This window comes from Ceratotherium simum, chromosome 3 (genome assembly GCF_057802395.1).
Source record: "Ceratotherium simum simum isolate JZ-2026a chromosome 3, ASM5780239v1, whole genome shotgun sequence".
Taxonomy (NCBI): Eukaryota; Metazoa; Chordata; class Mammalia; order Perissodactyla; family Rhinocerotidae; genus Ceratotherium; species Ceratotherium simum.
Genome location: NC_141902.1, coordinates 50768250 through 50890145, shown reverse-complemented (window position 1 = coordinate 50890145; position 121896 = coordinate 50768250). Strand labels below are relative to the sequence as shown.

The 121896-nt window shown below is 37.8% G+C and overlaps 1 protein-coding gene across 4 annotated transcripts; it reads left to right on the top strand.

Moving 5' to 3' along the window:
- The first annotated feature begins 298 nt into the window (after positions 1-298).
- Positions 299-115729, top strand: NEDD4 (NEDD4 E3 ubiquitin protein ligase). 4 transcript variants are annotated; one of them, XM_004421609.3, is made up of 29 exons: positions 299-917; positions 15658-15731; positions 24304-24382; positions 24485-24523; positions 40698-40751; positions 76306-76356; positions 77800-77861; positions 80547-80649; positions 85665-85831; positions 87989-88106; positions 88198-88365; positions 91768-91833; positions 94582-94701; positions 96274-96477; positions 97523-97603; positions 98102-98156; positions 98252-98310; positions 99331-99396; positions 103126-103355; positions 104101-104222; positions 104314-104384; positions 105539-105634; positions 105960-106033; positions 106318-106378; positions 108633-108692; positions 108778-108885; positions 109546-109642; positions 112158-112230; positions 112770-115729. In XM_004421609.3, exons 1-29 carry the CDS (start codon positions 873-875, stop codon positions 112870-112872), a joined length of 2706 nt encoding a protein of 901 aa, XP_004421666.1. In that variant the 5' UTR covers positions 299-872; the 3' UTR covers positions 112873-115729. The 4 variants fall into 4 exon arrangements, with proteins under 4 accessions (XP_004421666.1, XP_087283687.1, XP_087283690.1 ...); XM_087427561.1 differs by lacking the exon at positions 299-917 and adding an exon at positions 1249-1505; XM_087427564.1 differs by lacking the exon at positions 299-917 and adding an exon at positions 12872-12942.
- The last annotated feature ends 6167 nt before the right edge of the window (positions 115730-121896 follow it).

Here is a 121896-nt window from a genome sequence, read left to right as displayed (position 1 = left end):
CTGACTCTTGATCAGTGATGCTTTTAGCGAGAGATCCTGACCAAAAGTGGAAAATTTGGAAATATAAACCTCATTAACTTGGAGCCAGGAGGCCAAGGGGGCGCTCTCACGCCCTTACTGTGACAGCAGAGCCCAACGGAGAGAAGAAAGACTTCCTCTTCTTGACCCGGCAAGAAGCTCAGCCAATGAGAGACTGTCACAACTCAGCCAATGAACGGCCGCTACACCTGAGCTCTTTGTTTACAAGAGCCCTCCCAACGTTCTCCTCTCTGGCTGCCAGGGACTTGAAAAAGGCTCACCGTGGTTGCAGACTCTGAATTGCAATTCTTTGCTGATCGCGAATAAGCCCATTTTTGCTAGAGAAATAATTGGCTATCTATTTGTTTAAGGTCAACAGACAGATCTCAGTGCGACTTGTTGCTGAGGAAAACCACAGCTTTGTTTCCCAGGGGAAGTGCTGACGTTCTCCAGGCCTCCACCGCCCGCTCAGCGCAGTGCCGGAGGCTGCGCAACTCCGGAGGCGGGCTTCTCAGCCGCCAACCTCAGGCGCTAGCCCGGCGGAGGGCGCGCCCCCGCCACGCTCGCCCCTCCTGCCTGACCCCCCCATGCACGCTCTCCCCGCCGGGGGCGCGCGCGCGCTCCCCACTCCCTGAGCCCCACAACGCGCGCCGCCTGCCGAGGTGCAGCCCGCCCTTTCCCGCCGCGCTTCCTCGTGCCGCTAGTGCCCGCTGGCCGGGGGAGGCGCTGCTGCCGCCGGGGGAGCGCCGCCTCCTAGTCCTCCACCTCCTCCCGCCTCATCCCACTTCTCCTCACTACAGTTCCCACTCCCTGGGCGGGGGAGAGCGCGTCCGGTTTGCTGGAACCGTGCGGAAATGGCAACTTGCGCGGTGGAGGTGTTCGGGCTCCCGGAGGACGAGGTGCGGGGGCAGCGGGGCTGCGGGGCGGGCTTCCCATCGAACTGCCCATCAGGCGGACCGGAGGAGGCGGCAGCGGCCAGGGGGTCTGCTGTCAGCCCCCTCCTCCCTCTGCGCGAGCCCCGGGGGCCCGCAAGGCGCCGTGCGGACCGTGGGGGCGGCCCGGCGCGCGCGTGGTGGGGGTGGAGAGCTTGCTTTTAGGGAGCCGCATTTTTGTCGCAAGTCTAGACTCCACACCCCACTCCTCCCTGGAGCCGCCGCCTTCCTTGTCAGTTTCCGTCAGGAAGCATTGAGGAGGGGGGCTAGGCTGCGAGCGGATTGAGTGCGCGGGGGTGGGGAGGCGCACACCCCGCCAGCCCCTTCCTGCCACCCCCGCCAAGTGTGCGTGAGCTCCCGGGGGGTGGGGCGAGTTTCCCGGGAGCTTAGCATCCCGGCTGTTGATTAGCCTGCTCTCGCGGAGGCCCACCGGACTTAACTTTATGTACTTGGACCTGAAGACTTCCAGTGAATTGTCATTAGCGGTTTTGGTTTTTTCCTTCTTTATCTGAAATCGTTTTTAACCGCTAACTGGAGACGGGGATGGGAAAGCAGGTAGGTCAATTTTCCTTAGCAACAAGTGTCGAATGTGGAAAGTTCACGATATGTTTCACTGGTCTTCATTGATATTAAAAAAATAAAAGCCGAAAAAGTATAAATAGTTTAAAGAACTTCCCACAGCTGTTCACTTTGAAAATTCGGTTCTGTGATTTGAGAAGGCAAAGCTAACTCTTCTCAGCTAAATAGCTTATGCTGGTTATGCCTGACAGTTATTCAAAATAAGGCTATTTGGAAAGAATTCTGTTTTAAATGAGATGTGGCTTCCCTGTGTTCTTGGTGATTGTCTCAAAGATGGGAGTGGGTGGGAGATGAAAAGGCTGTGTAGTCTAATAGTGACTAGTTCAGTTTGGGGGAAAAAATCAAATGTAAGCATTCTTGTTGATTGACTAAGCTGTTACATGTACCTGTTATCAAGATTGGACCCAATTAACCGTAAAATCCTTCAGCCTACTTTAGATTGATTGCCTAGGTATCTTCTAAGTGTTGTAATAGTGCCTTCTCTTAGTAACTTGGTATCTTCAACATCTTTTACAAAACGTCTCTTACATTTCTCTTGAAAGTTCTTTGTTTATAAACAGGCAATTTCTTGATGCAAACAAGTTATCAGAGTATTTTGAGAATGATTTATGTGATGCAATTAGAATTTAATTTCTTAGTTGTTGTTACCGGAAGAGAAGCAAAGTGGTGGCAGACAAATGGTGGCAGCTTGGTGATCCTTCAGAAACAACAGTCAGTATGCTATGGCTACAGATAATATCTCAGCTAATGTGCCATTACTGTTCTGTAGAAGAGATGAGAGGGAAATAAAGCAGTGTTGAACCTATGATAGCTTTCTTCTTATCAGTCAGATCTCCCTACTTGCTGCAATAAGCTGTCCAATGCAGATAACCTCAGGCTGGCATCCAGTCCAGTCAGGCTGGCCTTGGACTTGCTTTCCTTGTTGTCGTGGTGGTGGTTGCTACTCAGAGGTAGGTACTGCTGTTCCAGATTGCTCATTTCACTCCCTTCCAGCAGAGCCAATTGATCATAGAGTATTGCCAAGTTATTCACTGTCTGTTCTCTCCCTCTTGGTACAGGATCTGTGTTTTCAGTGATCTGCTTCTCACATCATCCCTCTGCCCAGCTGAAATAGAACGAATTGTGGCAGTTAGTGGCTGGTCAGTAAGCCACTGGGGCTAAAGGCCAGAAACTCCAGCGTTTCCAAGGAGGTTTTCCTGAACTTGCTGTAGGTTTTGTACCTCTGGGAAGTTTCATGGTGCGGGGCCCACTCTGGTATTCGCACGATGGAGGTCTGGTTGTCAGACCCGTGACTCAAATGCCGTCCAGCTCCCTCGCTCAACATTGAGGAAGAGAGGGAGATAGGAAGATAAGAGTCGTGATGATGAAGTGCTGTCTTCCACTGTAATTTGGGTTATTCATTCAACAGACATTTATTAACTGTCTGTTCTGTATCATGCAGTGTGCTAGGCACCAGGGATACAGAGAGAAAAAATAGTCTCCGCCTGTTTTGTCAGGAGCTCACAGTCTGGTGGGAGAGACGAAAATCGCTTGTTTTCTGGTGCAGGTTGCCATCTCAACACTGTCATTTGCCATTTATTTTCTGGTCCATCACAAAAGTGAAAAAAGGCTTAGAAAAGCCTTCCCCCACTTTTTTTAGAAGAAAAACATTGCAGCTATGTCATTTTCTAAAACTCACAGACTAGTCAGGGAGTAGGCAGCCCTCTGCTGTTGATTAAAAGTAAGGTAGCTTTTCTATTACAGCAAAAAGAGATGATTCTTATTCTAAATTTGAAACTGAAACATGGAGAAAAATGAATAGACATGGGAGAGAAGACAGTGAGGGATTATAATTTAACAAGTATGTATTGACTAGCCGCTGAGTCACACTGCATGAGCGTATTAGTTTCGAAGTATGCTGGAGTTTCGATCATAATACCTCCCTCTACTTTTCAGTGAGTTTAGCTTCAGTAAGAGGTGGTCCTCGCTCCACGTGCAGAATTTTCCACTAAAGCATATCAAACTAAAGAAGTAGTGTAATATAATTTATACCAAGTTTGCTCTGTCTCTTGGGATTAACAGTAGAGGGTGACTCCCACTAATCCTTGGTGAGAAGCAGTGGAGTAGACATGGGGACTAGAATTCAGCATTCCTTCCACCCTCATTTCAGTAGACTTCCCTGTTGTGGAAAGCTAAACACTGTCTTTCCCAGATCTGCTTGCACTTAGCATTCTGGAAATAGGTTGTGAAGTAGGTTTCTCAATTAGGTGTAGTTGAGATTTGGCAGGTGGAAATGAAGTGGAGCATAACTTCTTGTTTCTTTGACTTTTTCTGACAAGCATAGTCATGTAGATGTTGAGTTTTTCTGCACAAAGTGTTCCAGTATCTGGTAACTTGTTTTGTGGGTACTGACAGGAAGTTGCAGAAGTAGTGGTGGTGGCAGCTTCCACTACTAGAATGGGTATGTTCAGATCTGGTGGTGGCTCCTGATCACCTACCTTTCTGACAGGGGTGGAGGTAGCTTCCTGAGTGGGCCAGTGCTGAGGTGTTTTTGGGTCCTCGGGAGGCCCAGCCTACAGCCTGCCCCTCCAGCTCTTCCAGCGATTTTGGAAGCACCTAATTCCCTGTATTAATTTTTTTCTTCTTAAAACATCTAGAGTGATTTGCATTTCCTACACCTGAAACACTGAAAAGAAGGAAGGAAATAAAGAGGAAAGAGTTGAGAGTCTCCACTGGCAGTTTGGGAGTTTGCACGTAGAGAAGAATGGATGCCTCTGATGATGAGAGCCACACCAATGCATAAGCGACAGGGTAACTGAGAAGTGCATATTCTGACACTTCTAGACCCACTACTGCCGAGCGGAAGCAGACCCTGCCTGCCTTGGCATCCTACTGAGCCTGGGAGCAAAGTTCCCAAACCTTTGTTCGCTGCGCACAGAGAGGGAGAAGCACAGTTTAAGCAGCAGCTGCGTTAGTGTCTCCCAGTCTTGCATGTATTGTTTTTGCCATTACTGCTTTTTTTGCAACTCTTTTATTCCAGCATCATTTTAAAGTATTTTTCCTGGATTTTCATGGGACCAAGGAAGTGGCTAAATATAGTTTATTTTTTAATAACTTGCTTTTAATTAATTTAAACCAACAGAAAAGTTGGAAGTATGGTATGGAGAACTCCAAATCCTCCTCAAGCAGATTCTCCACCTGTCGACATTTCACCACAGTTGCTCCATAACCCTTTTTTGCCAATTTCATCAGTGTTTTTCTGAACCCTTTGAAAGCGAGCTGCAGACATAATGCCCCATCGCCTCCAAATACTCTAGTGTATTCTTTCCTAAAACAAGAACACTTTCCTACATAAGAGCCAACCAGCCTTCAAGCCAGGAACTTAACATTTATACAACACTACCATGCAATCCACAGATCCCATTCAGTCTTTGAAAAATGTTCTAATAATTTGTCTTTTTCCTTTCTGGTCCAAGAGCCCATCTGAGAGCATATGTTGCATGTAGTGGTCATGTCTTTGCAGTCTCTTCTAATCTGTAATAGGTCCTCAGTCTTTCTTGTGCTTGACTGTTTTAAGGAGTTACAGGCTGTACTACCTGCAGGATGTTCCTCAACCTGGATCTGTTTACTGTTTCCTCATGACCATGTCAAGGTCATTACCTGTTTATAAACAAAGAACTTTCAAGAGATTATGCCAGTATCCTATCCCTCATTCCTCAGATCTCCATCCGCTAGTTTTAGCATCCGTTGATAACTTCCACCTGAATCAAACACCACTATTTTTTATTTCCATCTTTTTTAGTTGGCATTCTATGTAAGAAGAGCTTTCCCTTTCTCTTCCATTTGTTTATTATCAGCATGGGCTTGTAGAATCCCACTTTATTCAACGGGTAGTAGTTAATTTGTTAGTACAACCCAGTCGATTCTGACTCCTAACGACCCTGTGTACAGCAGAACGGAACCCTGCCTGGTCTTTTTTGTAATACTCCACTGTTCTTCATAGGGTTTTCATGGCCAATTTTTTTGAAAGTGAGTGGCCAGGTCCTTTTCCCTAGTCTGTCTAGTCTGGAAGCTCTGCTGAATCCTGTCCACATGGATGACCAGCATGGATGACCCTGCTGGTATTTGAAATACTGGTGGCATAGCTTTCAGCATCACAGCAACATGCAGCCGCCACAGTATGACAACTGACAGACACTGATGTGGTTCCCTGATGGTAAAGGAACCCGAGTTGTAGTGGTGAGAGCACCGAATCTTAACTACTAGACCACCAGGAATGGCTTGTAATGAATTACTATCATTAAATATTTTGTTGCTCAAATTATCTCAGGTTGGCCCATGGAAGGCCTTTCAAGGAGGTTCCTAGGTCCTTTTGACAAGTCCTCATCATTCTTTGAACACTTCATTACTTTCTGGCTGACGATGTTCTAGTCTTCTCTTGTATTTTTCCTGGCCTAACGCTGTCTGGAGTCAGCCATTTCTCCTAGGAACACTGGTTTCATTTAGTAGAAAATGGTTTTTAGAAACCAAAATCTGGGTGCTCAGTGAGCTCGTTGCTGCTGGATGTCATTGCTCTTCAGCCATCTCAGCAAACAGTTAAGAAATGTGTGTGTGTGTGTACTGCACAAATATACATATGTAAGTACACATAAATCTGTAGCCATTTCTATACCAATCTGTATACATATATTTAAAAATCATTAATTCATACCAATTTCTCCAATTCAAATATAATACCTCAGGGTTATTTCTACCTGTAAGTACCTTCTCTAACAGGGAAAATTCTGATTTTCATTACCCTCATTATATTTACTTATTTGCTCAATCCATTTACTTATGTTTTTGGTGTAACTAATTTCCCAACCTTGCAGGTATCTCCTCTGCCTGCGTCTTCTACACCCCACTTTCAGCCCCCTGCATCCTTGGGTGCCAATGAGAGTACTGCTATTGCATCTCTGTGCAACACTCTCCTCTCCTCTGTGTCCCATGCCAGTGGGCACACTACTGAAGCATCTCTGTATGGCACCTCGCTCTTCCTCTCATTGCCCCATGCTGGTGAACATGCTGACCATGCACCTCCATGAAACCCCCTTCCCCCCAAACTCTGCCTAAGGTAGGCCTGCCATTAACTCTTCTGCACCAAGAAGAGAAGAGAAGGGACTGTAATTTTTTTGTTTTATGGTTAACTATTAGCAATTGATATATTTATGTAGGAAAAGAATCTTAGAGGCACCTCATAAATAAACCATTTAAGCTGAGCAGGGATATAGAAAATGGAATTTGACTAGGTTGGAATTCTGAACCTGTCACTTACTGGGTCATCTGGCATAGGTATTTGACATCTCTCAGAGCAGGATATTTAAATCAGCTGATTCTCCCATCCCCTAGCTATATCTGGTGTTACGAATATTCTGCAGCACCTGGAGACATGTAAGATTGCTGATTTGAATTGCTAAACCCACTATTCTACTGAATTCTGTGGCAATTGATGTTTCTGACCTCTCCCTTCTTGAAGCTTTTATTTAGTCTGGCTCCCTTGCTGGTCCTATCAGTTTTAAGAGGATAAATGAATGGAGAGGGTAGGAGAAGTCTGGAGATAAATGCAGAAAGACACATCACAAACAAATGAAAAAAGGTTTTGATAAGACTTTTCTGAAAGTCTTTAGGAATAACTATGTCTGTAGCCCAACATTATAACCTCATGGCCTGACCCAAATGTCTGGCTTCCACCAATGTGAGACATGTTGGGGCAATGAAGAGAGAAGTGTGAACATTCATGTCAGTGCATAAAGATGCTTACATGAAAACATTCTCCCTCAGGGTAAAAGAGTCAATCTAAATATAATCATAGCTGCTTTTAATTGAACACCTGCTGTATAGCAGGCATGAGGCTGTGTGTTCTCATACTTTAGCCGTAACCATCACAATGGTCTTGCAAAAGTAGATAGTGTTATCCCATATCCTTTCAGGTAGGGAATCTGAGATGGTGATTTGCTCAAGGACTCACTCCTAGTAGGCAGTGGATCTGGGACTGAAACCTAGAACTCTTACATACCAAAGACTTGGTCTTCCCACTGTCCTACTGCAGTTAACTGCCCAAATAAAAGAATTTAACAGAAGAGATTCTTTCTCAGAAAGATGATGAATGTGCAAAATTAACTTAAAACTGTTCTTATGTTCTTACTTCCGTATCTTGTCTTTTTTTGTTATAGCTTTTAGATACACCTCTGAAGTAATTGAATTCTGTATTTGCTTAACAGATATTTGTTGCACATTTACTGTGTGTAAGGCATTTGGGTCAGGCCATGAGATTATAATGATGGATGACAGACTTTACTGAATTTATAGTCTAGAGGGAGAGAGGGATGTTAAATATATAATCACACATCAATGTTTTATAAATGTTATTAAGGAAAAGGAGTATAAGGTGAAAGTATATAACAGAAAAAATAGTTAATCTTGTATGGTATGGAGGAGGGGAGAGAGTATGAGGAAATGCTGAGGAGGTTACCTTTGAACTGAAACTGAGGGTGAATAGGAGTTAGCCAGGTGAAGAGGGGGTCAGAAAGCCTTCCAGGTAAATAAAACTGTGTGTGCAAAAGATGAGATGGAGAGAAACGTAAAGAAGGCTAGAGTGGTGGAGCCAGAGGAACGATGTCAGGAGACGAGTCTGGAGAGGAGAGCAGAGCCTGGTCTGGCAGGGCCTGAAGGCCATTCATTAAGAATTTTGAATTGGATCCCAAGCAGAATGGAATCTTACAAAACATGTGTGCAGGCATATTCACACACACACACCCCACCATCATCATTAACATTGTTTTTTTAATAATGTTTGTTCTTCATGTATTTAACATTTTCTTTGCTTATTATTTCTTCATTTCTTCTCACGTCTCTGGCTTACCATCTGAGATCACTTTTTTCTGCCTGAAGTATATCCTCTAGAATTTCTTTTGGTGAATGTTTGCTGGTAATGAACTTTCTCAGTTCTTGTTTTTGTCTGAAAATGTCTTTATTTTGCTTTCTTTCTTTCTTCAGGGGGAGGGGAAAGGAGTAAAATTTACAAATAGTGAAATGCACAGCTCTTAAATGTACCATTTGATGTACAGTGATTTTCAACAACATGTATGAAACAACCTAGTTCAACAACCAACAACCCAATTAAGATATAGAATATTCCATCACTCCGGAATGTGCCCTTGGGCCCTCTTCCAGTCAGCTCCCCCCCTTCACTCTCCATAGGCAACCTTTTATCACCATGAATTAGTTTTGCCTGTCCTATAACTTCATATAAATGGAATCATGCAGTATGTACTCTTTTGTATCTGGCTTCTTTTGTTCAATGCAATGTTTTTGAAAGTCACTCGTGGTGGTTTGTGTAAGCGGCTCATTCTTTTTATTGCTGAGTACTATTCCATTGTATCAATATGCCAGATGTTTATCCATTCTCCTTTTGATGGATGCTTTGTTTCCAGCTTTTGGCTATTATGAATAAACCTACTGTGAACGTTCATCTACAAATCTTGTGCAAATATATTTTCCACAAATATAGGTTACCAGCTGATGTGTATCCTTCCAGAGCTATTTTATGTATAAATAAGTAGATATGGTGCTATCACATTTGAAAGTGGTGTTAAAGATATAAAGTAATGATGAGCTGTTCTTTTTTGGAAATTACATAGTACTGATTGAATGAATAAGGTTATAGTTTCCTAAATGAGGAATACTCCTGCAACTGCATTAATGACAGCACTTCCCTTTCTTACCCTCATGCTCTTTACCTGTGGTTCTCAACTTTAGTGTCCATCAGAATCACCTGGAGAGTTTGTTAAAACACAGGCTACTGGCCCCACAACAGAGAGATTCAGTAGGTGTGGGGCCTGAAAATTTGTGTTTCTAATAAAGTCCCATGTCATGCTCATACTACTGGTCCGGGGAATACACTTTGAGAACCACTGCTGTCTCCTAAACCTAAGGATTCTGAGTATTTTAGTTTATTGTGATTATTACTGCCAAAAAACTCTGAAGAGTTTTGACCGTTCATGGCAAATATATAGCTATCATATACTCCACCTTTACCAGGACAGTCCTGACTTCATGTGTTTTCCAGTAAGGGTGATCTAGCATTTATATTTTTATAAAATGTTTCAAGTAAATTTACACACCAGAGGAAGAAAACTGCTGTCAACCCATAGGTTCCAATTTTTAGTTTGGAAAATATGGTCGCCATAAATTATATAGAATCTTGCCAAAAAAAAAAAAGTTAAAAAATATACATCTGTCCCTCCCCCTTAGCAATTTTTTTGTTAAATAAATATTCAGTGTTTATGTTATTGCACTATGTAAATATAGTATATTCACATCTGAACCATTGTACCATGTTTATTGTTATTTATTGCATATTTTTTGTTTTCTTTAGTTTTTTATACACCTATCAAAAATTAAATTGCAGACTACCTGAGAGAGCTTTGACAGAGCTTTAAAACCACTCAATGTAGTAAAAAACAAATATATGTATATATATCTGGATATAATGAATGCTGTCCATTCCCTTTTCTTCATCCTTGTTGGGGACAGCCTCTTGCTATGTTGCCTTCCATCTGAACTGCTTGCACTTTACACCTGTTATATAGCCATCATCTGCAGGCTTCCATTTGCCATCATTGTGAGAATTCTCTTAATCTCTTTCTGTATTGGATCCCCTGTTTCCTTGATCTCTCTTGCCTTACTCTGTTTTTTTTTTTTTTGTTTTTTTTTGTTTTTTTTTTTTGTGAGGAGGACTAGCCCTGAGCTAACATCCGATGCTAATCCTCCCCTTTTTTCTTGAGGAAGATTGGCCCTGGGCTAACATCCGTGCCCATCTTCCTCTACTCTGTATGGGACGCCACTACAGCATGGCTTGACAAGCGGTGCGTCAGTGCACGCCCGGGATCCGAACCTGCGAACCCCGGGCCGCCGTAGCGGAGCGCACACTTAACCGCTGCGCCACTGGGCCGGCCCCTCTCTTGTCTTACTCTTTCCTAATTCATTCCCTCATTTGCTGACGTACATCCTCTGTATGAGCGGGCAGGTAGTGTTAACTGGAGTATTTTGCAAAAGGGTTATCTGAACCTACCATTTCTTTGTGGGACTCTCACATATCACCACCCCTTCCTCCCACCCGCCGCTTGGGTCACTCAGTTTCCTCAGAGAGAAATCTTCCAATCTTCTTGTTGGTGTGTGTGGGTCTGGCAGCCAGCGTTCTTGGCTCACTGTTTGTGCAAACTTTTCCTTGCTTTTGTAAGGTGCCTTATTCCTACTTTCAGCTACGTCAGAAAGCTTCGTGGTTAATCAAGAATTTGTCAGTCCCTGCTATGTGCCAAGTATTCTGCTGGGTTGTATAGAGAATACAGAGATAACGAAAAGATAAGTTTCTTGGACTTCAAAATGTCACAATTTAATAGTGGAGAAAGACAGAGTTTATTGCCTCAGATACAGGTCCGTATATGATAGGTGCTATGTAAATGAGCCTCTTAACAGTGAGAAGGGAAGATTCGACTATGAAGGCTTTTAGAAAGATGGCATTTGGACCTTGAAGAAAGGACAGAACTTTTTATTTTTAAGAAAAAATATAATTTAAAATTTATAAAAATTTTAAGATGAAAAACAAAAACCATCATCTCATTATTTTAATAGCTATTCTCATTGTTACATATTTCCTTCTAATCTTTATCCATCTGCAAACATGTTTTTACAGAGTTATCATAGAATAGATATCATTCTGCATCCTGATTTTTCCAGTTAACCTTCTAATTATTTTCTGATAATAAATAATATTAATAATTACATTTTAAATGGCTTCAAAGGAATCTGCTCAGATGATATAGGACTTGAACAATGAAGGGGTAGGGGAGGGGGAAGAATATCCCAGGTAGAGGGAACCCGGCCTGTATAGAAACTCAGAGATAAGTAAACCCGGGGTGTATCTTTTAAAAAGTAGACTGATGTGTGAGGGGGGCAAGAGAGGGGTTGGAGAAGGATGAAGAAAGTAACAAAAATTCTCCCAAAACCTGTGAGAGATGGAAAGACCTAAAGCTCTGCGTTTCCGATTCCTGGTTTTTAGGGGGTTGACAGAAGATTAAGGAGCAGTTAGTAGCTATTTTCATGAATTGTGGAGAAAATCTCAGCCCTGGAAAGCTGCTTTTAGTTACTGAAGCTGCCTGCATAGATAACACATTACCATATTTTTGCTCCCTGTCTTTGAGAAAAGCCACCTGTTTGCCTACAACTTGCAGCTTTTCCGTTTCGCTTTCAAAAATCAATAAAGCTCTCTTCTGAGCGGAAGGAAAAATTGAAGCTTTAGTGAAGAGCTGTGATCTGTTTGAGGATAACGTCCCCGTTTTGATTAAGGAAGAGATGTTTAATTTTTGTTTCTTTTTTACTCGTTTGTGCACTATCCAGATTTCTGTTAATACTAATTTTAGTATCATGATTCTGAAATTATTGAAGAGTTTGGTCTCTAGTTGCAGCATGTATGCTCTTCTCCTTCATTTTCAAAGATGGTGTGAGATATTATGATCTCTGCTTATGGATGTGATGGAAAAAAGACCAGTTTTGACAATTTCCTAGCATAAATTTATAAAATGAAGTTACATGGGGCCGGCCCCCTGGCGTAGCGGTTAAGTGCGTGGGCTCCGCTGCTGGTGGCCCAGGTTCAGATCCCGGGCGCGCACCGATGCACCACTTGTCAGGCCATGCTGTGGCGGCGTCCCGTATAAAGTGGAGGAAGATGTGCACAGATGTTAGCCCAGGGCCAGTCTTCCTCGCCAAAAAGGAGGAAGATTGGCATGGATGGTAGCTCAGGACTGATCTTCCTCACACACACACAAAAAAAGTTACATAAATGCAAATATGAAAATAAATGTCATTTCTTATTTAATTTTATGAAAGAATCTTAAATCAATAAAGCTTCACATCAATTTTTTTTATTATTTATTTATTTTTTTGGTGAGGAAGATGAGCTCTGAGCTAACATCCATTGCCAATCCTCCTCTTTTTGCTGAGGAAGATTGGCCCTGGGCTAACATCTGTGCCCATCTTCCTCTACTTTATATTTGGGATGCCTGCCACAGCATGGCTTGATAAGTGGAGTACAGGTCCATGCCCAGGATCCGAACCTGCAGTGAATCCTGGGCTGCCGAAGTGGAGCGCTCGAACCCAACCACTGTGCGCCCGCCCCAAGCTTCACATCAATTAACCACAGCATCTGAAATAACTAGTTCTGATTTTTCTGGTGGGAAATGCAAGGAGAAAGTTTAAAAGTTAAATGTATCTGTGACTGTAATTTATCATTCCCTGGAATTGTTTTTAATTAATTCTTGTTACATTTTCTCCAGGAGACTTCTGGGGAATAGTTTCAGTAGAGGTTCCACAACTATGGATTAACTTTTTTAGAGGGGTATGATAATCTCTTTCCTTGATTAAGTTTATATATAAATTATAAACACTTGTCTGTGCTTAGAAAAGATAAGATTATCAAATAACATTATTTGCTGATGGCACTTTTGATTATACTTTACCATTTCAAAAAGTTTGTATTTATTAATTCAGTTACCACAGGAAAGATTTCTAATTTTCAGAATTCAGTCTTGGAGATTAGTACCTATCTAATAAAGTATAGCCATTTCCTAGTCAACTGGTATAGTGAGAATTTGGCTGTTAGGGCCAATGAAATTAACCTGTTTATTCAGTGACTTTCCAGGAGAAAAGGGTAATCTGTACGTCTCTTCAGATTTTTGGGAATCCATCTCCACAGAAAATTGAAATTTCAGTTTACATGTTTTCCTCTCTGGTTTTCAGTTCTATCTTTATTTCTCATACCTGAGGATTTCTCCTCTTTCTTGCAAGACCAGGTACGTATTTAGTTTTATTTGGGGGTGTAGGAAAGTTATATTTTAGCTAGCATCTCTAGTCAAGGATTTCTGTGTTATCCGAGTTCATCATCTGAGTTGTGGAGCTAATAGAATATTTCAGTTATTATATTTATTCAGTGAAACTTCCAGAAATGAGGATGGTCGTAAGTATTTAGAAATGGAAGAAGGTTGAAATAAATACTCTATCATATGTATATTTTCTCCCACCCAGACCTCTCCTCAGAAGGGAATATGACCTACTACTTGCAGATGGAATAATTTTAGAATGGAATCAGTTAGGTTGCTATCTGTTGGGCAGCATTTATTTTATATTTGTTGATCTTGTAAATGCTTCTGTGAATACTGAATGCTGTGAATTCTTGTGTACTTGTGTACACGAGTTGAGAGTTTATCTAGGTGATATATCTCAAATTGGAACTCCTGGGTTATTGATTTAGAATTTTAGTAGATATGGCCAAATATCTTCAGAAAGATTCTTCAGTTTACACTCCCACCAACAGTGTATTCGAGTTCTCTGTGATTGCTGGCAAGATTGAGGATCTTTTCATGTGTTTATTGGCCATTCTCTGTGATTTCTCTATGTATTAGGTTATTTATATTTCACTTATTGGTTTTTAAGAGTTCTTAATATATTCTGGATAATCATAATTTTTCTGTGGTACATACTTTAGATAGTTCCTGCCTGTCTGTCCCCTTCTCTTTTCATTTTGCTCATGGCATCTTTTCTCATATGAAAGATATATAATTTTAATGTCAAATCTAACAACTTTTCCCATCAGGGTTTGTATTTTTTTTTAATCCTTTTCTACCCCAATGTCATAGAAATATTCTAAAATATGTTATAAAATTTTTAAAGTTTTCTTTTTCACTTTTAGACCTTAGTGTATCTGGAATTTGTTTTTTTTGTGTGTGTGTGTGTGTGTGTGTGAGGAGACCAGCCCTGTGCTAACATCTGCCGGTCCTCCTCTTTTTCTGCTGAGGAAGACTGGCCCTGGGCTAACATCTGTGCCCATCTTCCTCCACTTTATATGGGACACTGCCACAGCATGGCTTGCCAAGCAGTGCGTTGGTGCGCGCCCGGGATCCGAACCAGCGAACCCCAGGCCGCTGCAGCAGAGCTCGCGCACTTAACTGCTTGCACCACCGGGCTGGCCCCTGGAATTTGTTTTTATATATAGTATAAGATAGTGATCAATGTTATTGTTTACTTCTTTACTCATTTTTACTCTTCCCTATGAATTTTAGAATCGTTCGTTAGGCTCTATGAAAAATTTAGAGGAGAGGAGTTGGAATTATATTAAATTTATAGGTTACTTTGGAGAATCAGACAATAATATTAAATATTTCCATCCATGAACACAGTGAATTTCTTCAGGTGTTCCTTGTTTTCTTCAATAACTTTTAAATTTTATCCATAAAGATTTTTGACATTTGTTATAAATTTTGTTTCTCTAACAGTTTTGCTTACTTGTGAATTTTTTAAAAATGCATTCTGTTTTATAATATTTTCTTACCCCCCTTTTTATTTTGAACACTTTCAAATCTACAGGACAGTAAGAAGAGTAGTATAAAAAACACATAGTTACTCATCAGCTAGATCCACAGATTGGTAACATTTTGCTTATTCCCTTTATTTCCATACACACACACAGACACTCACGTTTAACTTTTTATTTGCTGAGCCCTTTAAGAGTAAGTTGCAGACTTTGTCATACTTTATTCCTAAATACTTAGATTTGTATCTCTTAAAACTAAGATGTTCTTAGATAAAACCTCGTAATACTATTATGATACCCAAGAAATTTATATTTTATGTATTACAGTGTCAATACATTATACTTTTATTTAATATATAGTCTATTGAATGGAATTTTTAAAATAATTACCTTTCTGAATAGTTATTACAAATGATTATGAACTCTTGATTTTGTGTTATGTACATAGCAACAATGATAAATTTATATTAGTTCCAATAATTTGGCTTTAGATTTTCTTGGAAGTAATGATAAATTCCTACTCAGTGTAATAATTTGACTCTAGTTTTTTTGGCTTTTCTTTATAGATAATCAAGTTACTATAAATAACAATATAGTTTTCATTTTCCTTTATATAGTTTTTAATCAGATTATTTTCTGAAAAAGATTCTTCCAATTTTAATATCCTGATTATTTGATGTATACATATAAAGATACATAAGTTATAAAATACATGAAAGTAAAATATAAATTTTTGTGTTTTAGGAAAATTCCCGAATTGTGAGAGTGAAAGTTATAGCTGGAATAGGCCTTGCCAAGAAAGATATCTTGGGATCTAGGTAAGTATATCAAGTTGGGTTGTAATTTTAAAACTTTGCACTTGGTAATTAATTTTTTCTAAACTTTGGTTAGATGAAAAATTGAATAATATTATTAGTAAACTGTTGTGTGAGGTGAAATAATATTTCCAATTGGTGGTTTACTAAGTTCTTTGATATCTGAATTACTCAATATGTGAAATTCAGCAAAGGTACAACTCAGAGTGGCAGTTATAAGATACATTATTGAGTTCTGCTTCTGGGAGTTGGTAAAATTCTAACAGACTAATCCTTGAGCAGATAACAACCATAAACTCTGAACGTAATACAACAAACAGCAACTTGAAGGAAGCAGAGAGTGAACAGAGCAGGCAGAGTCTACTGGGGAGTCCATATTTGGAGGTGGGGAGTTGCACTGAGTGAGTTTCCTATTTTATGAATTAGTCTGAAGCCATGTGGAGTCAGAACATGGAGAAATTCTAGTATTCATGGCTTGGGAATCCATGAAGAAGATTTCTTAATCTGAAGAAAACATGGCGATGGAGGGGACTCTGGAAGGGAGAGAACTGGATAGAAGATTCCCAAACTACGTCTGCTGACATCTCTTGCTGACCCTGACTCACACATATGATAGCAGAGTCAGAGCAACTCAGCTAAAGCCAAAAGAGCTGAACAGAGATCGAAGTTGCTGCCCAAGAAGTAGGGTTTGTGATTCTTGTCCTAATAAGATAGTCAATTGCATGATAAAATAAAACAAACACTCATCAGAGAAAAATTGCAGAATCCAGAGTTTCCACAACTTAACGTTTATAATTTCCAGGATATAACCTAAAATTATATGATCTATAAAGAATGAGGAAAATGGAACACATTCTCAGTAGAGAAAAGAAAATATGTTCCTAGTAAATCAAAAGATTGGAAATCTCAGGAATGAAATAGAAACCATAAAAAATGAAAATTCTAGAACTGAAAAATACAATATTTGAAATTAAAATTCTTGGATAGAATTAACAGTAGAATGAAAATGAAGAGGAAAAATTAATTGAACTTAAAGATAGAGCGATAGAAATTGTTTTCCAATTGGAAGAGGAGAGAGACAAAGATTGAAAAATTTTGAAAAGGAACAGGGCCTTCAGGGACTTGTTCGATAATATCAGTCTAACATACATGTAATTGGAGTCCTAATAATAGAGGAGAGAGAAAGAATGAGGCAAAACATTTTTTGAAGAAATAATAGCCAGATTTTTTCCAAATTTGGTGAAAGACACAAATTTATAGTATCAAAATACACCAAGCAGGATAAAAACTAAGAACATACTAAGGCACATAGTAGTCAGACTGTTGAAAGCCAAGTAGAAAGAAAAATCCTGACAGAAGAAAGAGAAGAAAATGACATATTACATACAAGGGAACGACAGTTAAGGACTGGCTTCTCACCAGAAACTATGGAGGCCAGAAGAAAATGGAACAATAGAATAAATAACTGTCAACCCAGAATTCTATATTCAGTGAAAAAAATCCTTTGAGATCCTGATAAAATAACGACATTTTCAGATAAAAGAAAACTATGAGACTTTGTCATTGGCCGACCTGCACTGTAGGAAAAGCTAAAGGAAGTTCTTCTAGCTAAAGAGAATAGATACCACGTGGAAAGTCAGGTCCTCAGAAAGGAATAAAGAGCATCAGAAATGGTAAATATCTGGGAACATACAAAAGACTGCTGTTTTCATCATAACTTTTTAAATATATGCCTGTTTAAATCACAACTTATAACATTGTCTTGTAGGATTTATATTATATGCAGATGGAACACGTATCACAACTATAGCATAAAGGACTGGGATGGGTGTGGGTTACTCTATTTAATAGAGTGGAACATATTAAATGTAAGTGGAATAAAAAATTAAAGGTCTAATACTTAGATACACCACTAAAAAATAATGTAAAGAATTATTTAAAAAAATAGAAATTTTAAAATTCTTGAAAAAATAAAATAATTAAACAAAAGGCCAGGAAAGGAAGAACAAGTGATCAAAAAAAGAAAGGGGAGAGGGAAGAATAGAAAACAATTAATAAATTGGTAGGCCTAAATCCAATCATATCAATAATTAGATTAAACATTAATGGACTAATGTGAATATGAGGCAGAGGTTATTAGAATGGACTGAAAAACAAGATCCAACTACATGCTGTTGTAAGAGATGCACTTAAAGTATAGAGACACAGCTAAGTTGAAAGAAAATGGACGCAAAGAAATATGGTATGCAAAGCATAAGCATAAAAAGACTGAAGTGGTTATATTAATATCTGATAAAATAGATTTCAACACAAGAAGTATTTCCAGATATTTCATAACAATAAAAGAATAAATTCATTAGCAAGATAATAACAATCATGAATTTATATGTGCCTGCTAATAGAACTTGAAAATATATGAAGCAAAACTTGACAGAATTAAAGAGAGAAATTAAAAAATTCCACAGTCATAGTTGGAGTTGTTAACACTTCTCTCTCAACAATTGAGAAAACAGCTAGGTAAAAAAATCAACAAAAACATAAAGCTGAACAATATTATGAACTTGGACGTAAAGAACACTATTCCTAACAACTGCCAAATGTGCACTTATTTTCAAGTGCACATGGTACATTCATCAGTGTAGCCCATACATGTATTATTTATCTGTTGCAGCACAACTATAATTACCACAAACTTAACAGCTTAAAGGAACACACTTTTATTATCTCATGGTTTCTGTGGGTCAGAAGTCCCTGCATGGTTTAATGGGGCCCTCTGCTTCAGGTCTTGAAAAGCTGCAGTCAGGTATTGGCCAGGGCTGTGGTCTCATCTGAGGCTCATTTGGGGAAGGATCCGCTTCCAAGCTTATGTCCTTGTTGGCAGCATTCAGTTCCTTGCAGGCTGCCGGACTGAGTGCTTCAGTTTCTTGCTGACTGTCAGCCAGAGACCACCCCAAGCTTCTTGCCACTTGGCCTTCTTCATGTGGCAGCTCACACGCTAGCAGCTTGCTTCTTCAAAGCTAGCAAAGGAGGGAGAGTCTCCTGGCAAGATGAGTTATAATCTTTTGTAGTGTAACAACATATATTTTGTCACTTTTGCCATAATATATTTGTTGGAACACATAGTCCTTTCCACATTTAAGAGGAGGGGAACACAAAGGGCATGAACATTAGGAGCTTGGGATAAGAGGAGCTATCTTTTGGTCTGTCTACCATAATATACTGGGCCATAAAACAGTAAATCAAACAACTGCCAAATATGTGTTCTTTTCAAGTGCACGTGGTATATTCACCAACATAGACCATGTGCAGGGCCACAGGACCAGTCTCAAGTATTGTGAAAAGATTGAAATTATGTAGAGGATGTTCTCTAATTACAGTGGAATTAAGTTAGAAACCAGTAACATTAAGATATGTAGAAAAACCTCAAATATTTGGAAATAAAACAATACAGTTCTAAATAATCTATAGGTCAAAAAAGAAATCACAAGAGAAATTAGAAAACATTTTGAACTGAATGAAAATTAAAATACAGCAATATCAAAATTTGTGAGATGCATCTAAAGTAATATTTAGAGGAAAATTTATAGTTTTAAAATACTTAACTAGAAAAGGAGCAAGATCTAAATGAATGATTTGGGTTTTAATCTTAAGAAATTAGAAAGAGAGGGCTGGCTTGGTGGCATATTGGTTAGGTTCGTGTGCTCAGCTTCAGTGGCCCAGAGTTCACGGGTTCGGATCCCGGGCACTGACCTACACACTGCTCATCAAGCCATGCTGTGGCAACATCCCACATACAAAATAGAGGAAGATTGGCACAGGTGTTAGCTCAGTGACAATATTCCTCACCAAAAAAAAAAAAAAAAGGAAGGGAATTAGAAGAGCACATTAATTCTAAAGAAGGAAAAGGAAGAAAATAATAAAGGGCAGAAATTAATGAAATAGAAAATGAACAATGATAGAAAAAATCACTGAAATCAAAAGCTTGTTCCTTGAAAGTATCAATAAAATTTTTAAACTTCAGCTAGACTGATCAAGAGCAAAAGAGCAAAGGCACCAATTACCATAATGGGAATAAAAACGGGCATTGCTATAGAGTGTATGGGAATGAAAAAGACAAAAAGGGAACATTGTGCACAACTTCATGCCAGTAAAGAATTGTGCACAACTTAGATGAAGTAGGCAAAATCTGTGAAAGACAGAAATTACCAAAATTAATCACAGAAGAAAGAGAAAACTTGAATGGCCCTATATTGAACAATATATAGCAATATATGACCAGGTGAGATTTTTCCTGTGAATGCAAGGTTTGTTCAACATTTAAAAATAAAATCAATTGGGGCTGCCTGGATAGTAGTTCGCTGGTAGTGGTTGAGTTTGCACACTCTGCTTCAGCAGCCCAGCGTTCGCAGGTTCGGATTCCAGGCACAGACCTATGCACTGCTCATCAAGCCATGCTGTGGCGGCATCCCATAAACAAAATAGAGGAGGATGGGAACAGATATTAGCCAGGGCTAATCTTGCTCAGCAAAAAGAGGAAGATTGGCAATGGATGTTAGCTCGAGCTGATCTTCCTCACCAAAAAAAAAAAAAAAAAAAAAATCAATCACTGTAATTCATCATGTTAATATAGTACAGAAGGAAAAAATGCACGATCATTTCAATAGGTATAGAAAGTGCATTTGACAAAATCCAACACACATTTATGATAAAAACTCTCGGCACACTAAGAATAAAATGCAAGATTGGTTTAACGTCTGAAAATTAATCAATATAATTCACCATATTAATAGAATAAAAGAAAAAGACATGATCATTTCAGTAGAAGCAGAAAAAGCATCTGACAAAATTCAACACCCATTCATGATAAAAGCTCTTAGCAAACTAGGGACAGATGGGAGTGTTCTAAACCTAAAGTCATCTGTGAAAAAACCAATAGCTAACATACTCAGTGGTGACAGTCTGAATGCTTTCTGCTTAAACTCAGGAACAATACAAGGTTATCTGCTCTAACATTCAATTCAACACTGTACTGAATGTCCTTGCCATGTAATATGGCAAGGAAAAGAAATAAAAGTAATACAGACTGAAAAGGAAGAAAACTGTCTATCTGCAGACAGTATGGTCATGTACATAGAAAACCCTAACGAATCTACAAAAATGCTGCTAGAACTAAGATACAAGGCCAACAGATACAAAGTCAGTGTACTAAAATCAGTTATTTTTTTACATCTCATCAATGAGCAATTGGAAAATAAATTTTAAAAATCTTCGTTCACAATAGCATAAAAGTAAAAACTTAGAAATAAATTTAACAAAAGATTTGCAAGAACTGCACACTGAAAACTGCAAAACTGCTGAGGGAAATTGAAGATCTAAATCAATGGATAAATATACCATGTTCATGGATTAGAAGATTCAGTATTGTTAGAGTGGTATTTCTCTCTAACTTGATTCTGTTTGGCACAGTCCTTATCAAAATCCCAGCATGCTTTTTTGGAGAAATTGATAAGCTGAGTCCAACATTTTTATGAAAAATCAAAGGATTTAGAATAGCCAAAACAATTTAGAAAAAGAACAAAATTGGAGAACTTATGCTACCTAATTTCAAGACTTACTACATAGCTACAGTAATCCAGACAGAGTTGCATTGGCATAAGGATAGATACATTGTTCAATGAAATAGAATAAAGAGTGTAGAAATACACACACACACATATACATATACACATATATGTGGTCAGTTGCTTTTTGACAAAAAGTGTTAAGGTAATGTAACAAGCAAGGGCTCGTTCTGCTTGCTGCAACCTGATGCCAAGCAATTGCAAGACGAGTTGGTGGTTGAGAAAGGGTTTTATTCAGATAGCTAGCAAAACCAGAACATGGTGGACTCATGTCCCAAAGACCAAACACAAAATCTTGAGGCAGTTATATGAGGAGGAGGGAAGAATAGGGAGGGGGTCAGGCTATTTCTGGCATTCATTCTCCAGACTTCTCGTCTGCTGTTGTGCCCACAGGGTCTGACGTTATTTCCTTCCTTAACAATGGGTTTCAGTCTTGGGTGACCTCCTCATCCTTTTTTGTTCCTGAAAAATAACTCATTCCAACATCAGTAAAGTTTCAGGTCAGATTTGAGAACCTGCTCAAACCTGTTAAAACATGTCCCTGTGGCCTTTGTACAAATAGCCTGGTTATGTTATAGGTTAAGGGTCAACAATATGTGATTAGCTGCTACAGTAATTCAAGAGAAAGGATGGTCTTTTCAGTACATTTGTAGAGAACAAAATGAATCTCATTCCTTATCACACATCATATAGAAAATTAATAAGAGCTAAAATTATAAAAATTTCTAGAAGAACACATAGGAGAAAGTCCTTGCTCTACTAGGTTACACAAAGATTTCTTGACTGAGACTCAAAAGTAGAACCATGAAAGAAAGAAAAATGTTGAAGTGAACATCAGAATTAAAAACATTTGTTGTTTGAAAAACACAGTTAAGAAAAGGAAAAGGCAAATCATGGATTGGGAGAAAATATTTTCAAAACATATCTGACCAAGGCCTTTAATCCACAATATATAAAGACCTCTTACAACTCAATAATAATATAATAAAAAGACCAATTAAAAATGGACAAAACTCTTGAACAGATGTTGTCTGTGGACTATCTAGGTGGAAATGTCTGGCTGGGTGGTGAGACCAGGGATATATATTTACATTTACATTTACATTTTATATTTCTATTCTAGAGTATATAGTTGTTGATAAGCCGTAGATGAGATTGTGAAAGGAAAAGGTAGAGAGAACAAAAGACCAGGGGCAATATTTTAGGAAATATCAGTATTTAACTGGCAGATAGAAGAAGAGGAGCCTAAGAGAGAGACTGAGAGGGAACAGTTAGAATAGTATGAGGAGAACCAAAAGGGAGTTGTGTCATAAAAGCTAAATGAGATGTGTTTCAAAGAGAAAATGGTCAGTAGTATCAAATATAGAGAGAACCAAAAAAATAAGTGCCTGGAAAGTGTTGAGCCTGGTGACTTTTCGAGAGCATTTTCAGAAGAACAGGTCTGAAGGGAGGAGGTGGAAACCAGATGTAAGGTTTTGAAGAGCAGTGGGAGTTGAGGAAATGAAGCAGGAGGTGGTGTGCTGTAGTGGTGAAGAGCATGGCCTCTGGAGCCAGGTGCTAGAGTTTCAGTCCTGGCTATCCCACTTACTAGCTGTGTGAGTTGACATCTCGCTGTACAAAATAGAGATAATAGTACCTACTTTTTTATACCTCGGGATTCAGAGAGTTAATGTATGTAAACTGCTTAGAACAGTGCCTGGCACAGAATCATTGGTATATGAGTATTAATCGTTATTGTTGTTGTTATCATTGTCATTATGGATTATTCTCTTGAAAACTTTGAGACAGGAAGAAAAAGTCTAGTTTGCTTTGATGGAGGCAGGAGGGAGAATCAAGGAGGGATTATGACTAGAAAAACCTAGGTCAAAAGAGAAGCTGAAGGTATAAAAGAGAGAAGTGAAAACAGATGATTGTAAGGTTCCAGAGGAGATACGAGGAAACTGGGGAGGAGCATTGGCCTCAAACAAGGGGTGCAACACCTGACTCACTGAGGTTAGGGGGAAGAATGGGTTCTGATAAATACCAGTATGTTGGGAATGGTCTGATGGCTTTGATTTTTGTCACAGTAAGAAGTAAGGTTTTATGAGGAAATGGGAGGGAGGGAGTTGGTGGTGGAGAATGGTGAGAACTTGGGATACCCACGGGAAATGGGAGAAATGTGACCATGGACTAGGAAATTGTCGGAAGTCTTTTGCTTTGCAAACCTAAATATCACCAGATTTTCCTTCTCCATGTCTCTTTGTAGAAGAGGTTACATGATACATAATAATTTTGAACTGGAAGCACTTTGCCTTTATTTTGTAAAAAGAGTTTACACCCATGAGATAGCTTGGAACAACCTGAGGTCTTGCGAAGCTAGTGTGGAGAGTCATTGAATTAACCATCTTAACTCAGAAAAAGAAAGAATGTAATGAAAATCAAACAAAATTTCAAAAATCTAAAAAGATTGGAAATCATTAAATTGTGAAAAAAGGTTTTTTTCCTAATTCTTTGTCTATTTCACTAACATGGTACTTTAGCTTTTTAACAAAATGCAAAAATTACTATAATTAGTTTCCCTACCTAAGGAACCCTTACTTTTCTTCTATTTTTTTGTGAGGAAGATCGGCCCTGAGCTAATATCCATGTTAATCCTCCTCTTTTTGCTGAGGAAGACTGGCTCTGGGCTGACATCTGTGCCTATCTTCCTCCACTTTATATGGCACGCCAACACAGCATGGCCTGACAAGCGGTGCCCGGGTGCACGCCCGAGATCTGAACCCAGGCTGCCAACAGTGGAGCACGCGCACTTAACCGCAACGGCCTTGGGCCGGCCCCAAGGAACCCTTACTTTTAAGTGTAGGAAATAATTGTAGAAATTGTTAACAAGGAAAATTCTGTGATTTTTATAGTTTGAGTAAGCAAAGTTTGGTTTTAATAAGCAACAATTAAAAATTTTTTTTTAATTTTAACAGTGATCCTTATGTGAGAGTGACGTTATATGACCCAATGAATGGAATTTTTACAAGTGTGCAGACGAAAACCATGAAAAAGGTTAGACTTAGCATTATTAAAAAATTTTTTAAATACACTTTGTTTTATTTTTATATGACAAAATGTTACAAAATTAGTTATACTATGTTTATTGTCTTCTAGAGTTTGAATCCAAAATGGAATGAAGAAATATTATTCAGAGTAAGTATGCATTTTGTTTCATTAAACAGCAAAAATAAATTTTTTCTCAATAGGTTAGAATTAAAAGTTCTCACTTATAATATTCTAAAATGTATCTTATAAGAATTTGCCTAGATTTTTAAAACTTTCAAAAGAGTTAAGTCTAGGTATCCAATGGTGACGTGGTCCTGGGACCATTTATCTTGTTATGAAAAACATAAATGTAGAGTAATGAAGAGGTAAAAGATGATTGTAAACCTGGAATTATCCTATTCTAATAAGCAAAACTGGTTTAGAGACTATATGATAGTCTTATTCTAATTTATCAGATTTTGGTGTTTTCCCTGAAAGATAATGCAATATTTGTGTCTCCCCAATCATTTATTAAATAGACGGATCCAGGCAAGAGATGATGAGGTCCTATGATAAGTGGATATATTTCTTCTCGTACACCCTTCATTCACATTCCTGCCTTTCCCCTCAGCCCACCTCACTCTGCCATAAGAGCACTCCAATCAGCAGTTATTTCAGGCTTCTCGGGAGGGCCATCAGACTGACAACATCTCGTTGTACCTGTCTGTCAGAGTCCTAACTGATGTCAGAATCAACACCTTACCAACAGTGGTAGAGATACATATCAATAATCTCCCCTTCTCTGCTGGATTGTTCCCATTTGTACGTTCCGTCTTGAAAACATTCTTCCTTGACATCATATTCCACTTTAGCTGTTGACTCATTTCTCTGTTTACCTGAATAACCAGCATCATGCCCCTGTCATTTCTCCTCCTCTAATACCTTCCTTAACCCACTCTAATCAAAGTCACAATAGCATCACTCAAATGAAACTGCTCTTATTAAGGTCGCCAGTGACCTGCATGTTGCTACGTTCATCTAATCTCATCTTATTCTTGCTCTTAGCAGCATTTCACGTAGCTGACCATTCCTGAAACACCAGCCTCTCTGGAGGCTTCTGTGGTGCCACACTTGATTTCAGTCAGGAAAACAGAAGCCACTCCTCTGTATTTCACATTTGAAGGTTTTTTGTTTGTTTTGTTTTGTTTTGATAAAGTAAATTGGAAGGAAAGAAATTGTTGAAGCAAATGTCTAAGAATCTATTACTGAAGATCCAGCCCACAGCCCAACTAGAGTGCTTCTGGTTTTTCTTGTTTAGAGAAGGATCTCCACCACTGTATTTAATATGGCATAGAAACAGCATTTTAAATCAGTTTGGAAATTTTGGATTCTTGAGGAAATGGTATTGAGTCGACTGGCTAGTCATATGGAGAAAAGTGAAGCTAAATTTCTGGTTTAATTTCTCTAGAATAAATTCCAGATTTGGTAACCTCTGGTTTTGATTGCTTCTTTGGCACAAGTATTGCTTAGAGTTTTAAAATTCCCAAGTGGTTGATTTTTTTATTTATTTATACTTTTATTATTATTTTACTAATTTTATTGCATTTTTCTTAGAAATATGTGTCCAATATATTGAAGTTTTCTTTGTACCTCTTTTTTCTCTTCTCTAATATCATTGGCTTGCACATGTCAAATAACATTTAGTCATAAGAAGGATGAATGTTTATTTGTCTTGTTCCCAATTTTAATGTGAATGCATCTAGTCTTTCTCCATTAAACGTAACTTTTTATTATTTATTATATTAAAGAGGTATTTAGCTGTTTATATTATTGTTATTTTTTTCAAGAGTTAAGAAAAAAAATCAACACTTCTAACTTTAGACACGATGCAGTAATATGGCATTGAAGTTAACCTGATGCTATAAACAACTATAAAGCTGAAACAAATATATTCAGGATTTTAGCAGGACCCAGACCCAGATCCAGATTTTGGCAGACCACCACATAATATTCAAAATGTATGCAAAATTATTTTACATACAACAAACCAGGAAAAGATGACCAATCCTCAGAAGAAAAGACAGTCAACAGATGCCAATCCCAGGATGATCGAGACATTGAAATTATTACTAAAACCCTTTAAAGCAGCTATTATAACCATGCTGTATGACATAAAGGTAAACACTCTTGAAACAAATGGGAAGGTAAACATTCTCAGCAGAGAAACAGAAGATATAAAAAGGAATGAAATAGAAATAGAACTTAAGAATACAATATCTGAAATTTTAAAAATCACTGGATGAGCTCAATAACAGGATAGAGATAATAGTGAAAAGAATCAGTGAACTTAAAGATAAGTCAGTAGAAACTGTCTAATCTGAAGAACAGAAAATAAAGATTGAAAAATAATTAGTAGAGCCTGAGGGACCTGGACAATGTTAAAAGAGTCTAATATTTGGGTCATTGAAGTCTCAGAGAGGAAAAAGACATTAGTGGAGAAAAATATTTGAAGAAATAATGGCCAAAAATTTCGCAAATCTTGTGAAAAATATTTTTTTACAGATTAAAGAAATTCAGTGAAACCCAAACAGAGTGCATGCAAAGAAATTTGTTTACAGATTAAAGAAATTCAGTGAAAGCCAAACAGAGTGCATGCCAAGAAAACCATGCCCAGACACATCATAATCAAATCGCTGAAACCAAAGATAAAAAAGAAACCTTCAAAGCAGCCAGGGAAAACGACACATTATGTATAGGGGAACATTGTTTCAAATAACTATGGATTTCTCTTCAGAAACTCTAATGAAACAGCATAATTAAGGTACCAAAAAGAAAGAACTTTCCACTTAGAATTCTATATCTAACAAAAATATCTTTCAGGAATGACAGTGTGATAAAGGTGTTCTAAGCTGAGAAAAAATAAGAAAATTTTTTGCATGCCAACCTGTATGGGGACCCACTTCACAGAGAAGGAGGTGCAGGAATGAGCCCATGACTATGGGATCCATTGGTCACATCACCTGCCACACCTTCCCGAAGGAGGCAACTTCATAGAAGACTGGGATGGCCTACTGAAGGCACGACTGAAGCACCAATATGGAGGCAATACTCTGCAAAGATGGGGTGCCAGTTTATTCATTAAGTCAGAGACCTCAGTTATGAGGCTGTGTTTGCAACAGAAAGTATATACAGGTCCAAGAACAAAGGAGTAGATGTAGGAGTGGCCCCACTTCCCATCATTGTCAAAGACCCACTGGAGGACTGTGTGCTGCCCATTCCAGCACCTCTGGGCTCTGCTGAGTTAGAGGTCCAAGTCCCCAAAGGGAGCACACTCTTTCCAGGGGACATAGCAAGGGTCCTATCGAACCACAGTCTACTGAGAGAGCCAGGGCACTCTGGACTCCTTGTATCCAGGAGCCAACAGGCGACTGTGGCTATTACTTGGGCGAGCTTGCATGTATAGTTGTTCTCCGGGGTCTGTCTGGTTTCTGCAGGGACAGACTGGAGAATTAAATGAACATATTATAGGAACCACCCTTGTATCCTTTAGGTCTTTAGTGGTGGTACTAATCTCAGACATTCCTATGGGTTGCAATATTTTTGTTTGTTTTTTAAACAGCTTTATTGGGATAATTCACATAACATAGAATTCGCCCACTCAAAGTGTACAATTCAGTGGTTTTTAGTATGTTTACAGAGTTGTGCAACCATCACCAAAATCAATTTTAGAACATTTTCATCACTCCAAAAAGAAACATTATACCCACTAGCTGTCACTCCCCATTTTCCCCCACAACACCTGCCCCCCTCCCCAGGCAACCACCAATCTACTTTCTGTCTCTTAGATTTGCCTGTTTTAGACATTTTGTATAAATGGTATCATACAATATGTGGTCCTTTGTGTCTGGCTTCTTTCACTTAGGATAATGTTTCCAAAGTTCAATCGTGTTGTAGTAGGTATCAGTACTTCGTTTCTTTTTATTGCCAAATAATATTCCATTGTATGGATGACCACATTTTATTTATCCATGCATCAGTTGATGGACATCTGGGTTGTTTCCACTTTTTAACTATTATGAATAATTGTGCTATGAACATTTGTGTACAAGTTTTTGTGTGAACATATATTTTCATTTTTCTTGGTTATATGCCTAGGAGTGGAATTGCTGGATCATATGAAGAACTGCCAAACTGTTTTCCAAAGTGGCTGTACCGTTTTACATTCCCTCCAACAGTGTATGAGGGTCCTGATTTCTCCACATCCTCGCCAATGCTAGTTATTTTCTGTCTTTTTTATTATAGCCCTACTAGTGGATGTGAAGTGGTATCTCATTGCGGTTTTTATTTGCATTTCCCTGATGGCTAACAATGTTGAGCATCTTTTCATGTGCTCATTGGCCCGTTGTATATTTTTTTTGGAGAATGTCTATTCAGATCCTTTGCCCATTTTATAACTGTCTTTTTATTATTGAGGTGTCATAGTTCTTTATATTTGTAGATACAAGTCCCTTGTCAGATATGTCATTTGCAAAATTTTTCTTCCATTCTGTGGGTTAACTTTTGGCTTTATTGATGGTGTCCTTTGAAGCACAAAAATTTTTAATTTGGATGGTATTCAGTTTATTTTTTCTTTTGTTCCTTGCGCTTTTGTTGTCATATCTAATCAATATTGTTTTTGATGTACTATCTTGACCAGAGGGAGGATAGTGTCAGAAGCTTCCACTTGGCTTTCTCACTGTGATAGCTCTTGTCCCGAAGGTCATGGATTCAGTGTGGTGGGGGGAGACTCAACTTCTGGTATGTCAATCCCAATTTTACCCTTGAGAACCAGGGAAATGACTACTGGGTGGATCTGCAGAACCAGTGGACTCAGTATAAGCTGAACTTCAGCCAGGACGTCTTGTATTATCTGGTCTGTGTAAGTCCTTGCCCTAATAGGGAAGCTCGATGATGCTTTGGGTTTCTGGGGACCAACACAGATCCTGTTTCCAACAGTCCTCAATATGTCTGAGTATTCATTTTCTCTAATATACAGTCACCCAAATAATTGGCCATAGTCCCTTTGGAGGATGAAGGGGAGGATTCATTACGATATATACTTCCTGCAGTGATGCAGAGTCCTTCCTCCTGGGGCCTAAGTCACTTCTTTAGTCAGTGGGCTTTGGATCCAAAAATTGGTACATGTTGGGGAACTGGACAAGGGATTGTGATTTTTTTTTAATTGTGGCAACTGTCCTTAGTCTCCTGCTTCTCCATTCTTGCCTTCTTATGATTGTAGATGTTAAGCAGCACCTTCATTGGCCATCTACCTGTTTTTCCCTAGGGACGGCATGCTCTGTTCCCTGCAGGTAAAGTCTGGTTCATGGCCCCTCCAACCTGGCCAGTCATTACAATAATTGTAGGCCCCTTTATTCTGGCAATTAAATACTACCAGCTGGCCTCTATTACTGGAGAAGGAAAGGATCATCCCCTTGCATGGCTATTAAGGAGCCCAGCTCTGTGACCACTTCTCCTGCCATCAGTTCTGCCATGCAGAAGAGAGCCACCACTGCACTTCTTGGTGATGCTTCTGCCCCTCTCACCAACACACACCTGATGACTGTGGTTAATGATGGGTCCTCTAGGCCCTCCCATGGAACATTAGCATCTGGTAGGTCTTTGGGCTTAATATAATATATACACACTAGGACATTTCCCCAGACACCACTGGAGAAATCTTTAGGAATTGGGCCACCACCTTGTGCCAGGAACTATATGTGCCCCACATCTGCTCAGGAAGGGCAGCTCCTTGCCAGCCAGATGAGTGTGGGCTGGTCCCCAAACCCCACTACCCCACTATTCAGGCCATCTAAGAAACAGACACCAAGGTGGGATTAGATATGCAAGAGGTTTATTGGGGAGCACCTGTGAAGGTCAAATGGGGAGGGTGCACAGATGGGGAGAACCTCCTCATCATGATGCATGCCTAACTCCTGTGCAAGGATTGGGGAGAAAGGTTTGGGTAGGAAGAGCCTCACACTGCAGCACAGTTCCAAAAAAGTCCCATCCAGGCTGATGGGGAGTCTCCCGGCAAAGGTCGTCTGGGAGGTTGTTAGGAAAGTCCAGTGTTGAGCTTCCAGGTTGGTGAATGCATCCACTTGCCACTTCCATGGGGACAGAAGCTCCTGCACTCAGGACCCTTCTGGGCTCTGCCCTATATAACTCTCCATCTGGCTCTTCATTTGTATCCTTTATAATATTCTTATTAATAAATTGGTAAGCATAAAGAAAAGAAGGAAAGTCCAGTGTTGGACAAGAGTGGCCGAGCTCTGGAATCCTTGTTGTGCCCAGTCTTTTACTGGGAGCAAGCAAGGAGAACACAATGGGTAGGTTCATAGGTGCGTGGTCAGCTGGGGGCTATCAGTCAGCTATGCTCCTACAGCAGGTTCTCTTGAAAGAGATCCGAGTACCTCATGTTGTAATCCTTGAAGCAGTCACTAAGAATTAAAACAGAAAATTACAGGTAAACATCCAATAAAGGAAATAAAATAGAATACCAAGAAATTAATAACTTCTGGAAGACAAAAGGGAAGAAAAGAGGAATAAAAACAAATCAAAAAGAAATAGAAAGATGTTAAGTTATAAAGCCAACCATCTCGATAATTACCAAGAAAAAAGCAAGATTCAACTACTATGTGCTATTTACAAGAGACACTCTTTGAGTATAATGACATAGACAGGTTAGAAGTAAAAGTGCAGAAAAAGATATACCATGAAAGCAACGAACTAAGCCAAGCCACACAAAACAAAACCCAGACAGGCTGTATTAACATTAGGTGAAGTAGACTTCAGGACGAAGAGTATTGCTAGAAATAAGGAGGGACATTTCCTGATCATAGAAGGGCTTATTCTTCAAGAAGACATACAATCCTGAATGTGTATACACTTAATAATGGAGCTTCAAAATTACAAAGCAAAAATTGACAGAACTAAATAGAGAAATAAATAAATCCAGAATAGTTGAAGATTTTATCACTACTCTCTCAAAATTGATAAAACAACTAGATGAAAAAAGTCAGTTAAGTACGTAAAAGATTTAAACAACACTCTTGATCAACTTAACCTATTTGGCATGTGTAGAACACTATGTCTAATACCTGAAGAATATACATCCTTTTTATATGCCCATGGAACATTCACCAAGGTAGACCATATATTGGGCCATAAAACAAGTCTGAATACGTTTAAAAGGCTTGAGATTCAACAGAATATGTTCTCTGACTACAACAAACTTAAAAGAGAATTCAGTAATACAAATACATTTGGAAAAATCCACAAATATTTGGAAATTAAGCAGCATACTTGAAAATAAGCCATGGATCAAAAAAGAAATGAGGAAAATTAGAAGACATTTTAACTGATCATAACATATTAAAATATAGGGTGAGCTAATTCAGTGCTTAGAAATTTACACCTTTAAATTCTTGTATATAAAAGAAAAAAGATTTAAAAATCAGTGATCTAAGTTTCTAAAGCAAAAAAAAAAAAAAGTAGAGGGAAGGAAGTAAGAGTAGAAATCAATGAAATAGAATATAGATAAAAAGTAGAGAAATAAATGAAACCAAAGATGGTTCTTTGAAAAGATTAATAAAATTGATATACCATAGCTAGCCCAAATAAGAGAGAGAGGAAGATAACTCAAATGCCCAATATCAGGAATGAAAGGAACATCATACAGACATTAAAAAATAATAAGATATTATTATGGACAAATCCCTTAAAAGCCTAAAATATATCAAAAGCAGTCTGAGTAGGAATAGAAAATGTGGACATCTGTTAGAGGAATTAAAATTGTAATTAAAATTTAAAATTGTAATTAAAAATCTTCCCATTATTTTTTATAATCTTGATTTCCTATTAGAAAGTATGCTTGAAATTTGGGACTAATTTTGGATTAAAGATGTTACCACAAAAATAAGAAAGACAGCCATTTGTAAATGATAAACCAGGTTCAGGACTTTACTGCCTTTCCCTCATTATCTCTTTTACCATAATTTCACGATTACCAAATATTCTAGCCAGCATTACTTTATTCTGGGATCATAGGCTACACATTTATTTCAGTCAGAAATTTTGCAAATATATTGCAAGGATAACTAGATAAATTTGTGTGGATCAATGCTAATTCATCACAGCTAGAAAAAGAATGGGAAACGTGATTTAGTACTTTCTGTACAAAGGACATGATTATGTGTGGTCCCGTTTTCCTCTTTGTCATTTGTGTTATTAAACATAGCATAAAATGTTTTCAACTGAGTATATTCACATAAAAATGTCTATTGAACAATATACTACAGTAAAAATGGGGTTATTGGGCATACAGTCAAATGGAAATTGTGGTCAGAAGTTGAAGGGAGCCTTTATATCTTTGAGAAAACATGAAGTTCAAAGAAAGTTTTTGCGGAGAACTGTTATTGGTAGATTAACAAACAGAGGAAACTCCAAATTGAAGTTAGGGCTCAATAGCAAATTATAGTAAAATCTACACTTATAGTTGCTCAGATGAGACCAAGGAAGGCAAGTTACAGGAGGGAAGAAAGTCTGACACATTAGGTGCAATGTACACATTATGTACTCTGTACATAAGCATAGTGCATGAGCATCTGAAGAAAACAGCCCCCTCTCTATATTCCTATCATGCTCAGTTTGTATCTTTAATATTCATATTCATCATATTATATTTACATAGCATGTATATGTTCATGTATATATTGTATTATGTTACAGAAGTAATGTAACTTGTACGTGATATATTTATAAAGAGAAATAATCAGCCATAATTTAATTTCCATAAAACTGTTACTGATTGCATGATCTTCTAGTATTTTTTCCTATGTATTTTTATCCATATGTTTATGCTTCTCCACCTCCACATGCACACAAAAGATTGTTGTGGTATTTTTCTATACTTGTTTCCCAGACACTTTGCTAATGCTTGTTAATGAGATGGCCACAGTCCCTACCCTCATCGAAGCTTATGACTACTGTGGACCCCTCTGAACAAATTTCTCAAAATAATTACCGCTCTGCTGAGCGTTATGAAAGGGAAAACACCGGGTGCTAGGGAGTGAATATCAGGGGGGTATTAGGGAATTTAGGGGATTCCCTGAATCTGGGGGATTTAGGGAAGGCCCCTCCTAGGAAGTGTATCATTTAGGATGCTTTCAGCTTCAAGTAACAGACTTGAAGTAACAACTAATCTTGGCTTAAACAGTGAGCACACTTGTTCTCTCTAACCACAAGCAGCATACGTAGAGGAAGGGTGGCGACTGCAGCAGCTGAACAGGGTCATGTCTGACCCAGCCTCTCTGGGATTCTCTTGGCTTTCTGTCCATGGTCACAAGATGCTTGCAGCAGTTCCAAACATCACAGCCTCACAGGGTGATGTCCAGAGCGGAAAAGGGAGAGTGTTGCCCCACCTGTCTCTTTTAAAAAGTGAAGAACTCTTTTTCCAAAATTTCCCCCGGGAGACTTTGATTCATATCTCTTGGGCCAGAATTGTGTCGTGTGCATATTTATCATCTAGTCATTGGTAAAGCAAATGGAATTACCGTGAGGCTTAGAGGAATCAGGTTGCAGCCCCTGGGGATGCGGAGTGGCCATCTATCCCTGACACACATTGTCGTCCAATATTTGAATAGATCCGGATTTCTGTTAGCTAGGAAGAAAGGGGGGCACCCCGTTAATAAAGCACTAAGTGAATTATGTACATCCATACGATGAAATCCTCATCAGCTGTTTAGAAAGAGACAGATGTGTATGTATTGATAGAGCACTAGCTTCAAAATATATTAAATGAAGGAACAAAGGTGCAGAACACTGTGTATATGATGCACCTATTTGAGTAAAAACAGAAACAAAAATATGCTCTCTCATATGCTGATAGTTGCAGAAAATACTTCTGGAAGGACTTAAGAAACTGTTTACAGTACTTTCTCGGAGGGTGGGATAAAGATGAGAGAGATTTATAGTTCACTATATATCTTTTTTACTGTTTGGGGTTTTCCCCCATGGCAGTGTATCTGTAATTTATTTTTATATTTGTTGATTAGAAATTACTAACTGTATAGAGAAACAAAGTAGAAAGACATAAAACATGTAAATAAAAATGCCAAGGTACTTTATATAATGCTTAATGCTTGTAAAAATACTTATCTAATTCATTTAACTTTTTATAGTTTTCATTTTAAAATGTACTTACAACATATGTCCACACAAAAACTTGCACATGAATGTTCACGGCATCATTATTCATTATAGTCAGAAAGTAGAAACAACCTAAATGTCCATCCATCAACAGAAGAATGGATAAACAAAATTAGGTATATACATACAATGGGATATTATTGATCTATAAAAGAAATGAAGTACTAGTACACACTACGACATGGGTGAACCTCAAAAACATTATGCTAAGTTAAAGAAGCCAATTACAAAAGACCCACATATTGCGTGATTCCACTTACATTAAATGTGTAGAATAGGCAAAATGTATAGAGACAGAAAGTATAGTAGAGGTTGCCTGAGACTGGGAAAGTTGAGGGGAAATTAGGAGTGACTGCTAAAGGCCGTGGGGTTTCTTTTTGAGGTGATGAAAATGTTCTAAAATTGTGATGGTGGTTGCAGCCTCTATGAATATACTAAAAACCATCGAATTGTACACTTTCAGTGAGTCTATTGTATGGTATGTATTATATCTCAATAAAGCTATTTTTTTTTAATGTGCCTACATTCTTTTTTCCTGCATCCACCAGCAAAATTTTCGGGAACGTTACTTCAGGTTCTTTATGAACGCTGTAGAATAAATTGACACTTATCAATACCTTTGTTCTTCTTTGAAAATTTGGTTACTCCTCTGGCAAGTTTTTTTTCCTCTACTCTTTTACGCATTTATAAACTTACATACTTATCCTTTTTTCGAAAAACCTGTCACCAGTATTTTTATTTTTGTTTCTTCTGCTTTCACCTTTCCTATAAATATGACCCTGTAAGCTTTATTTTTTTGTGACCATAGCTTTACCCCTATTTTTAATAAATTAAAAAAAAATCATCTCATCAAAGTATTCACACATAGCTTAAAAATGAGATAGTATATGGGGCCGGCCTGGTGGCATAGTGGTTAAGTTTGCGTGCTCCGCTTCAGCGGCCCTGGGTTCGCAGGTTCGGATCCCGGTGTGGACCGCTCATCAAGCCATGCTGTGGGGGCATCCCACATACAAAATAGAGGAAGATGGGCACAGACGTTAGCTCATGGACGGTCTTCCTCAAGCGAAAAGAGGAAGATTGACAAGAGATGTTAGCTCAGGGCCAATCTTCCTCACCAAAAATTAAAAAGATAAAACAATAAATGAGAGAGTGTAAAGGGGCTTATAATGAAAAGCAACAGACGCTGGTGCTGCACCCTCTCTCCTATTCCTGCTTCTCAGAAGGAACCACTTTTTAACTTTTTCTCTTTGTTGTTCTGGTCATTATTCCCATATTGCTGAATAGCTCATATATCTATGTCCCCAACTGACTTCCAGCTATGATAGATCAGTAAATAGCCAACTTATGTTTGGCCTCTCATAATTCTAGGTTGAAGATAATTTTTCCTCAGAAGCTTAAAGGCATTGCTTTATCATTGTTGAGCATTGCATTGCTGTTGAAAAGTCTGAGTCTTGTTTCTTTAGGGATAATCTTTCTCTCTGTGTCTGAAAAATTTGATAATTATCTTTATTCCAGTGTTTTAAAACTTCACAGTGATATGCTTTGTGTGTACAGTTTTAAAAATTCATTGTATTGGGCCTTTGGTAAGCATTTCAATTTAAAGACTACTGTTTCCCTTCAGCTCTGAAAATTTTTGTGTGAATAATTTCTCTAATAAGTTTCTTCCCTCGGTTTGTGTTATCATTTGGGATTCCAACTAGTTGGATGTAGGGTCGCCTAGACAGATTCTTCTCAACCGAATTCCTCATGTGAACCACAGAACACAGAAAATGGTTTGAGTGACTGTTTTCTCACATCTTCCAAGGATGGTCTTAGCCAGTACCATTCTAGATACATAGGAGATAGATTAATAGATATCATACAGTGAATGTCTCAGGATGGAGGTCAGCAAATTTTTTCTTAAAGGGCCAGATAGAAAATATTTTAGGTGGCACAGGCCAGGAGGCAAAAAATCGAAGCTATTATGTAGGTACTTATATATCCATTTAAAAATGTAACCATTTAAAAATCTAAAAATATTTTTATCTCATGGACTATTACAAAAAAAAAAAAAAAGGAGTGGCTGGCTGGATTTGGCCCACGAGCCATAGTTTGCTTAACTTCTGTTTTAGGGCATTAGGGCTTAATACTTTCACTAAATCTATTCAGAAAATCATCTCTTTTTATAGCTTTTTGTTCAGACATTTTGGGAGATTTCTGCCAATTTACTTTAAATTGTTTATATTTGAATTCAACAGTCATTTTTAGTTCCAACATTTCTCTTTTGTTCTCCAATTGTTCCCTTTTTATAGTATCCTATTTTTGCTTTATGGATGCAAGACTTTCCCACATATTTCCAAGGATACTACTTACAGTTTTTTAAAGTATTTTCTTTTGTTTCCTAAATTGTTTCTTTTTCCTTTGGGGACAGTTTTTCTGTTTATACGTCTGTGATCTCTGGTAATCTAGCCATACTTAACAGTAGTACAATACAAAAATCGTCTGTTGCTTCTATACATAAAAAGGCATAAACATTCAACAATTACATGTTTATATTTTATATGTTAAAACTGGTAGTTGCAGGCCAGCCCGGTGGCGTAGCGGTTAAGTGCTTGTGCTCCGCCTCTGCGGCCCGGGGTTCCCAGGTTCGGATCCCAGGTGTGCACCGATGCACCGCTTGTAGAGCCATGCTGTGGCCGCGTCCCATATAAAATAGAGGAAGATGGGCACGGATGTTAGCCCAGGGCCAATCTTCCTCAGCAAAAAGAGGAAGATTGGCATCGGATGTTAGCTCAGGGCTGATCTTCCTCACACACACACACACAAAACACAAAACTGGTAGTTGCATTTTTGTTAAATCTCTACCTGAACTCAAATGCAAAGAGAAACTCTCTAATAATGTGTATGTGTCTGTGTGTGTGTGTGTACCATCCAGAGGTTTGGGTGCTATATGAACATTCTCTCATTGAGGACAGTTGCCCCCTTTGCTTTGCACTCTATGTTTTTTTAGTAGTTTTCAGCGTCCTCTGCCCTGCTAAATTGCTTTCTTCCTTACTTTAGCTATCTACTAGAGAGTTGTTGAAATTGCTCACCTGCTGGTGGCCCTCACATATGGTCTTTGCTGGGATGGTTTTATACCTTTTACAAACTCCTTTACTATTACTTAAATAAGATCTCAGGAGGGAGAGAGTAAATGTTTGTGTTCAGGCTGCCCTTTTGAATAGCATTCTTATCACACAATTTTATTGTATTTTTGCATTTATCGTGTGCCGCTGATATAAAAAAACAAAAAGTAAACAAATCTTTTATGGTGTTTATAATTGAGTAGGGAGATATCACATAGACAATTAAGTTTAATAAAAGGAACAATGTAGTCAGTGTTGTAATAAACTGAAAACAGAGGAGGAGGAGTGACTGGGGAGATAAGGCTTTAGGGAGGAGTTGACATTTGAGCTGAGGCTTGAAGAGTGGGTGGTTTTTAGAAACGTAAAGAGGAGAAGGTATTTCAAGTGGAGAGACCTTAGCATGTACAGAAGTCAGGTCAGAAAGCGCAGTAAGCAATGTGTGGTCTGTTTCTAGTATGATTGGAGTATAGGGGATATGTGTATTTGGGTGGGCAGGGGGACAACTGTAGAAGACAAGGCTGGAAAGGCAAACTGGACTCAGATCGTGAAGTGTCATTCCATGCTCAGGCATTTGAATTCTATTCTTTAGGTCATTGGGAACAACTTTTGAGTGGGACCATAAAGATGGCCTAAACTGTCTTTAGGAGAAGTCACTCCAGTTATGGTAAGAAAGATAGATTAAAAAGATAAGATAGCTGAGGTAGAGACTCTTGTTAGGAAGCTATTAATAGTAGCCTGAAACAGGACAGCAGAGGCCTGATTAGATCAGATATCTTATACCTATTTTCTTTGCAGTATTCATTGAATGTCTACAGTGTCTGCCAGGTACTTTGATAGACTCTGAGACTTTTGATTTTTTCTCTCAAATATTTTTCATGGCCTTGTCTGCCTCCCTATTCTCCCAGGCAGAGCTCTCAGCACTTCATGCCTGAGTTACTAGGGCCATAGTCCCTATGGACTCCAGGGTCTCTCTCTAGTCCAATCCATTCCAATTGATGAAAGCTTCATTTTCTTCCCTACCAATCAAGTCTTAATTCCTTTTCTGGATTTCCATGCCCTCCACCTGGCTCTACCCTAACTAACCAGATTTTTCTTGCCACTTTCCAATGCAAAAATGTTCTTATCAGCTTGATCTCCATAGAGCATGTTCATTCTGCCCCATTCCTCATGTGGTCTCCTTGCTGTAGATGTTCTCTATACTTTCTTATTCAAATCTTCCCATCTTTTGAGTCTCAGCTCAACTTTATCTCCTCCCCAAAACTTCCTCTACATCTTAGAAAAGACTATTGTCTTGCACTATTTTTCTATCCCCATGGTGTCTATTCCTTGGCTGGGGCTGCCATTCTCCTAGTTGCTCCATGGCTACAATATGACTGTAGGAGTGCCAGCTGTCCTAACCAAGTTTCAGGCAGGAAAGAGAAATGCAAAGGGCAAAAAGGACATCTCTCCCAGCTGAGTCAGCCCCATCTAAAGAGCTCTCCCAGAAGTCCCACCCAATGACTGCAGCTAGGTTGGCCTCATTGGTCACCTCTAGTTGCAAGGGAACCATTTTGAGATAGATATATTCAGTCTCAAAGTCCAGGGGGCACTATTCACACAGGAAACAATATATAAAAGAGAATGGAGTGTTTGGTATTTTGATTTGGATAATGATGACACAGTGTACATATATAAGAAAGTCATCAAGCTGTATATTTAAGATTAGTAAAATTTGTACTTTACTGAATGTATGTTATACTTCAATTTAAAAAAATTAATGCCCCCTCCCCCAGAATTATGCAGTATGGTGACCCTGGACACATTGCTGGAGGTAAAATTAGGATTATGTTCTCAGAAGGACATAAAGGAGAGTGAACATTGGGTTAAGTATCTAAATATCTTTGTCCCACTCATAGGACTTTTTTCTGAAGGCTCTCAATATTTTTAACATATACACCAATGTTTTAAAATATCACTGTTTAATGTAATATATTTATCATAGGGGAAAAATCAATCTAAATGTGAGAATGTTTTATACATCATCTTCTTTTTTATTTTATTTATTTATTTATTTATTTTTTTGTGAGGAAGATCAGCCCTGAGCTAACATCCATGCCAATCCTCCTCTTTTTGCTGAGGAAGACTGGCTCTGAGCTAACATCTATTGCCAATCCTCCTCCTTTTTTTCCCCAAAGCCCCAGTAGATAGTTGTGTGTCATAGCTGCACATCCTTCTAGTTGCTGTATGTGGGACGCGGCCTCAGCATGGCCGGAGAAGCAGTGAGTCAGTGCGCGCCCAGGATCCGAACCCGGGCCGCCAGTAGCGGAGCACGCACACTTAACTGCTAAGCCACGGGGCCGGCCCCCATCTTAACTTCTGATATAAAAAATTATTAAAGATTTTCTGTGGTATTTAGTAGATATTAACTTGATGTTGAAACATTAAAGCAAAAATAAGAGCATCAGCTTGAAAAATAAAATACTGCATATTAGTTTTGACTCATGCTGTAAAATATAAACAGTAAGTGAAAACTTAGTGTGTACTTTTTGACTGCTTGTGTACTTTATGGAGTAGAAGCAGCGAATGGTTTCATCAAGTCAGTATCAAAAGGATTCAGAACACTGGTTTCCATAAAATCAACTTTTACTTTGGGTAGTTCTAACCAGATAAATAAAAACTAAGTAAATAAAATTGATAATAAGCTGAAATCTAGTCTATATTTTTAAGTGCTTGCAAACGTTTACATAATTTTTTGAAATTTTATTTTACTTCCTTTCATTTGATTTTACAAAAATTGGAAAAATAAGCAACCAAATCCATTTTGTTGTTATGATAAAACTCTTAGAAAGTGGATGACATGTGACTGATGTGCTTTTGTATCATCTCATGTAATTTAAAATATATTGTAAACAACAAGAATTAGGAAATGGCAACATTTTCAAGCATTTATTTCTCAGTATCTGTGGGTTGATGTACAGTTGTTTTTAAAGAAATGTTGTGTTTTTCTCACTTAGGTCCATCCTCAGCAGCACAGGCTTCTTTTTGAAGTATTTGATGAAAATCGATTGGTAAGTTGTATTGTACCAGTGTGAAATATGAAGCAAGGGTGTATTTCAGTACAGCAGCAAGGAAAAGTGGGTTGGGAATCTGTGATGTAAGAGATGATCTGGGGTGGTTATGGAGACTCTAGGCAAAATGGTGAGGAAGATGAGATTTTTTTTTCTCCTTCCTAGTGCTGCTCTCTACCCTTCCACTCTCCTCCCGCACACCTCTCCTGGTTGTCAGTTCTCAACAGATTCTGAGGTCTTACTCAAGCTGGTTGTGACAGGAGATGGCAGGAAAGCCAGCCTCTTGGTCTTGCCTCACCTCACACTCTCCAGGTGCTCTGGTCAGTGTCCCAGGCTCAGGGAGCCTTCTCCATGGTGTCTTCAGTTGTGCCTCCTCACTCCAGTGGATTTCTTGGGGTTACCTGTATCCACTTACGACATCCCATCCCCTCTTGTCCTTACTCTTCTATCAAGGAAAACTGTCCTCCTTACACCAATAAAATCAAGTCCTCTAAAGGATTGCCAGCTCTTACAGACGCAAAAAGCAAAGTTAAACCTGATTTTATTTTTATAAAATGATAGTTCTAATTCCTGGTTTTCTAAAGACTATCTTGAAGTCCTGTCTTTTTCCTAATTTTGTCTCCTTGCAATCCTATTTCAAACCTTATTTTTAGCATCTTATATTTATATTTTAAACCTGTAAGATTTGAACATGAAGCTATAAGGACAGTGTGATGTATTCAGAGCTTATGGGTGATTAAACAGAAGCACCAAAAAAGAAATTAAACAGTCTTATTCATTTTTTAGCTAACAAATTGGATTTTTTTAAGAATCTCTTTTTAGTGTGGGACTACATTAACATGTTTTTTTCTCTCAAGAAATGATAACTGTGGGGCCGGCCCTGTGGCATGGCGGTTAGGTGCTCACACTCTGCTGCTGGCGGCCTGGGTTCAGATCCCGGACGTGCACCGACACACCGCTTGTCAGGCCATGCTGTGGCGGCATCCCGTATAAAGAGGAGGAAGTTGGGCACAGATGTTAGCTCAGGGCCGGTCTTCCTCAGCAAAAAGAAGAGGATTGGCATGGTTGTTAGCTCAGGGCTGTCCTTCCTCAGACACACACAAACACAATCAATCAATCAATCAATCAATCAATCAATCAATAAATTTTTCAAAAAAAAAAAAGAAATGATAACTGTACTAGTAACTGAAGATAATGCAAATGAAGTCTATTAATTAGCATCATAATAAGCAAAGGTGCTTTCTTGCTGCCAAAGGAGACTTCATTGCTACCTGGCAATCTGATTTTTTAAGGCTGAGTAGCAGGTGTTGCTGATTTGGTTATCAGATATGGTCATTTGCAGAGCTTTTTGTTTTCAGTTTGTATGTTTGCTTTTTATATAAAATAGGGAATATTTTCTTTTTTTTCCCCTCTGTCTCTACAGATCTGTTTTCCTTCTAGATGGGAGCAGATGAAATTTAGTTTTTTAATATCATGAAATATACATACAAAAAAAGGTGTATATAATGTAAATCTTTATTTTAAATAATAAGACAAATATCTGTACACTTATTACTCAACTGCAGAACATTACTAGAATCTTCAAAACCTCCCGTACCCCTCCTCAATAGCATCTCCCTTCCTTCCCCCACAAGTAGTAGCCACTGTCTTGAATATTGTGTTGATCATTTCTTTGCTTTTTAAAATATTTTTATCATGTGTATATGTATCTCTAAAAAAACATAGTTTCCTTTTGCATGTTTTTGAATTTATTAAAATAGTATCACCCTGAATACATTCTTCTGTGACATGCTTTTCACTGTTATATTTGTGAGATTGATCCATGATAACACATTTTCACTGATGCACAATTTTCCTTCATGTTCAAATGCCATAATATTATAATTTATGTATTTATCATCCTTATAGATAATAGTGTTGTTTCCCATTTTTTGCTATTACCAGTTGATAAACATTCTTGCTGTGTTTCCTGACGTACGTGTTATGAGTGTATCTCTAAGATTCACATTTTGAGGTTGAATTGCTGGGTCATGATATTACCAGTATTACTGGCATTACATAGTATTTTTCCTATTGTTACTGACACTGATGTGAATTTCTCCCTGATTCTTGGGTGCATCGTTGGTAAACTATTTTATTTGAGTTATTTGCATGCTGTTCAAAAAGAAAGATAGCTCTTGTTTGTGCTTTCTACCCTGCTTAGTTGTCTAGTCTTTTTTGCCAGTAACTTTAGTATGGTGTGACTATTTCTTCATTGCCAAAAGTGATATTTGTCGTACACTGATTGGTCCGTTAACACTCCTTGAGGATTTACTATGTATAGCATACCAAACAGGGTGTCATATGTCAAAAGAAAAAAGCATTGCCTGTGATATTGACAATGGGCTATTTCTAGAGTTATAACCGTGGTATAGAAAAATTTTTTAAACTTTTAAAGCTAAAAGCAAAAAGAAAATAATGCGTTGATCAGGATATTATAGATCCCTACCCCAAGGAGTCAGAAGTCTTATTGTAGTCCTGCCTATGATTTGATACATTGGCTTATAACCCTGGACAAATTATTCAATCCTTCTGAAAATATTTTCTTATGTTTAAAAAATAGGGGGCCCAGCCCAGTGGCATAGTGGTTAAGTTTGCATGCTCTGCTTCAGCAGCCTAGGGTTCACAGGTTCGGATCCCAGGCACGGACCTATGCACTGCTCGCCAAGCCATGCTGTGGCAGGCGTCCCACCTGTAAAATAGAGGAAGATGGGCACAGATGTTAGCTCAGGGCCAATCTTCCTCAGCAAAAAGAGGAGGATTGGCAACAGATGTTAGCTCTGGGTTAATCTTCCTCACCAAAAAAAAAAAGGGATAATAATATTTGCTGATAAATGTATGGTGAGGATATAGCGAGATAACGGCTATCAAAGCACTCCAAAAATATTTCATTGTGATACAAATATAAAGCATTATTTAACATTCATGGACTCATGCGTTTATGGCTTTCTGATACTGTATTTTTTGTGTTAACTGAGGTATGCTATTTAGGGTATCTACTATGTTAGATACTTTCCTGTGCATTAGCACTATAGCTTTTCTCAAGAAGCTCACTTTACTAGCAAAAGGGAGCAAGAAATGATTAGAACAGGGCAGTGTGTGTCACTCTAATCCTCTGATTTGTTGCTAGTTCTAGCAGGTGATTGAAGTGTACAGCTCACCTGAGATGTGATAGAAACTATAGCCATTGGTGGAGTAACAGGCTTGATTGTATAGCAATAAATGGCCTATGCCACTGTAAATGTCATTTTATCTTTATTCTCCTGTAGCATTCACAACTGAATTAAGAACGTCTCCTTTTCCTAGAAAATTCTCTTTGGAAATGTACAGTGAAGAGCACAGATATAATTTTAAGCAGAAGCAATTTCTAGTCATCTGGAAAACATTTGCAATGTAAGTGGTATTTGTTTCGAGAAAGAGTAGGCTTAAATTCCTTTTTTTCAGCCAATTTTAAGAACCTGAGAGTTAGAAACTATAGTAGTTTGGTTATGGTGATAGTGGTGGTAGTGGTGTTGATAGTGATGCTGTGCCTTTAAATGAGTTCTACTCATTAATGCAAAAGTTAGTGCTTCTGTGTCACTACCTAAGAGCTGCACCTGCACACATCTAGCCTCTGAAGTTTGGGAGATGCCTGTATTCTTTATCCCGAGTGGAGATGCTATGCTTCTCAGGTTTAGTGGTTGTATTTGGGTTCTGGAGAGAAACAGAACCAATGGGATATACATATACACACAGAGAGAGAGAGAGAGAGAGATTTATTTTAAGGCATTGGTTCACATGATTCTGGAAGCTAGTGAGTCTGAAATCTGTGAGGCAGAGCTGGCAGGTTGAAGATTCAGGTAAGAGTTGATGTTACAGTCTTGCATCTGAAATCTGCAGGGCAGGCCAGCAAGCTGGAGACTCAGGCAGGGTTTCATTATTGTACTCTTGAGGCAGAATTGCTTCTTTGGAAAACCTGTCTTTGCTCTTAAGGCCTTTATGTGAGTGGATGAGGCCTACCACATTATGGAGAGCAGTCTGCTTTACTCATAATTTACTGAATTAAGTGTTAATCACATCTAAAAAATAGCTTCATAGCAACATTTAGACTGGTGTTTGACCAAATAACTGGCAAAATAGCCTAGGCAAGTTGACACATAGAATTAATCATCACTGTGGACTTTGGCCTTCAAAGATCTAGTCAATGATTAGGGTTATCCAGAGCCTATCCATAGCATGTAGATAATCACATTATTTTCTGTGTAGATAGTCAGTAACCAAACGTCTCAGAATGTGGGGTCCTGAGCTTCAATCTAATCCTAAGACATTATGCATTCATTCCTCCCACATAAGGGCTGCCAGCAGTCTCCAGCTCTTCTCCTCTTGAAGTTAGGGTTGATGCTCCTCTTTTGGCATCTTTTTGGCCAAGGGGCTACATTTTACCCCAGGTTCTACACATAACTGCTGTAATGGTGGTACAGATCCTGTGCAATCCCAGACCAGAGCCAGCAAAGCAAACTGCTCAGCCTCTAGAATTTAAACTCAGCCTGGAGTGCTAGGAAGTGCATATGATTCTTACCTCACTTTTCCTTGGCTGAAGCCCTCTTTGCAAATTTTTCAAGCATCATTCCTTCTGGTCCAGCTGCAATGTTTTTTGATTTTTCTTTAGAAGTGGTAGCTGGATCAACTTTAAAAAAATTCTGAAAGAAAGCATTAGGAGGTCAGAGTAACTGCAGTGACCATCCATCCGTTTATCCACCTTCTGCTCTGCTGTTACCTAGTGCTCACTGTGTTCCCAGCATGAGCTCAGCAGGATCAGAAGAAATGTTTAGTTATGGTCCTCCTACTCTGGAAGCTTAAAATCTAGTTAGGGGACATGAAACTGACGCTTATAGAGGAGCTTCCCAAAGAGAAAACTTTTATCTGGCCAAATACCTGGGGTTCATTATTTTATGTTAACAACCTGAGGAGCTTTGCTTATTAACTGAAAGTTTTAGGCCACAGGCGTGAGCAGTTAGACTAGCTCATTGATTAGCCTCTTAGAAGTGATCCATTCTTTGAGTTATCAGACCCCTAACTTAATTCAAGAAGGAAAGTTGAAGTCATTTGAAGGCAAAATGAAAAGATTAGGACTCTTCCTTCTATAAGGAAAAAGGATGATAAGGGAATATTTACCGAAGTGTGTAAAATCATAAGAGAGATAGATTATACAAAACCAAAAATAACTAATAATTTTATTACTAAGTTTACAATTATTATACATTCAAAAACATACTATCATTCTAGTCGGAAATATAATTTAATAAATCCCATGTTTCTATTTGGTCATGTCTTAATTGATTAAAAATACTGTTTAGAAAATTGTGATTAAAAACAGATTTATCTTAAGAAGTTTTTTTTTTTTTTAAACAAAGTGCAAGTATATGTTTTACATATTTGCTTTTACTTAGGAAAAAAAAACTTACCTAGAAAAATACAACTTGGGTGTAGTACCATGTGGTGTAAACAACTGAACTATTTTACTTTTTACTTTCCTATGAATGAGCCAGTATATATTTATTACTGGAGTTCCAGCTATAAAATTCAGGTAAGGGGTTTAAATATACCCTAGAGTATTATTTAAAAATAAATTTGTTTCTTTCAAATAGAATGCCAACCTTGGTCCATGACATGTGGGGGAGAAATTAAAATATTAAACTTTTATTACCTAGTAAACTGAAAATAAAGTAAAGGTTAAATAAATACAAAGCAGAAAAAATATATATACAAAATCACAACCTCTAAAAAGACAAACAGTCTACTGTTCTCTGCTGTGGGAGCTTTATCAACAGTAGTAGTAAGGAATTCCACCTCTAGGGCAGCGCTAGTACTCAAAAATGTAAACAAGTGTGTACTTTGTTTATATAAAGAAATACGCAGCATGGTTTTTATTTCTTTATAGATATCAAACAGCTAAATGGATTGTTTCAAAGCACCAGTAGGGGCCAGCAAAGAGCTCCTAGAGTTTTTCAGAACAGAATTGGCATTGAGATATGTTTATTTGATGTGTTAAATCCTTTTTAGACTTCTTTACTTACCACAACACTCTTAAGTGAATGAATTGCAGAGACAGTGGAATAAAATATCTTGTGTGCTCAAACTACATTGGGGTATAGTTTTTCTGTCTAATCTGCATATATTTTTAATGGAATGTTTGCTTAGGCTATTTTTTGGCAGAGTTGTGATAGTCAAAATATAAATGGCATCATTTAAAGACTGTACTACTTGGCTGGAAAAGGCCTTAAAATTACAGGAGAAAATGCCTGGTGACAGCTTCTCTTTAACTTTTTTTCCTCAGACGTGTGCTCGATTTTTGCAATTGTATTACTAGGCTAATTTTGTATTTCTATCCTTAAGCTTTCACTTTTTATAAGTAGTGTTTTGGAAGCTAAAATATTTATCTTTATCTATTTGATTTAATGCTAAAGTTTTAATTCACTCCAAAGTTTTGGTATTTCCAAATTTATACAACTATTTGAACTTACTCATTTAAAAAAAATTTAAGTCTATATTCCTTTCTACATTAACTAACTTGACTAGATTCCTAGTGTGGCTACTATTTGGAAATTCAATCCTTTATTTGATACTCAATTACATGGGGTTTCGTTCCTACCAACTTCCTGTAATTCTATCCCTATGGGTAAAAATATTAGTGGTCAAACTCAGCTGGAGAAAGTATAGGCACCGTGATTCACATGGTTAAATGTTCATTTAGTAGAGCTGGAGTGAAAAAATACTGTTTCAACTTGAAATGCTAGAAGATTGTTGTTCTTGTGTTACTCATTCATGCAAATTGGAGAAGGTATAATTGAAACAAGGTTGGCAGTGTTTGAGGCAGTGTGCTGCAGCTGAGCTCAGCTTAAAGGTCGCTGGAAATCAAGTGCTTTGTAAGTGAAGGCATTTTGACTACAAGCGATTCAAGACATTTTGGAAACGTCAGTCTCAGGAATGGGTCGTCTTTTTCTTTCTGTGATATCTGGTATCTAATGTTTTACTTAGGATAAAGACTACTACTTAAGAGCTCTTTTAGGCACCACAAATGATTTTTTCTTTCAGTGCAGTGCAGCTGCTTCTAGCCTGTCTACCGACAGAGATCTTTGTTATGACTTTTAGCCCTTAACATGTTTGGAAATGAGAACAAATGGCACAAAGCTTACGATTGCACTTTGCAGCCAGAAAAAGCAATACTTATCCTTTGTCAGAAACCTCCGGAGATGATTTGGATAGCAGTGTTCACATGTGCTTCAAAAGACCAACACGGATTTCAACGTCTAACGTTGTTCAAATGAAGCTGACTCCCAGACAGACTGCGCTAGCTCCGTTCTTAAAGGAGAACGTTAAGTCTCGGGAAAGATCATCTGTTCCTTCACCTGAAAATGTTAATAAAAAGAGCAGCTGTCTACAGATTTCACTACAGCCAACAAGGTACAGTGGATGTCTTCAGTCTAGCAATGTCTTAGCTGATGGCGATGATGCTTCATTTGCTTGTGTCTTGAAGGAAGGCATTTACAGCAATGCTGAGGTTGATAATGAACTGAATGCTGTGAACGATGGTAACCTTTTAGGCAGTTCTGCCATTTGCAGTGGTAGCCTTAGTAACTTTTCAGCCAGTGAGAATGGGTCTTACAGCAGCAACGGTAGTGATTATGGATCATGCACGAGTATCACAAGTGGAGGTTCATACACCAACAGTATCCTCAGTGACAGCAGTGGTTATACTTTTACACCAACTGATGATACTTTTTTTGGTGGAAATTTATCTGCGGACAGCACCTCCAATAGAAGTGTGCCAAACAGGAATATTACTCCATGTGAAATTTTTTCAAGAAGTACAAGTACAGTTCCGTTTGTCCAAGATGACTTGGAGCATGGACTAGAGATTATGAAATTGCCAGTGAGCAGGAACTCGAAAATTCCACTAAAACGTTGTTCATCCTTAGTCATTTTTCCTAGGAATCCTTCAAATACTCCACCAACTTCTCCAACAAATACAGGTACTCTTCCAAGCAAAGGATCCTATCAAACCTCACACCAGTTTATTATTTCTCCTAGTGAAGTTGCCCACAATGAAGATGGTACTAGTGCAAAGGGATTTCTTTCAACAGCTGTCAACGGACTTCGGTTATCTAAAACAATCTGTACTCCTGGAGAAGGAAGAGACATACGACCACTTCACGGGAAGGGCTCATTACAAAAGAAAATGGTTGTTGCAAATAATAGTCCAAATCAGACTGTCTGTGAAAAGTCATCTGAAGGATATTCTTGTGTTTCAGTGCATTTCACCCAACAAAAAGAAACTACATTAGATTGTGAAACAGCAAATGGTGATTATAAACCAGAGATGTCAGAAATTAAGCTTAATTCTGGTTCAGAGTATATTAAGCTTTTGCATAGAACATCTGCATGCTTACCATCCTCCCAAAATGTAGATTATCAAATAAATATCAATGGACAGTTGGAAAGACCAAATTCACAGATAAACAAAAACCATGCTATCTTACAAAGAAGTATTTCATTGGGAGGAACTTATCCAAATGTTTCCTGTTTATCCAGCCTTAAGCACAATTGTTGTAAGGGGGGACCATCTCAATTACTTATAAAGTTTGCATCTGGAAGTGAAGGTAAAGTTAATAATTTATCGAGAGACAGCAACAGAGATTTCGCAAATGAACTGTCTAATTCTTTGAAGCATTCTTGTGAGGTAAGTTTCCTCTGGTCTCAGTAAATATTAATTTATACTAGAATAGCTTTATGAAATATTTGTTTAAAATTTATTATAACTTAGTAGTTTTATATACTTTTCTGGTCCTTAGCTAGCAAATATTCTGTAGTCATGAATTTTATATTTGTAAATCTGAAGAATCCCCAATAGTTTTTCACTCTGTTATTTTACCAATATAGAAAATATGCATTAAAAAAAATAACTTTCCAAAGTGATTTAAGCCATAAAACATTTCTGTAGCATAAAAATAAGCTTTAAATAATAATTTATTTTGTAACATTTTACCTTGGTATATTTTTTAAGTGGCATAGTATTTTAATGTCTAACTCCATATTTATTCCTACTTTCAAAAATGCTCATTTGGTGTTCTCCCCTCCTTAATCATTGTGAAATAAAGTGAAATATAGAATGCTAATTTAAAATATTAAACAATAAAAAGCCCATATAAAAATGGGAAAAACTTGTTATAAATGAACATAGAGAAAGTGTTTCTCTAAAATACACGTATTTATTAGATTATTGATAAAAGCTATTATGCTGTATGTTTAAAGCAGAGGAAAAATAAATGGTATTTGCATTTGTATATACCTTAACCACAGGAATTTTGTTTCCACCCTATTTTTCTTTAGCTACCCGTTAAGACTGCTATCTAAAATGTAACTCACTCTTTGAAGGACATTGAATTCTAAATTTTATATTTTTCAATTTGGTTTCAATTGCTACGCATTTCCCCTAATTTTCTAGCTACCTTATAAATTTATTTTGATAATTTTGCTTTATTATATTAGTAACTTGACTCTAATGACTCTTAACTAGAACAGCTCTTTATGTAATTTGGCCTTTCCAGAGTATTTTAAGTGTTTTGAATTTAAATAGATTTTTTAAAATTTCTGTATTTGGAAAGTCTTGCCAGATTCCAGGAAATTAAGAAATTTTTCTGACTAAACCAATACTAAATGACAGTACCTAATAGTTTGGGGGAAAAAAACTTATCTATCTGTGTTTATATAACACTTAATATCTATATTAAAGATTTTTTTAAAACTTCTGGACAAGTAGCTTTAAGTAAATAAAATATTAAGTAATTGCCAGTTTGTTTTCTCTCTTTTGAAATCTGATAAATATAATCATTGTTACCCAAGGCCCAGATGTTCATATAAACAGTTACTTTACTGAGGATGAACAAAGATCAGATTTCAAATTCTGATCTATGTTTTGGAATTATTAATTTCCATTTACAAAACTTTTTAAAAAGCAGCTTTTAAGAGATTATAATCCCTTCGGATGTTTTGCCCCCCAAAAGAAAGCAAGGTGATGCTATGAAGAAATGTATTAATAGTTTGCTAGATGAATTACATTTACCTTGTAAATTTATTTTACATTTAGTGAGATAATCAATCTGAAAGGAATACTTAACCTAGAAATTTTTATATAAATATCCTTAAAATAGTTGATTTTGTTGTAATGTTATAGTTTCTTGTTGGTGCTTTTGAAAAATGGTATTTTTAATGGTTTTTAATAAAGTGTGACTAAATGCCTTTTGCATGGCTAAAAATACACACTTTTGTTGATTTTATTGAAACTTAGGTAAGCTAACTTAAATATTTTTCTGTGGCAGCCAAATGCCTAGCTTTGTGCAGATTCTATTTTTTTGATAGATTATTGAATTATGAAATAGTTCAGAAGTGTGTAGTTTGCTGAAGAACTTTAAATTGTTTCTCCTTTTAATGTTTATTAAACAACTCTTTATTAAAATATTGTAAACAATATACTGACCATTAAATTCAACATATACTAGATCTAAATTGATCTAATTGATTAGTTGTAAATCAAGGGCTTGTTCTAAAAGGAAAATACTAATGTTGTTTTTTCTAAACATAGCAGTGGCAACAATAATGGGGTTTTAGAAATAATCCTGTGTTTATCAATAATTATATATTAATCTAATTATAGTGGTATATTGTAACTCATTTATAAATAAACAGCTCCCAAAATATTTCCCATGACTCCAGTTAGTCTGGGGTAGTATTCTGATATGCTGAGTCTGGATTCACATTTAACAAGTTGATATGAGAGTAGCATTTAGTAATGTCAGCTATCTGTACCGAGCAGCCGTGAAATGAAATCACTGCCTTGGTCAGGGACCCTGGTTCCTAAAGCACGCAGAGGCCTACAGATTCTTTTCTTATGGGTTTAGCTACAAGTCTCCAGCAGCATAGTATCCAGTTTCTAGCTCTCTGTAATCAACAGCTCATTAATGGCTAATTTTTTAAATCTAGTGAGAACTTTTACCTGTATCTGCAACAGGCCTCTGTCCTGTGTTTACAACTTAGAATGAAGATGGGACTTTGTAGTCTGCATGATAGTGTTTATTTTATTTGCTATCAAAGAACATAATAATAACTGGCATGTGTTTTTTATATATACTTTTTGAAATACAATATTACTTTTGTAAAGGCTGTATAAAGTCTTTTTATCAGAAAGTAAATATTTGATGTTTTAACATTGTGTGTACTATTTTATCAGCTCGAGCAAGAAATAGGTTTAGGGAAATAAGGTAGTTTTTATCCAGTTACAAAAATTACTATTTAGATTTCTAAAATCTGTATAATAGTTAGTTTTTTCTATTATTTTCCCTTATCTGTTGTCTTCTAAACCTCCTATCTTATGTTGTTAGGATGCTCAGAGATTTCATTACCCTGTTATTTAAAATACCTTAGTATTTTGCCCAAGCATGTACATGTCTTCCATTCTTTACATATATGCATGTTTTTATCAGAAAGTTTGGCTTTACATTTTTTCTTTTTATTATAAAAGTTTTTGTTTATTTCCTGTTACCTAATGCTGGGTAGGTAAATTACTTAAGCTTAGTATAGTAGAACTTGAGAAAACTGTGTCTCAATTATTTCAAAAGCCTTTAACACTAATCTGAAGATTATGCATTTCAATAATTTTGTTATTTAGTTGTTCTAAAATAAATGTTTTAAATATATACTTATTTTAGTGTTCCGTTATTTTCTCAGTCCTTATTTCATTAACTTTAGCAGCATATTTAGAGACATTTGGTTAAATTTATTTTGAACAACACTTAATATTTCCTATAAAAACCAATATAGTGAGGCTGGCCCAGTGGAGTAGTGGTTAAGTTCACGCACTCTGCTTTGGCAGCCCAGGATTGGCAGGTTCGGATCCTGGCCACGGACCTACGCACTGCTTATCAAGCCATGCTGTGGCAGGCATCCCACATATAAATTAGAGGAAGATGGGCATGGATATTAGCCCAGGGCCAATCTTCCTCAGCAAAAAGATGAGGATTGGCAACAGATGTTAGCTTAGGGCTAATCTTCCTTACACACACACGAAAAACCAATATAGTTTATAAATATTGACTCTCAAACTGTGATATAACAATGTTAATGACCAGTTTTACAAATTTAGTGTGACATGTATGTTTGTATATATATATTTCTTAGACCTAAGGAACTATAATGTTAATTTGAGAGTGGTTTGGGGAGCTGAATTGTTTGCTTCAGAAATACTTAGTATTTCTCTGTAGGTGTGTCTTCTTTAATTCATTCATCTAGCTCACATTTGAGTGCCTGCTATTTGCCAGCAGGCACTGACCCAAACACTGGAAACAAAAGATAATAAAGTACAGTCTCTAGTTGGGGGAGATCCCATTCTAGTAATAGAGACACACTGGTAAGCAAAAATCATTTCAGTCTAATACGTGATGTGCTAAAATAGAAGTGTGTATAAAAAATGGAAAAAGATGCAATAATTGTCTGAAGGAGAGGACCTTGTCAGTAGAGGAGGGCTTCACAGAGGAGGTGACATTTGAGCTAAGTCTTGGTAGGTGAGTTGGAGTTCACCTGGCAGATAAATCAAGGAGGATATTCTAGGGTGGTGATTCTCAGTCTCGGCACTATTGACGTCTTGGGCTGGATACTTTTTGTTATGTGGGGCTGTCCTCTGCCTTGTAGGATGTTTAGCAGCATCTCTGGCCTCTACCCACTGGACACTAGTAGCACTCTTCTCCCCCAGTTGTGACAATCAAAAACTGTCTCTAGACATTACCAAATGTCCCCTAGGGGCAAAATTGACCCCTGTTGAGAATCATTTCTCTAGGCAGAAGCACATGCAAGGCTAGAGGTGTGAAAGAATCACACTGTAAATAGTTCAGAGTGACTGGAGGAGATGAGGCACTAGAAGTGGGTTGGAGTCCCTTTAGGTGTGGTACCTCATGCTGAAGAGAAAGCATTGTGTCTCTTGCTAACAGACGATAATTAGGCAATGGAAGTCTTTAATTTGCAAGTGTAATGTGCTCATTTTTATGTTTTTAGATGATAAATTTTTATGACACCATCGATTATAAATGAATCAAAGTTTTCTTGACTTGAATGACTGGGTGAAAGACGATGTCATGAACTAAGATAGGGAATTCAGGAGAAGGGCCAGATTGGAGGGTGAAGAAGAAATCATGAGTTATTAAGTTTATGTACTGAGAAGCTGCCCTGGTAGTACTGCTGTCAAGTAGGGCAGTTGGAGATACAGGACCAGGGCTCAGGAGAGAAGTGAGAGCTGGAAACAGAGCTTGGGAGTTATGAGTGTAGTCATAGGCTTATGTAAGGGTGAACTGAAATGCATGGAAGTGAGATGAGAGGTGAGGATAAATCAGAATTCTGGGACCGCCAGCTTTGGGGAGACGATGGAAGAAGAGATAAAGAAGAGAGCCACTGGGGAGGCCAGGAAAGCATGGAGGCACAGAAGTCAGGGGAAGGGAGAATTCAGGGGGGCAGCAAATAATGCCACAGAGTGTATGTATCCATTGAACATGGCAGTTAGGAGGTCCTTGGTGACTTTAGCAAGAGAAGTTTCAGGAGAGTAGTGTAAAAGTCTGGTTGAATTAAAAATGAAGCAGGTAAGGAAGCAGAAACAGCAAGCAAAGGTTGCTTGCTAAATGTTATAAAATAGGCATGAGATAGTGTAAGCAAGGTCTGTATTTAATGGTTGCTATGTAGATGACAGTATTAGGGGGATATAAGATGCATAAGAAAAATTCTGTATGTACAAGAATATTGCAGTCTATTTTCTAGGGGAAATAAAAACGCTGTACCTCTCTCTGTTCTTTCACCTTAGAACTATAGAATAAGTGAGTATAGGCAGTGAAAACTGAAATGGAGATTCACCAGTATGAAATGAAGGAAACAGAAAATTACAAGTGAAAACTTGATATTGCCTATGAATAGTCACAACTCATTTTGAACAGCATTACTCTAACTTTCTCAGCCCCCTCCCTACCACCAAAAATAAGACAAAACAAAAGCAGAGCTTCCATGTAGAAAACAAGTCAGGGTTTAAGGCCTATTCCTAGAAACCACTAGGAGAACAGGCACCTCTCTCTTTCTGTCACTAGCTTCTTCCAGGATATGGAGCCCACCATGTGCTAGCTGTTGTGAGGCCTCACCCTTCTAAATCCACTCTCCCTATACATTAGGGGTGAAAGTAGAACAAGATAGACCAGGAGAAGCCAGGACTAGGAGCCTATTTAGGCAGAAGAGGCTTGGCAGAGTCCCTGGGTGTGGCCAGCCAATGTGTTGAGGTCAGGCGGGTGGCTAGCAGAAGGGGCAAATGAGTATTAAGAAAGGGAACCAATGATGTTGTGTCAGCATATCCAGGAAATACCTGAAGTATTGCTCAAGTGTGTGGCTCAGTATTCTTTGTTTGCCCATGTGTGAGATTGGAAGACTATTATGGTCAGGTGAAGACAGACACTTAGAGATATAAGAAAGCATTTCAAAACAAGAAGTGAACAGATCTGTCCCAATTCAATGAGATATTTTGGGGGGAGCTCTTAACATAGGATAATTGTTGAAAAGCAATTTTACCTTTGCTGAGATTTAACTAAACTGCTTAGATATAACTAGAGCAGATCTGACAACTTGGAAGGGCAAGCAGCTAACGTGACTAGGTACCTTGTAGCTCAATTCGTGGGCTAGTCACAACAAAGAACACCTTGACCAAGCAAATCCATGACGTTTCTCTTTAGGCTCTAGGATATCTGGGGGGGGAGAAAAAGATCAGGTCTTCTCTTGATTTAGATGTATTATAAAGCCATAACATATGAAACATTTTGTGATTTACCTTAATAGAAAAAAATACCAAGTAAAAAGAAATTTACATCAAGGATATTGGTAGTACAATGGACAATGTCTTTAAATTCAGTTTTTCAATAAGTATAAGAAACATTCTTAACAGAATTTTTGTCTTTTGTGTCCCTTACAAAAGCTGAGAGCATAACATTTTATGATAGCTAAAATAGTGTTATCTAGGACTACTTCCATTTTTATTTTTGCTTTTCTCTGAAATTTTTGTTGGTAGGTAGTGCCTTCTCATGCTTTAAGGATTACAATTGGAGAACAATTTAAGTTGTCAGTTGGGCCAGTGATTTGCAAATTTTCATGTGCATGTACATCACCTGGAGATCTTGTTAAAGGCAGAATCTGATTCAGTAGGTCTGGGGTGGCGCCCGAGAGTTCTGTATTTCTAGCAAGCTCCCGGGTCACACCAATGCTGTTAATTCCCCAAACACACTTTGAGAAGCAAGGCTGAAGACCATTCTTTTATGAGAATGGTAATACAGTTCATAGTTGAAGTATCCAATGAATCCATCTCCCTCTTTTACATAAGAAAGAGCATGGGTATACTGTGGCCAGAGCCAACCTAATTTGCTAAGAGTTTTAAATCCACTTAGGCATTTAGACTAGTTATTGATTGAGACCATGTAATTCATTGTCTGGACCAATTGTTTGGACCAAGAAACACTCAGCAGCAAGGTTGCCTATGTGCCTCAAAAAAGAACTTTAGTATGACTCTTGCAGAATTCTGACTGATATTAAATTTTCTAGGATTACATTTTAGTTTCATTTAAGAACTTAAAAATATTGGTCTATAAGGCATGTAGTTCTACTTAAAGAAATCTCTTGAATTCATTATGGCTGTAATTCTGATTTAGAGGGTGAGATTTGAAAACTACACAATTGAAATGTTATGTTTTTCGTAATTATTTTGGCTTATTCTGGCTTATTCTTCCTCTTTGTGAACAATTTTCAGTCTTTTCCATATACTTTCCAGAAGCAGTGCCAATTAGGGTACTACTAAGAATGTGTAAATCTTTCATTGGCTCATGTAATGAATTGAAATACCATATGTAATCAATGCTTAGTTATGAGCTGGCCTTTTGATGGCCCTACAAGGAGAAAGTTTAAAAATCCTTTATATATAACTTTGTAAGGCTACTTAAAATTTTATATTACTTCTAAAGTATAAATCAGTATTTGAAAATCTTAGCAACTATTCTTCCATTGGACCGGTTTAAGAAATCGTATTGGTGCCTTGGTTTTTTTAGCCTTTGTGGCTGCTCATGGCTTAGCCTAATTTCCTGGAACCTCATAAGATACTAAACATTTCAGGTAAGAAATGAGAAAAAGGAAGGATAGCAAGAAAAACAGTTCAGGATGGGGAGACAGAAATAGATGGGCAGGTAAGCAGGTAGGCAAATGTAAATCTTCTAGAATTTATCAAAGAAGAATTCTAGAGAAAGGATTAAGGAAATGGATAATCTTTTCTGGGTTCTAATTTACTAGAATGTAATTCCCTACATTCAGGAACTTTGGGGACTTTTTGACTTATTCACTGCTGTATCCCCAGTACCTAGAACAGTGCCTAGCTCAAAACAGACACTCAATAAATATTTATTAAATTAATGAATGAAGCCAAGGGAACTTTTGGAATGGGGTAGAGATGACTGTAGCATCCTGAGAGATGAGGGTGACCAGACTGCCTTGCACAAACAGATAACCAAACTAGGATATTTAACTGATGACTGTAATGATGAGAGGGAGCTACTTGATGCTTCATCCTTTGCATGAAAGAGTGGCACTCTTAAATGAATACCTTGTCCCTGGGGTGGATGCCAATGGAATATTGTGATCGTGACTCAAGGGTTAGTTTCCACAGTGGAGTCTGATTCATAGCCTACATATTCCACTAACTGGTACCGTAGAATGATGTGTCTGGATAGAGGCTCAGATCAAATTTTCTAAAAAGAAGATTGAATGGGCAAAAGCTTTTAAGGGTCTTTAAACAAAGGCCATTTGATTAGCTTTAAATTTATCATTGTTTAGTAAAATGCCTTCACTCCAGCTTTATGTAAGAACTGCATTCTCAGAGTTGTTCCTGGAGTTGCAAGTAACTGTTTTAGCTAAGAATGACCTTTTGTACCCGAGGCTGAAAGGCTGAACCCTCTTAAAGAGTCGCCGAGCTTAATGGAAACTCAAGTCATCTTCAAAGCAAATGAGTTGAACAAGTATTTATCAGAAATAGAATATGTGCCTGCTGTAAGTGGCAAACATTATTCCTGGCATTGAAGAATTTATAATTTAGATGCGAAAGCAGCATAATCCATTAAAACAATTAACTAGAGTACAATACAGTATAATACATAATAATATCCATATACCTACTTCAGGTAGGTAAACACCTAAACTCTGAGAAATCGAATTGCCTATATAATTTTTAACTAATCTTAATTTTTATCAAGATAACACATGTGCCTGTTTTAAAAGTCAGATGTTATTTCTTTGGAGATTTCCTTTTTGCCTTTTTCTCAGAGTTCTCTCTTCCTCGAATTCCTGTTAGCCAAAGTTTGCACCTTTTGGATTGATCTCATAATTTGCTTTTCTCTCGTCTTTTCTGTTTCTCTGCCTCCTTTTTCTACTTTCTGGAAGATCTCCTCCAAGTTTCCCCTTCTCTTTAACTTTAAAATTTTGGTTATTTTAATTTCTAAAGTTCCGTCTTGTTTTCTGATGATTCCTTACTTTTATTCTTGTTTTATCAATACAGTCTCTTATCTCAGAATATTTTACGTCAGATTTTCTTTTTTTTTAAGTTGTGTTGTGTGTCCTACATTGGCTCTGGTTCCTGTGGGTCACATTGTTGTTATTGTTGTTTGTTTCTCTTTGTTATTGGACATTTTCCTCCAGATGTCTGGTGAACCTTGGCTGTCTGTTCATATTTGAGGGTGAGTCACCGTGAAGTTATCTGGAGGCTCTGAAATTGTGTGGGGCTTTTCATCTGGGCAGCTTCATTGTTGGGAGACCTTTAACTGTCAGTATCTGGAGGTCTTTTCTCAGAGGTCGGTTTGTTTCTCCAGAGAAGAAACTTCCAATGATTGCCGTTATGTTTTATAGCGTGGTTAGCGATAAACTAGGAATGAAGGTGATTTCTTTTTATAGGTTCTGAAACTGAGTTAATTCAGGGTAAACCACACCTTAAAAGTGATACTTACTTACAAATTCTTAAGGTGCTGATGATAATTTAATTAATTTACAGTAAGTGAAGTGCCCGATTTTCATACCTGTTGTCTAAAATACATTGTGTACATTCTAGAAGTGACGATACTCCTACAAAGACTAAATTAGCATTCTTTATAATAGAATATGGTTTCCTTAACATATTTCCCAACTTTTTACATTCTTGGCAATACATTTTAATGTAAATGTGCATGCCTGTCTCTCTGAGAAAGAGAATAGGCCTATTAAAAATGTGTTTGGGTATAGGACAAGAAGGAAGAGGAGACCATAGTGGCCTCCTAATGGAGTGTAAGGTTGGATGCTCCCTGTCACTAGATCTTGAAACCTCAACTGTGATTTTTTTAACTTGGGGAAAATCCTGGTAAATTCTTTTTTGAACTCTTAACCCTATATCTGTAAAAGTTAGAATCAGTTAACATATCGTATTAGATACTACATTTTAGAAAACTCGCTGTGGTAGTGATTATCTCCATATTAGAAATAAGGGAACAAGCTTAGAAAAGTTAAAATGACTTACTCAAGATCATAAACCTAGTAAATGTCAGATTTGGAACAGAACTCAGCTCTATTATGTATTCTAAGCACTTTTCTTCTGTATCAGTAGGTGAGAGGACTTTCATCCTACCCTGCAGTAGGAGGAATCCAAAGGATAAAGCTGCTTGGGGAAAGTTATTCTAGTAAAAATAGCATCCAAAAGAAAAAAAAAAGAATTGTCCAAAGGAAAATTTCCGCTTGGGCTGACTACAATCTGATGAATAACTTTTACACTCTGAAGAACACATAGACCAGATAAGTCCTTTCTTATTGCCATTCTTGAGTGAAAGCTGAGTTCAGGGATTATTATTTAAACACAGTAGTAGAGAACCAGTTTATCTTTCAGATATTTTTTTTCCTATTCCTCTGACTTGTGACCTGACATTTATAATTACTTTGTTCTAATTTATTTTATTGATCAAATAACACAAACTATGTGTTTCTACCTCTTATAACACTATGAATTTGATTCTTACGTTCTTTTTCTTCAAGCACTATGATAACAAAAGTAGAAAGAATAATATAATAAGCCCCCATGTGTGCCTGCAGTGAACCCTCAGTTTCAACAATTATCAACATTTTGTCAATCAGGTCATCCATCTCCTCCTCTCCTTTTTGTTCTGGAATTTTTTTTTTTTAAGTAAATCCCATACATCATATAATTTTACCCGTAAATACTTCAGAGTACATCTGTAATGGATAAGGACTTTTTAAATATATAAAACTACCATGCAGTTAACACACTTAACAAAATTAACAATAGTTCTAAGTGGTTTTAACTGGATCTCTGTCGAAGTCATCTAGGTCGTTTTAGCGTTGACAAAGCTCAGGATGGATACCTCTCCTTTGACTTGTGTCTGTCTAATTCTGCCTCTATTTTATAATGTTCATCTTACTTTGGGGCTGAGCATGTTAATTTTTACCATAGGATTTTCTGTTTCTTTAATCAGATAATTTTTGGTAGTATATTTGTTACCAATTAATTGAGGTTTTCCTTTTGAACCTAAAACTAAGAGATTAGAAGTAGGACTTGGAATTTATCACCTAACTACACCTTACCTAAGCCTTAATCACCACAAATCTGCATTTAGGGTTCAAACATCTGGGATACCTACCTTCCTCATTTCGGGGTAGAGTGAAAATGTACTCTGTAGTGAATTAACTATATTAATTCCTCTTATAGCTTCTCTGAATCTTAATTTCATGTTTATGAAATATGACATTTGTGAAACTTGGCAGAGTTGTTTTGAGGATTTGAAATTTTTTATCTGTTTGGCAGGTAGTTGGTGCTCAATAAAAGGTAGCTATTATTATCTTCCTTATAATATTGTGTGAGAGTATATGAAAGCACATTGTAGACTGTAAAGTGCCATAATATGTAAAATAAGGATAATAATAATAACAGTTACTGTTTTATATGTGTACAAACTGAATCATATATAACTTTAAGAATCCACATTAATAGTTAAGTATTAGGAAATACATAAAAAGAACACATTATTAAAAAGTAGTAAAAAAAATATACAGACTAGAAATCTGGGGAAGCACTTCTTCATAAGACTCTAAATCAAAGATCAAGATATATTTTCAGGGGAGGACAGTTTTCCCAAAGCCCTATTAAAAATTAAAGCACAGTTATTTTTATTTATGCTCAATTTTTATTATGTATATTCTTGGGGACAAAATTATGTCAAGATTATTATGTCCTACAAAAGAAGGACAAAAATAAATAAGAATTATACGTCAAATTAACAGGAGGAGGAGAAAATTAGCAGCTAGAAAGTCCTGTATGCAGGCCACAAGCCATTCCTTATGCAATAATTGGTAGTCCTAAAGAAGGTGACCCTATCATTTTTTTTTTTTTAATCCCTCATTGAAAATATTGACTCATAGAGACACGGTATCTTATTGATCTTATGCCATTGATAGAGTCAGCTTCTAGAGATGGTAGGTTCTTTCTCTTCAGTTTGTAAACTAAAGAATTCCAGATCTCTCAATTGATGTGTTTTTTTTTTTTAATATACTATTTTTTAGAGCAGTTGTAGGTCCCCAGCAGTATTGAGCAGAAGGCAGAGATTTCCTTCGTACTTCCTACCCTAACACGTGCAGCCTTCTCCATTATCAACATCCCCCACCAGAGTGGTACATTTGTTACAATTAATGAACTTACATTGATATATCATTATTACCCAGAGTCCAAATAGGGTTCACTCTTGGTGGTGTATATTCTGTGGGTTTGGACAAATTTATAATGACATATCTACCACTACACTACCATGCAGAGTAGTTTCACTGCCCTAAACATCCTTTGTGCTCCACCTATTCATCCTTCCCCTCCACTTACTCCTGGCAACTACCGATTTTTCTACTGTCTCCATAGTTTTGCATTGTCCAGAATGTCATATAATTGAAATCATATAGTATGTGGCCTTTTCAGATTGGCTTCTTTCACGTAGTACTATGCAGTTAAATTTCCTCCATATCTTTTCATGGCTTGATAACTCTTTTTTTTAAAGTGCTGAATAATATTCCATTGTCTGGATGTACTACAGTTTATTTATCCATTCACCCTCTGAAGGACATCTTGGTTGCTTCCAAGTTTTGACAGTTGTGACTAGAGCTGCCATAAATGTATGTTTGCCAGGTTTTGTGCAGACAGAAGTTTTCAACTCCTTTGCATAGATACCAAGGAATGCATTGCTGGATCATATGGTAAAAGTAAGTTTAGTTTTGTAAGAAACCACCCAACTGTCTTCCAAAGCAGCTATACTATTTTGCAATTCCACGAGCAATGAAGGAGAGTTCCTGTTGCTCCACATCCTTACCAGCATTTGGTGTTGTCAGTGTTCTGGATTTTGGTCATTCAAATGTGTGTAGTGGTATCTCATTTTAATTTGCATTTCTCTGATGACGTAAGATGTGGAACATCTTTTCATATGCTTATATGTCATCTGTATATCTTCTTAGGTTAAGTGTCCGAGGTCTTTGGCCCATTTTTTAGTTGGGTTATTTGTTTTCTTACTGTTGAGTTTAAAGAGTTCTTTGTATATTTTGGATAACTGTTCTTTCTCAGATATATCTTTTGTAAATATTTTCTCCCAATCTGTGGCCTGTGTTTGCATTCTCTTGACAGTGTCTTTTGCATTTATATTCATTACAAAATGATCACCACAATAAGTCTAGTTACTAGCTGTTAGGAATTTTTTTAATCTTCTAAATTAAATTTTGATATTACCCTTGAGTATCATTTGTAAATTTTATCAGACAGGTGCTAAAACTGCTGAAATATATTATACTGATAGAAGCCAGTCAAATCTGTTTATTTAATACATGTAACCTAAGTTTTCCCAAGCATCACCAGACTGCAGGTACCACTGGAGACAAAATAACAATTATAACCCATGTTTCACTGACAGCTCTTCTCTTCTGCTCACAAAAGATCCCAGGCAGCTATAAAGTGCTCTTCTGTATTTCTGGGGTTCCCAAGAGATGGCTCCCATGCACTCTGAAACAAATCTAGTCCTGTTGAGCATTGCTACTGTATTTCCAGGCATTGTCACTTTTGGGTACTGCTGCATCCCACTGGACTGCAGTTCTTCCTTCTTTCCTTTGGATGACTTCTTTCCGAGGAGCATCCTTAAAAAGCTTAACTCAACCTTTCCTTAGGTATGATGAGCCAACCTAGTTGAAACAGACAAAAACAGGAGTCATGGAGCCAGCCCTGATGGCCTACTCGTTCAAGTTCGGTGCTTTCACCACTTCAGCATCTCGGGTTCGTTTCCCAGTCACGGAACCCCACCACCCATCTGTCAGTTGCCATGCTGTGGCAGCAGCTCACATAGAACATCTAGAAGGACTTAAACTAGGATGTACAGCCATGCACTGGGGCTTTGGAGAGGGAGAAAAGAAAAAAGAGGAAGGTTGGCAACAGATGTCAGCTCAGGGCGAATCTTTCCCTGCAAAAAAAAAGAAAAGAAACAACAGAGTCATGATTCTGAATACAGTATGGTGGGGGAAGCAGTCAGCTCTGGGGACATGTCTGAATCCCAGGGCAAGAACTAAAAATAAAATCCTAAAACCAAAAAGTACTGTTTTACTAAAAAATTTTCTAGAACTCCACTAGTACAGTGGCCGGTAACCACATGTGGTTATTGAGATTTAAATTAATTTAAATTAAACCGCATTTAAAATTCTGAACCTCACTTGCAGTAGACGCATTTCAAATGCTCAATAGCCACATGTGATTAGTAGCTATTGCATTGGACAGCACAGATATAGAACATTTCCATTGTTGCAGAAGGTTCTATTGGACAGGGTTCCTCCAGAACATTACATTTGGAGCTACAAAGCGTTGATACTCGTGTAACTTGGACAATGCTCCAGTGTATTGAAGAAGGTACCTAAAACTACAGTGCTTAGTAGTAGCTGTGGTGGCTGACGGAGAGGAGCCACATCCCGATGGCCTTATTTTTCTCCACTGCTACCTGCCTTGCTGTTTAAGCAAGAAAAATTGGTTTTAAAGGAATCCATTGAGTTCTTATTTTCTTAAACAACAGTAACTCAAATCCTTTTTTTCCCCCCTCTTTTCATTGATACATTATATTATTCAATAAAAATTATAAGTTTTCAACTCTGGGAGAAACTTTAAAAACTGTTCGTAGGGGGCCGGCTCTGTGGCTTAGCGGTTAAGCGTGCATGCTCCGCTACTGGCCGCCCAGGTTCAGATCCCGGGCACGCACTGATGCACTGCTTCTCCGGCTGTGCTGAGGTGGTGTCCCACATACAGCAAGTAGAAGGATGTGCAGCTATGACATACAACTATCTACTGGGGCTTTGGGGAAAAAAAGGAGGAGGATTGGCAATAGATGTTAGTTCAGAGCCAGTCTTCCTCAGCAAAAAGAGGAGGATTGGCATGGATGTTAGCTCAGGGCTGATCTTCCTCACAAAAAAAAAAAAAAAACTGTTTCTAGATCAGCTAAACTTACATTTGATCAGATAACCAGGTAATCAAATTATAAGAATCTCAGTTTCTACTTCTGAAATATTTTTTTAAAAACTGAGAAAAGATTATTCATTTTAAGAAGTAAAAATTGTTAGAGAAAACATTTCATTCTACCACTACATAAGTAGTCTTGTACCAAAGTTTACCAAAAAAAAAGAAAGAAAAAAAGAAGAAGAAAAACCACTTTGGGAATCTTTTGGTAGTTAATTATTTTCTTTGTTGTTTAGAGGTATTCTTTGGCTGGTCCCTTCAGGTCTTCTCCCAGTGTGTTCGTTGTACTGACAATAAATCTTTGAATGTCTTCGTGAGTCGCTGTGCTCCACTTGTGCTTAATACTGTTTGTTGATGATTAGGGAAAATAGTACCAAAACTCCAACAGGCAGATTTTGCTTTTTAAATGTCATTTGTTGTGAAATACAAAAGAGTGGAAGACATCATCCCAACTTTTGATGGGGCAGACTAAGCAAGGAAGACAACGAACATATATAAAATGGTTTGAAATTAGTTAAAGAAGGATCAGCGAGTTGAAATGATTGTAGCTTCAAGGCTGCTTGCCCATGAATGAAGGGAGTCTGCAGGAGGAACACCTCGTTAAAGTAGTCTGCAGACTGAAAACTGAAAACTCCTGAATTCTCAACAGCGTTCTCCTGACCCACTAATGCTAACTGCTATTTCATACTCTGAAGAAACATATTCAGTTTGAAGTCCAGTGGTTTATAAATTTCAGATTCAGTTACCTTTAAAGATGGTTAAACTGGAATCTGGAGCCATTAATCCACCAATTAACCTAAGAATGAGCTAAATAATGACTTCCTACTACGTGCAAGGCATTGCTAGGCCCTGCACAATGTGGTAAAACTTAGGAATTATTTTTAACCTTACCTTTAAACGTTGTTTAAACATTCTTAGATTATATTTAAACTAATAAATGGGGTGGTTTTATCTGAATCTAAGTTTACATGAGCTGTGGATTTCACCTCTCACAGATGTATTTTTTTAATTTGGGGGTAGTATCAGTAGCAAATCAGGATTGTAATCTCATGTGATTTGAATAATAGAGATTCATGCAAAATATTCTGTCAGACTTTACCAAGTATGTGCAGATTCCAAGTGGTGGATTCCCTCTGCCAAGGATGGGAGGGTGGTTCGTGGTCACCAGAGGGCAGAAAAGGTCAGGAACAGATGGGGAAGGCTGGGGAGAAGTGTAGGGAAAGTGTTGTGCCCCCTTTTCATAAGGAAGACAACTTCTCACAGCTCAGGAAAATACAGTACAGTGTCTGGAGCAGGAAAGCCAGTAAATGATCTGGGAACATAGCCATAGTCAAAGCAGTGAGAAACATGGGAGGGAATCAATAAACCAGTCAGGAGCCCAAACATTACCAGGTTGTTACACTCGTGGCAGAAAACTCAATTCAAGTCCAGGTTGAAGAAGGCAGTCAGATTGCAGGGAGTCATTTAACCCTTTTGATTATTTAGCCGTTTTGATTATTGCTCCAGCTCTGTTCAACATACTGACCTTCTTGAAATGGGCAAGCAGGACTTGTGTCTCCTGCCTGAATAGGCAAGGGAAGTCTGATACCCTCTTCTTTTGATTTTGTAGCATTTCCTGTCACATTGCTGATTTGGTTTCATAATGCTAGAACTGTTACTATTTTCTTCCTGGTCGATTCTCTCCACATCATAGATTACTTCTTCAGGTCTAAATAGCTAGTTTTTACAAAGGAGGAATTAATTGATAAAAAGATGATATAGTACAATTTTCTAGTGAGTCAGGCCATTTCAGTTTTTTTAATACTACTTAATAAAGTAGAATTTATCTCTAGGTATTAAATACCTAAAAAGGCAAGGTACATTAGAATATAACAAAGAGTAAAAGTTTTCCTTAACCACTATCCTATATACATCCATAGAATTCTGTACTTTACAGTTTTTGCACACGCTTTAATTATATGTGCATGTTTGTCAACTGCGCAAGACTGTATGCTCCATGATATCAGGAACATTCTCCCACACTTAGCACGGAGCTCGGCTATAGAAGCCAATCGCTAACATTTGTTACCCTCATGGAATTTATAGTCTAGTTGGAGTAGAAGACAACTATAATACAGATGTTAAAACAGACACAAGGTGAAGTAGAATTACAGAGGAGGAAATTAGCAATTTAGTCTAATCAAGAAAATTTTCATTAAAATGGCGTTGAGTTGGACCTCGTAAGTAGACAGGCAGAGATGAAAAAGAAGCTTTCTAGGAAGCAGAAGTGAGTTTGAGAGGGCAAAATACAGGATTTGTTCAGTAGAAGCATAGTACTCTATTGGGGAGGCTTATATTAATAGAGAAGGCTGCAAACTAGACTGGAAAAACAAATGTAGAGGGCTTAGAATCCCATGCTAAGGAATGTATAGTTGTTCCTCTGGACCAATATTTTTTTAAATTTGTTCCTCGATAGTCTGTAAGATACATCATATAAAACCCATCCCACTGACAAGTTTGTATAATGCCACATGCTGTATTTTTTGGAATGTCACAATGCACACTAGTAAAGTTAAGTTCCTAAACTTTTCCTACTAGAGATAAACTTTTGAACTTCATTTAACCAAATGTTTCCCAATTATGGTGGCCACCTTTGAACTCTTAGTATCCAGTGGATCTATTATTCCTCAGAACACACTTGGGAAATGATGTTTATGCAATAGCAAGTCTTCAGAGGTTTTGAAAAGAGGATTGCCATAATTAGAAAATGTTTTTATTTTTACAATTTAAGCTAGAAAGAAATGCAAATACATAGATACCTGACTCCTTTTGCATCTTTTAGAGGGATTCTTTGTGGTGTTATGTTTAACTGTCTTAATTTACATTAAAAACTACCAAGTCCATTTGGAAGTAGGATAAAAATAGATAAATATAGATGTTATGCTCATTCATCTTCAGCTGGTTATCAATCATTGTCTACTATTCCTGGTTTTCTCCAAGAATTGAATAGAGATGTGGTTCTCCAGGCGTGACTACTGAATCAGCTGTGTATCAGTTGAGAACTTGTAAGAACTGCAGATTCTCAGGCCCCACCCTAGACCTAACTGAATCAGAAATTCTGGGAGTGGGGCCCAGTGACGTGTCTTAAAGAAGCCCTCGAGGCAATTCTGACGCGCACTGTAGTTTGAAAACCACTTGAATGGACTAATGACGTGAATCTTTCGAAACTCTAGATTAGATCAGGAGCAGAAGCCTATAGACTACTTCCTCAGCTGCCACAGCTTCCGTTTGCCCATTTTAAAGTGATGATTTTAGTTCATCTTCTCACAGTTGTTTTTAAATTAAATATCTGAGATTTTACCCAGTTCTTTGGTTTCTTAGAATTAAGGTCACTATATCTTTCTCAACAGTGGCAGCCATTCCTAAATTAGTTTCTCGTTTAGACTACAGATATAATTCTCCCAGAGAATATTAGCTTCATCTCTTCAAAAGTTTACCTTTTTCTTTCCCTGGTAGCTTGGCAGACATTCTTAGACAAAAAAAGTAGTATCATAATTTAGTGGTGCTCAGAAGAGTGAGTCTCTGTGTCGTTTTATTTTTAATCAAGAATGAATACTTTCTCTCTGAAAGGAAGAGCCTTATATCCCTTTTATCAGTTATCTAGCTGTGGGTATTTCATGGGTAAATTAGAACGTTATACATTTAGTCCTCTTGTTATTTCCCTTTGTTTAGAAATATAAATTTGAAACAGTGGGAAAAATTGATGAGGGTGGAGGAAAGTTGTAATAAATGCAAAACTTTCTTCTCACCTTTTCTAGTGCTCTGGTTTAGGGGCATACAATATAAATGGCTTCTAAAAGTGTATTGGATCTATTAAATTTTAATTTTGGAAACAGTTATAAAATCCTATTCATGTTTGATACAACACAACCTATTCCTATTACGATTCCTGTTATTCCTTGTTTACTTCAGATTCCTTCTCTTCTGTGGCATATTTAAAAATGGTTTATATTTGAAAATCTTCACAGTAAATTATAAAGTAAACTTTAAAGCATAGAAGAACTTGTCAAGGTAAATCTTCAGTTTTCACAAGTCTGTGATGATTATAAAGTGGAGACCTCCAAAGAAACTGAAATTCAGAGGAGGATAACTCAAACTGAAACTGGCTTCAACAGGGATTTTTCCTGACTCCCTCCCCATCCCCGTCTATTAGGTAAAAATCCCTTTAAAAATGTGAGGCTGGCTAAGGGCTGTAGAACACATGTACCCGCATTTTCAAGCAGTACGAAAGAACAAGTACAGTTTGTGTCTCACAGTTAAATCTCCCAGACAGGCTGGCTGGCCGAGCAAGTCACAAGCTCAGGGCGTTGAATGTCTGCTTTAAGAGAGGACATCCAGTTTCCATAGCGCTGTGATTTTACAGCATAGATCAGATTATACTGTTTGTTTAGCTAACACCATTTTCGCCTTTACATAGGAAAAAGATTGAATCAATAAATCTTGAACTTCTAGAAAAATGTTTAAAATCAGCAGGTCATGGTATAAAGTGAGTCAGTATGTAAGTAGGAAGGTAGAAGCTATGCAAATACAATTTTACTTAAGATTTGCATACGTTAGAAAATAGTTAAGCTAAATTTAGAGTAATTTTCATAATCCTTTTTTCTTCTTATAATATCTAGGATGTAATATGGATTTTTGAGAGGAAGATGTTGATTAAAAATAAAAGTTTCTATAAAATTTTGGAAACAGAAAATATATGGTTCCTTAGTTTAAAAAATACTATAAATGGATCCATTCATGTAAGTTCTGCTTATTTTTCTCAGAGATCCACATGTGCTAATATCCTCTGTGTCAAAATATTGACTTTTCATGTGTTCCATTCAAGAAAACATTTAACTTCTTAACGTATAAATAGTAGAATGAGTTTAAATTCTACTTGATACAAACAGGTTTTTAGATAATTTCACTTTTAGTGCTCCAGCTTTGGAGCTTTTAACTCGTTTTTTATGATCTCTGAAATATCTCTTAATCCCTTGACTTCATTTAAATAATACGATTAACAATGCCTTGAACATTTTTTATAGCTATGAATTTATTGTTTCTTTTTTTTACTGCTTGCCTCAATTCATTTTTTCAGAATTAGTGATCTATACAGAAGAATCATGACGTTTGCACGTATGGTGCTGAGTAAGATATTAATTCAGCTGTAGACTTCTTGATCTTGAATTTTCGATCCTGATCTTATCTTTGAAAACTTATTTGTGCTTTTTGGCACTATTTGTGCTTTTTAGGACACTATTTCCTTCTGTAACATTCAATCAGTCATTAAGACCTGTTTCCATTTCAGATTAGTTTAAATTATTTACAGTGGCCTTTATTATTACACAAAATAAAAATTATCTTGGATATATATGCAAAATGATAAATACAAGATTATTTATTGAGGCATTGTTTGTAATGGCAGAAGACTGGGAACAATCTAAATGTCTGTCAATAGGGAACTAGTTGAATAAATTTCGGTATTCCATACACTGGCATACTATTCAGCTGTTAAAGAGGGAAGTCACCTCTTTGTGGACTGATACTAGACAACGTCCCAGAGATATTGTTGAAGGGGAACAAGTGAGATGCATAACAGTATGTCAAAGAAAACTCTGAAGGAATACCCAAACGAAAAAATGACAGCTGTTGCCTCTGGGAAGGACAGATGTGGAGTTACAGAGCTGGAGGCTAGGGACCTTTTTTTCCTTTTAATTTTGTGCCCTATGTATGAGTTACCTTTTTTTAAAATTACTTTAAAAAATCACCTTAATTAGAAAAGTGGTAAATAGCTAAGTCTGAAAACTGAAACTAGACTATAATCAACGTTCATGTATAAAATTCACTTTTACTGATTAAAAAGCTTGATGAAAATTAAAAATTGGATGTTACAGCAGAAAACTTTGCTATGTTGTTTGGCTCTGGTTATGAGGAAGTGATTCTTTCTTTAATAGTTTGCTTTATACGGTAGATTTACCCTGGGAAATTATTTGTAATTCAGATTTAATGGAAAATCTTTTTAAACCCAAGTATTCTTCAAAGCTATGACACTTGAACTTATCTGTTTTTGAAATTCTGATTTTTTGTAACATTGGATTCTCTTAAAGAAGAACATTCAGCCCCTGTTCACCCTAATCAAAGTTACTATTTGTCCTCCTAAACTTAGAGCCATCTATAGTTCTAATTGAAGTATTACAAACACAGCAATTTGGATTTTTCTCTTTTCATATTCTAAAAATTCTTTTAAGAAACTGAAATTCATATCTGTAAAATATTAGAGAAATTATTATTTACTGACTAAACGGTACCTGCTACTGATGATCCTGCTTAAAATCACCTGCTGTTCTAAATTCTTTCTCAGATTTTCAGGCATTCTTAAATTACTTATATTCTACCAAATGCAAATTTGCTCTATGAACTAAGCTGCATGCAGTTCAAATATAGGAAATAACTCTTGCAAAGAAATGCTTGATATTCAGAATTTGGAACAATTGGTTGGCTAGGGAAACATTAATGAACATCACAGACTGACTTGCCTTCATAGGAATGAATTTAGACTATTACTTTTTCTTTGTAAGTGGAAAAAGAACCTCTAATTGTCCTATATTTATAGCAACCATATGTCCCAGACTTTCCAGGGTAGTTCCCAGTTTCATATTCTCCATCTCCTCAGACCATACATATTGATTTTTAGTTTGGAAAATTTGTTCGTTCTTATAATGTTAGAAGTATAGTTCTTTGAGATTGTTTCATTTTAAGTAGAAAATTTCAGATCACTTGTTTTAAAGAAGGAAGATGTAAGGAAGACGTATTACAAGAAAATTTTTAAATGCATTTTCCCTGGAGACAGGAAATTTTTATTATGTAGGATTTTTGCTCTATGCTTTTGTTGACAAATTGCAATCAATGAAGAAGGAATATGGAGCAATATATGAGATGCGATGTTTTCTTTCTGTGCCATAGTGACCAAGCACTGCCTCTGCGGTGGAGACTGAATCCCTAGGGAAGATTTATAAGTTAAGAGGTTTCAAAAAATAAGGAGCACAATCAGCAATTGAAAAGATGTTCAACATCATTGGCCATCAGGGAAAAGCAAACAAAACCACAATGAGATACCACTTCACACCCCCTAAGAGGGCTATATCAAAAAGATAGATAATAATAAGTGTTGGCAAGGATATGGAGAAATTGAAACCCTCATACAGTGCTGGTGGGAATGTAAAATGGTACAGCCACTTTGCAAAGTCTGACAGTTCCTCTGAAGGTTAAACAGAGTTACCATGACCCAGCAATTCTACTCCTAAGTATATACCCTAGAGAAATGAAAACATATGTCAGCAGAAAAACTTGTACTTGAATGCTCATAGCAGCGTTATATATAACAGCCCAAAAATGAAAACAACCCAAATGTCAATCAGCTGATAAATGGACACATAAAATGTGGTATAGCCATACAATGTAATATTCAGTAATAAAAAAGGACTGAAGGGGCCAGCCCTGTGGCATAGTGGTTAAGTTCGGCGTGCTCTGCTTCAGCGGCCCGGGTTCTCGGGTTCAGATCCTGGGCAGGGACCTACACCACTTGTCAGCCATGCTATGGTGGTGACCCACATACAAAATAGAGTAAGACTGGCACAGATGTTAGCTCAGGGCTAATCTTCTTCAAGCAAAAAAAGAGGAAGATTGGCAACAGGTGTTAGCTCAGGGCTAATCTTCCTCAGCAAAAAAAAAAAAAGGACTAAAGTACTGGTATTTACTACAACCTTGAATGAACCTTGAAAACATTATGGTAAGTGAAAGAAGCCAATCATAAAGAACCACATATTATATGATTGCATTTATATGAAATGTCCAGAATAGTTAAATCCATACAAATAGAAAATAGATTAGTGGTTGCCTAGGGCTGAGGAGAGGGGGAAAATGGGAAGTGACTGCTAATGAGTATGGGTTTTCTTTTTGGGGTGATGAAATGTTCTAAAATGGATTGTATACTTTAAGTGGGTGAATTGTATACTTTGTGAATTATATCTCAGTAAAGCTGTTATTTAAAAAAAGAGGAGAGTCTTGCTCACTGTTTGAGACATTCTGTTTTATACCTTCTTTAGCAGTGGTTCTCAGCGAGGGTCAGTTTTGCCACCCAAGAGACATTTGGCAGTGCCAGGAGACATTTTGGGTTGCCACAACTGGAGGAGAAGTGCTACTGGCATCTAGTGGGTAGAGGCCAGGGATGTTGCCAAACATCCTTCAATGCTCTAGACAGCTCCCATAATAACAAAAAATTATCTGGCTCAGATTGTCAGTAGTGCCCAAGTTGAGAAACCCTGTTGTATACCTGTATTACTCTAGAGATAATCGACCACAGCCATGTTTTTGAAGCACTGCAAGGTCATGAATCATCAAACAGATATTCAGTGTATTCAGTTTACTAAGGGCAAGGCTATTCAATAAGACTGAGCCAAAAGAAAATATTTTATTTCTCTATCTGGTTAAGCCCAAACCTAAATTAGATAATCCAGTTAACCAAAATATTTTATTCCTCTGTTGTTCTGGTTGAGATTTTACTATACTTTCTTGTATTTTACTTCCTTATAGCTTCTTAAAGATCATATTTATGGAGTATAAAATATACTTGTGATAAAAACCAGAATAAGGAAACATACCAAAGCACAGGCCTTGAAGGTATAATTAAAAACTAACTTGTCCATTTCAAAAATTATCACCAACTTATGTTCTAGAATAGGACTATGGCCCTAAACTAAGGTGATTTGCTAGGTTTCAGTCTCCAGCCATACTCCCTTTATTGTATGTAACTGTTTGAAATGTCCACAGACTGGTCCAGAGGAAAGGGAGCAAGAGTTCTGTTATAGAATCTGGCATTTCAAATGTAGCAGTAGCTAACGTTTATTGAATGCTCACTGTATGCTGGGTATTACTCAAAGCACTTTATGTATATTATCTCATTTAATTCTCACAAAACCTTGTTATTCTTATTCTTCTGGACATATCCTCTTCTAGCTATCCATCTTCCTGCTCCAGTATGCACTATTTGTTCTGTAGGTCTTATATTACTGTTATTCTGAGTGTTCCCTTCCCCATCATTCTGGGAATCCTCTTGGCTTCTCTCCTGTCTTGAATCCTCTGCATCTTTTCTTACCGTGGTGTTCTCCCTCATTTGGTGAAGTATGTCCTCCATTACCTTCCTAAGAACACCAATGTCTGAAAATGTCTTTATTCTACCTTCATTATTGAAAAAGATAGTTTGGCTGGGTATAGAATTCTATGTAGGAAGTATTTTTTGTCTCATGATTTTGGAGGCCATATTCTCTTGTCTTTCAGTTTTGTGTATGATCTGTTTTGTGTTTCTCACAGCTTTCAGAATTTATCTCTGCTGCTCTGAAATGTCACAGTGATGTACCTTGCTGTGACTCTTTTCTTCATGCCTACTACTCAGTGGGGCCTTTCACTTTCAAAATTCATTTCTTTAAATTCAAGGAAAGTTTCTTAAAATGCTTCTTTGATAATTTCCTTTCTTTTCGTTTTTCTTTCTGGAATGCCTATTATTTAGATGTTGATTTTTAAAATTTATCCTGTAATTTCCTTATTTTGGGAATCCTATAGTCTTTTCTTTTGTCTTTTAGTTCTACTTCCTGAGAAATTTCTTTAACTCTGTCTTCCAACTCTATCTTAAACTTTTTATTTCAGTTATATTTTTAATTTCCAAAAGCTCTTTCTTATTCTCTAATTGCTTCTTTTTTTATAGCCTCCTATTTTGTTTGACAGATGTTTCATCTCTTATCTCTAAGAATATTAATTATAGTTTTTCTGAAATATTTTTTCTGCAGTCTGACTTGATTCTTATTTATCCAACTCCCTTCTTGCTGTTTCTTGGGCTAGGTCTCTGTTTTTCATGTTATAGACTTTCCTCAAATATTTAGTGGTCCTTAACTGTCCATAATGTATAAGATTCTGGTGTTTATTGCCTCCTGATATGATGCACTGAGAAGAGCACCAACATTGCTTCTATAGTATTCTTGCAAAAAAAAGTGCATAACCTAAATTCAACCATGAAGAAACATTAGACAAACTCAAATTGAGGGATATTCCATACCTAGCCAATATTCTTCAAAAATGTCAAGATTATGAAAGACAAAGACTGAGATACTTTCCAGATTAAAAGAAACTAGGGAGACATGACAACTAAATGCAACATGTGATGCTGAATTGGACCCTGAACCAAAATTAGTGGGACAGTTAGCAAAAGTTGAGTAAGGTCTATAGGTTAGTTAATAGTATTCCTGATTTTGATCATTGTGCTGTGTTTATGTAAGACGTTAATGTTTGGGGAAGATGGCTGCTTTTTCTGCAAATGTTTTTCTTCCCTATATTCATTCATTCCCTTTCTCTCTCTCTGTCCCTCCCTTCTCTCTTTCTGGGACTCCAGGTACACATGTATTAGACTGCTTGCTATTTTTCCACAAGTTCTCTTTATTTTTCATATTAGATAAATTCTATTGATATATCTTCAGGTTCACAGAGTATTTCTCCAGTCATCTTCAATCATATGTTAAGCCCCTCCACTGATCTTTAACTCAGATATTATATTTTTCAGTTCTAAAATACACATTTGATTCATTTTCAAAGTTTCCATTTCACTGCTGAGATTTGCCATACATCATTCATTATGACCTTATTTTCCTTTTAAGACCTTAAACATCTTTATAATAGCTGCTTTAATTTCCCTGTTTGCTAATTCCAAGATCTAGCTCATCTTGGGGTCAGTTGCTATTAATTACATATATTTTGATACTGGGTCATATTTCTTCGCATGTTTAATAATTGTTTAGTGTATACTGGACAAATATGTGTTGTACATGATGGAGACAATGAATTTTATCTTTCACTCAAGAATATTGGTTTTTTTTTTTTTGTTTTGGTGAAGGAGATTGGCCCTGAGCTAACATCGTTGCCAGTCCTTCTCTTTTTGTTTGAGGAAGATTGGCCCTGAGCTAACATCTGTGCCAGTCTTCCTCTACTTTGTATGTGGGTCACCATCACAGCATGGCTTGGTGAGTGGTATAGGTCTGTGCCCGGGATCTGAACCCGTGAACCTGGGCCACCGAAGCGGAGTGTGCCAAACTTAACCACTACGCCACTGGGCCAGCCCCTGAAGAGTACTGATTTTTGTTCTAGCAAGTTGTTAATTTAGCTGAACTCCAAATGCTATTTTCCCTTAGGTGGACATCAACTGAAATCTATGCTCAGTCTTTTCAGTCTTCCAACTGTTGCCTTTCACATATGCAGTTCAGGGATAAGCTAGGAATTTGGTTAGAGTTTATTTATAGATTTGGAGGGACTCTTGTGGCTTCTTCCTTTCAGGCATTGTCCCTCTCACTTTCTATTTATGCTGCTAACCTCAGACTAGGTCTTTTGACTCCTCAAATGAGTAAGATTTCAGATTTCTGCTTAAGTTCTATTCCTTCCACCATATAAATTGTGGAGTACTACCAGGTGAGAAGCCATATAAATATGAATCCTACCCAGTACACTTCCTTCTTTCAAGGATTGACTCCCCTCCAGTTTCTGCTTGCTTTTGGTCACTTTATGGTGCTTTCAAATAGTTGTTTTTACATATTTTTCAGAATTTATAATTATTTTCTGCAAAAGAATCAATCTAATATACTCTATTCTGCCATTACTAGAAGTTGTACCATGTTACCTTTTATTTTCCATTGATATCGCATAGGGTTAAACAAAAAAAAAAACTGCATTTTTTGTGAATGATGGCAATAGCTCATCAAAAACTTCTAAAAGGATGGAGCATATTACTAATCTTAATTTTTCTTCTTTCCCTTGTAGACAAGAGATGATTTCCTAGGTCAAGTGGATGTTCCTCTTTATCCGTTACCGGTTGGTATAGATGTTCATGATTTTACTTTTTGTGTTTATTCTTTTTAATTTAATAAATACCTTCAAATACACAGCATAGATAATGTAAATATCTGACTTATAAAATATATTCTGTTGTTATTTCTTGAGCATATTTTTTTCTGACAACGCATCTCAGTTTTCCATTTTAATTTTTTCTTCACAATTCCCTTCACATGAACTCCAGTGAGAAACAGAGCCACTGAAGTTTATTGACATCATGAAAGCATTGTTTGAGGAAAATCAGTTGGGAAATATTCTACTGAATAACTAGAATGGGGAGAGCCTAGGTTTACCAAAGGAAACTAATATAGTTTATAACAATATAGGCATGAAACTGAAGCTGGAACAAGCATATAGCGGTGGAGGAAAACGGGCTCGGGAAGCATTTCATAATACAACAGTATTGGACCACATTTCTGACACGGAGGTTGAAAAAAAAACTAAGCAGAAAGTAAGGATAATACAGGTTGAACTTGGGAGATAAGGGTGGACTCTCAAGTAGAAAAGTTGGAAGGAAAAGCGATTTTGTTTTGAAATATGATAAATTTATTTTTTGCCATGTTGAATTTCAATAGAAAACAGGAAAAATGAAAGCCTCAGGTGGGCAGGTGACAGGGATATGAAAATACATTGTGGAGGAAAAGGGAATGAAAGGACTGAGAGTTATCTCTGTGAGGTAACAGCAGAATCTCTGAGAATGAAGGGCTGTCAAAATAAGGAAGATGAGAGCACTGAAGCCAAACATTGAACTTAGTCAACATGGTCTGTCAGAGGAGAAAGAAGACAAACGAGGAGAGACAGGAAAAGAACCAAGTAAAATAACGTCATGAGAATTTAAGAAATGAGTTTTAAGACTGAATGGATAGTTAATGCAAAATGCAACACAGAGAAGTAAAAGATAATAAAGGTCTGTTGAACTCGATAAGAAAGAGAAGTAATACGTCTTTACTATATCAGTCTTTTAAGATATTTATTGGTTCTCTACAGTCTTTAGAGATCTCAAGCTTTTAATAATTTATTTAATCCAGTCTTACTTTCTAGGCTGTTTACTTGTTTGTTCTCCTAGAATTGTCTCTATGCTCTAACCAAGCCAACTTGCTGACATTGTACGTATTCCGTATACCTTTGGGGTGCCAACATACGACCGCTCTACTGTGTTCCCACTTCCTACCCTCCTTTTGGCTCCATGACGCACCTGCTCAGCTCGTTGTAGACTAAGTTGTGATGCCAGTTGCAATTCTCCTGGTGCAGGAAAGTGAAAGCACTGTCAAGTTACCAATTATAATCGTCTAATAAGCTAAAGCTACTTTTTTCTCACTTCTAACTTTAATTATGCCTTAGGTTGTAGTTCCTGAATATTCTTGAAAAATACATATTTTTGGTGTTACAGATATTTCTTGAAAACCCCCTGTTTTATTCTAGACAGAAAATCCAAGAATGGAGAGACCATATACATTTAAGGATTTTGTTCTTCACCCAAGAAGGTCAGTACATACTAAGTTTTTTTTGTTTCTTCATTATACCTTATAGTAGCCTCTTTGGAAATTCAAGGTTTAAACCTTTGTAAATAAGCTACTTCTAAATATTATTTATATTATTTAGATAATATTATATATAAATATTATATACATATTATTACATTATTTTTTAAAAAGCTTTATTGTTACATCTGATTAAAAAAATAATATATACACAGTACAAAAAATTCTAGAAATACAGAATAGTGATCATACCCTTTTGGGAAAGATTTGTGCCTGTAATATTTATCAGACTAGAAGGCTGAAGTTTGTCATTATTTTATATTTATTTTATATCTTAAAGTATATGTAATATCGTCATACTATGCTTTAAAAAATCATGAACATCAATTCATCTAAAACCAGTAGCCAGCTTGACATGCAGAAAGCCACTTTCAGAAAAACCTAACTACGTTTTGCATACTTTAATTTAAAAAGGTATTTCAGAAAACGCAAATACTTAGAGAAAATAATATGAGCAAAGACTGGAATTTAAACCCAAATAGCATGTTCATAATTCCATTTTCCTAAATTGAATTACTTGATTTTTGTCAAAATTTTTGTTTAAGCTGCAAATAAAGGTCTTTTTGATCTTCTGTACCACATAGTCAAGTAAAATCTAATCAAGACAGTAGATTTACTGTCAAAAAGGTCAGAATTAAGCAGAAGAAGGACATCTGTGAAAACAACAGTGTTTGTCTTGTTTTTAAAACTAGAAAATGTAGGGGCAGTCCCGGTGGTGTAGTGGTTGGGTTCGTGTGCTCCACTTCAGCGGCCCAGGGTTTGCAGGTTCGGATCCCAGGTGCGGACCTACACACTGCTCATCAAGCCATGCTGTGGCAGCATCCCACATACAAAAAATACAGGAAGAAGGGAACAGATGTTAGTTCAGGGCTAATCTTCCTCAGCAAAAAGAGGACGATGGGCAACAGATGTTAGCTCAGGGAGCAATTTCCTCACCAAAAAAAAAAAAAACCCTAGAAAATATATTTGAAAAATATACATGGGAACTTAGTAAAATTTTTCATCAAAAATTTTTTAATTACTCTGTAATATAAATATTAAAGCAAAATAAAAGGAACACTGCTTTCTGATTATGTTAATATTTACTTTCTGTAAGAGAAGTCACATATTTAATTTCGGTAGAAGTCTTGGGATATGAATCTCTTTTCTTCCTTTAGTTTTAGACTGATTGTAACATCTACATACCAAGAATAACTAAATAAATACTTCTTCTCTTATTTGATGCCCTAATAGCCTGCCTTTCAATTTATCAAATGCTTTCTAATATCTTTATCTTTAGGAAATATAACAATTTACATATTCTCTCTGCACTGGATGTTACTACAAGTGCAGAAAGAACTTTATTCAAAGAGAAAATGTACTACATTCCCAGATTTTTTTGAGCCCCTTAAGCCCAAACTCACAGATTTATTATCTAGTTGGAAAGACATAAAACATCTCATTGTAGAGAAACTCTTCTATATTTATCTGAGCAAGTTTTCTGTATCTATCTTTTATAGCAACAAGTCAGAGTGTTCACACCCCCTTAAACATGGAGACACAAGCCACATTAGTGACCTTAGAAATAAGCATCAGGGATTTTATTGACCACTCGGGAAGGGTACACTTTCCAAACCCATGAGCACGGTACAGAGAAGAACAACTAAAAAGATTAAGTGAGGCATGGGTGGGTAGAGTATCTCTTGAAGACAGAATGAAAGGATTAGGACTCTCTTGTCTAGAAAGACAAAGGGTAATTGGTTACATAACTGATATCTATAAAATCCTCAAAAAAATCTGCTAGAAAGCTAGGGCAAGCAAGGATTTCTTAAGTAAATAGGATACTAGAATTGGTGGTGGCAATAGACAGTATTAAGTCTTTAATTAAAAGCTTAAGAAAGACAGGTTTTAAAAACGTTTAAATATTAATACAGTGGGCAGCAACCGTTAGCTTCGATAACTCGTTATTCAAAGAGGTGATACAATATGAAAATAGATTAGGTAAATTAATGTATGACAGATTCAAACAGCTAACAAAGAAAGTAAGTTTCAGACAGTTATCAGGTCTTGCTCCCTTTTCTATTATCCTAGACAACATGGCTAGATTAGAATCCCTAAAGCATGTCTCTGAGGATGCCTTTCCCTATCCCCAAAACTCCCTGGCTTCACAGCATATGCAAAATAAAATCTAAAGTTCTCTTGTTTCACATGGACCCCATCATCTGGACCACCCCACATCCTTGATGTGTCCTGTCAACCAGCCAGACTACTGCCATTTCCTTAACTGCACCCAGGTTTCCCCTCTTTTTCCTTGTTCTTGCTCTTCTGTCCGCTTGTATGCCTTTCCCTCCGCTGCCACAGATCAAAATCCTCTCCGGTCTTCTAGCCCCAACTCAAATGCCAACTTCTCTTTCAAGTTCTCTCCAGTCATTCACTTAAACTTCCTTAGTATCTTATTTATCTCATAACAATTATTAACTGATATATGGTCCTTTTTCTCCACCGTCTATTCCTTTTCCTACATACTTCTACATTGGAACTTATCTTTGAGTCTCCTCTAGTAGCTAGTAGGTGTTCAATAAACTCTTATTAAATGAATGCTTTTCTTCCTAGTGTTAAAGTCGTGAATAATTATTTTCTTTTCTACAGTCACAAATCAAGAGTTAAAGGTTATCTGAGATTAAAAATGACTTATTTACCTAAAACCAATGGGTCAGAAGAAGATACCGCAGAACAGGCTGAGGAATTAGAGGTGAGATTTTATAAATATTTGGTTAAACTAAAAACACAATATCTAATTTCTTATTTTACTATACTCTGAAGAAAAAATAACTTTATTCAATGAAATTACTGTATATAATAAAGATTGTTTACCTGGACATTTGTTTATTTCACCCAAGCATTCATTAACCATTTCTTTCCTCTAAGGATATTTCTTTAGAATGAATGGCCATTATTGATGACTTGCTTAAAGGTTAGGGAATAGTGAATACAACGTTTAGAAATGAAAGCATTTGCTGTGATTAAGTCATTAACTGTTCCTAGTGTTTTAAAGTTTTCTAAAACCATGTCATGTTCCCCTCCATTAAATTTAGTATTTGTAAGCTAAATATGTGGAAATTTGAGGAGACTCTATTAATTAGGAACTCTTTTATGAAATGTAATTCCTGTTACTTTCCCTATCATGGCTGCCGGGACTGCTCATAAGAAAAGAGGGCAATGGGAGAGAGAGAGAGAGAATTCATGTGATCTAATAAAAAGCCACATTTATTCGGAGCCAATAGAATTTAACAATTTTCATGGATGACAGGCTAAGAGGAAGTCCAAGTCAAGTGTCTGGGGAGAGCTACACGCATCTGGGGTGAGTGAAGAAGAGGCAGAGAGGGGCCGGCCCAGTGGTATAGCGGTTAAGGTTGTGCGCTCTGCTTCGGCAGCCCGGGGTTCGCGGGTTCGGATCCCAGGTGTGGACCTACGCACTGCTTATCAAGCCATGCTGTGGCAGGTGTCCCACATATAAAGAAGAGGAAGATGGTCACGGATGTTAGCCCAGGGCCAATCTTCCTCAGCAAAAAGAGGAAGATTGGAAACAGATGTTAACTCAAGGCTAATCTTCCTCACCAAAAAAAAAAAAAAAAAGGAGCATGTATCTGGAGTAGAATTGGATGGCGATTTAGAGACTGGAATCCTAGTTGCAAGCTCTGCTACTAGCTAGCCAAGTGACTCTGACTCTGAACTTCTCTGGACCTCAGGTTTTTCATTTGCAAAGTAACAGGGTTGTACCAGATGGGCTCTAAGATTTTTGCCAGCAGAAAAATTCATGATTTGAAAAGGAGACAAAAACACCTGCTCCTTGAGGTACCCATTGAAGGAACATTATCATCAAAAGATAAAGTCTTGTTCTATAATATTTATTGAGAGCACACAGTGTATTGGCACCAAGGTGCTTTGGAGGGTTTTTGTGTGTATCCCTTCCTCAACAGTCATGCCTCTTTGACTGGTCTGCCTATGTCTCCAGAAGAACTGTAAAGCTGAGGCACCTCCCCAAGGGCTGGGCTCTACCTCACATACCCACATGGCCTTGACAAAGAAAGCTTGAGAACAAGCAGTGCATTTGCAACAAAGCTTGCTGGGAATTTTTTATATGCACTAATGAGATTTTACTTTGTGGGGGAATCTATAACAATAGAAAGAAAGAAGTTTTTTTCTTTAACTCAGAATATAGTTAGCCTGTAGTTTGGCAATCAAAAAACTTGGTATCCTCTCTTAAGTCTGTATTCCCTTATTTGACTACTTTTTTTTCTTTTTAGGTTTTCTCTGATTTATCATAAAATAATCATTTTTTTTTTAATTTTGAATATTTATTGGGTAGAAGTTTCTCTACCTGGCATTTTGGTGCACAGGGTATCCTGCATAATGGAATTCTGTTTGAAATGAAGGATGTCTGCTGTGAAGAAAGAAAATTCTTTATTTAGTAACTTAAAAAAAATTTAACAGCATTTCATTATTTAGTAACCTCCAAGTTTTGCCCACATGCACGTATCACAGGTACCTTATTCACAGTTCAGTTTCTGTGGGTAGAGCTGCTTCGCTTCATTTTGTGGTCTCATGTCTCAGTGTTTGAATTCCCTCAGAATACACCTTATAATTTCAGTAGATGTAAGCATGTAGGAGTTTATTTATGAAAGGCCCTAGGAATTCAAACACACGAATCTGTGCTTATTTATCTTCTGTGTAGCTAATGACCAGAGAAGTCTTGCCTTTGACATCTAGTTTGTGACTGAATACATAAAATTCTGCTATTTAAAGAAAACAATTATAATTTTCAAAGAAGGCTCACTCTCAGGCAGTTTATATTCGTTAGTATGATAAAGTGTGGCTATGCTACATAATTACATAACATTTGATTTTTGTACCCTTTGCAACTTTAGATGTAGTTGTTTGTATTTTACAAGATGAACATATAACATTTGTTGTAGCTCTGAGTGCTTTTTTTCTGACCCACTTTGACTCTGTTAAATTGTGGGCAATTGCGTATTAGCTTTGAGGTTAGTAATTAAGTAATATTCATTGACAGTGAAAAAATTATTTTGTTAAGAATATTAACTGATACTTGTTTAATAGAGCAGCATTCAATGCAAAAAATGAAAACTCATTCTTTCTAAACAATGTTCAAATGTACAAGTATACTTCCTTGAGCTTGAAACAGGTTTGTTTTTAAAGGCCCTTAATTAAATTAGTTTTTTCCCTCCCTTCTCGAATTTACATGAATAACATAAATTCAGTAAGTAGACATTTAAGAGAGAAATCTTTAAGAAGATTTTAAAGAAATATTCTTTTGGTACCATTTTCCTAGCTCCGAATATTTTTGCAATCCTTTACAGCAGTAATGGGGACCCTTTTATTAATAAATTCCATTAATCTGCAGAAAAATAATGACTATATTTTTTAAAAGCTTAATCATTTTTTTTCAAGAGAATGAAATATAAAAATGCAACTCACATGCTTTTGAAATGGAGACCAGAGAAATGAAATCTGATTTAATATATACAAGACTAATTTTTAGGTATGTGATCCTATATTAAAATCATTTAAAGGAATGGAAAAGAGAGAGAAGAAAGGTAAACATAGATGGAGAGAAAAAGTAAGAGGATAGAGGAAAGGAAGAGAATAGAGTTTGGGCAATAAAAAGAAAGAAACAAAATTAAAGAGATGTCCGTTCCCATAGAAGAGGTAAAAAGGAAAAAATAAGAGTAAGAAAGAAAGGGAGTCAGTTTTACTTCCCATCCACATCTCTTTTCTTGCAATAATTCTTTGTCTTCCTCTCTCCCTACGCTTCACCTTCTGTTATGCTTCAGTCCATAACCCTCCCACCAGAGCCAGCCAGAAGAGATCCGCCTGGCTGCAGAAACCCCTATCCTTTTCTCCCTGTTGCCAGAAGACATTCCTTTCCTTCCCAGCGCTTCTCCCTGACCCTTCATTTTCAGATCCAGCCTTCTAACGTAGAAGAATTCCCTTTCATCTTCTAAGCCATCAACTAGCTGGCACACAACAGTCCTTCAGTGCCAGATCCCCAGTGCCCAGAAAAAAAAAGACTGTATATGTTAAAGAAATTATTGTTTGCCCATCATTATAGTACCAAATATGTTTCCCAGTTTGTCATTTGTCATTTGTTTTTTATTTTATTTTTTTTTCACTTTGATTTAGTAGTTTTGGCCATGTACAGATTGGGGGGTTTGTAATCACATTTATCAATCTTCTCTTTTATGCCTTCTGGGTTGGCATCATATTAAACGGCTTCCCAACTCTTAGAATATACTTTTAAAATCTCCCAAGGTTTGTTCTAATACATTTTGGTTTTACTTTTTAACATTTAAATATTCCTCAGTCTTCAACATCCTGGTATAAAGTATGAGGTAGCAATCCAGATTAAATTTTTTCCTTTTTTAAGTAATTTGCCTATTCTCCCAGAAATTTGAAATGTCTTTATCATATACTAAATTCCTGTAAAGGTGAGTCTCTTTCTGGGCTTTCTAATCCATTTTATTGAGCTATCTGTCTATGCATGCACCAGTGCTATACAACTTTAATTATTGTGGTTTATAATATTTTATCTGGTAGATAAATATTAAATATTTATTAATAATAATATTAAATCTTATTCTTGCTTGTTTGTGTTTCTGTTTGAACTTCAGAATTGCCTTGTCTCATTATTTTAAGAAATCCACAATGTAGTTTTATCGGAATCTTGGCAACTTTATAGATTAACTTGGGGAGAACTGACACCTCTGTGAGATGAGTCTTCCCAGCTGAGATCATATTGTGTCTTTCCATTCATTCAGGTCTTTTGTGTCCCTTTGGGAGAATTTTTAAGTTTTCTTCACTAGTTTGTTGATGCCTTTCTAACCATATCAGTATTTGGTAGAACCCTTTACCTATTGCCTTTTCTGTTATGAGGTTTCTTGTATAAAAGCATGTCATTAACTCTTGCTACCCTTTTCAATTAATTCCTTACTCTAACTACCCCAGCTAAGGCTTGATGGATATTTGCCCCTCACTAGTCTCAGAGGAAATTTCCAGTGCCTTCCTGGCATTTAAACAAAACAAAACAAAACTTTCTTTCTTTAGCTGTTTTATGACTTGACCAAAATGCCTTTCCATAATCCAGAGGAGAAAGAGACAAGTCAGACCAGGGGATCATAATGACTTTTCAATCACTAGAGAGTTCACTGTAGCAATTATTTCTAAATCTTTTGCCCTTCCCTATCATGCCTCTACATACTTGACCTTCATCTGATGACTTTTTTTCAGGGCTCAGATATTTATTGATTTCCCCCATAAACAAGGTGCTTTCTCTGTGGGAGAGACAATGCCCAGTAAGACACCATCCCTGCCCTTCTTTCATTTGCTTATAACTTAGAGAGTAGCCTAAGGTTACACTAATTTAAGCTATTTTCAGTTTCTCAGTGCTTTCCATCGTTTGTTTATTTAAAAGTTTTTTCTGTCCTTTTTTCTCTATTAGATATGTTTTAAAACTTGAAAAAATTTTAAAACTGTTTCAAGCAAAACATAAATATCATTTTGCAAAAAAAAGTCTTCATTATCATAAAATATTCATATTATGATCTTAAAAGTTCGTGATGTGCTAATTCTGTCTTTGCTTAATTTCTGGAACTGGATATGCTAAATCTCTTTTTAAATTTTCTCTAGCATAATTTATAAGGTTAAAAACTCAAGCATAAACTTAATTGTTAACGTTCTGTTTTTCAGCCTGGCTGGGTTGTTTTGGACCAACCAGATGCTGCTTGCCATTTGCAGCAGCAACAAGAACCTTCTCCTCTACCTCCAGGATGGGAAGAGAGGCAGGATATTCTTGGAAGGACCTACTATGTAAACCATGAATCTAGAAGAACACAGTGGAAAAGACCAACCCCTCAGTATGTGGTGATGGCTTTCACGTTTGTAATCTGAATGCATTTTGACCACTAATTTTCATTTTGAAGTCATGTCTCAGATGGATTCATAATAATATAGGGATCTATAAACTGTAAGAATACAAGGATTTTTATGGCCCAGGGCTTAAAATGTGCTATCTTCACTGTTTCTTTTTAAAAATGATTTGATAATATTCAAAATTATTTGTTACAAATATCACCCTTCTAGTTGCTTCATTTTAATACATTGTCAATTGTTTATATTTTTAATTATTATGTAGCCACAAAGGGTACATTTTTCTCTTTAGACTGATTTAGAACATCTTGGAGATTTTTTGTAGTTTGTTACTAAAGTATAATAAAATGTTAATTTCTACAGTACACTATTTTTTATTTTATTGTGTGTGTGAGGAAGATTAGCCCTGAGCTAGCATCCATTGCCAGTCCTCCTCTTTTTGCTGAGGAAGACTGGCCCTGGGCTAACATCCATGCCTATCTTCCTCTACTTTATGTGGGACGCTGCCACAGCATGGCTCGATAAACGGTGCATCCGTCTGTGTCCGGGATCTGAACCCGCAAACCCTGGGCCACCGAGGTGGAGCGCACAAACTTAACTGCTGTGCCACTGGCCAGGCCCCACTACAGCACACTATTTTTTAAATATAAATTATGTTTAAATATAAAGGACTCAATAACAAGAGTCTTTTTTTAGACACCCATTTGCCAATCTGGTCAATGTGTACCTAATTTCCAATGTACACAGATCAAGGACAGAATGACCTTCGAGGTATTCTAATTTACGTCTCCTCAGTGACATTTTCCTTTTATTATTGTCTGTATATTTGTGAATATATACATTTACAAATTCTCCCATTATTCATATTTATTTTCAAATATCCTTCCACTTCTCCTTCCTTGTAGCCTCATGAAGTCTTTCTTTAGTCTTCTGCTTTTTGACACAGACTTAAAATTTTTCTTATTTGTCCATTAACCTTTTGATTTTTGGCTTTGGTATTTTGTGTCTGATATAGTTAAGCACTTTCATAGATATTTTCTGTTTTCAAATCCTTCCAAAGCAAATCAGTGATCCAAGTTCTTCATGGCACAGAAGCATTGATCTCTGTAGGATGACATACAGATTGCAAAACTGAAGACACTATAAAATTCTGCAGAATTGTCCTGTTGCATACCTCAGTACTATGGCAAGCCAGACTTGAGCAGAATCATATTTCTTTCACTATCGTTGGTATTGTTTTCAGCTAGCCAAAATCAAGTTTTTAAGGGGAAAAAAAATCTGAAGCATTCCTTTAGGACCATCTGTCAAGATTATGTTTTCTCCAGCAACAGTACAGTAAGAACTGGTCTTCTCACTATCCTGGGCTTATATGGCATTAAATAAATTAACAATAATTTTGTTATTAAATATTTGCGCAAAATTCTTGACCTGATGGTCTGGTTATATTAAATGCAAATAGCTAGAATAATATAACTAATAAATGACTGGGGTAAGGGTGTTCAGTCTGATTTACCATACCTTTCCTAAACTCAGATGTGCCTTTACTATTATCCTTTTTCAGATCAGGCTCATTACTGTATATGATCAAAAACAGACACCATTTAAGTTTTTAATTATAGTGTCCTTACCCTGTTTTTCATTCTGCTCTCTGCATTCATGCATGGAGAACTCTACTCTTGGCTTAAGATCAATTCTGGAAAATGTTACTGTCTGATTCATGAAGATGTATATATAACACTTAAAGCTTCCCTTTTATGAACTTTCTAGAGCTCCTTTAGATTTTGCTCTTGTAATAACGTGGCAAAATAATGATATAACGAAATTATTTATGAAACTCAGATATTCATTCACTCAACAAATATTTTCGAGTGCTCATCCATGTCAGGCCTTTTCCTAGGCCCAGTGATGAACTAAAATATCAGAGTCAGACATGTCACACATTTTCACAAAAACTTTAACTCCATAAGGTACTCTGAAGGTGCCAACATGCCCGACTTACTATATGCATGTCGAACTGGCCTTTGGCCAAAAACAATAAATTCTAATCTATTATGGGTATTTTTTTAATATACAATCACAGAATCCTTGAGTATCATTTTAACTATCTATAGGTGTGGATGATGGCTTTTATGCTTCCAATACAGGGACAACCTAACAGATGCTGAGAACGGTAACATTCAACTGCAAGCACAACGTGCGTTTACCACCAGGCGTCAGATATCTGAGGAAACAGAAAGTGTTGACAACCGCGAGTCTTCCGAGGTAGAAATAATCTTCTAGTTATCATTGATAGGCACATGTTATAGCAAGAGATTAAAGTGTGTGTGGCTGAAGCTTGTTCTGTTCATTTCAGAGCTGGGAAATTATAAGAGAAGAGGAAGCCACCATGTGTAGCAATCAGGCCTTCCCATCACTTCCACCATCAAATAACTTGGATGCTCAGACTCATCTTGCAGAAGATTTGAATGCCAGACTCACTCTTTGTGGAAATTCAGCCACCAGCCAGCCAGTGTCCAGCTCAGTAAGATGCTCTTAGCTTTTGTTGTAGCTTCAGAATTTTATATTATGTATGTTATTCCATTCAATAACTAACTTTTTCATAAAATTTTGTCTTAAATGGCCTGTAATAAGGTGTTAGGGACTTTAGGACTTTACAGCATGTTCAGTTATCAAATATTCCCACTGATAGTATGGAACAGGGTTATGGATAATCCCAATGGTCATTGGAATCTAATGTCCATTCTGTGAATGCTCTCCAGCCAAAGACTGCCAGGAACATACCTGTATTTGAACAAGTTGGGTTTATTATTTGTTTCAGCAAGGGAGAACGCACACCATGAGTGTCTTGGTAAGAGTATGTTAGGAAAGACTTAAAGGATTTGGGCTCATGTTAGATGATTTTGAGGAGAGTTTAAGGAAGCAGCACTTTGCTCTGCATTGGATGCTGTCAGGAAGCAGGAGTAATTCTGTGATTGGGTATCTCAAATCTTATCTGTAGTGAGGCTAAAGCTATAATTAGTAAAAAAGGAGCAGTCACTCACATTTGCCAGGATTGGGAGATATTTGGTATTTTGTGGCTTGGACAATGTTCACATTTTGTCTGTGTTCGGGCATGATTCCAGAGTGGTCTTGATCTGTCTTGATCCCACCTATGGGTGCCAGGCCAGGTCCTGGATGACAGGGGTTGCCTTTCTCCTTCTCAGTTATACCACACGTGTCACCAACACACATGTCTGAAAAAGAGCTGATGTACCTGGACTAAACAAGGAGATAGATGACATTCTCACCCCAGCAGCCACTATAAAATTGCTGTCCATGAGGTCCAGAAGCAAGTATTCCAGCATACACTGCCATAATGAGATCTTTGTGGCTAGCTCTCTAATCTGTATCAAAGGAGATATTTTGATGGAAGGCAAAGATTATTCTCTGAGGTTGCTATGGTCATTTCCAGTTGGAGTTCCCCAGCTTTTCATTTAGTTAGTAAATATTTATTGAGGGCTGACTATAAGCCAGGCACTGTATCCTAGTTAAATATCGCTGGAACACAGCCACACCCATTTGTTGAAGTATTGTCTGTGGCCACTTTCACACGACATTGACAGAGCTGAGTAGTTATAACAGAGGCTGTATAGCCCACAAAAAATATTTACTGTCTAGACTTTAACAGAAAAACTTTGCTGACTTCTGTTCCAGCACCTTCTTCAAGAAGCTTCAATGTAGACAGTTCTATATGAATACCTGTGTGGGTATCCAAGAGCAGATCTGCCTGCCGGCTCCCTTTCCCTCTTTCTTCCATCTGGCTATTCTGTCTTCCATTCATTTCATTTTATTTTTTGGTCGGAGGAGTGGGAAAGGTCAGTCAAAGACTTAAAGGATAAGCTATATTGATTTGCTGGTGATAAATCACATAAGATCCTATTCCTTTTCCTCTTGTTATTTTTTTTTTAATTATAAAAGTAATACCTGACATCCATGCAATAAAATACTGTGCAGCCATTGAAAAGAATGAAGTGGCCTTGAATGTATATGTTGTATGGAACAATCCCTACAAGATATTGGTCAGTGAAAAACACAGTACAGAACAGTGTGTTTGATATGCTACCATTTATGTAAATTATTTAAATGACAGAGAGAATAAATATGTGTATGATATTTTTTGAAGACTAAACAGGAAACTGGTAACATTGCTCAGCTCTGAAGAGAGAAACAGTGAGCATGACATGTGTCTTTTGTACCTTTTGAATTTTATACCATGTGCGTGTGTTACCTATTCAAAAAAATTTATTATTTTTAAAGTATGGTGTGGTCATGGTTAAAAACTGAAACAGTATTGAGGTGTATAAAATGAAAATTAAATCTTCCATCTTACCTCCAATATCTACCTCAAACATATGCTCCCTTAATCACTATTAATGGTTTGGCATATATTGTCCTAAACATTTTCTATATATTCATAAACGTGTATGCACACATATATATTTGTATATAATTTTGTGTGTGTGTGAGGAAGATCAGCCCTGAGCTCACATCCATGCCAATCCTCCTCTTTTTTTTTCCGCTGAGGAAGACTGGCCGTGGGCTAACATCCGTGCCCATCTTCCTCCACTTTATATGGGATGCCGCCACAACATGGCTTGACAAGCAGTGCATTGGTGTGCGCCTGGGATCCGAACCCGGGCCGCCAGCAGCGGAGCGCGCGCACTTAACCGCTGTGCCACAGGGCCGGCCTCCTGTATATAATTTTTTAACCTGAGATTATCTTATACACACTTTTTGGTAACTTAGTTTTTTCACTTGCTATGTCCTAGAAATTGGACCATTTCAGTAAATATAGATGTACTCCTTTTAAAACCAACAAAAAAAATCATCAAACTCTGACATATTCCTTTGTGCAAGTAACCCTTAAGATATTTCAACAGTCTCCTATTGGTGGACTTTAGATCGTTTACAGTTCTTTGTTATTATAACCAATACTACAATGATATTCTGACAATTTATATGTGCATTATAAATTTTGATGTCATTAAATAACAAAACTAAGATATTTCAGATATATGACAACAGCACGTATATAAAAGCACCAAGGAAAGAGAGAATGTGGGATTTCTGGAAAACAAGTAACCTGGAATGTCCGGAGGATGGGTTGTGAGGTGGGAAGTGGCTGGAGCCGTCAGGAAAAGCCAGGTCTTGAAGCTCCCTAAGTGTTGTGTTCTGTACTTTAGATTTTGTCTTAGTGACTGTAAGGAGTCACTGAAGGGCTCTGAGCTCGAGAATAATGTGACTAGATCTGCGCTGTAGAATGCTCTCTCGGCTGCTGCATGTAGTATGAAGAGTGCATTTAAGGAATAAGACTTGAAGCAGGGAAATCTATTAGGATGTTGCTGCAGGAATAATCAAGGTGACAAAAGATGAAAATTTGAAAAAAACAAACTTGAACTACAGTGCAGGGGGAATGTATTTGAGAGCTGGTAAAGAAATAGAATGAATAGGATCTGGTGACTGACCTGGCTGTAAGGGACAGGAGGGGGAGAAGTCGGGTGACTGACTGTTATCTGACTTGGGCAGCTGCTGGACTCAAGTCTTGCCCGCTGAAATGAGGAATACACAAGAAGGAACAGGTTTGAGCGGGTGTGGACAGGGGAAAACCAAATCCCTTTTTGGTCACATTGAAGGGGTATCTGTTAGATGTTCAAGGGAAGGTGTCGCGGACGCAGTCTAGGACTGGGGTAGGGGGAAGTGTGAGCTGGAAGTTGGAAGCACGTGGTGGTGTTGAGAGCAGCTGAGTGCCTTCCCATGCAGAATCTCCACGGTCGCTTCCTAGCGAGTGTTCTCTCTCCTGCTCCGTCATATCCACCCCTACTACGTTATCTCCCTTTCAAAGACCTAAAGTTGTTATTGTTCTTTTTTTTTTTTTTTCCATAAGAGTCATTCCAGCAGAAGAGGCAGCTTACAAGCCTATACTTTTGAGGAACAGCCTACACTTCCTGTGGTGAGTTTTATCCTCTCCCCTCAATCATCAATAAAAATATAAATCTCAGCAATGTTGGGTTTTTTTGGAACACCAGGTATGAACGTTTGCCCAGCAGGGAACTGATCCAGCACAGAATCTAGGCTGGGGGATGAGGTTTGGGGGAGGGGAAATGGGGATGGTAGGCCCTTTAAAGACCAAAATGGGCTGTCCCAGTGGCGTAGTGGTTGAGTTTGTGCGCTCTGCTTCAGCGGCCCAGGGTTCACAGGTTCAGATCCCAGGTGCGGACCTACACACCGCTCATCAAGCCATGCTGTGGTGGCATCCCATATACAAAATAGAGGAAGATTGGCACAGATGTTAGCTCAGGGCCAATCTTCTTCACAAAAAAAAAAAAAAAGGACAAAAAACAGGAGAACTGTCTCTCCCATAGTAAGAAAGCCAAGTCTAGGAGTACTGGTGATCTCCTGGCTTGTCAGTTGATGCACTGTGCTGGCTAGAGATGGTCTGCTGCCGGCAGCATAGAATTCGGGGTTGTGATGTCCAGCTGCCTCTGCCCTGTACGTGGCCCATGGCGTCTAGCAGCCGTTTCTGCCCCGTACATGAAGGGTCACGTCAGGGTTCAGTCACTCAGTCAGGTGTACACTGGTGTTGGCAGGCTCAGTGGCTAAGTCAGAGTTTGTCAGTCCCCTTTCTCTCTTCAGTCTCGCGTCCACCAGTCTGCCGAGGCCTTCTGCTTCCTCCTCAGTAGTGTTCCCAGCCACGGCCTTGACTGGAGCTTAGACCCTAACCACTTCATGCCTGCACTGCTGACTCCTTTTTCGTCTCCCAGCCTCTGTCTTCCCCTTGACTTAACTCTCATTACTCTGAGTTCGTCCCTCCCCCTGTGGCCCCCCCACTTGTTTTGTAACCAAATGAAAACTCCCAGGCTCCCAGCGCCTTTACCCCACCCTCTCCTATCCACCCATAGAAACCTCCTGCTGCCTTCATTCCTGTCTGTGCTCTTTATTCCCAACAGGCTGTTCCCAAGTCCTAATTCTCTCCCTCTTCTGCGTCTGTGCACGTTCCATTTCCCCACTTAGAATGGCCTTCTCACTTTTTTTTCACCAACCATTTGTAATTTGAATGGCAGTCTATATATTAGTTTTGAAAAGTGGGGGTTGTTTTTTCTTTTATGGAAGTTCCAGCATAGGAATGCAAAGGCTCAAAATTCCGTGACCCAAAAGTGGCTCATCCATCTAAAAAGGTGGCCCTGCTCTAAAAGAAGGGCACAGATCCTGTGCAGAGGAAGGAAGGGGCACCCACCTGTGCACTTGGCCCAGCAGTATTGACCATCAACAAGAGGGTAGATGCCACCAAAAGACTGGCCTTACTCTGGCTTATTGTCGTTTGTCTGGCCTCCTCCATTCAAGTGGAGCCTGCTTCTCGTGATCCGTGGTACTTCTCCCACTGCACCTTATCGTGTCCTCCATAGAGTGAAACTTGAATTTCTGATTGACTGACAGGCATTTCTCCAAGAAACAAGCTTAAGTGCACCAGATGAGAAGCAGAATCTAGAGATGATTTATATTTTATGTCCTGGAAAAGCTATCTCCATGTCTTTTCTTCTCAATATATTGATTAGGGTTGGTTTTTTTTTACAGCTTCTTAAGGTATAATTTACATACCATAAAATCCACCATTTTTAAGTGTACATAAAAATGAGTTTTAGTAAATTTATACAGTTATGTAAACTTCCCCACAATCAAGTTTAAGAACCCTTCCATCACCCCAAAAAGTTCTTTCAATCCCAACACCTATTCTCAGCCCCAGGTAACCACTCGCCTGCTTGCTGTTGCTACACTTTTGTCTTTTCTAGAAATTTCATTGTAAGTGGAATCATACAGTCTGTAGTCTTATGAGTCTGACCTCTTTCACTTAATATGGTGTTTTTGAGATTTATCCATGTTGTTGCATGTCTCAGGAGTTCATGATATTCCATTCTGTAGATTAATCTACTACATTTCGTTTATCTACTCACCAGCTCTTGGACATTTGTAAAGCTGAGCAACTTTGAATTCCATTATTTTGTAGACTAAACAGTTCATTATAACTATCGGCAATGAACATCTACCTCCTATGTATCGGGAACTGTGTGTCTAGTAAACAGACTAGTGGTGATAGTGTTTATGTGTAAGGCACGTTAGGGAACCAAACCAAGCCTTGAAGAGTCTAATCTAGTTCAAAAGACAAAAGGAAGGCCAGATCTGGACTATTTTAAGTAAACCTGGAAATAACCAGACCTCTTTGTTTGTTAGTAATAAACTATAATAAACAGCACCTCCCTGGCCCTTACAGAAAGAAGGCAGGGGTAACTTTTGACTCGGTACCTGTGGGTGATGATTTTTGTAGTTAGACTGCCTGGGTTCAAATCTTAGCTCCATACTAGCAATGTATCCGTTAGGAAATTACTTCAATTTTCTAAGCTTCAGTTTCCTCGTAAGTAAAATGGGCCAATAATCACAATGATCTCATTAAGATTTGTATGGGGTTAAATGACATGATCTATGTTAAAGCACTTAGGGTGGGGTTGTTATCACTCTCTTCATTATTGTCTGTTCTACTGGGTTTTTTTTTTAAGTGAAATGCTGTACACTATTTTGTACACTTTAAAATATGATTTAAAATACGGTTCATTTTAAAGACAGCTAGCAGTAAAGAAGGGATGTAGTCCTTTTAAAAGGATTCGTTCTTATTAATATTTAATTCTCCTCTTATTCCTCTCTTTAGCTTTTGCCTACTTCCTCTGGATTACCACCAGGTTGGGAAGAAAAACAGGATGAAAGAGGCAGATCGTATTATGTAGATCACAACTCCAGAACTACAACCTGGACAAAGCCCACTGCACAGGTACCCTGCAGTCTATCCATCAACTTGCTGTCTTACAGAGTTTAAACCATCATATTCCTATGGAAGCTATTACATCACTTTGTAGTATATACTGGATGCTTCTAGCATCCTCTAATTATCTTCTGACATTGGTGCTAAGTGTCTACCATTTCCTGCAGATCTCTAATATGCATGAATTTACCACTTGTTATCGTGTAAAACAAATCCAGTTGGGAATAAGAGGACAAAGTAAATGATCTGATCCATTGGGTAATTTTGTAATTTGAATGGTTAAGATCATTATTTTGGTGCCGGCCCCATCGCTTAGCAGTTAAGTGTGCGCGCTCTGCTACTGGCGGCTCGGGTTCAGATCCCAGGCGTGCACTGAGGCACCGCTTGTCCGGCCATGCTGAGGGGGCGTCCCACATACAGCAACTAGAAGGATGTGCAACTATGACATACAACTATCTACTGGGGCTTTGGGGAGAAAAAGGGAAAAAAAAAAAAGGAAGAGGATTGGCAATAGGTGTTAGCTCAGGGCCAGTCTTCCTCAGCAAAAAAAAAAAAAAGAAGAAGATGTTAGCTCAGGGCTGATCTTCCTCACAAAAAAAAAAAGATCATTATTTTGCTAAAAGATAGTCTTAGTGATTACTATCAGTTAAAGAAATTTGTGACAATGACACTTTATTCTTAACAACAGTGAGTGCCTTTTGTAATATTTCCTTATAAGCGTTTAGGAAAATATTTATTTTATCTTGTCACCATTTCTCTTATTGAAAAAATTTTTAACACTGAAAGTACAGAGAATAATATAGCAAATACCCATTTTCTTAACACCCAGAATTTACTATTAACAAATTACCATATTCATTTCTAGACATTTTATTTTAAAAAAAAATCTTTAGGATAAAACTAAATTCCTTTTAGCCAAGCGCTTGGTCCCACTACCCAGAGGAAACCACCATTTTGAGTTCGTTGGGTATTCTTCCAGCCTATTTTATATATTTACATAGATAGCTAAACAGTGAAAAATATTGTTTATGTCTGTGTGTTTCAAATTTTGCATAGATGTTTTGTTGTATAAGTCTAAATCTTTGCTTGCTCAACATTTTAAAACCCTATCTTTGTTGTTTTATGTATAGATCCACTGTATTTCTTTTAACTACCGTGTAATATTTCAGCATTATAGTGGATATTTGCCATTAATTTTGTCTACCCAGCATCTGAACCCACTTCTACATATGGGGAATTCCCCACTCTATGAGTCTTTTGGACGAGCAAAGACAACATCCTCCAGTAGGCCCTATGGCTTCCCTTGCAGCTAGGGCACAGGGCCACCAATCTAGCTTTTTCAATCATGTGCACCCACAACAACTTTGTTAACCAGCATCTCATCGCTCGAGAATTAGCTGAGAAATTATAAATTGTTGTAAAAACAAAGTTTGACAAAACGCTTTATTAGAAAAATGAGCCTCCGATGTTTAGGCATTTTTATAAGTATGTATTCTGTTTGCAGGTAAAGTTACCTTTTTAACGACAGCTATTTGTGTGTTCTCCATAAAACATTACAGCATGATTTATTTAATGTCCTAGGCCACAGTGGAGACCAGTCAGCTGTCATCAAGCCAGAGCTCCTCTGCAAGCACTCAGCCACAGGTCCCCACAGGTGATTCAGCACAGCAGGCAACCCAGCCATCTGAAATAGAGCAAGGATTCCTTCCTAAAGGCTGGGAAGTCCGGCATGCGCCAAATGGGAGGCCTTTCTTTATTGACCACAACACCAAAACCACCACCTGGGTAACTCTAATACTCTTCAGTTTAAATTTATAGCAGCAACAGTAATAATCTCTTATGTATAGTTCTCTATAATCTTTAAAGTGTGCATTAATATAACATACTTTTCCTAGTTTCATTTAAAGATATATTGAATTCTTAATAGCATTATTTCTATTTAAGATATGTTTGTGCCTATTTTTAATATTTTTGGAGATTGTTGTAGAGATACATTTACTTCCTGTTTAGAGTTTTTAGCTCACTAGCCATAAATGCTTAGGAAGATATTTAGTAATAATCCTTTACTTTTATCTGAGGCTTTATAGTTCTAAAGCACTTTTGAATCCATTTCTCATTTAATACCCAAAAAACCTTGTGAGGCTAGGAGAATAAATATTTTTATTTTAAGATAAGGGTTTAAGTTGTTTAGCAGTTGGTTCCCCACTAATAGAAAAATTACTGCAAATCAGCAGCAGATGAATAGATTTTGATTAATTTATTTAAAAGACCAGTGTACCTAAGTAATACTAAAATAGTTTAATGTTATTTATTAAAATAATATATAAATAATCCAAATAAATTGAATTTTGTTCTCTTCAACAATTTGAATTGACTTTAATAACCTTTTTGAGCTTACCTTCCTATCTTTCAAAAATATTAATAAGTCAACACCTTGACAGATAGGTGGCAAAAAGCATGTTCAGGGGCTCAGATATAACACATGGTCCAGTTTAATGACCCACTCTTCTGCCAGTTTTTATTTAGAGAAGAGTCCTCTATGGTGACACAATCCTTAAAGAGTGGGGCAAAATACTCTGAATGGGTCCTGTGAAAGAGACCATGAGTTCATACTGATCCCACTCTGAGAACTGAATAGTGTAGCCTGAAAATAGGAGATTTTAGATGGGAAAACTATTGTTTCACAGATTAAGCAAATGAAATAAAAGTGTATTTTTTAAAGAGAATATTTTAAATATCCATTGATATTAGAAAACATAGGAACAGATTGACTTTCGTGATTTTAAAATATGTGTGTGTATTGTTTTCTTTATTTTCTCCACCAAAAAAGGAAGATCCAAGACTGAAAATTCCAGCTCATCTGAGAGGAAAGACATCACTTGATTCTTCCAGTGATCTGGGGCCTTTACCTGTAAGATTATAGAATTGCTACCAATCTAACTTGGCTATCTCAAACGTTTTGTATTTTGGAATACAGTAGCTTTTTGTTGTTTTTGTTTTGTTTTTTTTTTTTTTTGGTGAGGAAGATCAGCCCTGAGCTAACATCCATGCCAATCCTCCTCTTTTTGCTGAGGAAGACTGGCCCTGGGCTAACATCCATGACCATCTTCCTCTACTTTATATGGGACGCCGCCACAGCATGGCCTCACAAGCGGTGCGTCAGTGTGTGCCCGGGATCCAAACCCAGGCTGCCAGCAGCAGAGTGTGAGCACTTAACTGCTACACCACGGGGCTGGCCCTGGAATACAGTAGTTTTTTAACAAGTATAGTTAATGTTGTTATTAAAGTGTTGATCCTTCTACAAAGACTGGAATATGCAAATTAAATTAACCACATAACCAATGCCGTTTTTCTACCTGTACATCTAAAACCCTTTCCTAAAATAATTGAAATACATTATTCATTATAGCCAGGATGGGAAGAAAGAACTCACACAGACGGAAGAATCTTCTACATAAATCACAGTATGTACAATGTGATTTTTCATTACTTTATTTTTTATAATATTGAATTTTGTGCATGAGAATACAGAACATCTTTTTTCTCTTTCTCTCTTCAGATATAAAAAGAACACAATGGGAAGATCCTCGGTTGCAGAATGTAGCAATAACTGGACCAGTAAGTCTCTTTGTATTAGTATGCTCTGATAGGAGTGTCCTCTCACCTCTCTCTTCAAGGGTGAAAGGTCAAGGGCATAATCCTACAGGCACTGAGAAGAAAGCACATTTGCAATTCTCTCCTCCCCCACCACCCCAACTCCAGGTCTCAGTTGTTTGCAAGGGGCATATAAGGTCGTTATCCTTTCTGCATACAATAGCCTTGGGAGACTAGAGAGCCAGACAGTCAAAATGCTAAGGCAGTGGACTGCTGTGCTCAGGGTGGTGCTTGCCATTGCCTGAAAAAGAATGTTGGCAATCCTCCCCAGATCAGAGAGGAGCCAAGAGAGTATCAGGTGAGGAAGAGGACAGCACCCTATCAACTCCAGGGGTCGTGTCTTGAACTTTTTGGTAGAAATCATTGTATACATAAAATATGAGATATATGTATATATAGGACATGGTCATATTTAAGTATAAACATGTAATATGTTTATACTACACTTGAGTCAGGTTAATGATAGGAAATAGCTACTTTTTCCATTTTTAGTTTTTCAGATTTTAATTGTTTTATAATCCACAAAAATAATTAAATTGAAGATATAGTTCTTTTAGATTACTCTTTAGTCTCCATGGTTAGTCTTTTAAAATAATGGATAAAAAAGGCAACTCCTCAGAGTTCAAGGAAAAAGTACATTTTTCAAATTGTTCTCTTAATGGAGAAATCACTTTGAAAGTCTCTTTAGAAATGGAAATTTTCATTTCTAATATTTCTCTACTTGGAAGAAATTTCCTGTTTCTGGCATGTTACATTTCAAGAATATTGCATGATGAAAATTACAGCCATAGAAATTGCTGAGTACCATTTTATCTTACACAGAGAAATTAAAATTTTTAAAGTTTTGTATCTGCTTTTCTTTGAATTAAACTTTTCTTTTAACACCTTAAACTTATGTTCATAAAATACCCAGAGGAGAACTTCTGGAATTGTTTTTAAAAACAACCTAAACTTTCTTTATTTTTCTAAAATTTTCCACTAAAGGCAGTGCCCTACTCCAGGGATTACAAAAGAAAGTATGAGTTCTTCCGAAGAAAGTTGAAGAAGCAGGTTAGTGATACTTACAGTGAGTTCTTAGGAATGATTGTTATATAAATTGAAAGTATGGGAAATGCATTTTAAAAAGTAATAGAGAATATATTCTATATTTGTAATTCTACATTTGTAATTTTTAATGGTTTTTTTATGGGAAAAGGATGCTTATTTTTTGAGTACCTGTTATATATCATCAGAGACCACAATTATTTTATGTCTGTCTTTATTTTTGACCATTTTTAATGCCTTTCTATAGTTTGCTCATACTTTCCCGCTTTCCCTGCAGTTTAGGAATACTACCACTAGGTGGCTATATTGGGTTACAGTTCTTTGCCTTTGAAGCCGGAAGCCTGCTTTTCCAAAGATTCAAGATGGTGGGCCTGCTACCACTGATTTTTTTCCATCCAAAATTTAACAAAACTGAAATATAATAGTTTTTTAGCGCAAAAATTTTATGCCTTAATAAAATCCTAAAATATCAGCAACTTTTTAAACTCAAATAATAACTGTGTCAAAATCACTCTGGAAATTTGTTTTCTACTTCTAGGATTTGGGATTTTAAGTCTTCACTGATTTATTTTTCTAATAAATGTTTTCATTCTTAATGAAAATATGCTGGTGGAGTAGAAGCACCAGCTTCTCCAATTGCCACTCTGAACACTTATAAACTTGTTACAATACCCAGTTGTTGATGTCTCCCAGGCAGCAGGAGATATGGAACAAGGCCTTTATAAACAGGTCACAGAACACAAAAACCATAACTAAAGCAGTAATATTTATTGAGCTGTCACTACATACCAGGCATTCTTCTTAGCAAGTTACATGTATTATTTTTTTTTTTTTGACTTTTATTTTTTTTTCCCCCAAAGCCCCAGTAGATAGTTGTATGTCATAGTTGCACATCCTTCTCCTTGCTGTATGTGGGACTCGGCCTCAGCATGGCCGGAGAAGCGGCACGTCGGTGCGCACCCGGGATCCGAACCTGGGCCGCCAGTAGTGGAGCGCGTGCACTTAACCGCTACGCCACAGGGCCGGCCCTACATGTATTATTAATGCAGTCCCTACAACAACTCTATAAGAAAGAGACTGTTATTATTACATTTTACAGGTGAGGAAACTAAGGCACAGAGAGATTAGGCAATGTGATCAGGTTCCATAGTTAGTGGCAAGGCCAGATACAAACCAAATGGTCTAGCTCCAGAGTCCATCCTCTTAACCAACATGACATATCATATTGGTGGTTAAGAGAGGAAATGCCCTAGAATGCAACAAAGGCACGTAAAGAGGTAAAAACACGACAGGAAGATTAATAGACATTGAGTTGTTCCAAAAGGAGACACTCAAGAGCATGGGGAAGAGGCTGAGACCCTGAATTCACAGTTTAACAAAAAGTTCTAAGCAGGATTTAAAAAAATAAAATCTGTATCTGGACATATCACAGTAAAAGAGCAGAATACCAAGATAAAGATAAAAATATTAAAAAACAATGCTACAAAGTCTTGAACTGTCTTTAACCTTTTCTTTTGCCTTATCCTTAACATCTTATTAGTTAAGAATAAGGATGACTAATCATTATTGAGCTCATCCTGTGCCAGATACCATGTAAGCTCATGAAATGCATTATCCCATTAATTCTGAAACAGCTCTATTAGGGTAGATATTATTATTGTCCCTTTTTTATAGATGAAGAAATTAAGCCTTAGAAAAGACATGTAAAGGGGCCAGCCCCATGGCTTAGTGGTTAAGTGCACACGCTCCGCTGCTGGCGGCTGGGGTTCGGATCCCGGGCGCGCACCAACGCACCGCTTCTCCGGCCGTGCTGACGCCACGTCCCACATACAGCAACTGGAAGGATGTGCAACTGTGACATACAACTATCTCCTGGGGCTTTGGGGGGAAAATAAATAAATAAATAAAATTATTTAAAAAAAAAAAAGTGAAGTGAAGCCAGGATTTGAACTCAGGGTCACCTGACACCACTGCTCAGCTCAACCGTGGAAGTTTTTCCTCCATCCCTCTCTTCCTTCCATTGCTGTTGCTCACTCACACGGTCCATTTGTCTTCTCTCACACAGTCTATTTCAGGGTCTCTAACTGACCAGCATGCCTCTTGTGTCTCTTCCTTAAAACCACCCCTTACGCTCTACCCCATCGGCTTCTGAGAACACAGCAGTCTGATCATGCACCCCTGCTCAGCAACTCTCTTCCTGGTCGGCATTCCCCCTTTCCACTGTCTGGCCCCAGACTCCAGACTTCTCCACTTTTTTCTTCCATTGTAATCCGTCCTTTCCCTTCCCCTCCTCCTCTATACCCTCTAAAGTATATTGAGGGTATACTACTACTACCTATGAAGCAGATTAGACCTCTCCTGCGAGCTCTTCTCTTAGCCTGCTGTTCCTCAGTCCCTCTCTCCCTTCCCCTCCTGTCAAGACTTCCTCTTAAAGTCTCCTTTGTTGCCTCACTTGCAATTAATAGCTCAATCTTTTAGGACCCCACAAAACGTTGCGTATATTTCTATAATTAGCAATTTTCCTACTCTGTTAAGTCTCAGAATTAGTAACATTTACATTGTTTCTCACATACACACCAGATCGTAATCTCCGTGAGGAAGTAACCACATCTTATGCCATGTTTTTCTCCTTTTTCCTCCCATCCCCTCCCATCCCTATGGTACCTACCTAGCATGGGGCCTGTCCATGAGCAGGCCTCAGTAAATGCTTGGTGAGTAACCTACCTGCACTGGTTGCCTAGTGTCTAGTCTAAAATTGCTTTTCTCCAATCTTACCATCTTTTTTAAATTGTATATGCAGCAGTGGAAACTGCTTATATTGCTTATATAAATTACTTGTATTGTTGTTTCTATAGGGCTTTCCATTTTTCCTAAATATATTGATAGTAAAAATATTTTTTTTCCTTACAGCTAACCCTCTTTTCTTTTTCGGAAGTGACAGAATGTTGATAGCATGTTTTCTCTTCATGGTTTCCACTTGAACATTGCACATGAAGCACTCAAGAATAAAATATTCAGATATATTTCTTTAAAATTTACAATAAGGTCTGCCTAAAAGCATAGTTATTTACGTTTGTCGCATAAGCAAAGGATGTACCAAAGATTAGTGAGGCCTGTAATTCCTTCATTAAGAGCAAAGACTCAGGAGCTAAGACTTTCTTAACTTCTGTCTTCAGTTTCTTCATTGATAAAATGGAGATAATAATAGTAGCTTCTTCATAATATTATTACAAAGAGTAAATGAAATTACTGGTTAAAATGAAATTAAAATGCTGGGAACAGTGCCTGGCACAGTCTGTAGATGTTAGCGCCTGTTAATGAGGGAAGCAGGGTAGGCTCCGAGGAGGAATGGTGGAGGTGGGGACAAACCCCGGGAGCAACAGGCAGGGAACAAGTAGCAGGCAACAGCTAGACTGTCGGTCACAGAATGGTCCTCATTGGAACTTCTGTGGAAAGGACTGTTCATGACACGCCTTCATGTGAGCATTATTACCACTATCAATAGCTTCTTCTTCAGATATAAAAATCAGAAGTCTGTATTATTATGTGATTAGAGAAAAGGAATTCTTTTATACCATAGAGGAAATATAAGCAATATTCCTAGTCGTGTTTTCCCTGAAAAAGGGTCTTGAGCACAGGGTGGAGTACAGTGAATTTTATAACTTTTATGAGAGACAAATTTGCCATCATGTTGAATTGATTTAAACCATAAGTCTCTCTTCTCCGGGTTTTCAGAATGACATTCCAAACAAATTTGAAATGAAACTTCGCCGTGCCACTGTTCTTGAGGACTCCTACAGGAGGATTATGGGTGTCAAGAGAGCAGACTTCCTCAAGGCTCGACTGTGGATTGAGTTTGATGGTGAAAAGGGATTAGATTATGGAGGAGTCGCCAGAGAATGGTTCTTCCTGATCTCGAAGGAAATGTTTAACCCTTATTATGGGTTGTTTGAATATTCTGCTACGTAAGTAACTTTACAATGGCTGTATACAGGAAAAAAATTGCTGTTCTGAAAGTAACCAAGTTGTGTGATGCAAGGGAAATGTATGTTACAATGTGCCAGAAAAGGGAGACTGTAACTAATGTTGTTTCAGAAATAACTTTTTTTTTAATTGTGGTAAAATATACATAACATGAAATTTACCATTTTAACCATTTTAAATGTATAGTTCTGTGGCAATAAGTACATTCACATTGTTGTGCAATAATCACCACCATCCATCTCCAAGAACTTTTTCATCATCCCAAACTGAAACTCTGTACCCATTAAACACTAAGTCCCCCATTCCCTGGCAACCACCATTCTACTTTCTGTCTCTATGAATTTGACTACTCTAGGTACCTCATATAAGTGGAATCATACAGTATTTGTCCTTTTGTGACTGACATATTACATTAGCATAATGTCTTCAAGGTTCATCCATGTGGTAGCATGTGTCAGAATTTCCTTCCTTTTTAAGACTGAATAATATCCCATTATGTGTATATACCACATTTTGTTTATCCATTCATCTGTTGATGCACATTTAGGTTGTTTCTACCTTTTGGCAGAAATGACTATTTTTAAAACCATTAAATCCAATGGTCTAATGTGGTTCTAATAGAGATAAACAATTCTAAAAAGAAGGAGATGATTTATAATTGTTTGTCATATGAAAATTTTTATATGAAATATAGAGAGGATCATTTAAATGTGGTTGTCTTGACAGGGATAATTATACACTACAGATAAATCCAAATTCTGGATTGTGTAATGAAGATCACCTCTCCTACTTCAAGTTTATTGGCCGGGTAGCTGGAATGGCAGTCTACCATGGAAAACTGTTGGATGGTTAGTATCAAGCATAAAATTTGTTTTTTACTTCTATTTTCTTATTTCTTTCACTTGGTAATCATTTTAAATGTATTTGATTTTTTGCAAGGTTTTTTCATCCGCCCATTTTACAAGATGATGCTACACAAACCAATAATACTTCATGATATGGAATCAGTGGTATGTCTTTTTCACTTATAAATTATAATTTAACAGGCAACTGAATATTTTAAAGTTAGATTTTAATGATGAAGAAATTAATAGATTATAATGTTCCAAAATACAAATGAACATTTTCCCCAACATTTTATTATGAAAATTTTCTAACATACAATAAAATTGAAAAATTTTTATGGTGGACATGTGTGTATCCACCACCAGGATTCCACAATTGGCTTTTTCTCTATGCTTACTTTATCACATACCTGTCCATCTGTCCACCCATCTTATTGTCCAATCCATGTTATTTTTTGATGCATTTCAAAGTTGGAGATATCAGTAAACTTCTCACTAAATACTGTAACATGCTATACAACATTTTTATGTATCTGTTGCATCAATATGTGAATTGTGATCTTTTATGATGAGTGGCGTATGTTTTCAAAATAGCAGTCCAAAGGCAACGCCTTGAGGTTAGGCCACTACAAAAACACAGAAACTTGAGGATTAAAGCCCTGACTGTAGCCTCGCTACCTATACTGAATAGCCTTGTACACTGTGGGTACACATGATTTCCAAGACTTCTTCCTGGGTACTAAGTTCATTTTTTATTCCTTTCTTGTGACTCATTACCACTGTGAACAGTATAATTCTTTAGAAATCATATGATTGCACAGCTATTTGGGTTGATAAATTGAGGTTCTGTATTAAATTTCATATTTTCCTTTAACTTGGGCCAGGTATAAATAACAACCTCCTCATAGCTGCTTAAACATTTCACACACAGTCTCATAGGCCATATGAGAAAGATGCTGGGTACTCCTGGGTGTCCACAGAAGTTAGGATTCATCTGAAAACTACTTTCTTTGACATTTTCACTAGATAGTAAAATCTGTATCTCTACTGCTTCCACACAGAGATAGATTTCTAAACTTTAAAGTAGGCACCGCTCTGTTGATATATGCATTTTTACTCTCACACTTACTAGCCATCCATATGGCTAGTATATGTTACACATATAATACTTGTGTGTATTTTTCCATTTTTTCCATAAAAAATGTCCAGCTGACCTGTTCATCTTGTCCAATTATTCAGACTCTCAGCATCCTTTTTTTGCAGGGTCAAGTGTCTTCTTTTTATATACAAATTTTAAATATATAATGTTTCCCATCTAGGATAGTGAATATTACAATTCACTAAGATGGATTCTTGAAAATGATCCAACAGAATTGGACCTCAGGTTTGTCATAGATGAAGAACTTTTTGGACAGGTTTGTAAATTTTGATTGAATAAAATAGTACATAAATTATGAAACAAATGTTATAACTTAAGATTAGATGTTAAATAATGTGTATCCTGAACATATTTCTGTGTTCTATTTTAAATTTATTTTCCAGTAACAAAAGCTATCTCTCAGCAAGAATTTCTGCTCTGACTCATCCTGTATTTATTTTAGTAAAACTAATATTTTAAGTTTTCTTAGTTTTTGAATGGGTTTATTTAAAACACCAGGTTTCTGGTATAACTATAATGTGTATACTTTATTTTGTTTTTTTCACTAAAATAACATATCAAGGTATCATGCTTACTTTTAGACACATCAACATGAGTTGAAAAATGGTGGATCAGAAATAGTTGTCACCAATAAGAACAAAAAGGAATATATTTAGTAAGTATTTTGTTAGTAAGTATTTTACTAAATGTAGTAAGTACTTTACTGGAAATAAGTTTGTGCTTCTTGGGAGGACTCTTCTTACCTTCTTTCTCTTCCCGCAGAGCTGGGGTCTCAGTGTTCTTTTTCTCTTTCTGTAACAATGCCGTATCACCCACTCATATTCAGTTTTTGCCTTGGGCTTAGCTAGTCTTTATTTTTTATTTCTAACTGGAATAAATATACCTTAAATGTTTTTCTTGGTTCGTGTGAAAAAGATGAAATGTGTTGTTTCTTTTTAGTCTTGTAATACAGTGGCGATTTGTAAACCGAATCCAGAAGCAAATGGCTGCTTTCAAAGAGGTATTCATTTTCTTTTGTTTGTTCTTCTATAATTTCAGAGTACAATCCATAAGTTTTAAATGTTGGGCCTCATCACGTCTGAGAAAAATTAGTATACGACTTGCTTTCTAAAACCACTTTTAATTATATTCTCATATTAACAAAATATTACATGAATAGCTGTTCCCCGCTAAACCTCAGTCATTCAGGAAGCCCGTGCAGTAGCCATCAACAGGCCCCTGCACGTCTGTCACTGCCCCCACCTCTCCCAGTCCCCCTGCTCACCCTGAGTAACCTAGGTGAGCAGAGGACGAGAGTGCTATAGTGACGGTGGAAAATACCATTTGTTTCTTTTCCTAAATGGAATCACACTATACATGTTGGTTGGTGGCTTGCTTTCTTCTCTTATCAATAGTTATTGGAGATTTTACATGTCAAAATATATTCATAATATAAACTCATAAGTTATTTAAACTTCCCAATTGATAGACCTTTAGGCTATTGCCAGGCCACTCATTTCTTAAGCTAACTTTAAATCTGTTAAATATTTATAACACAGTATTTCATTTATTCAATATTGAGCACTAACTATGTGTCATGGTATGCAAGGCAAAAAGACATAGATTCTGCTGTCAAAGGGCAGAGAATCTAGAGTGAAACGGACAGAGGCAAGCCTGAAGTGCTAGGTAAGCACAGAGGAGAGGTAGACACCAGAGCAGGGAGAGGTGGAGGATGGGGCAGAGAAGGACTAGAGGGATTGGCCAGCCACAGAGACGAGGAAAATACAGTTCTAAGCAGATGGAGCAGCATGTGTGAAGTCTGGCAATAAGACAGACTGTGTGCACATTAAAGAAAATACAAGCAGTTCATCTACTGGATAAGAGGAGGCAAGAGGTAAAACAAGTGGAGAAGAGTTGAGCAGAACCAGATTATGAAGGTCTTGTTTGTTAAACTGGAAACAAAGGTAGAGTTTGGAGTTTTCTCTGAAGTCCGGTGAGGGGCAGGAAGGTGGCATTAAAGGCTATTAAACAATAAGACGCCAGGATTGAATTTACATTTTGGTCAGATCATTCTGGAAGTGGTATGTAGTGAGTTAGAGTAGGGCAAGACTAGCAGCAGAGGCTAGCTGGGAAAGTGCTACAGTAATCCGGGTGAGGAACGGTAAGGGCAGGAACTAAGATGGAGGTGAGAAGAGAGCTGCGTGTGCATTTGAATGGTGTTCAGGAAGGGAGAGCTATAGCATAGGGTGATTTAAAGGCTAGAGATCTGGGGTGGCAGTGTGGATTTGGGGGTCATCTGCATATGTCTAGTGGAGCTGTGGACTAGATAAGATGGAAAATTAGAAAGAAGGGTAAGAACGATGAAAGTGGATGGCCACACGTGGAGATGTGGGAACACCAGCATTTCAGGCATGGACAGTAGAAAGAGACTTCAAAGGAAATTAGGAAAGGCAGACAGAGACAAAGAGAAAAACCATCAACAGCCAAGTTTCAAGAACAGAGGTACTTTCAACAATATCATAGTGCAGAGAAGTCAAATAAGATATGGAACTAGAAAGTGTTTATCAGATTTAGCCACAAAGCTGTCTTGGACATTTTCCAGGACAGCTTCAGTGAACCAATGGTGTAGAGGTCAGATTGCAATGGGTTGAGGGGTAGATGGGAGATGAGCAAGTGGATTCAGTAAGATATGGCACTGTCAAGAACTTGGCTATAAAGAGAAGAAAGAGACGTTTGCTTTTTTGTTTTGTTTTTAAGGTAGATATGGCTTGAACAAATTTAAATGTTTAAAGAGTGTGCTAATAAAGAGAAGGAGATTTAGTAAGATGACCTCTTTGAGGGAGCAAACGAAGCACAGAGAGGAAGTGGTACTCTCTCCCCTGTAGTGGGAAGGAGGCCATGATGGATGGTGGTGCTGGTTGGTATGTGGGGATGCAGAAGGTTGAGGGAATTCCATCCTGCAAAATCACCTCTATTTTCTCTCTCAAATAGAAATTATCTGCTGTAAAGAAGGGGTGCCGTGGGAGAGGAGGAGCTTGAGAAGTGTGGGGAAGTTTTAAAATAGCCACTTTGAGGAATCAGTGGGGGAGCACAGACGATGGATACATTCATTTTCTTGCCGATAGTGAAAGCTTGGTTGAGTTCTGAGCCCATGAATGTGCAGTGGTAGGAATCTATATGGATGTGAGCTTTCTCCAGTAGCACCCAAAAGCTGAAGTATAGGGTTGTCCATTGACCCAGCTAAGCAAGTTTTTTAAATACATTCTTTCTACTAGGGATTTTTTGAACTAATACCACAGGATCTCATCAAAATTTTCGATGAAAATGAACTAGAGGTAAGAAATATTATTCTTATTTTAAAACAGGACTTTTGTACCCATTACTTTTCTTGTCTACAGTTTGACATTTCTTCTCATGTAGCTTCTTATGTGTGGATTGGGAGACGTTGATGTGAACGACTGGAGAGAACACACAAAGTATAAGAATGGCTACAATATCAATCATCAAGTCATACAGTGGTTTTGGAAGGTAGTGAAAGCTCCTATTTTCATAAATTACTGTTCGATAGATTCAATCATATTTAACAATACTAGTGGATTACATATCGATAAGACAAATATATATATGTGTATATATACCAGTAAAAATTATCTTTGATTTTGTACTGTACACATCTACCTTCTGGATGTGGTCCCGACCTTCATACATGTTTACAGATAATTAAGTAAAGTGCTCAGAGTGTATAAAGGGCAGTGATAACTGAGACAGGCACTTAGTTCCTTACTAAAGTAGGGACTCTTCAAGAAAGCGTGTAAGAACCTGCAGTGTAGTCTCTGGGACTCCTGCATGGCTCCTTTAAATGTGATTTTCCATCTTATAGAGAAATGTGTATGTCACTCGGTAATATCAATAAATATAATTTTTTAAAAGCCATGAGTCACACCTGAGAAGAAATTTTTGTCACTTTATTAGGCTATCCCTAATTCTAAAGAGTTACCATGTAGCCTTGGAAATAAAGTTTCAAGAACTTTGTAAACCACCCACAAACACAAATAAAACTAAAAGAAACATGCAAATTTAATAAGTGATCATTAATGCTTTAACTAAATTCTGATAACATATTTTTCAGGATAGTTTTGTTACCTTTTTTCCAATGATATTCCTTAGTGCTGTTTTTATCTTATTCAGGCTGTTTTAATGATGGATTCAGAAAAAAGAATAAGATTACTTCAGTTTGTCACTGGCACATCCCGTGTGCCCATGAATGGATTTGCTGAACTATATGGTAAGGATTTTCTGTAGATCATTAAAAAATGGAGTGATGCCAATTGTCTTTTTCATGGCTGATTAGTCTTCAAGCTTCTATCATTTATACAAACATTTAGCTTAATAAAAAAGAAGTAAGATTTTAAAATTATATAATTAGATACACTGAAGTAGGCTAAAATATGTATACACCTTGCAATCAGAGAAGACTGGAAACATGGAAAACAAAGGAGAAAAGTGGAAACATGAAATGACTTGAGTTACTTTCCATTCTTGAATTTTAAATTTGATTCTCGCTCTGCATCCCATTACAGAAAAAACATTGCCTGTACTGTGGTAGTTTAGGGCAGCATGGAAGGTTCCGTGGACTGTTAATAAGTATACACCAAAAAACAAAGAGTATCATAGTAGACTACATCTATGGGAATACTGGATTAAACAAAGTTAGATTTCTTTGGGACTTGTTCAGAACCTTTACTATGGAAAAAAGCAGAGTTTCCAAGACTTACTTGCTCATGGAATCCGTGTGTGTGTGTGTGTGTGTGTGTGTGTGTGTGTGTTTGTGTGTGTGTGTGTGTGTGTGTGTGTGTGGTGGTGGTGGCGGTGGTGATTGGAGGGTGGAGAATCTCATTAGGCTACTATTCCTCAGCCTTGTGGGAAATGGCAGGGCTAGGGATAAGTCTGCATGTATTTCTTGATATTCAGAACTATTATTAATGCAGTTTTCTATAAAGTGAAATTCTCTATATCCTGTCAAACTATTTTCTGGTTGATTTACCTCATAACACTAGAGATGTGTTTTATTTAAAAAAGTACTATTTCTTATGTAGATCACAGTAACTTTTCTCACATCAGTTAATATTCTATTGGAATGACATTTACTTGCTTTTAAAGATACCAAGAAGAACAACTCTTTCAGAGAAGGTATAGCTAGGATTGGAGCCCTACTCAGAGCCAGAAAGAAGATGAGAATTGCTCTGGGAACTAGAAACCAGGGACTGCTGCCTAGGTAGTCGCTAAGCTGAATTTTTTGTGCAAATAGAAAGCTGTTGCTCTCTGATGGGATTGCTAACCCCCTCCGTCTCCTCCTTGGCAAACCTGGTCTCCTTGTTAAGCTTCATTTATATTTGTTTGCAGAACCTGTCAAGCAGCTGCCACTTCTCCACCTAGAGTCACACTCACAGTGAGAAGAGTGAGGCAGGAGCTTGGCCACTAACCATGTGCTCCTTCCTTGCCTAATTGGATTTCTTAGCATTTGTCTTTCTAGTGGTTTCACCTGCTCCCCTTCCTTTCCCTTCTCCTGCGCGTTAGCCAGTTTGTAGAGAAAACCAGGGCAGGGCAACACCCCTTACCACCTCTAGCTCCACTTCCCTCTTGTATGCAGTCTGGGCCTACAGCCATCCACTGATTTCACCAACTGTTTGAAATTTGAGGAAGATATCCTACACACAGAGCCAGAGTTGTTAGTATTAGAATGTAAATTCGAATTCATATACTTACAAAAAGAAATAGAAGTTCCTTCAAAATGTTAATATTACAATGCAATATTATTTAACCAATAAAAAGTATATTAAGTTTATGTCAGTTGACTCAGGGAGTTTTCACGATGAATTGTTTCGGTGAGAGAATCAAGAGGCAGGGAAATGCATATGATTCCATGTTATGGAAAACAGTGACAGAAGTACTGAAGTTTTAACTGTGAACATAATTGTGATGGGTGATGTGTGAAAAGTAATGCTTTTTGAGAAAACTGTAATATTGAGAATATTAAATATTTTTAGTGCTGCTTCTGACAGTTATACTCACACTCATATATTTGGATATGATTATGAGACATGGAGAAAAGTATGGAAGGTTACACACTGGGTTGTCAGCATTGATTACTGGGTGGGTGGAGGATGTTGAGAATTGGAGAAGGAAGAGCTACGTGAAAATTCTGAAGAAAAAAGAGTTTATAAAAATGTCCCTAATGAAAGAGAAATGTAGCATGTATAACATGATCACATGCACATAAAATTCTCTCTCTGTATATGCACATGCACAGAAAGATTCGTGATAGGATGTTTACTCAAGAGTTAATGGTGGGATTTGAGGTGATTTTTACATCCTTCATTATATTTTTCTCTATTGCTTTAATTTTTTGCAGTGAGATTATACAATCAAAAAAGTAAAGCTATTTTCAGTGGGACTCAAAAAAGAAAGAAAACACTCATTTTCTCTATGTACCCATGAAGGAGGTAGTATATGGAAATGCAATTGTGTACAGGGCTAGGAAACAGCAAAATCACCATCAGACATGCCACCCCGGGGGCAGAGGGATACGGTGGTCACAAATGAACTATTAGAAGAGAAATCCTCATTTCATGGCTGGGCAATAAAGCCGTCAAGTGCAGGACAGCTTTCATTTCTTTTGAGTTTAAAGAAACTAGATTAGTTCCCTCTATGTTTAAGTTCATTAGAAAAAGTGAGTTGTGAAATGCCTAAGGGTTCCTGTTAAGAGTAAATGAAGCCAAAGCAGCTCTTCTTCCTTACAGGCTCAAATGGACCACAGTCATTTACAGTTGAACAGTGGGGTACCCCTGAAAAGCTGCCAAGAGCTCATACGTGGTAAGCAGTTTCTTAGACCCTGAGAGATCAAGTCCTCGGAGAGTGAAGTTCCTCTTACGGTTAGTCTAGGTACAGAAGGTCTAGCCCGCTCCGTGCTATTGTAAGTGGCAGCTATGGAAGAGGAGGCAACAACACCAACACCAACCCAAGAACAGGTGTTCCTTTACCAGGCAGGCCTGGACTTGATGTCCAGGTAGCTGAGCACTGGAGAGGCCCATCAACTGTTGACCGTGTGTTGCCTCCATCACATGAGTGACGGGCCATCCCAAGAGGGGCTAGAACATCCCCTTTTGGAGGTTAAAGTGATAGGGGAACCCAGACATTTGGAGGTGGAGGTGGGGGTGAGAGGACTCCACCAAGGAGTCGTGGGGCAAGTCCATGCCTAGAGTCCAATCCTGTGTCTTCCTTCTCCCCGGGTGATCAAGTGTCTGTTAGTGCTGTTGGGACACATCATCATGGGTAGCAGCATTACTGGGTTTGCTGTGAGGGTACTTGCTTTGTCAGTCTCTGTCATCATCAGTTCCTCTCTGTTCTTTCAGCTTTAATCGTTTGGACTTGCCACCCTATGAATCATTCGAAGAATTATGGGATAAACTTCAGATGGCGATTGAGAACACTCAGGGTTTTGATGGAGTGGATTAGAAGACAAATAACAATCCACAGTGTTTTACTGCCACTTTTTTATAAGCAAAGTCTTGACTTAAAATTTTCCAGGGAACTACTAAAACATGGCCATTGATTCTTCCCAGATATGGAGAAAATCTTATAAAAGCGTTAGAAGAAATAGTATGACAACTTCATGATTTCACTCACTTTTAAGTAACGTGTTGCATCTACACAGTTGTCGCATCCTATCTTTAGAGTTCACACTCGAGGATAGAAGTCCTGTGTACCTGAAATAGTGAGTTTTGTCCTTAACATTTACCTCTTTTACAGTATTTGCCAGGCAGTTCTTAAACTACTGAAATTATAACTGTGAAATATTTGTGATAAGTGTCATATGTGAAAAGTTTGATGCTTTTTGAGAAGGGAAACTGAAATTTGGAAAAGAATACTTTAATATGGAGTAAACAACAATATATTTAGTGCTGCCTGCAGCTATTTATTGTTTTGTAGACCTGCCTAATGCACCTTACTGCCTAGATTTTTGGAAAAACCTTGGAAAGTGTGTTACCTATATTTTTAGTCAACTGACTCACTTGCAAAAAATTGTTTACTTCTTCATTTTAAAAGTATTTGGCTTTTGTGAATATATAGTTTTACTAAACAAAGTGGTTCATAAGACATGTGAAGCAAATTCAGATTTGCAAAGGGTGAAAAGTGTTAACGCCTTCCTCTTGCCTGTGTGTCTTGATGGTTCATTGGTATAGTCATCACTCATGTTTTAGTTTAAAGAATTCCTTCTTCAGACATTAAAGCTCCACAAAGCAGTGTTTCTAAATATGCCTTGAAGAACTAAGTTAAACGTATAGTACTTGCCTTTACTAGTCATTCTGTACACTTGCCCAATTATGTAGTGAATATATGTTTACAGGGTTTATTATGTTTACAGATTAAGCTCTTTTCTGTAGTTGCATTTTTGTATTTTCAGTATTTCACTTTAATCAAAAAACCAAATAATTTGTTAAAAATAACCAAAGAATAGTTAAGATGCATAATTTGTATTAAATTTATTACGGTATTATGCTTTTTAAAAATACTGTTTACTATGAAAATGATGATGTTTTACTATAAATCCAAAACTCTTTAGGCAGAATGCTACAGGTAGAATCCTACTTTAACCAAATTGAAGTACATAAAAGTTATGTGCATGCATTCAACAAACGTTTCCTGCATGCCTGCTGTGTGCAGAGCTCTGTGCTAGGCCCTGGGGGTGTGAGCTGTCAGCTTTGAAGAGAGCTAGCTCAGTCCCCAGCCTCAAGGAACTTATAGGTATGTAAACAATCAAAGTAGGGGTGAGCAGAATAAGAGGAAAGGGAAAGATAAAGTGTGCCAAGACTGTATTTATAGCTTTCATAGCTGTATTGGAATGATTATATAGAATATGCTCTTGCAAAAAGTTAAACCTATTTCTCAATATGGTATCTTGGGGATTTAGGAATAATTGTAGATATATGTTATGAATCTCCTTAAATACATATATACTCTGAGAGTTGTAAGAAGTGCTTCTGACTATTGGTTTAAATTGGTTAGGGTATATAAAATGATGGGCACCTGTCGGCACCTGGTAGAGATCTCTCCTGGTAGAGGAGCAGAACCACTTTCCAGACACCCCGTCAACAGCTCAGCTTAGGGAAAGTAATTCACAGATCAGCGCACCTCGTGTTTTATCTTCGCCTGTGTTAACCTGCATTCAGGCAAGACCACCAGATATAGTCCTAGTTTTATCACTTACCAACTGTTTAAGCTGAAGCAACTTTCTTAACATCTCTGCCCTCTTGTTTCTTCATCTGTCAAATGAGAACAGTGCCCACCCTCATTGTCATGTAAGATTGTTGTAAGTTCCATTAAGATGCTCTGTGCCGTAGCATACAATCAGAAGATGCTTTGTGCTTTGTGCTGACCATCAGATTTTGTCAAGTCAGGTGTGCACACTAACTACACTCCCAAAGAAGAATCTCTTTATTTAAAAATGAGTGTTAATATACAAGGAAGTAGGAACATCTCTTACGTTGAATACGTCCAGATATATATGTATACATAGATTTACCTATACATGGATCTTACTATTAGAATTCACTTTCTCCACATCAGCAAAATAATATTAATATGGGCCCATGCACTTTGGAATGTCGTCATTATATAGAACTGAATGTGGAAACTATTTTTGTTAAAACAGGATTTTACCGTATGATTGTTTAAATATCACTTCTGTGAAATATCATAGCGGATATCAGAGCTTGAGAAAATATAAAGCTTGCTTTTCATCTGACTAATATTCACTTGGATGATCCTGTGATTCAGATAAAACAGTGTGTTAATGAGACCAGACACTCCCACCAGCCCCCAGCCCCTGACCATCGTCCCTTTTGTCTCCCAGGTGTGGGCAGACGGTCCAGAAGGAACCTGTATCAAGCAACACACCCCTCATCCCAGATAGAAAAGTATCTCAAATGCATTCTATGGCTGGAGAATAAATAGGGTCATTTTCATGAAGTGAGGACATCATATTTTTCTAGAAATTATAAGCACATAATTTTAGCCTATATTTTCTCTATAATCAAACAAATTTTAACATAGACGTAAAATTGTATTACAAGTGTATTTCATCCTAACTCAAATTTAAATGGTATTTGTTTTCATTTTTTATTTATAATGCTGAAATTATTCCTATAATTATCAAGTTCAACACAATTTGTTTTGATCATAAGCCATTCGACATTATTTTTTAAGATCTTCTCATATGATAAATATATATCAAGATTAATGTATCAAAATGTATTGCATACTTTAAAGTAAAAAACCATTTTTAAAAATCGATGCCTCAAATAAAGTTCTATTCTAATAAAAACAAAAACTGTGATTCATTTTTAAATAGAAAATTCCCAAACCAGTCTTTTGGGTGATACTCTCTGGTCTAGTCCTTTGCAGCAACATACGGAATTCTCAAGACCGTCTTGAATTTGTATCTGGTGAACTAGCATGATTATAAATTTAACACAGATAATCTCCACTTTACAAAAACAGGTCATGTTCCAAAAGTCTGGTGGTTAGTGAAATATCCAGAAGATGATATAATAACAAAGTTACAAATGGGCTGGATTTCAGGCATGTTTTTGCTCCTTCAAGAGGCCAACCTTGTAACCTAACCACTATTTATAACATTGTTGCTATGAGAAAAGGAGTTCCAAGTGTTAATTCAGAACTAAGTATCTTTGCCTCCTTAGAAGGTTCCCAGTTAGAAGGGAATCTACCCCCCAACCCCAAACCATCCCTGGGAAGGTGCTGTTCCAGCCCGGTTTCCACTAAAATTCAGACTGTAGCTTAATCCTTGGAACCCAGACCACTGCCCTCCCCGCTTCCCCCTCTCCAGTGCTAACCAGTTGGGGCAGTAACTAGCCCATCCCATGGCTCCTGGCACAGGAAGTCTTTGCTTTGCTGTCCATCAGGGCAGACAGTCGTTTTATAAAGGATATTAAGGGAAGTGTTAGGATCTTAAGACCTCACTGTGAATAAAGGGCTTCAGTAGACTTGTGTGCATTTTTCTTGAAAATTAAAGATTATCACTAAATTAGCTACCTGTTTCAGTTCTGCTAGTCTCTTCACTTGCAGTCCGTCCTATGCAGTCCCTTCATCCCACACCAGTGTTTCCTTTCTTGTATACAAATGTGATCAGGTTACTCTGCCAAAAGACCTCCAAAAGCTACCTAGAGCCAGAAGCATGAAGCCCAAACCCATTGGTATGAAATGCAGTCTGTCTTCAGCTTAATGTACAAGTTCCACCATCCATCATACCCAACTCGCACCCTGTGCTCCACCCAAACAGGCCTCCCTCCAGCCCCTCATCACTGCAAACTCCTCTGCGCCTGCTCTGCCTGGCATGCTCTCACCCCTCATGTCCACTTGAGCAATCATGCCTCCTTTTGGACCAGTGGGAAGGTGCTGTGGCCTCAGCATTTGGTGTATACTAGCATGAATGGCATTGTATTGCCAGACTTTGTTTACATAATTCTCTCCTACAAACTTCTGGGCAACTTGAGGACAGAGAATCCTTTCTGTACATTTTTGTAACGTGTTCGTTTCCCAAGACGTAATTATTTGACGAACATGATGATCTGATGAATACTGTTTGTTATACAATCCAGTGCACGTGTCAAGCTCCTACAATGTCCCTGGCACTGTGCAATGATATGCGGAAGCTCTGTATTTCGGGGACGTTGGGAGCCATATAAGTACACATGCAGAGAGAGAGTGTGATTGAGATCCTGATGAGTGCCAGGGTCTGCAGTAAACACTTCACGTGGATGCCATTTAATCTTCATAAAAACTCGGTGAGGCAGCCTTTATAGGCTCAAGAAGGACAAGTAATTCACCTGGCCATGTAAACTTAGTGGATTAGGAACCACAACTAAAAAAAGAAAAGCTATGGAATCCAACAAATTACCAAGGTGTATTCATTTTCTATCGCTGCATAACAGATGACCACAAACTTAGCCACTAAAATCAACCCCATACACGATCTCACAGTTCAGTAGGTCAGAAGTCCACATGGGCCCAACTGGCTTCTCTGCTTAGGGTCTCACAAGGCCAAAACCAAGCTGTCAACCAGCTTGGCTCTTACTTGCTTCCATGATCCTTCAGGTTGTTGACAGAATCCAATTCCTTGTGGCAACAGGTATGAGGTCTCCGTTTTCTTGCTGGCTGTCAGCTAGGGGCCATTCCTCTAGATGCCACCTACATCCCTCTTCGCATGGTCCCCTCCATCTTCAAGCCAGCAATGGTGTGTGGAATTCTCGTGCTTAGAATCTCCCTGATGTCCCCTTCTGCCGTCCTCTTATGCCACCAGATGGAGAAAGTTCTTAGTTTTCAAGGTTCACTTCACTAGATTAGGCTGACCTGGATAATCTCCCCTTTTGCAGGTCAACTGTGCCACAGGCATAACACAGTCCCGGGGCTGAGATCGTCTCACAGTCACAGGTTGCAGAGATTGGTGGGCTTGAGCTCTTGGGGGCCATTCCTAGAAATTCTGCCTCCCACACAAGGTAAAGTTAAGGGATAGCAACAAATTCTGAAGATTCAGCTTGAAAACACTTAAATTTATCAAATTTTGTAGTGAGCAGTTCAGTTTTCCATTCTTTGTCAATGAAAGGCCAGACAGATACACTGATGCTGGCGCCAGCCCGCAGGATTCAAATGCAGCAGCTGTAAGTTCACGAGTCACTGCTCTCAGGTGAACCACAGGGTAGTGTTTTTCTCAGTGGCGTCAAGGTTGGATTGGCCTGAAATTAGACTCGACTCATCCTTAGGAGCTTCCTTAGTATACGAAGAGAAATAAAAGGTCGTAGCTGCTCTTTTTATTCGTTTGAAAGGTAGGTATTCTTTCCAGTGAAATCATATTGAGGATAATGAGGTGAGTGCAAATCAAAATATAGTCGAGAAGGGAAGACAGCTGTTCAGAGCCCAGAGTTGCTGAGCATTTGCCGGCTTTGTCTCCAGAGAGAAGGGGCGGGGGGGCCTCCAGACGCCCTAGAACTGAAAGGCCTGCGCAGTCACACAACTCTGGAGCAGAATTTTTTCTCCTTGGGAAGCTAATCAGAGATTAAAGCCCTTACTGTAGGCTCATGCGTATGATCGATTCATCATTTAGGTTCTGATTTAAGTTCTCTTATGAAAAATAATCAATAATTATCAAGGCAAACCCCATGCCTTCCTGAGAGTTGTCTTTCTTTAACACACATATTTTATGAGAAACTAAAGCATGTTCTCTCAAATTAATAAGAGGTAATGAACACTGAGCTAAGAATAATCCCAGTTTAAACAAACAGGATTTTCACTGATGCTGGACTTGAAACCACGATCCAGATTAATGACTTTGTTAATGCTCAGTCACTGGGCATCAGCCCAACTGTAGCATAAATATTCCTCCAGACTTGATGACAGTGAAATCGCTTATGTTTAGCTCTCCAGAGGGATGACCAAGTTCTCAGTGATGAATGGGTAGTAGCCAACTGGGTTTGCTTTTTTAGTGTTGCTGTTTGTTGTCATGGTGTAATGCTTATGAATAAGTGGCGATGCTGCGTGGTTTGAAGCGCTGAGAAATTCAGTAATGTTTTACCCTTGTGTACACCTTCCAAAGAAGGGTGAGAAGGGAAAAAAGAAAGCTTTATTAACTCGGTCACTGCTAGGACTCTGACTATCTGTGGTTGCCCCGGGAACTCAATTTATTTACTTGCCCCCTTGCTATCTGGGGACAGTGTGACTAGGAATTCGGGATTTATCATCAAGACCTCTAATTAATAATTTAAACATTGCCAGAGGCAGGAAAGAGGGAACATGCAGCTCATGCTGCAAGACTTTGGCGGGTGTATGAAGACATATTTAAGATCTCACCCTGAGCAAGTTCTAATCCAGCACTGTCCAATAGCAATGTAATGCAGGTGACGTGTAATTTTAAATTTTCTAGTAGCATATTTTAGAAAGTAAAAATGGATAACTTAATTATAATAATTTATTTAACTCAATATATCTAAAATATTACCATTTCGGCATGCAATCAAGGTAAAATTGTTAAAGAGATATTATTTACTTTTTTGGTACTAAGTCTTTGAAATGCAGTATGTATTTTATAATTTTATTTATTTATTTATTTTTCCCCCAAAGCCCCAGTGGATAGTTGTATGTCATAGCGGCACATCCTTCTAGTTGCTGTATGTGGGACGGGGCCTCAGCATGGTCGGAGTAGCAGTGCGTCGGTGCACGCCCAGGATCCGAACCCGGGCCGCCAGTAGCAGAGCGCCAGCACTTAACCGCTAAGCCACAGGGCCGGCCCTGCAGTATGTATTTTACGTGTACAGCACATCTTAGCTCAGACTGGCCACACTGCAAACAGCCACATGTGGCTAGTGCTACCATATTGGACAGCATGGAATCAATGGGCTTCAGTCATGCTTGGACACAAAATAAGGAAATGGGAAGCAGCTAGAAGTGGCTCATCTGGTGATGTGCTAAATTAGCTTGTTTCCTCCAGGCAACTCCAGAGACTTGGAAGAAGTTCCTCAGGAGAGCCAAATGTTGGAAACTAAGCAACATTCTAGACAGTTGCTCTGTGGCCATTCCAAATTTTACATTCAGGAGCTTAAGGATGGCAGTCTGGTTGACACTGTAAGCACACTGTTTCTACTTCAATTGGATTTGCACTAGGCATGGCTTGGGAGAGAGGTGATGCAGATTATGGGGAGGGAGGCTCAATCCCCGTCACCCCTGAGACTGCTCCCTAGTGCTGAAGTTGTCTCCAACTGTGATCCCATAGGTGTCCCATACTGAAGGTCATAGAAGCTGTGGGCAGAAGCAAACGTATGAGAATAGCCGGCAACCAGCAAACAGTGTAAAGTGCTAGACGTAGGACCGTGGAAGGTTATCACCAGAGGAGGGTGAGGGGGACAGGGAATGGGGTGGTTTATCAGAAAGAAATAGCCAGAAACAGGAGGGCGGCAATGAGACCAGACTACAGGGAGGGTAAGGCCACTGCAGAGGAAGGAACTCCATGGGGTTGCAGGGGGTCACCTGGGAGAGAACCTCTGACATCGAGGGGAGGCAGAGACTGTGGGAGAGACATCTGTTTGTTTTTCTGGTGCAAGGAGAATAACAAAATGCGATCAGGGGGCTAATAGACCGCAGATGGAGAACTTCTGGCTGAGAGCTCAGTCCAGCTAAAGGCTTTGAACTGGAACCAGCCCTCTAATTTTCAGCAGCGCGTGTGGCCCGTGGAAAAGAAAGTGAAATAAAACAAGAGACTCACCAGAGATAATTATGAGCTACTCCCAACGGGTGAACTAGCAGAGATTATATTGGGCCGGAAAATAGTAAGGGTTTGATCATGAAAGGCCTTGTATTCGAAGCTGGGGAATCTGATTAACAATTCAAAAGTGACAAGCCAAAAGGAGTGTATGATTTGGTATGAATTTAAGAAAGCTCGTTCCACCTATTTAGGGGCAGCAAGACCGGAGGCAGGTGCTAGTCTGGAGAGCATTCCAGTGACGCAGGTAGGAGATGGTAGCGTCTGAACTCAGCGTTGAGACACCGATGTGGAGAGAGGTGGGAGGTTGAATCGGCCCTGCTGTTGGGTAGGGAGGAGCAAGAAGGGAAAAGACGGGGCGCATCCAGACGGGGGCAACTGGATGGGTGCTGACTCTGCCATTGGAACAGAAATAGGGGGACTCTCGACTTTGCATGTGGTGACGTCAAAGGGGAGGCTTCTGGTAGGCAGCAGTGGATCTAAAGGTGAGTAGAGATTTGGAGAGTATCAGCAAATAATTGTGAGCTCATGAGGGGACCATGTGCAGGAAACTAAGAAAGCTGATCGCAATTATCAAACACTAGTTCTGACAAGTTAATTTTATTATACTTTGCAGTTAATAGAATAAGTGGTGATTGGGGGAAGATTATAAACAATATAATTGGTAGTGTTTTTCTAGCCAAAAAACCAAGACTTTAGGTTTTTATTGCCTTTTTGTTAGATATTCCAGGATCTGTAATTATTGCCAACAGTTTTCTCCCCTCAGTGTTGACCTCCCCCCTACATGCGCATGCACACACACATGCACGCACCCGTGCACATGTGCAAACACACCTGTAGCCGACGCCTGTCGATGCTCTGGGCTCCCACTCCCAATTTTCCCTGTGCCGGGCCAAATTTCACCTTGCTCACTCCCATCTGAGCCCCCGCCGGTGCCTCCTGCTGCGAATCTGGCCCAGTCTTCTTCACTAAGTGTCCAGATGCTGGCAGGCTGAGAGCTGTGGGCACCCCAGCCCCGGCACCTGTGATAACTTTATGCTGGGAAGCAGCTCTGTCACCTCCAGGAGGAAGCTGGGTGGGTGGAGACACTGAAAAAGGCCAGGTGGCCCGAGGAGGGGGAAAGCATGATGAGAATGGGCTCCGAGATCTTGGGGGAGTCTTGGGGAAGAGGAAATAGAGACTGGAGATGAGTTAGGGAGCCCAGAAGAGCC

What these genes read in the sequence shown, in the direction of transcription:
- NEDD4 (XM_014780742.2), top strand. Translation starts at nt 47,950, where the DNA reads ATGGCACAAAGCTTACGATTGCACTTTGCAGCCAGAAAAAGCAATACT. An exon ending in TTCCTCTTTATCCGTTACCG is followed by an intron (nt 76,357 to 77,799) that starts GTTGGTATAGAT and finishes GTTTTATTCTAG; the next exon opens with ACAGAAAATCCAAGAATGGA. An exon ending in TTCATGATATGGAATCAGTG is followed by an intron (nt 104,385 to 105,538) that starts GTATGTCTTTTT and finishes TTTCCCATCTAG; the next exon opens with GATAGTGAATATTACAATTC.